This window comes from Thermobia domestica, chromosome 13, assembly GCF_964235325.1.
Source record: "Thermobia domestica chromosome 13, izTheDome1.hap1.1, whole genome shotgun sequence".
NCBI classification, from domain to species: Eukaryota; Metazoa; Arthropoda; class Insecta; order Zygentoma; family Lepismatidae; genus Thermobia; species Thermobia domestica.
In genome coordinates this window covers 126158957-126283778 of record NC_137466.1, presented here as the reverse complement: position 1 = coordinate 126283778, position 124822 = coordinate 126158957, and the positions used below count along the sequence as shown (strand labels likewise).

General features: G+C 35.5%; 1 protein-coding gene across 4 annotated transcripts; it reads right to left on the bottom strand.

Annotated features, from left to right (window-relative positions):
* Window positions 1–14083: 14083 nt before the first annotated feature.
* Window positions 14084–78787, bottom strand: LOC145668489 (uncharacterized). 4 transcript variants are annotated; one of them, XM_081736434.1, is made up of 4 exons: window positions 78242–78787; window positions 54738–54843; window positions 18655–18866; window positions 14084–17088 (listed from the first exon to the last, which is right to left on the bottom strand). In XM_081736434.1, exons 1-4 carry the CDS (start codon window positions 78567–78569, stop codon window positions 16979–16981), a joined length of 756 nt encoding a protein of 251 aa, XP_081592560.1. In that variant the 5' UTR covers window positions 78570–78787; the 3' UTR covers window positions 14084–16978. The 4 variants fall into 4 exon arrangements, with proteins under 4 accessions (XP_081592560.1, XP_081592558.1, XP_081592561.1 ...); XM_081736432.1 differs by having other exon boundaries at window positions 54693–54843; window positions 78242–78786; XM_081736435.1 differs by having other exon boundaries at window positions 18655–18863; window positions 78242–78786.
* Between the last annotated feature and the right edge of the window lie 46035 nt (window positions 78788–124822).

Here is a 124822-nt window from a genome sequence, read left to right as displayed (position 1 = left end):
CTTGGTATTGATATACACTCAAAAGTGCATCAGTACGTACGTGGATCATATGCACGTTATGAAGAAGCCATGCAAGCACGTTATGAAGAAGCCATGCAAAGGAAAAGGACAAAAACAACAACAAACAAATTGAAGAAAAAAGAAAATAAGCGCATAGCAGATCAGATTACCATTTTAGTAAAAAAGGAAGCAAAACTTTCTACAGGAAATATGCAGTAGTAATTTGTTTAATGTGAAGTTCTATAACAGAAATTATTGGTGTAGACTGCTATCATAAGTACGGTACTGTAATTTTATTGTAATGGAAGAGATATATATCAAAGATTTAAATCTTGTTAATTGTGTATTCATAAAAGAAAAAAAAAAATAGTGAATGAAAGGCAGTGAGATGTTGTGGAGAGCTTTCCATTTCTTCTTTGGAGGAAGGAATTATGTCTGGAAAATAATAGATCTTGCCTGGAAAACCTGGAATTGTCAGGGAAAATCGATTTGAAAAATCACTGACAAGCCTGGTATACTCAAAATTTACCTCTTGGACTTAACTAGACAGAGCGTTGTACTGTACGTCTAGTCGGCGTCTGATTTAGCTCTTACGTTATCCATAGAAAGACGTTACATTTAAGCAGCATGATGGTTGCTCGGTAATTAACTATATGCATACTTTCCGTGAGACCATGGTGGAAAGACTACAAGGTGGTTGCATGCGCATGTCGCCTGGAGCGCTGTCATGGCTGTGACGTCAACTGGTTTGCAAGAAACAACGGGAAAAGGCGCGGCTTTAAGTGACAAGTGGAAATTCTTTGTTCTTTTAAATGATATCGAGAATGCCTAACTGTGCAGTGTACGGCTGTAGTAATTATTACAGAAAAACTAAAGGAACTAATATAAAATACTTTAGATTTCCTCAAAAAGAGGGGGAATGTCTCCAGAAAGGGATTTTAGCTTGCAGGCGACAGGACAAAATAAACCTAAAATATGGTAAGTTTTACATAAAAGTAATAAATAAATGCAATGTTAAATGAAATTATAAAAAAGCGATTTCATTATGTAGTTTATTTTTAGTATTAATAGTATGTAATAATAGTATATAGGGCTACAGTAGCTTGTGTTGATTCTGCATACAAAAATCCAATAGTACGATTTAAAAAGACGAACTTTGAGGCAAGACCCGGATTCGAAATCATGAGGGAGGGGGACCGACAGAGGTTATCACTTCTATAATCATTTCCTTCTACATAAGATATTGAGACAAATTTTCCCCACAGAGGCAGGCATGTAACTCGAGAAGGGAGGCACGATGATCTAGGAGGCTTATCTCCCTCGAGTTACGCAAATGGAGAGCATTGAACGCGTTAAAGTAGTTCAGGTCCCATTTCATTCTGGAGGTCTGCATTCCCTGTAGCGTCGGTGCTAAAACGGGACGTTGCACTTCAAATTAACTAACAAATGGAAGGTTCGTAATAACGATTAACGGTTACAAAGTTATATAATAATGTATTAGATCAAGAGAATAAAGTATCCACCTACCATGTCAGGGCGACATTGTCGGGATAATTTTACACTCAGATTTTGAAATTTTTGTTCATTTTAATCATAACTTTGGATAATTACATATACATATTTAGGCCCCCCAGAATTAAAAAAATAAGAATGACTGCAGTAAATTTAAAAATATGGTAGATTCTCAACCAATCAAGGAAGCACAGTGGCTCAGTGGCAGAAGGCTCACCTCTGGTGCAAGGGATACTGGTCCGCTTCTCGGTCAAGTGAGTTTGTGGTAGACAACATCGTGTCCGTGAGTTTCTCGGGCTACTCACGCATTCTCATTCCACCAAATTCCACATAATCATTCACTTGCATTTATCTTTTGTCTTCTTTAGTCCACGGGACTGAAAAAAGAAAACTTATCAAGAAAATTATGTAATTTTATGGTTAATATGTTTTCTAGTCTAGCTGTATCACCCTACATCGTCTTCACTTACGCCTAGTACTTTGTTTCTTGCTTGAAATAGTCAAGTTGCAATTTCTTTGTTTGAGGTGCTTTGTATATACATATTTATTTCTATATATTTTTAGAACACAATAGTATATGCAACGTTTTATTTCGTACAAATGTTTAATAATACAGTTTGTTATGGCGTAAATTTTGACACTAATATTCAGAGAACTGTCAGTTTCACCAAACATTTTGTTTAAATACAAATTCTATAAATAAGCGATCAGCGACTCCAAATAAGATGATTTTTTTATAAATCAAAAATAAAAACGATGTTTAAAATATTAAATACGTGCGTCCCTGCTCAATAAAGTTTTTAACCTCCCTTGAGATTCTGACGAAACTTACGTGGGAGCAACCTCTTAAAAAAAAACTGTCCAAACATAACGAAAATATACGTACGTGCATTTCTGTTTACAAAAACCATGAATTCTTCCTTGAGATATTCTCAAAATTTATATGGGGTCATCAGTAAAGAATTCTTTTTTAAGCAAAATAATAATAATAGTAAATCAAAACCGATCAATGTGTCATGAAAATATACTTCAGCATACATAAATATATAATAATGAAATGCATTAACGACACACTGTGTTATAGATTATTCAGGTCTATACATAGAGTCTACTCGAGTGTATTACTTCAGATGCTTAAAAGAGAAAAGAAAAAGAAAGAAAAGAAAATAAAAGAAAGAAAAAGGAGAAAATGTAGTGAGTAATATTGGCTTGTTCAAGCTTCAAAGTTGTATAATAAATTTATGAACTGATATTGCTGTTTCTTTTGATATTGTAAATATCTTCCTTTGAATTCACTTAGCTTAAGCATTGATTACATTACGTTTATATAATTATTGTTTGTACTAAATTTTTACTTCGTTGAAGATCACTATAAAAAAAGTGAAGTTTGCGTGTAAGATACCAGCGAGCAAGCGCTTGTTAAAAGTTCATCTGACTCTCGCTGGCCACGTCTGCGACCAAAATGACGTCATGCGCCAGAGCGACAAGAATGTAGCACTGCATTGCATCCACCTTGTAGTCTTTCCACCATGCGTGAGACATTTCAACCCTAAATAGATACATGGTCTATACTCTGAAGTGCTTCAATTCAAAGAAAAACAAAATATATTGTCAAACTTAAAATCAGTGCTACGACAGAGCAAGGTAATGCATTAAACTTTTATTTAAAAAAAAAAAAAAAAAAAAACTTGAAGAATGTGCTTGAGTGCTGTTTCTGTTTCAGAACTTTTTGTTATTTGATAGAAAAATATTTATTATTGTTATTTAATTTCTTGTAGTTTTCGTTGTCACCGTATTTCTGTTTTCTTTGCCATTCCCCATCCTAGCTTTTTCTTTATATGCTGCCTCTTTCATATTTTCTGCTATTTGATATTGTCTCTACATATTTCTAGAAAATTATTTTTGCTGGCTATGTTTCTGTCTTTTTAGTATTATTCTCTCTCCCTCTTTTTTGATATCCTCAAATTAGCCTGGTCAAACTACTGTTCCGTTATAATTTCTTAATCGTAAATTCAATGAGACTGACAGTGACACAAAACCCGACTGTTGTTAGTACTCGGTTGTCTCTGTCGCTCGCTCGCTTGCTTTCAAGATTCGGTGTCTGGTATCTATATTCAGCGTCTTCAATGTGCTTTTCTTTATAATTATCATATAGGTATCTTTAATTTTGTTTTAGAATACCCTGCTGGGATACCTGTCCCATGTGTAATTTGTGCAAGTGAGAAACCTACCTAGCACGTATGCGGTGCATGTCATCAAATCAATCACCATATTCATTTTTAAGCACATGTTTGAATTGCTTTCCGGTATTATACGGGAATTCTTATATTTGGCACAATTTTTAAACTTTGTCCCGTTGCGCGATTTGATTTAATCCAGAAGATCATATTTGCTATATGAAAAAAATGACATAATGTTATTTAAGTCGATGAATTTTGACTACACTTACTGAAAATTTGTACATTATGTAACGAAAAATCCTGAAATTCAAGGTATTTCCAAAGATGTAAATAAATACTGTTTTCAATAAGAATCTCTGTATCCTGCATAAAGATACAAGAGTTCGGGGGGAAAAAAAACTTTTTTTTTGACTGAGTGATTTTGAACTTTTGTAAATAGTTCAATATTAGTGGAGAGATAATACTACAACCCATTTTCTTTTTCATTATAACACAAAAAGAATTTATTTATTCATTCTGAAGAAAGAAATCGTGAAAATCCACGAATCAAAGGAAGTTAATCATTCGATAAGAAAGAGAAAGTGCAAATTGGTGTACGCAATGTGTTGTCTAGTTCTAACGAATTGTTTAAGTTATAAATTAATGTTCAATAGCAAATATGTTTAGTTCTAGCAATAACTGTTTGTAGATTTCGTGGAACAAAATTATTATTCAAAATTTATAAATAAACTAAAACTATATTATATCTATATATATCATTTTGTTTAGGCAGTTAAAATCAAGAGGAAGAAAGTTTTAAACATTATCCACAAGATTCTCATTTTAAACATCTTGATAGGAGTAAATATAAAAGGGATTCCATAACAATGAAATTTTACTACCGTGTTAACCTAACATCACACCAAAATAGCGGTTTATGACCTCAATTTTGTAAACTGATCTCATACTAGGTTCTAACAGAATAAAAACTCAAAATAAACTGGTTTTCGGATGAACAAGATGTGAGTGAAACTTTTTACTAAAACAAAAGTACTTTCGTATGTTTCTTAACATGTACATTTTTCCTTGCTTGCCAGTTTGAATTTGAGCAACCAAATAAAACTTATTACTTCCACGCATTTGCTACGATGGTTGAACAACCAATCGATGCCTATAACATGGTGGGTTTCATAACTTGCACTTCCCGGCAATCTATGCCGTGGCAGTTTGAAAACCAATCAAAACCCAGAATGAACACAAGATTCAGAACTACTGAATGTTGTAAACGCTCTTTCTTAATTGTAGAATCTACTACACTGGAGCAAAAGTGACACTGAATAAGAAAGTTACAAAAAGTCAAGAAAGTGGCATTTTCTGTGCTTTTAGAAAGTGATATTTAGAACAGAAGGTGGTGCAAAACTAGATACCATTTTTTTTAATCATTTTACATTCCACTTCTTATTATTTTCGAGAAAAAGAGAGAAGAAAATATGGTGATCGTGGAAAAAATGAATTCGAGATTTCAACATATTTACACATTTCATGGCCCATAGATACGAAGAAATTGATTTTTCGTCTTCTGTCCATTCGTCCTAATGTATACTCGCCTATACCATTTAATGTATCTGAACCGAATTTTCAAGTTAAGTTTTTTTTATATTTCTTCAAGAGGGTGGGGTTCGAATTTTCTTCCTACCCCTAAAGGTAAGGATAGTTTACTGAAGTGAAGAAAAAAATCAAATATTGCTGTTTTCTCGGAAACGGCTCGGGGGCCGCGGTGGCTCAGTGGTAGAGCGTTCACCTCTGGTGCTTGGGGTCCCGGGTTCGATCCCAGCCCCCGCCAAGTGCACTTTGTGGCGGACAAACACCGTGTGCGTGGGTTTTCTCGGGGTTCTCTCGTTTCCTCCCACTTTCTTCATTCCACCATTTCATTCATTACTCATCATCACTGTCTCCTTTAGCCTCACCGGCATAATCGTGGGACGTAAAACACAGACTTCATTTCATTTCGAAAACGGCTTGAACGATTTCGTTTATATTTCATTAACAACCCCATGCTGTGTTATAAGTTAGTTTCTTACTCTTAGGGGTGAGTTGTTTCCAGATTATTTTCTGAAAAACGATTCAGATGATTTTGTTCATATTTCATAAACAAACATATCATTAATAACGTGATAGAACTCATTTGTCCTGAACAAATCTACTAGGGGTTGGTTCCTTTTGGGTGAGTTTTTTCTTTTTTCTGTACGATTTTCCCAGAAACGATTCAGATAATTTTGTTCAAATTTCACAAGTAAATATTTTGTTAATATTATTGTAATGTTGGATAAATCACTTCCATAAGAACGTTCACAAAAAGTAGCTTACTAAGTTTTTTTTTTTTTTTTTCAGTTTTGTGAAGTACAATGCATGAGATTTTGTTCATATTTTGTAAACAAATAATTCATTAATAAACCTAACATATTAAGCCGTTTTATGGGAATAATTACAAGAGATAATTTATTTTGGGAGTGGGATTCCTTTGGCAGAGTTTTCCAGAAACGACTTTCAATTTTGGTCGTATTTTACAACAAAATATTTCATGAATAACAAGCATAACATGATTCTTCTTCTAGTGTACTTTCGTGACAATGATCGAAATCTCCATGCACTAAATCTTGACTAAAATTGTTACAAAGAATAATATTGCTTTCGATTGTCTAACAATCATAATGAGAGCATAAGAAAATAAAAAAGAAAATTGGGAGTCGGGGTGAAAAAGTAGTTTTTTAATGTGACAATAAAATGGACATGTATAAAAAAAAATGTTTTCTTCTTTTAACCAATTAGAAACATTGTAGTTAATATTTAATAAACGAGTTATTTTAAGTACTCAGTTCACAAAACCATCCTTACTATAAACCTCAACAGAGTATCTTCAATACCTCTAGAATGAAAGTAAAGCAAAGAATTCATATTTGATAATTGTATGTTTGTATCAATATCATAAGACATAACGAAAATAGATTATTTTTTAACTGAGTGAAAGAGGAAAACTATGAGAAAGAAATAGGTTGAGACATCGTCAATTTTCTCTGCACCTCAAATTTGATTGTGCTTAAATACAAATGACATGCCATATCTGTATTCAGCTTTTTCAATTTTCACTCAGATATGTGCTTAAGAAGAAATATAAACAAGCATTTTATGAAGGTTTTCACTGCTATTTGCTCGATTACTGGTGTTTAGTGTTCGTAATTTGAGGGAAATTTAGTGTTGTAGGAAAATTTCGCAGGTAAAGTTAGCAAAAAGAGAAATTTTTCGATATAACGTGAAAATCTAGAGAAATTCTTGTGCTGACTAATTGAGCAAAAATGTCTATTTTTTTTATTCTTCCCAATACGATAGCAATAGAGAGGGAGTGAGTGAGTATATATATATATATATATATATATATATATATATATATATATATATATGTGGGTGTGGGTGTGTGTGTGTGTATGTGTTTGTTTGTGTTTTCAAAGTAGCGTAATTCGCACCCGTAGTTAGCTGGTTGTATTTGTGTAAAGAAAAAGTAAAGGAAAAATGTAAAAAAAAAAAAAAAGAAGAAGAAGAAGAAGAAAAAGAGCAAAAAATAAATGAGTAAAACAAATATGGTTGACATTGGCACTGCCTTTAATATAGCTTAATTAATCTTATGACATCTGTCATAGGAATTGAACACTCTACAACCTGGAAAAATTTGATAAGAGAAAATTTTGAGTTAATTGAGAGAAATTTCGTAAGGAAACCTACGACCACTGCTAATATTACCGTTTAAGTTAGTCATTACAAAATAGACTGCAAAACCGTGAAGTAAATCAATAGACAGACGAAAATTTTATGAGGTTACTGTTACCGATTCTGTGTAATGTTATTCAAAATTGCAACTCTATTTAACAACATAATATATGATGGGATAAATATTAAAGAGGTCCGTCCAAATACCACATTAAAATTACCTGTACATTTGAATATCCACAGTACAATGTCTTTGGTCGTGTTGCTATGGAACGAGGTGGATCATTTATCTTGATGTGCCCCTGTAACTTTTAAACTAATAGATAAAAAAGTGCTTAAATTTTATACAATATCGACATGGACTCATTGTTTGACGTTTTCTGTGATATCAAGAAGTTAACAGTGTTGCCAACCCAAGAGTTATATTTTTTTCAAATGGCACTTCATTAGTATATTACAAATTCCAAATGTGCATGCTGAATAAAAAACATATAATACTACATTTATTATGGAGTGGTGCAAACTAAGGAAGCTATATTATCAAAAAGTAATCTAATTTTGTAGGGCGTTACTGCAGAAATGGCACAAGTGAGACGGAAAAGACAATGCATATCAAAGCACTTTTGTGTCTTACTATAATGGTATGTTGGATTTCGAATGAATAGAAACAACATTATAAGGAATTGAAAATTTGACCTTTTTCAAAAGCCTTTACTTCGGAAAACTGCTTAAAACACTGGTTAAGTTGGCAGCACTGCTTAAAATTATGTACTTGAGAGAACTTGATGTAATTAAATTATTGTTCTAATGTTATAGAAGCAAGGTAGAACAACAATTGTTTTTAAAAGTTCCCATAACTACACCATTTCAAGCAATATAGCATCTATTTTTATCTTTTTTCATATGTTCAATGATTTGAGATATCGAATTGGTGTAAACGGTTCTTTATATCTATTGAAAACCATCTACGTAATTGGATATGATATTTATCTAAGCATTTTCTCGAAATGAAGACCGAAAAATGTCAAATTTTCAATTCCGTGTAACTGTGGTTTTACTTGTTCGAAATATGTCCTATGATGCTCGTAGTATCCGAAACTAAGGTAGTTTGGAAGTGCGTTGTCCCGTCCGCCTTACTTGCGTTATTACTGTTATGAAAGCCTCTAAAATTTGGTTGTATTTCGATATTTGTGATATTGAAGCGTCCATAGTTTACAATACTGAATAACTGATTAGTTTGATACTGTAAGTTTTTATTTAACACGTAGATTTGAAATATGTAATAACCTGGCGTAGTGCCAATTGAAAAAATGTAACTTTATGTTAGGTTGGCAACACTGTTAATATGATGGTATTAAAGGATATGTGAAACAGCTTTCCCTTGTCAATATTTGGATGGTACGAAATTTCAGTTTTGTATCTATCGGTTTAAAAGTTACAAGGGTATATTAAGATAAATGGGTTTCCCTGTATATACCTAGATACTTCTTAAAGCACACACCATGCCTATAAAGATAACAGTTGTCATCAAATAGAAATAATCGTTTGATGTTGTTGAACACTGCTGAAGATTTGATCAAAGTTTTCATGTAAGAAATGCCAAATAGAATTTGATGCACTATATCACATCAAAAGTGCTGCTTGAGAGAGTTTTCATCCTTTGGGTTCATTAAAAGTAACTACCAACTTAAAAGTACATGTTTATCATTTAAAATAAACCCTAATTAGTAATATATAAGTTGCTACTATAATTATAATTCAATACTTACCTAAGAGTTTTGATTGTCTATGTCTGACGAAAAACGTAATATATTGAGAAAAGAATCGCATGTGGTGTTGTGTAAGTTAGTAGAGCAGCTTGACACGCTATTTAGTAAATCTAAATTCGTAATACTATAGTAACAGTAACAATTAAAAAGTGATTATATATGAAATTCAATGTAACAATTGAAACAACTTCAGGAAACAGTTGTTACTTGTAATTGCCTAGGTATATTACGTGAAGAGAACTAGAAAGAGAAAAGAAACTGAGTCAATTAAGTCCTTTTTCATTATATAAAAGGTAATTCTCAACGTCAGCACTAGTGTTGTTCTAAACCTTAAATAATAACATTCGTTATAATTTACAAGTGATAACAATGACAGTTACAAACTGAACAATTCGTTACAGCCAGTAGTGGCATCAAATCATTTATCAATAGGTTTTGTAATTCGAATAGTGTTAACGTTAAATATTATTACCATGTGATTATATTGTTACGTATTTGTATATTCTTATTAATCTGCCAATTAACACAAAAATAAGGGAGGCATAATTTCGTGTGAGCGCAATACAATCTTTACGTTTGTAGTAGAAAACTAGACATATGTTGCGGTAAAGAACTGCGTCTGCACATCGGCTGAACTAGATTTTCATTAATGAGATACCATAGAAGTTTAAAGTGTCATGTCTCAACTTCAATGTGTAATTGCCTGTTTAAAAGCTGGAAATGAGTATATAGTTAAATTCTCGAAACTTGTACTAGAGAATTACTATTAATAATAATGGCATTTATTCCGAAGTTGGTCAGTCCGCTTAGTTTTCGACAAAAAAAAAAAAAAAACGAAAATTGAAAAATCATCAATTTTTAGGACCGCTTTAAAAGGGGTATAATAGAGTAAGGTAGGGTCGGGATAGCATAAAGTTAGGGAAGTTTGGAACCCATTTTGTCAAAATTAATAGAATGTAAGTTCTCGTCTCCCTGTAAGGATACCAACTGAACCCTGCAGCCATGTTCAGAGTACAAATGCTCGTTACTTACCCACATTTCAACCATGTGGTCACCTTGCGCGATGTAGTTCTCTTTGCTTGTCAAATAGTTCCTTGATTATATTTGCTAATAGAAAAAATTAACACAACTTTCGCTCTCAGTACATATCAAGCACACAAACGAGCAAATTATCCATTTCTTTCCAGTAAATTTTCAAAATTTTGCAAGAAACGGACGTCAACTTTGGAGCGTAATCCTTAGTAATAGTAATAATAATAATTCGTAGTCACTGAATCTAGATATGGAGGGCCTGGGAGGTAACGTAGTAAGTGACAATTGAATAAAAATAACTGAAAGTTGTGTATGTCTGAAAAACAAACTCTCAATTTAACATATTAATTTTTTTAAAATAGCCAGGGTGCGGCATGTAAAACATGTCCCTTTATAAGAGATCAGATGATGAACATAATCAATGATTAAACAAATTCAACACATAAAATGAAATGAAATGTTTTCAGGTGCTGAAATTGTCCTCCGCCCACTTCAGCACACTTCTGAGCATATGTGAAGAGATTCATACACTTGTCAGTTGATTACATCCTGGATGGAGGTCTTGAGTTCTTCAATTGTTTGTGGATTTGTATCATATAGGCTCTACTCTTCCCTTTAACAGACCCCACAAGTAAAAGTCACAAGAGAATAAGTCTGGTGACCGAGGAGGCAATGGCAACACGCTCGGTTATAGGATACGGCATTACCACACATTCACCCGACTTCACACAGCGAGACCTACTTCTCAACTGGTTTGGACACGTTTTACTGGCTGCGACTGCAGCTGCTTTACATGTGCACCTACAGGATACGTGTCTCGACCCCGGCTTGACACGCTTTCTCTTGGTAGGAAGCTGAAAATAAGTTAATTGTCGCCAGAAACGCAATATACCATGACATTACGACGGGCCGGTTTTACGTGCCGCACCCTGTACATATATATGTTTACCATATCATAATAAAACTGCATGCCATGTGATATACTGTTTTTTTTCTTTTTCTTACAGCTTGCCAAACTATCCAATTCAAAAATAGCACAATTGTCACTTTCCATGTTTTCCTCCCGAGCCCTTCAAATATAATTTGAACCGGCGAACCGGCTGAATAACACAATTACAGACTACTAATGACTAGGGCGGATAAACAATTGAGCAGTGTTTTAATTGGATGATAACATGGATAACATATATGTTTTCATCATATACTTTAAGTTTTCTTGTCTTTATTTTAGTTTCTCTTAATTCAAATTGCTTCCGAAGTGCTTCACGATGCTGAGTCAACATAAAAAAATCTCTACCTCCACCAGGAATCAAATTCGAGATCATGCGCGCTATCCTTCCTGAAATTCATTTCGATTCTACAAGAAACACTAGTCCCGTTTTCAGTTTGAAATAAATTTATGGGCGCGTTGTAAAGAAATATTACCATATTTCCGTTGTATTCAGATCCATGTTTCATGCCTGCCCTCATGAACGTTCTGCCCGGAGACAGGTTCTAGTTCACTTACCCTAATCTAGCTAAGAGGGCCACTAGAGTCAGTAGAGCTGGGATAGGTGGCGAGTTTATTTCCCCTATGGTTCAAAAAGGAATATGGCTAACTAGTACGAGTAATTATCGAGCTGGAGGAGGGAAATGGGTTGAGAGTTAGGATTAGGGAGTTAGGAAAGTCAGTAATTATGAATTCATTACACAGGTAGTCGCTTGTACACGTCAATTATTATTCGTGATGTCAAGCACTCTAACCTCCCGCAGTCTCAAGAAGCCAGGAGGTATCTCTACGGATTGTTCCATAGCAGATAAAATTCAGTTGTTCTACTCCATATGTTATTGCAGGATTTAATGCAGAAGGCACTGCTACATTTTTAATGGAATATCAGATATGGTTTGATATCACGTCAGTAAGCATTTGGCTTTGTTCTATCTCTACGAAGTATAAATAGTTAAAAGAAAATTCAGATCCCGAATGGCTAGATGGTGTACATTTACTGTGTGATATATAGTTAGCACATCTATCTCCAATATTCTTGGCTCTAGTCCCACGTCCCGCATTTCGTTACTTCTTGAGTCAAGAATAGCCCTCCAATTGGTTTACAGTGTTAATGTCAGAAATTCTAGCAACTGACATAGAATTCGAATAAACGAGGTCAACTCAGATACACATCCAAGTCAGAAGACACGTGTCACAAAGTTTTACTAATCACACAAAGAAAGTGCTTGTAGTGGTACACTCTCCAAGGTGACATCACAATTGGTTAGGTGAATTCCTCGATCCCACAACAGATAACGATTAAAAGGTGGTATTTAAGACAAAAAGAAGGCCCGTTCGAGTCGCCCTCTGAATCCAATGGATTCAAAAAAGCTATTGAGGAAGATTAGGTTCGAGGAGGAAAAAAAAGAGCGAATCCCGACAAACAACTCGTATGAAGTGATACAACTGTAACTAAGAATTACATTTGTTTGATTGTTAAAACAAAACTTATTTATACAAGTTAAGCAATTAAATAACCTGGACCAAAATTTAAATGTTAGATATGGCATATATTAAGTTAAATGAAACCAAAACGCCATATACGAAATATTAACATTACATCATCAGTGTAAGTATACACAATTTATTTAATAACTTTTCTTTATTTCACATTCCAAATGTCTTTGAGATATTGTCGCAGCTTGTATCCATGGTAACTTAGTTGGTTCGTAATTTAGTAGCTTATAAGTAATGTAGTTTTGCTAGCGTTAGTAACTGTATAAATATTTAGATTAGTAATTAGAAGTATTAACTTTACTATGCATGCATTAATTATAGTTTGCGTAGTATTAAGTAGCTATTAGTAGGTCTAGTGGAAATAGTAATAGTAATGTAAAGGTAGTAGTACTTCTTAGTGATAGGAACGTAGAAGTAATGTAGCAAGAAGTTAGTATCCGTAGTTGTATTGCTAGTGGTAATATTACTATAAGTAGGATTAGTTGAGTCTTCCTTTCCTGGTGTTACGTAGTCATAAATTAGGCTTTGTGTACTTTTATTCTAAGAAGGGATGTGCGTGATTTCGAGCGCTGAGAACCACACGAAAATGTTATATATCGTTCATCCCATAATTAATTTCCTTCGTAGCCCTTTAGTTCGTTTAGTTCATGGCTAAGCAAACCATCATTGCAATTTTAAAGCGAGACATTTACACTTAGTAATAGTTGCTAAATAGGCTTTTATTGTGCCACATTTTACTGCACACTTTTCTCTTCAGTCAAATTGCTAAATTTACTATTGAATAATCTGATTATTCTACGAAGGGGTAAAATTAAATTAATTATTTTGACAATTATAGTCTGAAAAACTTGAAACTTATTTCTTTTGAAGTTAATTTTGCTGATATAATATCGTAATATATCTTGTAGTACATACATCAATCTTTTTTTTTTTTTTTTTCGGCTTGTGCAACAAATGTGAAACACTTCCGCCCACTTTTAACAAATTAGTAAACTTCAAAGAACGAAGCGTAATAATACTAAATGTAATAACAGAAAATAAAATGTAAACTCATCAATTAAAACAAAATTTTAAATAAAATTAAATTTACATTTCGCAACTTTTTTTTGTGTGTGTGTTTTCATTTGAAGTGCGGTCCAGAGTGCGGAGTGGCGCACTACACGCTCACCACGGCCATTTGTATTAATATCCATTGAATATTTACAACTATTCCTTCAATTAGCTATTCTATAAAATTGTGAACACTCATTAAGCTAAATGAACTACTCTATTAAGATAATAATAACAGGTGGTGTGTAAGAAGACGTTATATGTGTTTAACTATATGTTGGTTTTAACAATTGTTTAAATAACATTCCCAGTAATACAATTTTAATTCTTTATTACATTTTTATTTGGTTTTTCATATGTATATACATATTTATCAACTCAACAATGACAATAACAAATTCCAAGTGTATCACCTAATATTAACACAATAATAACAAAAAGTATTCTACGAAACAAATTTAAATAAATCTGTTATTTAGACAACACAGTAAGGACACATAACAGTACATATCCACTGTACACAGATGTTTAACAACTTAAAAACTTACGGCTGTAGATTATATATTGAAAAATATCGTGATTAGTTTAAATCTTGGAATGACAAAGGTTTTTGAAAAAAATTTCAATTTCATTTGTATAATTTACAGCCACATTATAGTAAATGTGTAACACATAAACTAATTCTTTTAAGTGGTGTTTCCATGTTTTTATACATCGAATATAATTAAGAACAAAGACTTAAAATGTCGGTGTAGAATGTAATGTCACTGGGAATGAGTCTATATACAAACGAAGTCAAATATTTCATTTTTTAACTCAAATTCTATTTTCCCTATAGTTGCATTCTAATTTATTCATATATAAATATGACAAGAATCTTTCAAAGAATTTCAGTCAGGCTTTTCACTGGAATTAATCTTGAAAGATAATTACTGCAAAAGTAAAATTTAGAAACAAATTTTATACCAGTGTCCGTGAATATTCCTGTTAACAGCTTTCTCACATTTTAATGATAATCACACAAAGTAGAATTTACTGTATTACAAACATGCTGTCCGTAATGACCTAACAGAACTTGAACAGGAGAATCTCTCAAAGGCATATTAAGGTACAATCCAGAAAAATTGAAGATCGTCGAACAAGTATCTTAATGTTCTTAAAAAATATGATATATAATAAAAATATTAAAGACATTTCAGGTAATTCTTGCAAGATGTTTAAATAGCTTCCTATTTTGTACAAGATTGAAATAAAATTTATATACTAGGCTGAATACGAATTAACATCCAACCTTGATGTTTTTCTTTTTTAAAAAATGTATATAGTAAAAAAGGGAGTTAATCACCATATGATAGAGAATGCTTCATATAGGGTAGTCACATACAAAGTTATGTATCGGAGCTCCCCATGCTGCGTTTATTTTCACTATTGGACACTGATTGATAGCCGAAAGCTTTGAATGAAAATGTTTATAAATGTGACACAAGATTTAATGAGCGAAATTCAAATTCTATTGCTTTCAAGACAACAATGAAGGGTCTTGAAATAGTCCGACGATTATGCCCTTTAGGCTAAGAAGACGGATGAATCATGAGAGTGGGTGAGTATGAATTATTTAATGAAATGAAAATGTGGGAGAACTCTAAGAAAACCGATGTTCACTACAAATTCGTATGGTCTGGGGTCGAATCAGGGACCCACTTCACAGAAGTAAGCGCTCTGCCACCATCTCCATAAGGATTTTGATTATATAATTTTCATTTAGTATTCTTGTTCAAGTATTCCTTGATCGTGCACGGACGACAATAGGGATTCCAGTTATTTTGATATGACTGTTAGTTTGCATTTTCTATATTACATTTTTTGTCAAGTATAAAGGAAATTGTATTAGTTTTAAAGTGAAGTATCACACAATCAGTAAGTTGTCTTTTCTTATAATACTCAATTTGCTTTTTAAATTAAAATCAGTAATTATATTTTACTCTAGTTTTTATTATCTACTGTATAATAGACAATTCATATTTGTGTAAAATTGGGTAAAGTGTTTTTCTTACTCCATTATTGGAAGTTAAATGTAACAACACATACACACCTTGCCCCTGATAGAAAAGTATGTTTTCGTTTAAAATTTTATGCTAGTAACCATCATATTTAAGTTTCTTCTGCTTCACTATCAAATAAACATGTTTGAAATTCTCCACTGAAAGACCTGGATTATAGTTATTAGTTTCCACCTATTAGTATTTCTTCGAATTATATAGGCCTGAAAATATCCATCTATATCTTAATTCAAGTTAATATTATATATTTTAAAAACTAATACGTCATTAGGTCAGAGGACGTTATGACCCAACATGGAAGACGTCAAATGACTGCAATCATTTATATTCCAGAAATTCAAAATTATCACTGGTTTCAGTTAGATCGTTAAATGCACTACGTTTGTTTGTTTAAATAGAAATTCTATTGGATAAGGACCCAATTATCAAATCAAATGAGTTATCCTGTTATGATCAGTGATTGCAAACTTTGGTTGAACACTCAATTTTGGAACGAAATGTTAAATAATGTGTAATGACATATTTAATAATTGTTGGCGAAGCCTGTGATTAAGTTGCTTTTAATGACTACTACTTTGCTATATACTTTTTAATAGTAATTTTGAATGCAATTCCTTCTTAAAAGTTGAGTAATAAAAATAAAATTGTGATAACTCATTTATGTCCAGAACTGTTTTGTTACCGATTTTTTAAAAATTGTTATACACATATTTTAATTTCAACTTATCACTTGATAAGAGTTAGAATTTCCTAGTTGTTGTTTCTCATTTCCAGTAGGTAATATTGTAGATGAGTCATTTACGACCTCTTGAATAATCATACAGTAGATGCTTGTTAGGAGTCAGTAGCAACCCTTTGGCAACACATAGGTTTCAAAACATCACACTAAGCATTTTGAATTTTGTAGACAGATATATAAGTAACAAGATGCAATCAATTAGAAATTCAACCTTGCTTCTAGAAATTATAACTGATAAATCTTCAGCATTAATTCTCAGTATACTAACTAAACTCCTTGGAATTACAACCTACGTTGAAATATTTTATATCTTTCAGTTAATTGAGATACCTGTTCGTCAAAAAAAAAAAAAAAAAAAAAAAATCACACATTACTCATTGCACGAATCACGAAAACGACTGGAGACAGATTTAATTGTTCATATTATCAGCTGTTAAAGCAAGTGTAGTCAGAACACTACGCCTATTTGGGTTGACACCAAGGTTCTCCCAGTTTATCCATGAAAGTCTAGCTGTCAGATCTGGAATAATAATAATAATAAATTTCACAAAACGAAAATGTGTAAAAATTTAGCACAAAGACAACAAATATGGTTAACTATTGTTACAAACGATCTTGTGGTCTCGTCTTTGGTTCGGAGGTCGGGATTTGATATCCAATAGATGTAATTCGGATTGAATGTTACACTACAGATCTACATCTCATAAACCATTGTGACACTTTAAACACCAAGGAATTATGACGCTTCAAATACTAGTAAGAACTCAAGCTGTAGCTATCTTACCAGAAGTGCATCATTCATTTGAAATACCATCCAGGACAAGTAATAAGTATTATTAACATTAGAAGACAGTACGACTTCAGAATGTTTTATTATCATAGTATATTAAAACAACTCTGTTACTCAATGTTATCACAATGGATTTTACTTAAAAATTACTGTGTGTATATATATATGGTGAATTTGATGAGTTTTTAAATGTTTCTGTAACTAAACTTACAATATTCAGATATCGAAATATATATTCGTGCAAAATTCAAGCTATATTCACGTTTTTGACCTTCAGAAAGAGAAGCTTTTTTTTTTTTCCTGTTGGCTCTTTTGTTTTTAATTGAAGTATTCAAAATTTAACAAAGAATTTTCCTCCAAGAAGGAAAATTTTCCCGGGCTTCCCCTGAAACGTTTCTGAAGATAATATACAAAAAAAGCTATTACAATAGTTAGCTGAAATAATTTTTGATAAATGTGTTTATGTATAATATACGAAAACATATAAAATAATACCATACTATCGTCAACGTAAATAAATTCTTAAATCCTAATGGCTATTGTTAACTAACAGTTGTTGTTTTGTCACGTTTATCATTACCATTTTATATATACGTGATATTTTACAGTAGACTAAGATGTTAAAATATATATGTGTGTTAATATCTAATGTAATCCTTATGCAATAGTTTTATGTGCCATTTGTGAACAATTGTAGAATAAAAATGTTCCTATACGACGCATAAAATCTTAACCTAACAGTTGTTTTGTTTCGACTATAATTCATCCACGACGATGTGACCGCTGCAGAATTGGAAGCTAAATTTTTAAAAAAAAATCTATAATGAGCTATTGCATACTCATATAAAGGGGTCCGTTGTTAGAATTAACCTACTCTTTTAACTGGAAAAATTTAATATCGCATTACTACCTAGATATATGATAAATAAATAAGTTCCAACAATTGTAATAGCACAGATCATCAACATGGACAGGTTATATGAATTAATCAACGTAATTAATAGTTTTGTAATCTTATACTGGATAATTTCTTATTAACACAATGCACATTTGAAGTTCTTTCAATTGATTAATTACTCCTAATTTAGTTCTTAAGAAGTGAAAAATTACATAGTAAATTAAGATCGTCTTGAAGCTATAGGCCCATTTATTTGTTTCCAATTATCAAGATACGAAAATGAAGTGTCAGTATAATTCAATGCACAATTTATATATTTCATATAAAAATATGGAAGTAAAAGCAAATCCATAAAATCTTATTAATCTACAATTACTGAAAAATAATTAACTTCTTACCACTTGTATTCCATTCCGCTCGTTCTGCTTTGATTTCACCTTTCAAGCATTTCTCAACATAAGTAAGAGGATCATAGTCTGATACGAGAACTTCTCGAAGTAAAGCAATATAAGCAATTGCGAGTCGTAACGTGTCTATCTTGGAGAGACGCTTCTCGTAAGGGAAGGTGGGGACGTGGACCCTTAACTCATCGAATGCCGAGTTGATGCTGCTGAGACAAAAGATCCAAGAGAACGTCAACTAGTTGTCAATCTTTGATAAGAAAGCTACAGAAATTAATAAATATGAACTACCTAACAACAAGCATTATATATACAACCCTGACATAAGTAAATACATACCCTCAGGACTTGATTCGTGGGAAACACGAATTCTAACAGCCAAGGTGTGTGACATATATAGTGGTGTAAGTATGTAGTAGAAGTTACACCGTGACTAGCAGACGTAGATATAAGGAGCTGGTGGGGTTTACCCGAGGTCGCATAAGTGGACCTTGGGAGTATGATAGAAGTCAGTGCAACATCGGTGCTGTGTTGTGTATCTTTAGTGATTGTTAACAATGTTATAGTGTATTTCAAACTATTATCGCTGAACGGAAAGAATGTATAGACCAAAAATCACATTTAACTGGATTAACGCCAGCCCAAAATGTGCAGTCGATCGGGGTACGTGAACTCACCCATCCAAATATGCAAATTGAATCGCCTCCATACCTACTATTGATCGAACTTCTCGGGCCTATATGGTTAGCGTACATCTCCTTTTTGCAGAAGACCCACATTTGATTTCCTGTGGGAGCTCATGTGGCTCAAATATAGTGTCGCTGCTGAAAGGAACGCTAAACTCAAACTCAATCCAACCCACCGTCGATCACTAACACATCAACACAAAGTGTTTTGCAATATTTGGATAATGCAGAAATGTATCGACGCTTCACCAAACAAATAACCACAAATGGCGGATACACAATTGGGCCGCCACAAAGTCAACATGCCACAATACTTTTGAACCATGTTCCTTTCTCTGAATTTGCTAATTCTCTCAGTCAGCGATCACAGTGAGCATTGGAACGATTAACATACCACGATTGTACCATCCGTATGGTGATACGCGATAGAGGGTGCAATTTGGAAAGGTGGTCATAGTAACTTCATATTTTGCAGTTACAGGATACCATACAATACATGGATGTCTTAGGACAAAGATGACCACCTGCTAGAGGCAAAATGAGTTTCAAATTTCGTGGCCTGGATAATCCTCGGACACGAACTGTATTGAAAATGTGTGGTATCTCCTACAACTAAAGTTACTCAAACGGGTACACAAATAACAGTTACTTAAGGCACTCAGCGACGAATGGTATCCCCTGTCATAGAATACCATCGATGACTTACTGGATACCATGAAACCAAAGCAGGATTTAGGTTTGGTGGGGCCCTAAGCTACTGAAGATAATGAAGCCCTTTATGTATCCAGATGAATGTAGAACCCTATATACACAAATGAAGAACCTAGTGATATTTTAGGAAGCAGTTTAGCAGAAGGGGCCTCATTACTTATATCATAGAGCCTACACAAACGAAGCACTGTTGCTATATGTAGATTTCATTTTATTTATTGTTTTTCTCATACTTTGGAAATGTGCATTCAATTTTTTCTTAATTTTTGGGGCCTCCAGGAGCGTGGGGCCCTAAGCTATAGCTTGTTTAGCTTATACGTAAATCCGGCATTGCATGAAACGTAGGATTTTGAAGTTTTACTTGCTGTGCACTGGTACGCAGCAATGTCCATGGGTTTACTTTTCGGATACTTACTTACTTATGTCAGGGTAGTATTTTGTGACTCAAAAAGAAATTGCCACATTTGAGAACTTCTACAGAAATACCTCTATTATCGTATTTCGCCAAGTTTATAATGTAATATCAGAATTCCAGTTAGTGTACTCTAAATTCGAATTATCACGGCCACGAGTTATAGCCACTATACATGAAATCAGAATTACGTTTAGTTCGAGTCACCACACAATAAAAGAAAAAAAATGCTGTATTAGTTCAACACAGTGGCTTGTGTGTTAAATTTTAATACATTTCTGGTGCTACTTCAACTCACCAGATTTTGGAGTAAACTGTTAAAATGTAGTGGTAATATCAATTACCTGACATGGTAATTTGTAGTATGGAATGATTTTAGTAATACACTATTGTTGTTGTTTTATGTATCGTTACCAAACAATAACGTTTACAAAAACATTTTCTTTCTAATTAAACAGAAATAACTATTATGAAGGATAAAAATGTATGTGGCATAAATATGTGTAAATGATTACGAGGAATGGAATATAGTCGGCGGAAAAGAGGAACATAGTGCACTTTAATGTTTGGAGTTGACAACCATTCTTGCTGAATAAAAGAGCATTGGGAAATGAATGTCAATGTAATCATACACGTCATTGAATGTGTTGAAATACGCAGAGAACCAGGGACGGATCCAGGGCAGACTTTTAGGGAGGGCGGTGGGCTGTAATACTGCTACTTAGAGCTACTTTTAAGAGCTCCAAACTCTGGGATGGGTTTTATTTATATACAAAAAAAGAAGGTTGTTAGTTGTTAGATATCCAGTATAAAATGGCCTCTGAGCTGTATCTGGTGATTGCTAAATAAATAAATAAGTTTCCTTTTCTGGGGGAGGGCAATCGCCCTCCCCCCTGGATCCGCCCCTGCAGAGAACAAGTGTAGGAACATCGAAATCAGATTGCCATTGGTAGCACTTGGTGTATAAATGAAAAGAAAACCTTTTCTTTTTCCTATTTCCGCCTTTCTTGGTTCAACCCACTTGTTTCTTTAAGACAACAATGATGTTATTTTCATACTGCAAATGAATACCGGCCGTGTCAAACTGGTAACGCCGAGTCTGTGTTAACAGAACACTGGACCTTTGGTATTACAATTACACGTTAATATGGTAGTTATGCTGGGACCACTGGCCTGTGTAAAAATTAAGTTGTGTTAATACCATCATAGAAATGCATTCTTCAGAGAGCACACTTGTAGCGGTTCATTTGTCATCCGCTGGCGCATGCTCCCCACTTACCAGCAAACTATCCACCTTTGCATGAAGTACTTGTAAATATTTATTTTCCCTTATGTCTCGTTATATATAAAGAAAAATAAAAAGATTTTTTTCTAAATGCACCTTCGGTTCTTTACTTAATACTTTTAACACATTTCTTTTGAGCTGAATTTAACTAATATATTAGAAAAATCTTTGACAATGATAACATTATTTATCCTGGTTACTACGGATTCAATTATTGTGTTGTTTTTTTTTTTTATTGCAACATAACTGCGATATTGAAGGTATTCCAGTATTTTAATTGCTAGTAAATAAAATACATTGATTTCTGTGTAATCCAGCCGTCCACTATTTCGGCCCGTTGAATAATTTGGCGTTTTCTGGGCAAATTCGAGAATGGAGGGGTGGGGGCACGTCACTGCAGGTCTCCTACCCAGAGATCAGTGTTCTTTTCATTTATTTATTTCGTCTCGTCTGTAATAAGAATATGTGCTGTACAGTATATAAACAGTAGTTCATGTTATTCAAATGCCTTTTTGGGTTAAAAGATCCAATATTTCAGGAAGAGATTTTCTTGTAGGCTTTATATCTGGAGAACTACATACAAAAGTGTATCAAACTGAAGCTATCACTTAACTCAGTATGGTGTGCTTATTCTGTTAAAGAAAATACGAAAACTCGATTTAGGGCCCGTTCAAAAATTTGGGGGCCTCTAATCCAAAAATGCATCAAAAGATCCAATATATTTCAAACATTTTCTTGTACGCCTTATGTCTGGAGAACTATATATAATGTAGCAAAACCCAAACTACCAGTTAACTCAGTATGATGTGCTTATTCTGTTAAAAAAAGAAAGAAAAGAAAAAAAAGAAATACGAAAACTCGATTTAGGGCCCGTTCAAAAATTGTGTAGCCCCTGATCCAAAAAGTAATTATTGACCAAGATCGCAATCTTTTGATGTATTTTTTGGATCATTCCTAAAATTCTTGGCCAAGATCACAATCGTTTGATCATTTTTTTAAATCACTCCTTAAATTCTTGTTTAAATTATCTTTCTGCAGTTTGGCACTGCTTGGTCCGATATCGGCCGGAATAGTTAGAGTGTAATATACTTCTAGTAGTACATGTATTGCTGTTTGTGAAAATTGCAGTACCAGGAAAGACATTTCTGAGTGGAACTAAGTTGATATGCATATTCGTTATATTTTAATGATCACAATTTCAGAAATGAAGAACAATCCTTGAAAAATCAGTATAACATGAAGCTTTCCCGTGATGCAATTAAAACCTCTAAAGGTCGTGGCATCGAATCCACACGTCATCCACAGTTTGCTGGAGAACGTGAAAAGCAAGATGTCGACTAACTACGTCCCACGTAGTTGGATATGTCACCATAGAGGCTAGGAAGTACTGGGGTTACCACCGTCCGAATCCAAGGAAAATGTTCCACGTAGCCCTGTCAGGACTGTAATAGTTCTTGACTTTTATATTTACAGATGAAATTGATGACTATTATTATTATTATCATCGTTATTGGAGCGTCTGCACGACAACAGTTGCACGAGTTGAGTTATGAGGCTCTCGACCACCCACCATACTCGTCCGACTAGGCATCTCGAAGACTTCTTGCACGAAAAATGCTTTAAAAACAAAAACGATCCAAAAGCCGCCTTCATCGGCCCCAGAACTCCGGATTTCTTATGCTACCGCGATAATAAGCTTGTTTCTCGTTGGTAAATAGGGTCTATATGTTGATTGTAATAGTTCTTATTTCGACTAATAAAGTTTTGTTCAAGCTGACTTATGACTGTTTAAAGATGACAGTTATCGGGCTCAATCCTATCCCCAAATAAATTTGTTAGTTTTGCGCATTCAACGTAACAACAATAATCCGTTTTACCATTTCTAAGAATTTCATTGATTTTCCCATTTTTCAGAAATAATACTGTATTTATCAAATTTCATTGTATGTAAGAACTGCGTTCTCTTTTTCTTTCTTTCGTCTATTCTACTCTTCTGTTTCTTTTCCTTAGTTACTTTCTTTCGTTTCCCCTATCATACTTTCGACCGTTGTTAGTTCTGATTGAAGCCGGTCATCAGTAACACCAAAACTGAGAGGAGCTGATAACTCCACGCCGTAAGCCTCGGTTGACCACCGATGGGCAACTAGCAACATCTCGCCAAACATTGGCGGCCCCGCAGGGACGATCCGCGGTGGGCCAACATCCGTTTTGAAAATTATATCATTAGCGGCCCACTAACGGCAGAGAAACAACGAAACACCGGTGACTATGTTTGTGACTCTTAATCTCTTGAACCGCTCGACCGATCTCGATCAATTTTTTAACGTAGATGGGATTCTGGCCTGGAAGTGTTTTCAGCTATTCACTTTGACGTTAGATCTTAGGGGGAGAGGAGGAGGGGAGTTATAAAAAATAATTAAAACTTAATAACTCTTGAACCAAATGACCAATCTCGATCAAATTTTAAACGTGGATGAGATTCAGGCCTGGATTTTTTTTTATCATTTCACTTTGACGAAGCAATGTAGGCGAGGAGGAGTAGGTGGGGGAGATATGCAAAAATCAATATAAATAAAAATAAAAGTGACTAGTTTTGTGACTTAATAACTCTCCAACTACCCGGCCGATATTAACTAAATTTTCAACATAGATGAGGTTCGGGACTGTAAAGACTTTTATAATTTCACTTTGATGGTAGAACCTAGGTGTGGGGAAGGGGAGGGATATATATATTTATAATTAAATAAAGCTATATAACTCTTGAACCACCAGACCGATCTATTTCAAATTTCCAACATAGAGACATATAGTGTTGCCACGAGACGAGACATTTCTCGTGTCTCGTCTCGTCTCGTCTCGTAAACTAGACGAGACACGAGACGGGACAGAACCCTCTTAGACGAGACACGAGACGAGACAGACTACTTGTCCCGTCCCGAAAACGAGACGAGACACGAGACGAGACGGGACGTCTCGTGAAATGTCTCGTCTCGTCTCGTGTCTCGAAAATGAAAGCGCTGGCGGGAATGGCCAAGATTGAAATTGCCAGTGGTCATATAGATTGCAAAAGGAAAATCCCTTTTTGAGAAAACATGTTGAAAAGCCTTCATAGAAAAGTGTCCTCTGTCTGTTGAATGAAACAATCGTGATACATGAGCTTCCAGGAATATCATCCTTAATGTCTTGTCCCCAATTCCCCTTGCTGTAAACTGAGGAATTCTTAATTTTTTATTTCTGGCTGGAATGATGACAAACAAAATCAAAGACAGAGAAGATTTTTACAAGGTCAAGAAACCGAACTACCACCACCATCTATTCAATTCGAAAACTGGGTAAGGTCTACACTTGTCTTTATTCTCTGGTGGCGGTATTCTTTTTGCTATATGAACCGAAAACGGCAATTGAAGTATGTCATCTTGCAACTAAAATTTTGTCTTCTCTCTCTCTCTCACACACACACACATAAAAACACACTTTTACCATTTTACCAATGGCTCGCTTATTATACAGCAGTCATGTTGTAAAATTCACCTCTTCGTTTGGAAGGCGGGCGGACGACAAAAGAAGCAAAGATATTATCGACGAACCCTTCAAATTGTTTGCTTTCAGCAAATTTATGATACTAACAATAACACTTTAGGTGAAGAGGCTTTACAGGGGGACCTTCGTTTTGTTACGCGGAAATGTTTGATCTGACCAGAGTGCGAAATTGCCCTCTGCTTCGAGAGGAGGGGAATACTTCCCTTTCCTAGTGAATAATATTCATTAGGACCTGAATTATCTTCAGAAATTGTTTCTTACAGGCGCACTAAACCTCTCGAACTTGATAAGTGTAAAGAACATTTGGTATAATATTCATGGAACTCCGTTGAAAGCAGAAAATATCATGAGAATGATCAAAATTCGAACATTGAAGAATATAATTAACAGAAAAGAAATAGGATACCCAAACCATGTTTTTAAACTTGCTATAAAATGTATATCCTATATTTTTACTAATTCCTTACTCCCATGAAAGTATCCTGGGGAGGATATTCTCTCCATTTTTTTCAGACTGAAATCCTTTTATCCAGTACGATTTCCCCTCCCCTGACAGTATGAAAAAACAAATGTTGTTAAAATCCATACACATGACCCTTCCGGGACTCAACCCGGGACCTTCAAGCCGATGGTCTATCGCCGCAGACCGCTCGGCTTGGTATGAAGATGTACGTTGTATGATTGGGAATAGATCCCGACAATATAAGGAACTTTAATCCAAAATGGCCACCCAAAAATCAACTTTTTTTTTAGCCATTAGCTAATCTGGGTGTACTGTCATGAGTTTGTTGCACAAACGGGGCAAGCACCACATAGTAGCACACATCCCGCGGTTATGGGAACAGATTTGAACCATGGAGATGAAGACTGGCCCCAAGCATTCTTTCGTCCGATGTGTCGTTCAGCTCCCATTACTATGGCACTTTAAGTAGAGCTTAGTGTGCAGTAACATATAAAATTTCAATCAAATACTTTCAATTACTCAATAAAATTATTTGGTTCCGAGCTTTAAAAAAAATGCAACAAATCTATATATGCTAAAATGGAAAGTAGTTTTTGGATTGTTATGGGTTAACACTGTGAAACGTAAAGGCTGAAATATATGAAATCAGAGTGTACATACATATCTATCTCTCTATTTATCTATATATCTCTCCATCTCTCTCTCTCTCTTTCTGTATATATATATATATATATATATATATATATTGCAATTTATCAATCTCTGTAACTTCAATATGTTTCCTGTGCAACAAATAAGCACATTCTCCCTACATTATTCGTATGGAAGCAAGGCAATCCGGTTTAACTTTTCTACCGACAAAACTTTACACACTGGGCGTGTGAGATATCTATCTATCTATCTATCTATCTATCTATCTATCTATCTATCTATCTATCTATCTATCTATCTATATATATATATATATATATATATGAATATATATATATATATATATATATATATATATATATATATATATATATATATATATATATATATATATGTATATATATATATATATATATATATATATATATATATATATATACAGACACTATAAAGCAAGTGGGCTGATAGTATACGATAGTGTCGGGGATGATGACACCTTTACATCGAACTTTGCTTGTCGTGTAAACATTATTTAACATTAGTGTCTTCATCTTCGACGTACCTATGAGCAATTTACTGTATATTCGTGTATTGAAACTGGTGAAACAAATTTCAATGTTTTAGAATGGAAAAAAAAAAGAAGCCAGGGTCGAGAAGCCTCAGACAACTAACAGCAGAGATATATTATCTTGTAAACTATTTGTCCTTGCCTTGTGAGCTTATTTGAATTTATTTTTAAGACCTTTAGGCAACTTTGGCCGAATGGATGATGGGAAAATTAGTGGAATGAAGAAAGTGGTAGGATGCTAGACAACTTCGAGAAAACACACACATTCGAAAAATGAAATGAAATCTTTGAGTTTTACGTCCCATGGTTATGCCGGTTAGGCTAAAGGAGATAGTGATGATGAGTAATGAATGAAATGGTGGAATGAAAAAAGTGGGAGGAAACGGGAGAACCCCGAGAAAACTGTGTTTGTCCACCACAAAGTTCACTTGGCGCGGCTGGGATCGAACCCGAGACCCCAAGCACCAGAGGTGAACGCTCTACCACTGAGCCACCGCGGTCCCCACACACATTCAATGTTTGTCCACCACAAAGCTCACATGGCACTAACCGAGATCGAACCGACTACCACATACACCAGAGGTAAAGGCTTCACGGTGTAGCTACCGTGACATTTCTTGTCTTGTGTGTTCTGGGTAATACTTGTAACTTACAAGGGAAGAGAGGGAGATTATACATCGAAGTGGAAGATGGTTTATATACCAATCGAAAGCACTAATGAAGCCTATTATAAAACTGTAATAAAAATTTTCCGAATACATATACTATGCGAGTTATATGGATATATAGAGTGTCCAGATAATCCGTTACCACCCCTTGAAATCGCAAACGATAAGACAGATGCCAAAACTCGAAAACATGCGTTTGATCATTTAAAAGTACAACGTATCAAAGCGAAAATTCTTGTCACAAGGCCACCCGCAGTGTACTGGGCGGGGTCCAACTCAAAAATTACAAAAGGTAAGGGGGTCAAGTTGCATATCGTTCGAAACTTCTTGGGAAATGAAAGAAGACGGAACAAGTCTCAATACTCTAAATTTACCTTGTGCAAAACGGCGGCCGGTCAAACTGTCATTTCCCAAGAAATTTTGAACGATATACTGCTTGACCCCCTTACCTTTTGTAATTTTTGAGTTGGATCCCGCCTGGGACTCTGCGGGTGGCCCTGGGACAACAATGTTTGCTTTGATACATTGTACTTTCATAATGATCAAAAACGTGTTTTCCAGTTTTGGCATCTGTCTCATCGTTTGCGATTTCAAGGGGTGGAAATGGATTTTCTGGACACCCTGTATATTCATATAACTCGCATAGTATATGCATTCGGAAAATTTTTATTACAGTTTTGTAATAGGCTTCATTAGTGCTTTCGATTGGTATATAAACCATCTTCCACTTCGATATATAATCTCCCTCTCTTCCCTTGTTAGTTGTATCTTGATTAGCATGGTGCAACCTGCTACATTTTACTTTCGTTCCCATGGTATGCTGCTACATTTTTACGAGACAAAACGAGACGAGACGGGACAGAACCTCTTGAGACGAGACACGAGACGGGACACGCACATTTTTTCGAGACGAGACGAGACAGCCTGAAGTCTCGTCTCGTCTCGTCTCGTGGCAACACTAGAGACATAGGTTCAGCACAGAGATGTTTCTTGTATTTTCACTTTGACCGTAGACCTAGGGGGGAGGGTTAGGGGAGAAGCTTAAAAAAATAAATAAAAATAACTCTTGAACTACCCGACCGACCTCTATCAAATTTTCAACATAGATGAGGTTCGGACCTGAGGCGATTTTTGTTATTTTACTTCGGCGGTGTAATGTAGGGGAGGGGAAGGTACATGTAAAAAATAAAATTGAAACTGACTGTCTTGTGACTTCATCACTCTTCAACTATCTTACCTATCTCGATCAAATTTTCAACATAGATGAGGTTCGGACCTGACCTGAGATGTTTTTTGTCGTATCACTTTGGCGGTGTAACTCAGGGTTTGGGGAGGGGGAGAGACATTTACAAATTATCGAAAATGACCAACATCAGTGTCGAATTTGTGGTTTTCGGGTTCGCTGAGATGAAAGAGACACTTCCGTTACGTTCCGATTTCGTATATAAAAATCATCGAAAATGACCGATATTAGTGCCAAATCCATAGTTTTTGGGGTCGCTGTGACGAACAGGGACACCTCCCGATGCTGTTTAAATCTAAATTCAGCCACGCAACATGAGGGAGGAGGAGGGGAGAGAAATATAAAAATCATGGAAAATGACCGGTATCAGAGAGCGCTTCAGTAGTAGTAAAAAGTGACTAACGGAATATATTGTTATTTTTTCTTGATTTAACCCAGCGAATTGGGTAATTGATGCTAGTATAAAATAGAAGATCTAAATCAGCATTTCTAAATCTTTCTGATGACTAAATCCCTTATAGCGGCTGTTAATTCTCCGCAGTCCAATATCGTTTAAAATAAGATGATAAAGTACAATTTCACAATACTAAACGTGATATTCATGACAATGCATTACTGTTATAAATGGAGACATTCAGAAACAAACTATCATCAATTGCGCCGATCCTGGGGGGCCAAGGGAGCCTGCCCCCCCCCAAAGCTCATGTGGACCCCTGCATTGTATTTATGCATATACAATATTTAGCATAATTTAAATTCAATTTGTCTTAAAACTCCTCATATATATGCCTTCTGCATCTGAATGCCCCCCCCCAAATTTACAGAGAAATCGGCGCCCTTGGCTATCATACCAGTTAGATCTAATATTATGAATTCAACATTCATTGATGGATCTTCAGCCTTTTGGTAGTGTTATTTTCTTTCGTTTGGTATTCTATTCTCGACTGGTTGAAGCCTAGCTAATGTATATTACAAATATCCCAGGTGTGAGTAAGACAAGGTAAAGTTTAATGAAAATAAAATGCCCCCTTTCAGTACCTTGCGGCCCCCTGGAGAACCGAGGACCTCCGATTAGGAAACACACCTGTATAATTTAAAATCCCTCACTTTCCTTTTAGCAATTAGATAAATATGATTCGCTCTTCACTAGAAGGACTTATATTACATTATTATGAAAAAAGGCTGTTGATACATTTCTTTTCCCCTCCCGTTAGCTGCATGAACTGTGCCTATATTTTGCTTTGGAAAGGTGGCAACCCTAGAAAGTAGCATTATCCCTTGAAAAAGATTTGTGCATCCGTGATACATCTTGCTAGGCAATGTCCTCATGAAATGTGGCGTGTGGAGTTGTTTGAAGAAAAACATATGTCCTCGGTCTCTGCATTTCTTGATGTAGCGGTGACTGGTGAGGTTGTGCTCAAATGCATAGTACAGAACGCGTGTTGTGCCTAATGATACCCGACACCATTATATCTGTCATTTGGTCACTATAATGCGCGACAATACAAGTTGACAGGTCGCGTTTACCATGATAGAGTCTAACGCATATACAACCATAGGCGCCCAAAGGGGAGAAAGGTTGGACCCCCTGGCTCACGAAAATGTATATGTAATATAGCAAAACACGTATATTAAATACCAGACTTATCTCCATATAGCAACCATGGAGATAAGTCCACCCTAGAAAATTTTCTTCAGTCGTCCCTGTGTGCAGCTGTGACTGTAATGCAGGTTGAAGTGAGACTCGTAAGAAACATGACCGTCTGTCACTCAGCACACAAAAACACATAGGATTATGCGTCAAATTGGCTTTGTATTTTTGTGTCACCTGGTTTTCGTAACTGGCGCCTAAGTGAGAAGAAAGTTTTTCGAGCATCTTTGATATATACGGGAGAGTTTGATGACAAGCCTTGCTACTCGACTAGATGAACTATCTCCAAGACATGCTCTTCAGTTTTTCAGCAAGAAATCCACAATTACCAATCTTGTCACATTCTGATTCTTTGTAATAGGACAGGTCACGTTCATCTTCTTTCCTTATTTTGCTTAATCCGACGATGTTCCTGTTGATCTTCCGGAGTCCTCTTGCTTCTGACGACAGAGATTTTACATTATACGTAACAATGGCCAGTTTTAAATAGCAACAAGTCTGTAACTCTAAGTATTTTTTAGCATATTGTGCCTGAGTGTGAATCTGAACATTACTATGCCCATTCAAGTTTAACTTTAGAAGAATGAGAACCTTGGCTTATCCTGCCATGATTGGTAAAAGAAGATTCTTGCTATTTAAGAAAAATCACTGTATTGGCCAAGCTTGTTACTGATAGTATTCTTTGTCTGCCATCTTATCATTAGTTAAACCTGTAAGTTTCATCATGTAATAAAAAGTTCCGATTTGCATAACTGGGATATTTGGTGGTATATCCAGCCGGTTCCACATATCTTCAATTGATTTTTAACATCTCCTTCCTGTCAGATATTAGACACCTATTGCAGGCACCCACAACACGCCATTCAGAAGAGGGAGTGCAAAAAATTAAAAGCTATGAAATTAGAGAGGTTAATAACAGAAATTTTTTTTTGCAAATATTGTTATGAAATACTTCAATGCCAATATAGGACAAAAAGAGACAAACGAAAGATCAAAAAAATTCGGAAATAGCGTAAAAGACAAACTTTGAAACCTCTTAGTAGAATTCTCCGAAGCTGAGAAGATTTAGTCTCGCAAAAAATGGGACATGACGATGTCCAAGTGGAAGGATAAGAAAATGAGCTACATCAGGTTAAACAAAATACATGGTTGAAGATTGAAATATTTTGAATAGATTCAACACAGAAAGTAACAATCGAATAGTTTCCTGTACACACATGTCAAAAGGAAGATTCTTGAACATCAGCATAACGTAAGTAGTAATGGGGTTACTTTAGGACACTTTTTGGCCCCTGGGTCCCTGCCTCAGGACCCATGGTCCCTGGCCGGGGTCAATGACCTAGGGGTACATAGGACCACTCCCTCTAAATTTTGGCAGGGGTACCATGGCCCACCCCCTAAATTTTGGCAGGGGTACATAGGACCACCCCCCTTAAATTTTGGAAATTGCCAAATCTAAAAATTTGGTATGGTAGCCTAGGACCACAGTATGTACCTCTATCCGTATTGGGGGTCTATGTCGTTCCCTTTCATGGGTAAAAAATTGCCAAAAAGTCAAATTTCGGGGGTTTTTGACCTAATTTATCCCCTTGGATGAGGTGTTATTACCCTATATGGTTATATGGGCGTATACAGGGGTCCATTCCCTTTCATAAGACATGGGTATATTAATGCACCCCTTTAAAAATTTGGGAGGGGTACCTTGGCCCACCCCTTAAATTTTGGAAATTGACCAATTTAAACATTTGGTATTATAGTACAGGACCCTAATATGTATTATGATAAATTTGGGTGGTCCACCTCGTTCCCTTTTAGGGGTAAAAAATTGCCAAAATATAAACGTAAGCAATACGTAGTACCACGTGTTTGGTTTTTGGTCGATTTTATCCCCTTTGATGAGGTGTTATTATCCTATATAGTTATATGGTCATGTATAGGGGTCCATTACCTTTCATAAGATATGGGTATATTTGTGCACCCCTTTAAAAATTTGGGAGGGGTACTTTGGCCCACCCCTTAAATTTTGGAAATTGCTCATTTTATATATTTGGTATTATAGTACTGGACCCTAACATGTATTATAATAAATTTGGGTGGTCCACCTCGTTCCCTTCTAGGGGTACAAAATTGCCAAAATATAAACGTAAGCAATACGTTATACCACGTGTTTGTTTTTTGGCCCAATTTATCCTCTTGGATGAGGTGTTATTACCTTATATGGTTATGTATAGGGGTTTATTTCCTATTATAAGACATAGGTAGGGTATTTGGGGGCAAAGATCCGCGGAGGGCAAAGATCCGCAGGGCGTTTGCAGGTTAGTTTAGAATTGAACTGGCACCACTGCTTTTCAGATCACGAGTTATCATCAAGGAGAGGTGACATACGAAGTCTTGTTGCTTTACAACTAAAACCTTTAAAGCTATGAGGTAAGTTACGTTTTCGCATAGTTTGATGTAATTTAGAATAAACAATGCACTTCTTTGACGCCGGTGTTATTATAGATTTATGTATTATTATGTTTCTTTTGATATACCTAAAGATTTATTATTTTTTTAATGGAGGCAGTTCATCGAGCTCTATTGTTGTTTGGCGGGAATTAGCAGAGTTTTCCACAATGGCAAAATGGGGTAAAAATCCGCGGAGAGAGTGGGGTAAAAATCCGCTGCGGACCTTTACCCCGTTCGAACGTTTTTTAAATAAAAAGTTATATATTCTTCGAAAAATCTACCTTACTACCTATATACATAGGCCATATCGATACATATGTCGGTGACTATGCTGTGCAAGTGCTGTGTAAAAGAAGACTAATATTCGAGGCTACAGACTAACGGACTAAGTTAAATCAATACCAAATTTGGCTTGTGGTTGGGGATTCATATTGAATTACTAAATAATTTCTTCTGTTCAAAAATTAATTCTGTCTTAGGCATACTTTATAATTGCATATAGGCTATATCAGACTTTATATACTTCATTAAGTGGGTGTCTATTAAGAGAGCGACACTCAAAACACCGATATAGCGAAAATCTTATTTCTAAGGAAGTCTAACCTAACATGACGTTAGCTGAATTTTGGAAGTGTCAATGTTTTAAATTTTGGTAGTTTCCTGTGTTTTGAATATCGATGTATTGAATACAACCTCTATTATGTTTTTAAAATTTTCCTGTTTGTTCCTTTGTCGAATCGTGTGAAACTAAAAGGAAATTTAGACCTTTTATGTTGATACCTTCTGAATTAATTATAGTACTGAACTAAAATAGAGCATAGTGTAGACCTACTTTTCAGCCATAAAATTTTGATCTAACAGTAATATGTAATTAGTGTTGCCAGGAAACGAGACATTTTTCGTCTCCTGTCTCGTCTCGAAAACGAGACGAGACAGTGTTTTCATAAGAAGAGACGACACAGCTTTAAACTCTCGTCTCGACTGGTATCATATATGCTTTAATATTGCCACGAGACGAGACTTTTTCGTGTCTCGTCTCATCTTGATCAAAAACGAGAAGAGACGGGCCAATTATTTTTGAGACGAGACACGAGACGATACAGCGTTTTGACGAGACGAGACAGCCTCAAAGTCTCTTCTCGTATCGTCTCTTGGCAACACCGCATGCAATCGTGAGAATACACTGAACTATTGTCAAATGTTTATAATATCTCTGAAAAAGAATATTTTCTAATGCTAGAAATTCTCATACAAATTTCACGTTCTCGTTGCAGGAACTACAAAAGAAAGAGACAAGATTTAAGACCGCTGACCGATGCTCTTCTTCAACAAGCGCAGCAAATGAAAGCAGATGGTATGTCTGTAAGAGAAATCGGCAGAGTTCTGGGATTTGATGAGTCAACAGTTCGTAAAAGATTAAAAGTTGGTAACGGAGTTAAGTCACTTGGACGTTTCAAACGTGTGTTCACCCCAGAGCAAGAAAAGGAAATAGTGCAACATCTTAAAGATTTAGATGCCCGTTTTTATGGACTTACATTGAAGTCTCTACGGTTCCTTGCTTACGAATATGCAGAAAGAAATGGAATCACACATTCCTTCTCAAAGGAATCGAAGTTAGCTGGCAGGGACTGGACAAGGGAGTTTATGAAGAGGAATCATCTCTCTCTGCGGACTCCGAGAAAGACAAGTGTTGCTAGAACAATGGGATTCAACAGGCAACAGATGACTCAGTATTTTCAAAATTTGGTACAAATTCAGGAGAAGTATCACTTCCCGCCAAATCGTATCTATAACATGGACGAAAGTGGTTTCCAAACCGTCCCGAATAAATTACCTAAACATGTTGCTCCAAAAGGTAAACGAGAAGTGTCAAAAAATGTGTCTGCTGACAAAGGAAAAACAGTGACAGTTGCTTGTGCGATGAGTGCTACAGGACATTATGTTCCACCTTTTTTCATATTTTCACGAAAAAGGAACAATCCACTTCTTCTGAAAGATGGGCCAATCGGTTCTGCAATGGCTGTGACCGACTCTGGTTACATGAATGTGGAGACATTTTTAGTTTATCTAGATCATTTCAAAAAACACACTCAACCTTCTGCAGAAAGCCCAGTTTTGCTTATTTTAGATAATCATATATCGCATGTTTCACTCCAGGCTATTACTTTGGCCAAGAAAAACAACATACACATGGTTAGTATTCCTCCTCATAGCAGTCACCGAACCCAACCTTTGGACCGTGCTTTCTTTAGACCATTGAAAGCTTATTATGATGATTTGTGCGACAATTGGATCACATCAAATCCTGGTCAAGTATTGACGGAGTATTATGTAGCAGGTATATTTAGTCGAGCGTTCGAGAAGACAGCCACAGTAGAGAAAGCTACTCATGGATTTCGAGTAACGGGAATTCATCCGCTGGATATCAATATTTTCACTGATGAAGACTTTTTACCAGCTTCAGTAACAGAACAAGAAATTGAAATTGACACGGTTGATCTTGAAGATCCTGACCTGCGTGGAATAATCTGTTTTGAAGACAGATCGCTGGAAAACTTTCAACTTCCTCTTTCAGAAACAATGGGTAATGAAGCCACCAACGCAACTATTCCAGGAAATCCTAATCCTGTCTCTTCCAGCTCCTCAGATGGAATACGTTCCACGGCTCCTTTGAAACATCCTACAACTCTGCTTTCCGCTTCTTCTGATGGAAGCATACAAAAGTCTGCCCTGGACAATGCAACATTTGAGGCTTCAACTTCCGATAAGGTGACTGCTCCCGGTAATTCTATCCCTGGACCATCTTCCGTTGATAGAACAAGTAACAGAGCTGCACTGCAACACTTTGAGCCTGGAACTTCTAATTCTGATCAGTCACCCGTGTCTCCCTATGATATTATTCCACTTCCGAAAATAGGCCTAAGTGTTAAAAGAAACCGTACAGGAAGAAGTCTAAAATCGACTCTTCTCACTTCAACACCACACAAGGAACGACTTGAAGAACTACGACAGAGGAAGGTAGATCAAGAGAAAAATGTCTACAAACCAAAACAATCCAAAAAGAGACTCTTTCAAAATACTGGTAATCCGAAAAAGAAAATTGGTGAAGAACTGTCATCATCTGAATCAGAATCTCAATTTTCTCTTCACGAGAGCAGTGACGACTATGAATTTTCACTAACCCTATCCAGTGGTGAATCGGAAATTGAGAACGACAATATTCCAGCTGAGCTTGCAGTCGGTGACTTTGTTGTGGTCAAAGTGTATGGAAAAGCGAAATCATTCCGTTTATACGTGGCTAAAATAATAGAAGTTGACGTTGATGGCTACATAGGTGTCTTCTATAAAAGGGTTTCTCGCACCATGCGATTCAAGGAAACGGTTGAACAATCATTCTTTCATAAAGACGACGTTGTGAGGAAATTGTCCAAACCGATTGAAAGCACTTCAACTCGTTTCAAAGATATGATAGGTTTTAAGACTGATCTGAGTGATTTGTTTCTGTTCTAAAGTTTTTTGTTCAATTTCTAATGTTATTTAAGTATCGAGACCTACTTGTCAATTTAAAATACACGAATAAAACTATTTTATGTATTATGGTAACTATAACACAGTTTAATACAGTAAAAATACCAAAAAGTTTTGTAACAATTTTGTTTTTTCTGTGTGGGGAAACAATCCGCATTATAATTCACTTGCGGATTTTTACCCCATGCAATGGGGCAAAGGTCCGAAATTGCATGGGTCCATAAAATCAAATTCCCACTCAAACACAGTAACTTTGCAGGTTCTAAAATTGATGTTCAATGTAGCTGAATAAATAAAGTATCAATTTGTGGCATTTCGAGTTTCGAAATTAAAGACCATAAATCGAGAAAAGAAAAAACGTGAAAACTGCGGATCTTTGCCCCCACCTACCCTACATTTGTGCACCCCTTTAAAAATTTGGGAGGGGTACCTTGGCCCACCCCTTAAATTTTAGAAATTGCCTATTTTACACATTTGGTATAATAGTATAGGACCCTAATATATATTACTATAAATTTGGGTGGTCCACCTCGTTCCCTTTCATGGGTACGAAATTGCCAAATTTTTAGTACAACCACATGTTTCGTTTTTGACCTAATTTATTCCCTTGGATGAGGTCCTATTACCTTATATGGTTATATCGTCATATATAGAGGTCAATTTCCTATCATAAGACATAGGTACATTTGTGCACCCCCGGGAGGGGTACCTTGGCCCACCCCTTTAATTTTGGAAATTGCTCAATTTAAACATTTGGTATTATAGTATAGGACCCTAACATGTATTATGATAAATTTGGTTGGTTCACCTCGTTCCCTTTCATGGGTACGAAATTGCCAAATTTTAGTACAACCACGTGTTTGTTTTGGCTCAATTTATCCCCTTGGATGAGGTCCTATTACCTTATATGATTATATGGTTATGTATATTGGTCCATTCCCTATTATAAGACATGGGTATATTGATGCACCCTTTAAAAATTTGGGAGGGGTACCTTGGCCCACCCCTTAAATTTTGGAAATTGCCCAATTTAAACATTTGGTATAATAGTATAAGACCCTAATATATATATATATATATATATATATATATATATTACTATAAATTTGGGTGGTCCATCTCGTTCCCTTTCATGGGTACGAAATTGCCAAATTTTAGTACAACCACGTGTTTCGTTTTTGACCTAATTTATTCACTTGGATGAGGTCCTATTACCTAATATGATTATATGGTCATGTATAGGGGTCCATTTTCTATCATAAGACATAGGTACATTGATGCACCCAGGGAGGGGTACCATAGCCAATCCCTTAAATTTTGGAAATTTTTCAATTTAAGCATTCGCTATCATAGTACATGACCTCAATATGTATCATGATAAATTTGGGTGGTCCACCTTGTTCCCTTTCATGAGTAAAAAAAAATGCCAAAATATAAACATAAGCAATATGTTGTATCACGTGTTTGGTTTTTGGCCCAATTTATTTCGTTTGAAGCGGTCTTATACCGTATATGGTCATATGGTCATGTATATAGGTTCATTTCCTATCATAAGACATGAGTACATTGATGCACCCTTTAAAAATTTGGGAGGGGTATCTTGACTCATCCACTCAGTTTTAGAAATTGTTTAATATAAGCATTTGGTATCTTCGTACAGGTCTTCAATATGTACCACTATAAATTTGGATGGTCCACATCGTTCCCTTTCATGGGTAAAGAACTACCAAAAAACAAATTTCGGAGGTTATTGACCCTAGGTAAAGAACTACCAAAAATCAAATTTTGGAGGTTATTGACCCCTATTTAGCACGTTATATGGGTATGTACAGAGGTTTATTACCTTTATATGTTTATGTTCCCTTTTAAATTTGGGAATTATCAAATAACAAAATTCGGTAAACGTTTTCTAGGACCCATTGTAGATGTTGATATTCCTCTTATGGCCAAATATTCAAAATTTAAATGTTATTGACCGGCTTTATTATTGAATAAGTACAGGATTTATTACTTTTTCATAAGACACAGGTGTATTTGTGTACCAATCTTAAATTTTGGAAGGGGTACATTTCTTATTGTCGTATCAATAATTGGTAATTGGATAGTATCTCATTCATTGGGTAAATCATTATGATCACGTGATCGGTTATTGACCTATGATGGGATTAGGAGTCCAGGACATTGGTACATTGAAACTTTGTAGGATAAATTGATAATGCGTCATTGGTTTTGATTATTCCCGCCAAATATAAACGTAAGCAAGACGTTGTACCACGTGATTGTCCTTGTTGAGGTAGTGTACAGGGATTCATTTCCTTTGTTGTGGTACTTCTTAAGTTTGAGTACACACACACACTTCTAGAAAACAGTTGGTTCTACTCAGGTAAACAATTGACGGACATTATTGACCTTATTGAACATATAATGATATGATTAACTCTAAGACTTAGGTATATCAAGAGAAGTATTCTTTAAATTTGGGAATGGTGATAAACAGAATTTTAACATAAGGTGCGAAATTTGAAACAATACATTGAACTTTAGTCACAGCTCATAGTCTAAGATCATTGGTGGTGATTGATTTGACCTTGAGCTTTAGAAATCTGATAGCTAACCTTATTGAATCTTATGACTCATAGACGAAAGGCAATACATGCTACAACAGTTTGAAATTTAATCATAATGTGATGTAATCTGACACTAGCAAAGTTATTGTTAATGCAATTTGATTGGATGATCACTATCTTTCCTGCAATCTGATTGGTTGATCACTATCTTTCGTGCAATCTGATTGGTTGATGATTTTCAAATCTTTGCTGTATTCTGTTTTAAGTTTTCTTTAACATTTAAAAATCTTGGTTTCGTTCAACATTTTGCACTCACTGATAAATATGATCAAAACCGTTTATTTGTTAATCGAATAGTTAAAAACCGGATAAAGTTTGACGGTTAACCGTGAAACGTAAAATTTTTAGTTTGAAATTTTTTTTTGCTTGAAACTTTTTGTTTGAAAATTCTTGCTTTCAAATTTTTGTTTGAATATTTTGTTTGAAAATTTTGTTTGAAATGTTTCAAAATTTTTTTTGTTTAAAAATTTTTCGTTTGAAATTTTTTTGTTGCAAAATTTTGTTTGAATTTTTTTCGTTTCCAAATTTTTTCGTTTCAAAATTTTGTTTCAAAGTTTAGTTTGACATTTTTAAGGTTTGTGCACTCATTAGTAAAGAACCGGAACTGTTTAGAACTAAAACCTCTGGCAACATTGTGGTGCAATAGTACACGTCAGAACATGGGGTTGTACTTGAAATGAAAAAAAAACACAATTCATTGAAATGGATCATTTTATTACACTCCACATACATCCATACCAGATAGTGGTTCTGGATATTGTCGATACAATGTATTTTGAACTTCTTGCACTAGTTTGTCTTTAGCATATAATTTTAATTCCAATTGAAGTCTTTTAAGGTCTAATGCAATATCAATTGGTGGAAACTCAATGTCCATTTGATCACAAATAAACTGTTTATCAATACATGTATGCACCCACGAACAATGTTGACAACCATCACAATATCTAGATACATGTTGTACAATATGCATAACACATTTTTCAAAATAGTACTTTTTCAGGAATATACTAGTTTTGTTGCACACTTCCACTGCGTGTTTAACACACTGGAATACGTTGATAAATTTGTTCCATTCTGTTTCCGTTAGATACACCATGTTGCGAGGGACATGAAATGTACTCTTTTTACGTAACAGCACCATCTTCTCTTCGAGGACTGTACGCATCACCACTTCATGATTTGAGCCTAATGATTTGACTATGGTCACATTTAGCTCATCATGAAAATAATCGTTCATTTGGTCGATTCGTGAACATAATATTTGCCATTCTTCACAGGTCAGTTGTACACCAAATTGTTCTGCTTTGCCCAACCGAATCACTGGTTCAAATGTTCTAGCACTGATACCAATCATCACATGTTTTGTTTGAAATATATTTATTGGATAATAGCTTGCGAAGATGAATTCTTTATCGTTAGAAGTACACATCTTTCCTCCTGAAAAGCTCAAATGATTTCGTGGGATGACACTGTATTTGCTGGTTTATAGTTATTGCTGACGTCATTGGTAAGGAATGTGCTGACGTTTGAATTAATGATTTCATCACAGTTGCTAACGTCATGCCGACCAACCAAATTCATACAACTATGTCTAATGTGCTGACGTTTGAATTCATGATTTCATCACAATTTCTGACGAATCTGGCTGTGTACTAAATTCAAGTTGATGACTTCGACCCAAGAATCCTTTGTAACATAAAGATACAGATCCAGTATTTAAGAAACGTAACAGTTCTTCTTGTTTTGATGCTTCCATGGGTAAATATCTTGCTGGTAAAATTATATACTTATCATTTTCAAGCTTCACTACGATTCTTAATCCAAACTTTGTAGGGATCATTTGGCTAGCTAAGATTCTATAAGGTACATTCTGTTGTAAATCAGTAATCTTGGTAAATGATTTCATCACATCACGCGTGTTTAGAAATTGCAGACAAGTAGCCATGATGATGTTATCATGAATACTAACTCGAACGATACTTATATATGATGCAAAACTGATGACGTTGCATTATCATGTTCTGACGTGTACTATTGCACCACAATGTTGCCAGAGGTTTTAGTTCTAAACAGTTCCGGTTCTTTACTAATGAGTGCACAAACTTTAAAAATGTCAAACCAAACTTTGAAACAAAATTTTTGAAACGAAAAAATTTGGAAACGAAAAAAATTCAAACAAAATTTTGCAACAAAAAAATTTCAAACGAAAAATTTTTAAACAAAAAAAATTTTGAAACATTTCAAACAAAATTTTCAAACAAAAAATTCAAACAAAAATTTGAAAGCAAGAATTTTCAAACAAAAAGTTTCAAGCAAAAAAAATTTCAAACTAAAAATTTTACGTTTCACGGTTAACCGTCAAACTTTATCCGGTTTTTAACTATTCGATTAACAAATAAACGGTTTTGATCATATTTATCAGTGAGTGCAAAATGTTGAACGAAACCAAGATTTTTAAATGTTAAAGAAAACTTAAAACTGAATACAGCAAAGATTTAAAAATCATCAACCAATCAGATTGCACGAAAGATAGTGATCAACCAATCAGATTGCAGGAAAGATAGTGATCATCCAATCAAATTGCATTAACAATAACTTTGCTAGTGTCAGATTACATCACATTATGATTAAATTTCAAACTGTTGTAGCATGTATTGCCTTTCGTCTATGAGTCATAAGATTCAATAAGGTTAGCTATCAGATTTCTAAAGCTCAAGGTCAAATCAATCACCACCAATGATCTTAGACTATGAGCTGTGACTAAAGTTCAATGTATTGTTTCAAATTTCGCACCTTATGTTAAAATTCTGTTTATCACCATTCCCAAATTTAAAGAATACTTCTCTTGATATACCTAAGTCTTAGAGTTTATCATATCATTATATGTTCAATAAGGTCATTAATGTCCGTCAATTGTTTACCTGAGTAAAACCAACTGTTTTCTAGAAGTGTGTGTACTCAAACTTAAGAAGTACCACAACAAAGGAAATGAATCCCTGTACACTACCTCATCAAGGACAATCACGTGGTACAACGTCTTGCTTACGTTTATATTTGGCGGGAATAATCAAAACCAATGACGTAATTTCATTTGACAATTCTCAAATTATCCTACAAAGTTTCAATGTACCAATGTCCTGGACTCCTAATCCCATCATAGGTCAATAACCGATCACGTGATCATACTCATATTTGACAATGATTTACCCAATGAATGAGATACTATCCAATTACCAATTATTGATACGACAATAAGAAATGTACCCCTTCCAAAATTTAAGATTGGTACACAAATACACCTGTGTCTTATGAAAAAGTAATAAATCCTGTACTTATTCAATAATAAAGCCGGTCAATAACATTTAAATTTTGAATATTTGGCCATAAGAGGAATATCAACATCTACAATGGGTCCTAGAAAACGTTTACCGAATTTTGTTATTTGATAATTCCCAAATTTAAAAGGGAACATAAACATATAAAGGTAATAAACCTCTGTACATACCCATATAACGTGCTAAATAGGGGTCAATAACCTCCAAAATTTGATTTTTGGTAGTTCTTTACCTAGGGTCAATAACCTCCGAAATTTGTTTTTTGGTAGTTCTTTACCCATGAAAGGGAACGATGTGGACCATCCAAATTTATAGTGGTACATATTGAAGACCTGTACGAAGATACCAAATGCTTATATTAAACAATTTCTAAAACTGAGTGGATGAGTCAAGATACCCCTCCCAAATTTTTAAAGGGTGCATCAATGTACTCATGTCTTATGATAGGAAATGAACCTATATACATGACCATATGACCATATACGGTAATAAGACCGCTTCAAACGAAATAAATTGGGCCAAAAACCAAACACGTGATACAACATATTGCTTATGTTTATATTTTGGCATTTTTTTTTACTCATGAAAGGGAACAAGGTGGACCACCCAAATTTATCATGATACATATTGAAGTCATGTACTATGATAGCGAATGCTTAAATTGAAAAATTTCCAAAATTTAAGGGATTGGCTATGGTACCCCTCCCTGGGTGCATCAATGTACCTATGTCTTATGATAGAAAATGGACCCCTATACATGACCATATAATCATATTAGGTAATAGGACCTCATCCAAGTGAATAAATTAGGTCAAAAACGAAACACGTGGTTGTACTAAAATTTGGCAATTTCGTACCCATGAAAGGGAACGAGATGGACCACCCAAATTTATAGTAATATATATATATATATATATATATATATATATATATATATATATATATATATATATATATATATATTAGGGTCTTATACTATTATACCAAATGTTTAAATTGGGCAATTTCCAAAATTTAAGGGGTGGGCCAAGGTACCCCTCCCAAATTTTTAAAGGGTGCATCAATATACCCATGTCTTATAATAGGGGATGGACCAATATACATAACCATATAATCATATAAGGTAATAGGACCTCATCCAAGGGGATAAATTGAGCCAAAACAAACACGTGGTTGTACTAAAATTTGGCAATTTCGTACCCATGAAAGGGAACGAGGTGAACCAACCAAATTTATCATAATACATGTTAGGGTCCTATACTATAATACCAAATGTTTAAATTGAGCAATTTCCAAAATTAAAGGGGTGGGCCAAGGTACCCCTCCCGGGGGTGCACAAATGTACCTATGTCTTATGATAGGAAATTGACCCCTATATATGACGATATAACCATATAAGGTAATAGGACCTCATCCAAGGGAACAAATTAGGTCAAAAACGAAACATGTGGTTGTACTAAAAATTTGGCAATTTCGTACCCATGAAAGGGAACGAGGTGGACCACCCAAATTTATAGTAATATATATTAGGGTCCTATACTATTATACCAAATGTGTAAAATAGGCAATTTCTAAAATTTAAGGGGTGGGCCAAGGTACCCCTCCCAAATTTTTAAAGGGGTGCACAAATGTACCTATGTCTTATAATAGGAAATAAACCCCTATACATAACCATATAAGGTAATAACACCTCATCCAAGAGGATAAATTGGGCCAAAAAACAAACACGTGGTATAACGTATTGCTTACGTTTATATTTTGGCAATTTTGTACCCCTAGAAGGGAACGAGGTGGACCACCCAAATTTATTATAATACATGTTAGGGTCCAGTACTATAATACCAAATATATAAAATGAGCAATTTCCAAAATTTAAGGGGTGGGCCAAAGTACCCCTCCCAAATTTTTAAAGGGGTGCACAAATATACCCATATCTTATGAAAGGTAATGGACCCCTATACATGACCATATAACTATATAGGATAATAACACCTCATCAAAGGGGATAAAATCGACCAAAAACCAAACACGTGGTACTACGTATTGCTTACGTTTATATTTTGGCAATTTTTTACCCCTAAAAGGGAACGAGGTGGACCACCCAAATTTATCATAATACATATTAGGGTCCTGTACTATAATACCAAATGTTTAAATTGGTCAATTTCCAAAATTTAAGGGGTGGGCCAAGGTACCCCTCCCAAATTTTTAAAGGGGTGCATTAATATACCCATGTCTTATGAAAGGGAATGGACCCCTGTATACGCCCATATAACCATATAGGGTAATAACACCTCATCCAAGGGGATAAATTAGGTCAAAAACCCCCGAAATTTGACTTTTTGGCAATTTTTTACCCATGAAAGGGAACGACATAGACCCCCAATACGGATAGAGGTACATACTGTGGTCCTAGGCTACCATACCAAATTTTTAGATTTGGCAATTTCCAAAATTTAAGGGGGGTGGTCCTATGTACCCCTGCCAAAATTTAAGGGGTGGGCCATGGTACCCCTGCCAAAATTTAGAGGGGGTGGTCCTATGTACCCCTAGGTCATTGACCCCGGCCAGGGACCATGGGTCCTGAGGCAGGGACCCAGGGGCCAAAAAGTGTCCTAAAGTAACCCCATTACTACTACGTATTTCAATTGGGACTGAAAAACTATTTTGACACACTCGAAGAGCACGTGAAGCTTTTCTGTGGCTAAGCGGTTAGCGTACGCGCCTTTGGCGTGGGAAGCCCGGGTTCGATTCCCGGCGGGAGCTCATGTGGTTCGGATTCCACGTTAATCAGTAGGTCCACGTCTCATATAGCCTCGCTGCTGAACGGGACGTTAAAATCAAGTCAAGTCAAGTCGAAGAGCACGTGAATATTTCAGAAGCTAACAGGGATATCACAAACATTTTGATAGATACAGTTACGAACATAGGAACTATTGCTTGATTTGATTTGATTTTCAGTTTAGCGTCTTTTTCAGTAGCGAGGCTATATAAAACGTGGACCTACACCTTAACGTGGAATCCAAATCACATGAGCTCCCGCCGGGAATCGAACCAGGGTCTCTCATGCCACATGGGCGCACGCTAACCGGTTAGCCACGAGGGACCTCTAGGAAGTATTATGAGGAAGAAGAATGAGAAGGTAATCTCCAAAGATACACGACATGTGGTGAAGAAAATAAGGATAATAGTGACAATGGGACATCTAAAATAGAATATGTGGAACTTTGGAAAGCAACATGGATATCCATTACTGAAATTGTAGGAAAATTTAAAATAGCAATCTTGTACGAAAAATAATTGAATGAAACACAGGCCACCTTAAGGAAGCAAAAGAGATCCTAAGCACTGAACTGAAGTAAATCAAAGCACTGAAAAGAGATGTCACAACCATTAAAAATCGTGAACAAATCCGGAAGAAGATTTGATTATTTAGCAACAAATTATATTCATACGAGAACCGGAAATGAAGAAAAGCAAGATACCTTAGTGCTGCAAGATGATGTTGAATCAACATCAGAAGCATGGAACGAGGAAAGGTATCAGGGGATGACGTTATTAGACATTGTAAAGTAAACATACGAAGAACCGGAAAATTCATGCAGAGGAGTCCATGATCATATCCTGCATAAAAAAGGACAAATTATACATATAGTCTTACATATAAGTTTATAAATTTTCTTCCTGAGATTTACTTCTTTCGAAAGTACTGACGCTCCTATTAGATAAATTTAAACCTGCAACAACCAAAAAGCAAACCGCATTTAGAAGTGTGATTAAGCCTTATACATACATATACTTTCTTCTGCTTCAGAGGTAAAATTAATTTCCCGCACCTCCAGACTACGTTCATCGCCCTGATGATCCGTCCCTCACCCAAATGGCCCATTTAGATCCACTAGAGAACGTAATACGTCTTGATATACGTCTTGCTAAATAAACTTTAATATACGTCTTGTATATTAAAGTTTATTTATCAATATACAGTGAAACCTCTGAATAACGGACACCAATGGGACGGTAATTTTTATCCGTTACAGATAGGTTACAGAAATGTGATTTCTCACAACGGTAATTGTATGCAGTAATACACAGTAAATACATTATGCATGAGAATAAATACGTAAAATTCTATATGAAAATACTCTATTTAGTACGCATTTGAATTACTGGGAGGGATGAAGGAGAAATTCATTTCTATTAAATAATATTATTGCTGGGGGATGTGTTAATTCGTATACTGCAAAAGATAATGCGTGTGTGGTAATTTTCTTAAGTACGTCATCACCCTGTAAAAAAAATCCATTAATTCACATACCGCCAATACTACTGTAAAAGTAAAGATAGCTTAATAAGAGCATTCAATATTATTAGACCCTATTAAATACTGAAAATGTGAGGAACAAACTCAACAACTATGAATTTCTTGCGAAAAAGTCTGCAATAGTTGTCTGCCGTGTACATCCTATGGATACTAGTTTCTGTTCGAAATCTGCCCTTAACTGTTTTATCAATTGGAGAGCTTCTGTGTCAGCGCGATTAATGGCAAATTTCTTCAATTGTTCAACTGTTTGACACGCCAATTTGTACAAAAGGAAAGTTTTGCTCTTCAAAAAAAAAAAAAAAAAAAAAAAGTAAAAGAGGCAACATTGCTCGTTGAAAAAAAAAATGTTATTGCAAAACAATGTTTGTTTTATCCATGAAATTGTCGGGAAAGATGCCAGGTCCAAAGGAAAAAACGACTAAATTTGTTAGGAAAGGAAAGATCTTTCGCATAGAATTCTTGGCCATACGACTGACCCTGCATGAGTATTATTGCTTATTGAAGGTTTTCTAGGATTTCCATCAGAAAGCAGTTTATTGTAGGCAGAAAATCAGTATTTCAAGTTCAGCTTGAAGCTGTTCTGGTTGATGGTTCACCAAGTCTAGAATCATGATGGATACACTTGTGGGGAAAAGACTTTTCTGTATACTGTAATACCGCATCGCAGAACCGAGAATAATGCTTGTCTGTTATAAAGAGGTTATTGAAACGATTGGAGAAAAAAGGACTGTCCGCGTCCATATCTGAGAGTGTCCGTATAAAAGGGAGGGTCTTGTTCCGTAAGAGAACATATTTTTGCCGGGACAAAAAGATCTGCCCGTATTATAAAGGTGTTCGTTATTGAGAGGTGTTCGTTAAACGATGTTTCACTGTATATTTTACAGTACATTGTGTCAATTCTTGTATGATAGACAAATGCTCGAAAGTGTCTTTTTTAAAAAAATCATTTTGTGCGTTTACAAAGATTTTATTTTGGGGATGAAGATTAGTAATTCTACAGGAATTCACAGCGGTAAATTCGAATTTGAAATCAGAATTCCGCTGTCAGCGGCAGTTTCCCAGTAATTTAAAGTTATGGACAATAAGCATTTACAGCAAATATAGTAAATTTGTGTAAATGGTTTTCAACATTACTATTGAATTTCTGACGCTTTCAGATGTTGGTGTTACTGATGATGTAGGTTATTAAATTCAAAGTCACAATGGGAAATCACCAATTTCCTGAACGTAGGTTTTATTTTCATTAGGATTCTTTAGAGATGGAAAGTGGGTATAAATGTATATTCGTATTATTTTCTATCAGTTTTCTCTTTCGTGTTTATATTCAGTTCATTTGTAAGTAGTGTCAAAGCTATAGTTTAAAATTGTATAGCAAAATAATCTGGTATTTCGTGAAGATATACTCCTTGCATTTTTCACATGAAATTGAGCCTAATTAAAACGTATTTGTTAAGATTATGGATCTAACAGACAGAAGATTGGCACATCCTTTTGAAAAAATTCCTCGACTATCAGATGCTAAAATTAAAGGTGATGTATTTATCGGTCCTCAGATTCGAAACTTTCAAAAAGATTGAAGGTTTGAAGCATACCAGACAAAGAAAAGCGAGCAGGGATATGTTGGAATAAAATAATAGAAATCTTCCGTGGATGTGGAAAAGATGCAAAAACAAATAGTTTGTGGATCAAGTATTAAAGCTTACGATGATTTACAATCTAACTGTCCTTGAAAGTACATTTCGGGGATTCAAATCTAGAATTCTGTTCAGATAGTAGCAGAGATGTATCTTACAATAACGGAAAAGATTTCATAAAGACATAACTACCATGGAAAACACCTATTTGAATGGAAATTTATGTTCACAATGTTCGCAGATGATTGCTGTACTCGAGACAAGAATTACACTGAGTGCAAAAGGATGAAATAAGAGATGTTCAAATTTTGCCTGTTGTTTGTAAATATTTCTTTAGAATACATACTAAAACTGAATAAGAATGTTCAAATATCAATCATTTACAAATTTGATTACTTTTAAGCTATTCCTGCTTCAAAAAAGCTAATCACATATTTGAATTCAGCTCTCAAATGTATATTAAGAATCACAACTTTTTCTCCAGAAACAGGAGAAAGCTATTATTTAAAGCACCCCCCCCCCCCTAAGAACAATATTATTAGGAATTTCTGTAGATTTCGTACTTTGTACATCAGGATTTACTTGTTCTTACGCCTATTCGTTTGGCTGTTGGAGGTAGGTCCTTTCTTTTCAGTTGCTTAAAATTACAGTTGTTAAGTTAGTTTTTGATAGTGAAACTTGCAGTTAGTTAGTGCAGTTAGTGAAACTTGCTGTCAAAAATTGAATTACACAATTTATCTACTAATGAATAGCTTTTTAAAGAAATTATCTGCTGAATTATGCTTTTAAACAGAGTTAACGGCGTTGTCAGAAAAAAAATAATAAGATGAACAGAGTGCCTAAATAAAAACAAAGTAGAATTATTTTTTAGAATGGTTTGAAGTGTAATTTTATTCTATGTAAATTTTAGAATGTCGGAGATGTAAGTCCCCTCCTCCAAGTTCTCTTTGGTATGATCTTCCAGAGTGGTTAGCTTAAACTCAAAACTCACTATGTAAACAGTATGTTACGGAGTTTAACATCAGCACTGAAGCTAGAGACTTGGACTTGAACTCATATGAAAACTGGACTTGATGTTTAACTTGGAATCTGAAGGTATGTAATTTTGCTATAAACTGAAACAATATCTCCCGCCCCGAAGACGCCGTGGCAAAGCGTTTAGTCAATGAATTTGAATATATTTTGTTAATATTATACATGTTATCCTTTTACCAAGTTAATAATTCTTATGCCTTAAGTTTCGACGAAAACTCTTAGTAATGAGGAATGAGCTACAGTTAACAATAGCTTCGGACCGCAGGAAAATGTTTATGCGTTGATCGATAAAAAATGATGGTTACTAAATATGCTCGATGTGGAAAACTAGAAATGTAATTTATTTACAAATGAACTGTCAAGCAAACCGTAAGTAACAAGTTAATTTTGTACTCCTATTAAATATTTATTAGACATTGTGGTACTTGGTTGCTAATTACCATTCTGTTGTGTATTTATAACACGTGTATGACGTTATTAATGAATTTATTTTTCTTCATATCTAACACAATGAAAATGTATAATATTAATGACTATCGTTCAACGCTTCTGAATATGATAAATAAAAGCTGAGCGTTACTGGAAATATCTCTCTTTTCCAAACCTAAGTTCAACCAGAAGTAAACGTAAGTATTTGATGCTAATATACTGTAGCACATAGCAATGCGATGAAAATTCTGTACTAAATTGAACTTCTGAAACTTTCTAGTCTTGAAATCACCGATCATGCAGGTACTAATATTGAATTGATAAGAATCATTTATTTTGGAATTATATGAGTAATATCATAAAATTCAGTAGAGGCAATAGAACTATGGGTTGACGAGTTAGCAAACTTCCTCCAGCTGTGCACGTACAGGCTTAATTAGGTGTGGGCTGCCTCTCACAATCTTTTCCTTCAATTTCCATAACATAATACGAGCAGAATTACTTTCTTTAGAAATTTTGTCGTGAGTCTAAGCAGAATTAGACTCCTTTTCGATTAAAAAAAAATGAGCATGTTTGCACTCAAATTTTTCATCTAGAATAACACATGAATGTTAGATATTTCGGTATGTTATATGTTGAAATATATGTTGAAATGTATGGATAGAGTAAAATACTTTCAAAACTAAAAATAACATGAAAAAATAACGATTAAGAAAACAGCTAGTTGATTTGTAACATGGAAATTAGAGCATGTGAGGAATTTTCTGTGTATTAAAGATTCAGAAGAAAGGTCTAAATTGTGTTTTAAAAAGAACTCGAGGCAAATACTCATTCTGATTCTCGAGTTATAAGTTTCTAATTAAATATTATGCTCGATAAATTAGTTGGGTAATCTGCAAATGAGTATTTTCTTTAATCTTTAGACTTTCAAGAATTTGCTCATGCAAAACTTAATGCGCAGTGTACCATCTCTGATATTGCCAACTCTGATCATTTATTGGAATCTAGCTAAGTGGGCCTTATAAGATTGTAATATTAGCATATCAGCCTGTCCGTTATTCCACACTAGTTGTTGAATGAAAGCGAAATTTTGAATTCTCTCTTTTTTTGTAATAAACAGCTATCAATTATCTCGACCAAGTTCATTAATGGAATCAATCCATTAACATCTTCATGGGTAACGATGACTTTAATTGTGGCTATTCATATTTCATTCATTCATACATAAAATAGTGTTTCGCGTAATACTAATATTCAAACCTTAAAGCATTTAAGTGTTGTGTGTTGCATAAACATCTAGGCGAAAATAATTAAATATTCTTAATATTTATTATAAACGCAGGACTATTCATACATAAAAGTGCGTGATCCTCTTTATGGTCTTTGGCAGAGTTTATTTTTTTCTGTTCCAAGCTATAGGTTGAAAGAGATTTGCCTCGTTTATCGAATCCATGAAAATTTGTACCAAAAAAAAAAAAAAAACACGCAATTGAACCACTCAGCTACTTAAAAGCTTCAACAGTGAAAATAGCTGTTATGAAAGACACCCGATAAATTAGGGTGGCCCACGTACAAATTCTCAAGATATTTCACAGAACCGTTACATGTGATGTACTATCCAACTGGTACGTAGAACTCATAAGTAAGGGTAGTATTTTCCTTTTAATTTAATCTGGAACATTTTGCATGATTGGATCATTAAGACAAAGTAGATAGCTATACTAAAGCACATTATTCGTTACATCGACGCCACGATGCAACTCTTTATACGCAGCTAGTTTAGCGGTTACCGGTTTAATTTAAGTTTACGCGCTTCAACAATATCGTAGAAGGTAAGTCGTTTCGGACAATAATCGACAAGGTAGATGTCGATTATTACTGTACTATCTAACGTTCTGGCTATAATACAAAAAACTACCGGATGGGGGTATTGGCGCAGTATTATTGCGTGAGTTGACACCGAATGCTATCTGGCAGCCTTAAGTTGTTTCCTAATAAAAACGGGAAGACTTGTCTTCTTGTTCTTTCCTTTCATATGCATGTAAGAAAAAGTGGTTTCTTACAACAATCAGAAGAATGGTTAGATACGAGGGAGAAGCTCAGAGAGCTATTCAGATGAATTCTCACATCCTCAGTTTGAACCAAACCATCGTAATGGGTCGTTCTGTACTTTTTTGGTTTTGGTTTTGGTGTACTGTAGTACATTTATTTTCATCGATTTGTCATTAAGCATCAGATACTGGAGAGTAAACATTGTGCTATAATAAAGCATGATAATTTCATTGAAATTCTATGCAGAGTTTCATTGAGTTTCCAGTGTAAACTTTGCCACATTCTTCATATTATCTTGCCTTATCTCTCATTGATTCTACGACCGCTTTGAGCACTGAGGTGTATGAGACGTGAAGAATATCATATTTACCGTCTTCTACAAGCTTAAGGTAGGATTCGAAACACAATAATCGGGGAAAATTTTCTGGCAGTGTGAGAAGCTGTTAATACAGTGAAACCTGTCTTTAGCGGAATCGAGCGGGACTTGCAAAAATTTCCGTTAAAGTCAGGTTTCCGCTTAGAGGAGGTCTTTCCTTTCTTTCTTTTTTTTTTAAAAAAATATATGCTTATAAAGGGGCATACTGAGAAAATATATTGCTATACGTACATTGTTCGATTACAGTACTTCTTTCTTCTACGAATAAATACACAAAAAAAATTAAAATAAATACAAAATATACTCTGCACACGTTTTCTTTATTTTTCTAATAGCCAAGCAGGGTTTTCTGTGTACATTGCTGCTTAGTTGCTTGACTTTCCGCATACACTTTAACCGGAGACATTATACTAAGTGAATCAGAATCATTTTTCCGTAATGCAAATTTTTGCAGTTTCTTTAAACTTCTGAGAGCATCTTGATATGTATTTATTCTACACTCTTTTTCGAAATCGGTATCGTATTCCTCTTCTTCCTCTATCTTGTTTTCTTCTTTCCGATATTCCGTATGATTCTTGATTAATTGCGGGGATTAAGGACAATTTGTGGGGATGAATATGAGTAGTGGTTGGGGAAGGTAAACACTGTCCAGAAATATTTAACAAAAGAACGAACATTTTATCGCAGACAGTGTAATGCATATGTCTCACAAAGTGTCTAAACATCTAAACGCTGTAGTCCTGAACTCAGAATTTTCCGTTAAGTGTTTATTTTTCTTTCAGTTGTCCGCGTAACACAGTTTCCGGTTAATTAAGGGACTTTTTACACGTTTTGTTCTCCAAAATTCATGGGACCGTGAAATATTTCCGTTTAAGACAGTTTTCCGTTTAATAAAGGGTCCGTTGAAGACAGGTTTTACTGTATTTCGTTTTACAACTTCTACCTTAGATCAGAGATTTCTCAAACGATATCAATAAAGATTCTCTATTTATCCGATTCGATGAGAGAGATTTCTAAATATTACTGTTGCCCCCGCTAGCATATATCGATGAGATTGTCCACGGAAAAGTCCCTGAATACAGACGCAAACTACAGTCTTTTGACAAGGCAGAAGAGACAGAGATCCAGCGGAAATATGCTAGAGTCTTAGTGAGCCAAGCAGGCAAGTCTGAAAACATAATGGGAGTGTGTAGAAATAAAAATATGGGTGCATATTGTTGTATTCTTCACAACCAGGCACGTCTTTACGTACAGGCCATTTGAGGCCCAAGTCGCCATATTAAACAAAATCGAAATTGTATGATATGAGAGGGAAAAATACTGTGCGCGAGAGAGAAATCTAAGCAAGATCTCTCCTGAAAACAATGTTGGTACCACATCGCAACCGAGTTTTTTCTCAACCCTAGAAGGATTAGGATTCGATTTCTGAGCTTTCGGCAGCTATGGCCTTATTAGCCCGTCACGTACGATGGATGGCGATCACTCTACCCGGTGAATTGAAGATGAAGAAAGGAATGGAGAAGGATGGAAGCGGCCTGAGACTATTATGTTAGGTACCATCCCGTTATTTGCGTGGTTTCAATGAGACGAAACCTCACTCAGGATGGCTGACCTGAAAAAGCCTTTACACTTTTTCGACTGAGTGTCCCCATTGGGAATAGAACTCAGAACCTGACTCTAGAATTAACTCAGGTTATTGCTTATTGGCTGCCAGCGTAATCCGTGCATTTGATTCTGTACGTTCCACCCCATTGTTGGTAGGATAATGTAAGTGGACGCGGCCGTATTATTTACCTACATTAGTTTGCTTACAGGAATACAAATAGAGGAGGCGTAAAATTTTCTTGAGCCCAAGATAAAATACCATAATAGTGCCAGAGCACAACAGTGCTCCTTAGTATTTCCGCCACTGGCTTTTGAGCATTACACAAATCTATTGATCAGTTCATTAGATATTAGTAATTCAGAACTAAACAAGTCCATGACAATTTTTATCTATTCCCAAATTGTTCAACACTTTTTCATTGTACGAACAATAACACTATAGCTATAAATAATTTACTGATAAAATTACACACAAGACTAGCTTAATAATATTATGAGATCTGATGTTCACCTGCTTCCAAAATGATATGAATCAAAATTTTAAAACATACTTTTTTAAAAAAGTAATATATAATTCACTTTGCTTTTCTTGAATACTGACTTGAAAAATCCTTCCAGATTACCTTAAGGGTAATAATTGTATTCTCTTTTTCATTTAAAAAAATGGAAATTAAATAATGAATTGATTTCTGCAAATGAAAGTGAATAATTAATGAATATCCTGCCATATCCCATTCCCACCCGGCAATACTATATCTCACATCTTGACTGCAGGTTTCTCAGGGGAACGGGGTTCAGGTGCCGACCTCAGCATTCGCTTCCGCTCCCGAATGTTGGCGGCGTGGCGCTGGATTCGATAAGGGCTGCCTGTTGGATAGTACGAGTCATCGCCGCCCACGTCGCTCTGGTCATCTGACAAAAAGCAAGAAAAACATACAAGTTAAAAAAACATATGTGCATTGGTTTATTTATAATGTGTATAGACTTGCTGAATAAGTTCGTTAGGTTTTTCTTTCAGTGTCATTTGTAGTAATACATATACATTATATTATCGTAGTGTTATCGGTTTTTGACAACTATTCATCGGCTGGGACTTTTGTTGATCATATTTTTAAAATTCAATTTTCATTTTTTTTTAAGCTTTTGATGATAGAATAAGTAGCCCTAGTTAAAACAGCCATTTTTATACTGCTTCTCTTCTCTCTGAATCAAAGTTCCAAAGGCTGTTATGGACATTTGTGATCTTCATGAAGAAGCTATTAATGGAAAAATTGTAGAGAAATGACCTTCACGCTTCAAGAAAGAACAATTCTACCTCCGATTCTACTATCCGGCCACCATGCCGACGACAATAAAGAAAGACTAAATGAGCTTCTTCACGAATATTCGCCTCTATTTACTAGGTAATTTATCCCACGACTAGAATATTCTTATTAAGCTGTTCCGTAGCCGCCATCTTAACTCGGTGAGTAAGTTCCAAAAACTCGGTGCATTTGGTTTGTTAGCGTACTCACGTTCGGCGTGGGAGCTCTGGGTTTAATTCCTGGTGGAACTCATGTGGTTTGAATCTCACATTAAGTTGTAGATCCATGTTTCATATAGCCTCAGTGCTAAAACTTACAATTCAAACAATTGACGCATAGCTGCCACGTGCTCTGAACGAAAGTGGCGACAAGGCTATTTGTCGACATAGAAGTTTTTTTTTTCCACGGATCTGCACCAACTATGAAAAATAGGTCTAGACGACAATATTAGAAGCAGAGGAAAGAATGACTGACTGATAAATAAACATCTTGAGCCATGGCAGAACTGGATCCAGCAAGATAATGATTTGCGTTTGATGGGATTGAAAGAGTACATAGTACAGTACGAAATACCGGTACTTGAAAACCATACGCTGGTGCAGAGACCTATGTTCAGCAAATTCACCGGTTTAACGAAGAAATCTAGCTGAAACGACTAACCGACGTTATCAGCGTGCTTGTTCTACTCAATGCTCCTCCATAGTATAACAAAAGTTGCCATTTTAGGGTTCAGTTGCGAAGCTCTATCCTACCCATTTAATCTTCTAATCTTTCACGTTTTCTTTCGTTATCCAATAATCTCCAAGGCGTGTTGTTCAATAACAATGGTATGAATACGTAACTCGATGAATTCTTCGAGTCAAAGCCCGATTATTTCTTCTGTCAAGGCATTGACATGTCATTGTCAAAAGTCCATGAATAATGAACGAGAATGCACTACTATATTGACCGACACGTTAAACACCGAACGAACTTATCCAATTCATAAGATATCCTATTGTTGTGAATTTTCGTTGGAACCTGCATTTTCTTAAATGTTTGGTTTTGATATCTACAGTCAAACTGAAATAAATAGATATTTTAATAATTGATCAGCGGGTAGGGAACAATGTTATCAACCTTTGCTTTAGTTTCCAAAGTTTTTTTTACACTTCAGATACTTATCGAATTAATAGAAACGGATTTGGAAACGCTTCAGATGTTTGGGTTGACAACAGTTAGGTGGAGACCGCAGCATTGTAAAATGAAATGAAATCTTTGAGTTTTACGTCCCATGGTTATGCTAAAGGAGACGATGATGATGAGTAATGAATGAAATGGAGGAATGAAGAAAGTGGGAGGAAACGGGAGAACCCCTAGAAAACCGACCACAAAGTTCACTTGGCTAGGGCTGGAATCAACCCCGGGACCCCAAGCACCAGAGGTGAACGCTCTACCACTGAGCCACCGCGGCCCCTCGCAGCATTGAGTATTAGTGGTGATGTGTTACGGCGAACTTCGTATTACGTGAGGAAGAGTAGAATGTCAGTGTACAATGAATTGACAAGATAGTGATAGGGTAAAATGGGTGACCTCTCTGATTTCCAAAAAGAGAAAATTGTTGGTTCCCTGTTATGTAGTACCAACGTAACGAAAGTTGGAAGCGTATTTAATATGTCGCGGAGAACAGTGTTCGAGATGATGACGGCCTGATATAGTCAGCAATGATGCAAGGAAGTGGTATGAATGAGAAATTCCTTCGGGGCATATGTCTGATCGTGATTACCAATATTGGTGTACGATACCAACATTTTCGCATTACTTTTTTCACCCCACCACTTCCCCGTGTATTGAAAGCCCTCTCCCGTAAGAAATTTTCTGAACCTATGAGAATAAACACATATTGAGCATAACTTTGCTTCAGCGGTCCCATAACGAAAAAGGCAAGAAAGTGAGTGCATATATATATTTGTAATTTATAACTCTTACTTATACACAACAAATATTACGCACATATACATGACTGTCACCAAAAGTAGAAAAAATGTAAAAATATTAACTTACGAGATTCAGGTTAACATTGTATAATTCATCGTGAAGTTTTAATTTGGAGTTGTGAAAGCCCACTTTAGCAAGCACAAAGTGCGTGCAAAAACAAATGCGGAAAACGAAGCTTAAACATCGGGTGATCAAAATATTACAGTGCCAATTTTCGAAAATTTAAAATACCTTTGTACATGTAATGCAAGTAAAAATAAGGATATGATGCTAGAACGGACTACACATTTGGCTATATTTTGGATTGAATTATATCATGAAGTATCCTGTGAAGGAGATAACCTTTGGCTAACTTAAAACTCCACGTTGTAATGTTTCACTGCTATCACAGAAATTTCACTTTTACTCGAAACATGCAGTATGTTCACTGAATGATATGGAACACAAATAATTTCATAAATATTATCTTGGCTGCTGTAGAAATCATGGCTACACCTCCGCCTAGTACCATATAATACGGTACTAGTCCTGGACATATATGTTTAGACATAGATGTTCCTGTTACAAAAGATACAGTTTTCCATCGCAAAAGACTGATTCACTTAGCAAAAGACTGAATCTTCAAGAAAATAGGTTTAGATCATCTGTATTGATTGCGGGTTATTGTCTTCTTAAAATTTCTAACTCCTAAATTGCTAGTATTGGCATTTATTGCAAGCAAAATTTTCAGTATATCTTGCTTTGCGATTCATATACCGTACTAAAAACTCTCTAGCAAAGCTAATTTATTGAACAGTACTAAACTATCATGGATTTTCTGCTATAATGCACCATAATTTACCCTTCATTCATAGCATAAATAAGTCCATCAATTTGAATTTTTCGCGTAATTATTCACCATGTTCAGTTTGCATCCCAAATGTACTATGTACAAATTATACCGTGATTCTATTACAGTTGTTTCTGTATACCTCATCCTCATGAATAAGTGAAAGTAACTAAATAAAATATAAGAATATAGTATAAACTTTGATTGATTGGTTGAATTAGAGTTTAGCGTCCCTTTCAGTAGCGAGGCTATATGAGACGTGGATCTATAGCTTACTGTGACATCCGAACTACATGATCTCCCACCGGAAATCAAATACGGCTCTCCCGCGTCAAAAACGCTAATGCTAAGCATACAGCAAAAACTTTACAAAAACACATATGTATCTAATACTTGTTTCTTTTTTAAACTGTCGAACTAATCATCTTAGTTATTTAGACATTAGTGTTATTATTACCATCTTTTATCATACACCGAATAGATATTTACCACTTCTATCGCTTCATTTTTTTGTTTATTTTCATTTTGTTTACTTTTCCTATTTTTAATTATATATTTAGTTTTCGAATGAGAATATATAATAATGTATTATAAAAATTTATATAGAAAAAGTACAATATAAAAAATCAATTCCAAAAAGACGGCGTACAGTCTACGAAAAAGTTAAATGAGTCAAGGTTTCCTAGCTTGTGATATTTAATATAAGCAATCAACACCTGCCTACAACAAGCAGTAGATCTATTGTCTATCTGCTGCTGTCGTTGGAAGTTTAAAATCAATAGCTCTAAAACATAAGTCTTAATTCTTCAACCACCAAAGACTCGGAGTCGCATACGACGTAATCCATCACATCTGTAGCTTTTCGATTACTTAAGAGCCATAGAGTTAAGAAATTCCGAGGGATGGGCACGAGCGAGTTCGAGCGAGTTTTCATTGAAACTCGACTCGACTCGAAACAGACATCTTTGAACTCGACTTGAGAACTCGGCTCGAAAACTTTCCTCCAACTCGACTAGAATTTGACTCGAATTTCGAGTCGAGTCGGGCCAAAACGAGCCAAATCGAGCAAATTGTTGTGTGTAGTTTCAAGTACTTTCTTCAAGTATCCTACATAGACAATATAATTATTATCAACGATACTACTACTACTATAACATTATTATTATTATTATTATTATTATTATTATTATTATTATTATTATTATTATTATTATTATTATTATTATTATTATTATTATTATTATTATTATAACAACACCGTGTATAAACATGAAAGATAGGTGGTTTGTATCTGAATACTAAAAACTAGTTGACTGCTGATCTCGGTAGTCGTGAAGACTAGGAGACGAGGACATCGTTCACGAGGTTCTGGGTTTGAGTTCCGGAGGAGCAAGTATCCGGGCTCGAACCAAAAATCATTAAAAGTTAGAGGGCGCCGGCCACAGATGTTCAAAACTGATTGGTCTGGGTTTAGGGTTCTCAACGGCTCGGCTCACAGCTCATTCCCTATCGAGCAGAGCCAACAGCTCACCCATCCAAACCGACATGAGCCGAAACAAACCTAGCTGATGCCTCATCTCAACCAAGCCGGCTCGAGCTGTTCGCTCAGTTGAACCGAGCTAAGCCAGTTAACATCCCTACACGGGTTGGGCTTCTGCTTCGGATCAAAACTTTCACCGTGCAGGTCTCAGCCTTGGTGGTGATAACTACAGTATATACTTATGTTAGTGCTCACGACATTTGAGGCTGTCTCATTATAAAAATCCATTGTCGTCTAGTTAATCGAGACGAGGCGAGGTTCGAGCAGTGTCTCACCTCGTGAGCAGCACTAAAAATATTCCACATTACTGCTTACATTTCTAATAGCTTTCGCTTTCCAGTCTAATGAGGCAATGATTTCAAAACGAGTTAAAACGAGTTAAATGAGTGAGCCATTTTTCAAACGACTCGACTCGAAACTCGACCTCAAATTAGTGACTTGGCTCGGAAATCGACTTGAGAAAATTACCTTTGACTCGACTAGAATTCGTTTTGAGCTTCGAGTCGAGTCGAGCTTTAGCTCGACTCGTGCCCATCCCTAGAGTCTCCCCAGAACGAATGTAAAATATTTAGGAGCTGCTTTTTACTAGAAACTTAACAGGATACCTTTTCTTAGTAACATCATAAATAAAATAACCAACATACTGAACTTATTGAAGCAGTTGGAATTACTTTGAGGTTCAAACTCAGATACACTGATCAAAATTAATGAGGCTTCTGTACGCCCTTGCCTAATATTTGGCCTTGGATTACAGGTGATATTGACTTCAATAACATACTCCAAATTTGGGAACATCGTGATCTAAGAATCGCTATCTTATTGCATTAAGTTTCCTAGCATTAAATTTTAATATATTTCACATATTAAAGCACATTGAAATATTACAAGATAATTAAGTTTAATAAACAATTTTAAAAATCCCAATTCTTGTTAGCAATGGTTATGGACGCTGTAACTCGAAAGAGTGGTCACTTCTTACCATTGTAACTATTTACACCTTCTTATCACAATTTAATATTTCACATATGATAGCCACTCCGATCATGGGAGCTTTCAGCTTTACCGTATCATCGCAATGCAGTCGATTTGTGTACCATTTGCAATGCAAATACAAGTATTTCTGCCAAACGAAAGATCCATAATTATTAACAAAGCAGAATTACCAACCAAGGTAAATATATAGGAACTACTCTTACATCTTGTCCTTGCGATTCGTTGAAAGAAACTACAAAATACAAAATACGAAAAATGAAAATAATAAGCGATATTTTGAAAAATAATTATACTGTATTTGTTTTAATTCAGCGTCCTGCAATTATGCACCAAAGTTAAGGGAGACGGTGATAATGAGATAGATTATAAAGGTGCAATACAGAAAGTGGAAAGAAACAGGAGAACCCGAGAAAACTCATGCACACGATGTTTGTCCAACGCAAAGTCTATCTAGCCCAGGTTGAGGTCATATCAAGGATACCACACACCATAGGTGAGCTCTCTACTACTACATTTTTTTTTAAAAAAATAAGAAGTTGACTACCTAAATAATTAATCACCTTATTTTTTAGGCATTAGTATATTACACCCCCTAACTTTTTATATTAGTATGTAGGAAACACATTTTTTCTATCATGCTACGACTTTTATTTCTATTTATGCACACCTTCTTATTTTATATTAATTTTTTAGCTTTAGAGAATTTGTTATTAAAATCCTATAAAATATACAAAATAGAAAAATAAACAATATATAAAATTCAGTACTGCAGGGAGATGTAACTGTCTGCCGAAAACTGAAGGATAAAGGTTTTTAAGAATTATTTGAAACTAATAACTAAAGCATTCTCAGTTTCGAATGACAATAAGACTGAAGAAAGTTTTCTGATTGTGACAAAAAAGATAACAATTCAATTTATTTTATGACTCCTCTACCTGTTTGAAGACATTTTGTATATTAGTCCGCCTATATGTGTCCAGGCTTTGAGGTCACACTGTTCAATATATCTTCACCAAATTTTAAACTTAAAGATTTTATAGAATTCATGTGGAATTCTCTAATTCCCGCTACACCCAAAACTAAGAGTAATGGAGGTTAAAAACCGGAAAAATTTTGTAAAAAAAACTGATAATTTTGTTTATATTTCACAAAATGTAACAGTACATCGATATGGCACTCTCGTTTCCCTCGAAAAAACCCGGAAGGAGTAGTTTACTGGTGGGACTCTTTTTCGGAAAATGTTCTCAATAGCAGCTTGGGAAAAGGATCTCTCCTAGTAAGATAGTGAAATCGGTTCTTGATCCAAATTGCTTCGTTATTGACCCAAAAGGTTACCCTTGACCTAAAACTACCTCAAAAAATTATTGACCCCTACTCCCTCCCCTTACGGAATTATCGTATCATACATGCTTAAAATTGAATATTTTTAAATTGTGGTGGGGTGGTCGAAATATTTTGTAAGATCTACAGATTGTAGATACTATCTATGTGTAATTGAGCATTTTTTCAAAACCATCGATGTGCATTTTCTTTTTGGGGGGAAGGGGCCGCGGTGGCTCAATGGTAGAGCGTTCACGTCTGGTGTTTGGGGTCCCGGGTTCGATCCCAGCCCCCGCCAAGTGAACTTTGTGGTGGACAAACACCGTGTGCGTGGCTTTCCGCGGGGTACTCCCGTTTCCTTCCACTTTCTTTATTCCACCATTTTCATTCATTACTCATCATCACCGTCTCCTTTAGCCTAACCGGAATAACCGTGGGATGTAAAACTCAAAGATTTCTTTCATTTCATTTTCTTTTTTTGGGGGGGGGGTGTTGAAAATTTCCAAAAATTGTAGAAAAAAATTTGGGGAGGACACGTCGCTGATTTTTAGGTTTAAAAAATTGTTAGGTACAGCAAATATTTTTTCGGAGCCTGAAAGTGATTTCAACATTGTCAAAAAGTAAAACTGAAAACAAACGTGTTTTTCGCACAGTTTTTCCACCATTCTAAGGGAACTTCAAACAATCCTTTTCCAGAGTTCACAATTTTCCTTTCTCTTGCGTCCCTTCCTCTTCTGTTATTCTTCGGCTGCTTCGATCGTGTCCATTTCGGAACACAAACATCAAATATATATCCGTAACAGTGCTTCCACTTCAACCGGCTCTTGCACAACAAAGTTACACACACATCGCGACGCCTTTCAACGATTTTTATTTAAATTATTTCTTTATATTTTTCTTCTTCTTCTTCTTAAGCGTTTGTGCCTTTAAAATAGCACTTTTGCCCGTAAATATTAACAATACTTAGTAAGTACATACAAAAATAAACACTATCGTTGTAATAGAATAATTTTTTTTTTTTTGGACAAATTTCCTGAAAGCGTAGTAGATTGGTTGGAAAACAAGTTCTATGTGGGTTATTACTCGTAAATGACTCTAGTTACTTTATTTATACTTCATAAATAATAAAATCATCATTCTTAAAAACACGTTTTCTTTTTGTAAAAAAGTATTCAAACATAATAAACAAATTGTTCTAAGAAGTTGAAAATATTTTTTTTAAATCTTTAAAAATTAACAAACAAAATAAAATAAATCGTACTAAAAATAAAAATTACTTTTGTTTTCAAGATAACTACTTTTTAAAAATCTACTTAAGTGTGACTAAAATGAAAAACACAGGCAGCGCTCTCAAACACAATCACTTTATGAATCCTTTAATTCTGACATAAATTGAATTATTATGTATGAAAGTATGTATGAACAAAGAAGAAACTATTTAATCTTATTAATGAAATGTACCTCTCGGGAAAAATACCAAGAGACTTCGACAAAAGCATATTGGTATCTATCCCGAAGAGAAAAGTCGCACGGAAATACGAAGAACACAGAACGTTAAGTTCGCTTTCTCATGCTTCAAAAATACTACGCAAAGCTATCGCACAACGAACAGAAGGGAAAATCGAAGAACGGCTATCGAAGGACCAGTTTGGATTCAGGAGGAAAGGGGGAACAAGGGAAGCAATAATGAGTTCTACAGTTGATCATGGAACAGCACATCAGAATAAACAAAACAATTGTGATAGAATTTGTAGATATAGAGAAAGCTTTTGACAACGTAGATTGGAATATCATGCTCACAGCATTGAAGAATCTGAAAGTGGATTACAGAGACAGAAGAATAATATACCAACTTTATAGGAACCAGACAGCTGTTATAGGAAAAGATCAGAAGGAAGCAAGAATAAGTAAAGGAGTAAGGCAAGGATGTGGACTTTCATCTCTCCTGTTCAATGTCTATATAGAAAAGGATAGGAAAGAATTCTTTATAAAAACGAGAAAGGCGTAAAAGTAAATGGTCAGGTTTTCAGCACAATAAGGTTTGCTGATGACATAGCATTGATAGAAGAGAACGAAAAGAACTTGCAGCAAGCACTTTCAAACTTGAAAGACCAATTGGAGAAAAACATGCAAAATGAAGATAAATAAAAAAAACAAAGTGATAAAGTGCACAAGAGCAGGAGAGGAAGAGACAAATATAGAGAGAAAATCGAAGACGTTAAGACGTTTCCCTATTTAGGAAGTATAATATCCTCGGACGGAAGAAGTGAAAAAGACGTAAGTTTAAGAATAGCGCAGGCTAAACAAGCATTCAATAGGAAAAGAGAACTATTAACATCAAGAAATGTGTCGTTGAACGTTCGTAAACGATTTATTAAGACATTGGTATGAAGCGTGGTGCTTTGCGGATCAGAGACGTGGACATTGAGAAAAACTGAAATATCCAAGCTGGAAGCATTTGAAATGTGGTGTTGGCGCAGAATGTTGCGCATATCATGGACCGAAAGGAAAAGGGATGAAAACGTACTAAAGGAAGCTAATGAAGGACGGCAGATCATAAAGATCATAGGAAAAAGAAGAAACAGTATGTTGGTCATCTTATTCGGCATTACGATTGGATTACCGTGTTGATAGAGGGAAAGATAGAAGAAAAGCCAGAAAGAGGGAGGCGAAGGATAGAATATCTAGACGCAGTTACGATGAAGAGACCTTATCAAAGTATACAACAGCTCTCCCCAGGGAGAGAGAGGTTTTAAAATTTCCATGTTGCTCACCAACCTAAGGTTGAGGTGAACAAGAAGATGTATGAAAGCGTCCTCATGCTTTATTCCTTTTTAGTCATGCATGAGTAGAATTTGTTAAAAGTAATTAGCATGAAATTATTTTTTTTTACTTTTAGTACGATTGGTTTCATTTTTTGTTTGTTATTTTTTTAAAAAACACATTTTTTAGAAATATTTATTTGAGTTTTTAAATGTTTTCTGGAAAATCGAGAAAATCTAAAATTTTGTTCTAACTTGTGAATATTTTACTGCTGTACTACATAATCCCACTTTACTAGTTGGTTGCATACGAAAACGCTGATATTGATCTTCGAAATCAAACAAGAGATCTAACTTAAACATATACAGAAATATATGAAAGTAACAACGGATCATTGTTTTGTCACCCGACTTATGTCGTTGTGCAAAATTTTAACATTTTATGACTTCACAAAACGAACTTAATTAACATTGAAAGATTTGAGAACATGGCTGCACCATTATAAGTTAAAGAAAAGCATTTAATAACCAGTTGAGAATGCTCCAAGAGTATTGGCAGAACGAACTTAAAAAGAATGGAGAGATGGAGCGGGAACTATAACTGTGATTGTTCTTACATGTAAAAGTAAATATTTTTATCCTCACCTTCTTCTCTTTCTCGCAAAAATTCGCAAAATATCACATCTCTATAACTTATAGTTCCTGAGATATGGCTCCTTAAATCTCCCGAAATTCGAACTTTTCTGATCAATATCTGGGGAACGGTGGATACTTATCAGTGGCAGGCTCGTATCCACGGGGTCCTAGGGGGTCCGGGCCCCCTAAATGTTTGGTGGCCCCCTATAATTTCCACGGTAGCCTTGCAAATGAATGATAATATGGTGATGAACTATAATATGATTGGGTCGGGCCCCCTAACTTCTACAGCCCCCCCTACATTTTTGGCCTGAATTTTCAGTGGCCACCGGTTATTATTTGGTACCAAACGGTTCCCCATCTTCTTAGGTATTGATCAACACCAATGTGATCTCTCTATAATTTATGGTTCCCGAGATATGGCTCCTTAAATATCCGGGAAATCGGCTATTTTTTGGCCAATATCATGAGAACGGTAAGTCATAGAGAGATTAAATTGGTGTTGATCAATACCTAAGAGAATGGTGAACATTTTGATACCGATATTAATTGGTAGCCCTGACCAATTGGCCACTGGCAAAATCAGTGTCCAGTTAGACAGTGGCCACTGGTTATTATTTGATACCAAAATATTTACCATGCTCTTAGGTATTAATCAACACCAATATGATCTCTCTATGACTTACGGTTCCCGAGATATGGCTCCTTAAATCTCTGGAAATCGGCCCCTTTTTCGCCAACATCTCGGAAACGGTCAGAGTGACGCAAAAAAATGTAATCACTTTCTCAGATAGTTTTTGATGCTCTTTCGAATGGAAGGTTCAAAATTAAAAAAAAAATCTCAAATAACAAACGGACCGACAGACACACAGACATAGAGAATTCAGAAACGAACTTTTTTAAGTTTGTTGAACATTTCATTAATAGCTCTTAGAATATGAAGTACGCATTTTTCTTTTTTTTCTTTTTTTCTTTCTTTTTTTTTTAGAAAATTGTTCAGAAAAAAACCGTCCTCAAGAGCAAACTACGCTTCTGGGCTTTTTTCTAGAAAAACGACCTACATCTACATCATATTATAGTTTTTTTTTATATAGTTTAACGTCCAATGATTATGCACCGACGCTGAAGGAAACGATAATGATAAGGTGGATGATACTGGTGAAATATTGGAAGTGAGACAAACAGGAGAACCCGAGGAAAAAACACGCACACAGTGTTCATATAAAATTATTAATGAAACATTGTTTTGTGAAATATGAACAAAATTGTTAGATCCGCTTTTTTTAATTTTTATCCTTAAGTAAATTGCCCTTCTTTTTGGATTCAATAAAAAGCCTAGAGAATCTCATAAAAGTCTTAAGTTAAAATTTGGTCCAGGTACGAAGAACAGTATGCTTCTAGGTGAATAAGCATAAAACATGGACGAACGGACAGACAGACATCGAAATAACCCTTCTTTAGTACATAAGAGCCATGAAACGTAAATCCGTTGATATTCCGAACTCAATTTTATTTTCACCTTATTTCTCTATCATCACTCGAAATAAAAAAAATGCAGAAAAAGACAAAAATGTTACCTTTAGTTTTTCCCGTGCTTGTAAAGGATGAATGTGTTTACGCCTGGATGGTATGCACCCCACTTGATTTAAATGAAGAAGGGATTGCATATAAAACTGCACATTGTCTACACTTGGGATTCTTAAACTTGAAATGGTGTCCAATCTCTTACATGCCGCAGTTTTCGTGCGATGCTTGTATCCCTATTATATAGGCCCTACATTGAGTATATGTAAAAATCACTTCGACTTGACTACATATTTTAAACAGAAAACAGCAATTTACGTTACTAGCTTATTATTTTACACAATAATAGTGTTATATATCTCAATAACAATTTGATTAGATAAATATGATATATATCCCATGTAACGTAATCCAGTAATTATATTAAGGAAACATTTTTACAAAGCAAAAACGTGTTTTCACTTTATTGCACTCCTTAAAACAAGTACATGTATTGAAAATTTCCATGTTGCTTTCGTTTTGCATTTCTGCTTTATAGGCGAGACGGACTAGACCAAGACAGACGACGCCCCAGAGAGATACATCAGCACACAGTTCGGGAACCTGTGCTCTGCACAATTCTGAAACTGGAGAACGTAACCCTAAGATACCAATGTTTGTTCAAGTTCATATCTGTATAACTTCATTCACAAATGACTATTGAAATGCATGTTTTATTTGTGTTCGGGTCAAACTTTGCAATACATTTTTCAAATATGTCTACTGTTCAAAATTTATTTAAATTTTGTTTACATTTTTTATATTTTATGACTGGGCGATTTTATATTTGAATAAAATCGTATCACTTTGAAATTATTTCCATATATTATTTCTCGTAAAAGAAGCCAACAAAATCAAGATTCTAACATTATGCCCATGAAGTAATCTAATATGTATACAATTTTCCTATTCTATATCTGACGTAACTTGAAGAAACCATAATTACATCTAAGTTGACATTTACTTGAAGCACATTTCCGCATATACCTTAAAGGAAATGTTTTTAAAGTAATCAGTAAACGTCTGTCGATAGTATCCATTAAAGATGGTACAGCGACTGCAGTTTTCAACCTCTAAATTCTAGAGGCTCTTGCCAAATTCAAAACTTCATGGCAAGATAGAAGAACTATAAGTTTGGTTGAAATCAACATATTTTCAAAATATAATATTAAGTAAGGAACAGTTAGTAATTACCAGCTTATGATAAATCGAACTCGCTTCATTTTCAGAAATAGTAGAGATGAACTAAATTTCTGAAGTGTAGCTCTCTAGAAGTTCTCCCTCAAATAGTGCGAACAGTAATGAGAATTTTCCAATAAATAAAAGTATCATTTTCTGTGCTGATAAATGAGTGGGATTTGAGATCATAAATAGTTTTTTAACAAGAGATTGCTCTCATATTTTTGAATGTTTTAAAGTACTCCTAAACTAAACATAACAGTTATAAAATGAGTGCTAAATTTTAGCGCAGAAAATTAATGGTTTTGCAACTTTGGAGTCCCATCAGAAACCATTATAAAGTTATGTCTCTTTTATATATAGTACAAGTAATAAATTTATGTAAAATTGTAAATTATATATCTTAAGATTGGAGACTGATTTGAGATTAAATAAATTTACGATGGCTACATCTAAATATTTTGTGGACTGTATTTAAACTTAAATTATGAAGTATTAAGCTAATATTATGTTCATATTTTATTCCTACAAAAACTTTTAGGAGAAATACATGATTGAGTTAGTTAATTGCCTAGTTAATTGATATTAATATAAAATTACCCAATTTCTTACTCTTCCTTACTTTGATACCACTCATTCAGAACGGGAAATATATTTTTTTAATGTAACACAAAAGTATAATTGTGAATTAAAGCAAAGGGTGGGTCATGATAAGGGCTGATTTCTGCCTATCAATGGAGTTTTATGAAAATTGACACCTGTTATCTACACGATATTCCGTGTCAAAGGTCGTTTAGATTATGTTGAGATCATTTCCGGTTGTCCCTGTAGAGCGTCCGGAAGTTACCCTTAACTCCAACCTTCCAAAAACTGACGTAGGTGCGTGAGAAACGGATTTTCGTGGAAAGCTATACTAGGTAGCATGTGCACACTGGATTCGCCCGTGAATTCTTTCTTAATCAGCAAAAGGATTATGTCGGTCGTGTTAAAATCCAGTCTCGCCACACGGCTTCCCGCACATACACTCTTTGGATAAAGTACGATGTTGCTGATATTCTGGAATCGTACTCTCCGCGTAAGGTCGGTGCCAGTGTGATAGGCTACTGTGCTCACGTAGTTTCGGTCTTGTGGTATCTAGGGTTTCGCACGCACGACCCAACCGCATTCCATGGCCCAGCATCTTAGGAGGATTTCGTTGAAGATGCCCAGAGTAAAGTAGATGATGACTGAACTGACGATGCAGAATACGATCAAGCATTCTTCAGGACGATATTTAACACAAAAGTCTTCACATATTTTCCTTTGATAGTTTATTGTTTGCATAATTGATTTACTGTGGGTTCATATCATACATGCGATTTCAAGTGATACATGCGATTTTGTTTTATACATAGCGGACTTCAAAAACAATCTGAGTCTCTAATATGTTCAAGTAGACATATCAGACTACAGTTTGGCAATTTTTGGCGATGTTCTGACTGTCCGTTCTATTGTTACTACAACTCCGAAAACGAATATTGATAGCGAAATACAGGTTGACTGAACACGCTTTTTCCGAAACAAATTGCTCTCATTATGTAACAAATCAACCTGTGGTCTTGCTATTTGGTTATTTTATGTGCCTTTATCAGCAGAAGAAAACATTATTAAACATTTTGCCATCATGTTGGCGCTTTTCACGAAAATCCGTTTCTCGCGCACCTACGTCGGCTTTTTGAAGGTATATTATATTAATGTTTACTTAAAAACATTTATTTAAAAACGGGATGATTATGGGAAAAAATTAGCCGAAAATTACAATTTCAGAGCTTCAATTCGATAACGCTATGAACATTCGTTTGATGGGAGACTTTTTTAAACGCGAAAAAATTCGGAAGAGCTATAAGTAGAGATCTGTTAAGTTTGCACTGCCGTTGGTATAGTAGTCGGATTATCCAAAACAATTTGGATCTAATGCTTGATTGAACATCTTTCTTTATAAGACAAAATGATATTCCTCGAAAAATATGTGTTCAAAACGTATATGTGAACTATTCTTTAATACTGACACACAGTTAAGTCCAGCGTAATGTACGATATAATAGTTCATTATCAAGAATGGAAAAGTTACCAGAAATATATTGTAAGACATTTCCCATTTTACAAACATACCACATTTTGTGCCCATTCTTCTAGATTTGCAACTTCTTTTTATATCTTAATTTTTTTTATTATTTATGGAGCATTTGTAATATTAATAAATTTTCCTTATATTTTTTTATCTTTATTGTCATTTAAAATTTACTTCTGCCATCATTATACTCATGTATTTCAACTTGTGCATTTTTAACGCTGCAGATTCAAGTTATTAACATACTGGCACGTTCGAATTTGTATATATATAATACATGAGTTTAAGATATTTTTCCTTTAATGAGTACAAAAGTGGACCGACAATTATTAAGCAGACTGGAAATTGATTTCAAAATAAATTTTTAGATTATATATATATATATATATATATATATATATATATATATATATATATATATATATATATATATATATATATATATATATATATATTAAGTTATTACGCGTAACATACGTGTAAATTCAACATAGCCACATCGATTTTGATAATTCCCTTTTTGTTTCGAAGAGCATACCTCTTCAATAGTCCCACATAAATTTCATCAAGATGTAATTATAGTATTCGGAGCTGGATTATGAACTATTTCAACGGCTGCAGCGTGAAACCTGTAATTAACTGATTTCAATGTGTACATATTCGCACATAACTCTGACTAGGAAACTCCCTAATAGGTGACAGTATCCATACCGTAATATAGTGTGTGCATGTTCACGCATATCTTCAACAACATTAATGTATGGATTTTGATTATTCTTGTTTAGTTTCAAAGAATATAGTTCACGATAGTTTCTTATAAATTCCATCACGATCTAATGATAGTATCTGTAGCTATACCATGAAACTCTTTAGCACCACACAACGTTAATATTGTGTACATTTACGTATAATTCAGTAACGAGTAGAAAGATTCAAAAAACAAAAAATTATTCACACATGTTTCGTAGGCCGATCTAGTTTACAATTACAGTTTAATTTGTGTACTATTTTAATTTAAATAGGCTATATATTTAAACTTCTGGGGTAGCGAAAAAGGTAGAAAAATTATACAAACTTAAAAGAAAAATAACTCACTTCAAAAATGCACTACAAATAAGAAAATATCTTCAAAAACAATATTAACTCAATTCAAGAAGCGCTAAAAGTAAAATAAATAAATAAAAGAAAGCTTGTAGAAAGCGAAAAATAATAATAAATGAGCATTGAATACCAGCAAAAATCACTTGTATTATCTATAAGAAAATTTTAACTTTGTCTCAAACAAAACAAATTAATGCCTCATAAGATTACGTCCAAACTATAATGTTATATTAAGCATTAATTTATTTGGTTTGGAACAAATTTAAATTTTATTGTAGATAATAAGATAGTAATTAATTATTTTCTGCTTTTCGTGCTTTATTAATATTGTCATCTGTTTTCAGCTCTTTTATATTATATTCTGCTTTTAGCACTTTTTGAAGTCGGTTAATATTGTTGATTTTTTCCAAAAGTTTTTCGTTTCATTATTATTATTTATTTCTTCCAGCTTCTCAAATAATAGTATATATAGTTTACTAATAAGTGTAAAATAGATAATTATATTTAAAAAATAACTTTTAACTTTTTAAAATCAGTATTTACATAAAAGGAAAGGAAATGGGCCAGAGTACTCAAGTTAGTGGCCTAGTTGACCACCTAGTTGGTCTAGATAAATGGACTAGAACTTGTCTTTGGGCGTAACACTAAACCAAAGCATCTAAAAGTTGAAGTGTTGAATATCTACATCAGCTCACTTTTCAATGCAATGATTTACTTCGTAGAAATGAATTTGTCTTATAAAATATATAAATGTTACAGATTTCTTCTTTAAATCTATTTAATAATCCCTTACTTCGTAAAAATGGATTTATCTTATAAAATATAAATTCTACAGACTTCTTCAAATCTATTTAATTATCCCGTTCTTCGTAGAAATGGATTTATCTTATAAAATATAAATTCTACAGACTTCTTCTTCAAATCTATTTAATTATCCCGTTCTTCGTAGAAATGGAGTTGTCTTATAAAATATACATTTTACAGATTTCTTCTTCAAATTAATTTACTTATCTCTTACTCCCTAGAAATCGATTTGTCTCATAAAATATATAATTTTAATATTACGTAACTTAACACAGAACATATTTTCTTATAAAGGAAAGACATTTCAATAAAATTTTGAGATGAAATAACTAAATTGAAATAATCAAAAACAATCTCGTTCAAGTGGTATAAAAAGTTAACGAAATTTTTCTATTACATAAATATTTTTTAGTACTGATAAATTAGTGTGCGCTAGAACTTTCTTTTGAAATTCGGGATTCTAACATCCAATGTATTAAACGTGTTAATGTGTTAAAATTTCGATCACTCCAAGTAAAGAAATAAAAAATGAAGAAAGCTTAAATGTACACACCCTTTAACTCAAAAATCACTTGTTTAATGTTAGCTCTTTAGGCGTGGTTATTTTAAATCACCCTTTCCTTAGAAACGAAGAAAATGAAAAATAAAGAAATTTAAAACTGAAGTTATATTATATTGCAAGATAGAATGACTTGTTTGACAAACATGGACGGTTATTTTAAATCAACCTTTCTTCCAAGACGAAAAATTTTTTAAAAAAAAAAAAAAAACTCAAACTGATGTTTTATTATATTGCAACTTATTTCACAACTTACACGCAAATGAAACTTACAAACCACACCCGTCTTCTCCATCCAGATTCTGTGTTTATATACCACACCGTCTTCAATGGAATAACTGACTGTGTATTTATATGCCATGTGTCTCTAAAGAGTTTCGATTGGATATCAGTCCTCACAGATGCAAAAAAACAAACACCCTAACAAGCCATCCAAGTCAGGATTGAGCATTGAATGACTTATTTGAGAAATTAAAAGCAAGTGTGGCTTATGAATCACAACCTTCCTCTCCGTCCAGACGTTTTGTTTATATACCACACACATCCTTAACGGAGAGATCGGCTATGCGTTTGTATGCTTCTCCTATCTATAAAGGATAGTGATTTTTTTTTTTTTTTTTTTTTTTGCAAATATATCTTTTGATATTTTAGGATGGTTGTAGGCTATTTATATTTATGCTTTGACTGTAGCGAGGTGTAAAGAAGAATATTGTGAGTGAAAAAATAACAATAATTGAATTTTCCTCCTAATTCTTTGAATTGCCTATCGACGTCCATGTTATGTGGGACTTTATCAATTTTTGAGGAGTGCAATATACCAGAAATTCCTTTATATATTTACTTTGGCTGCCCGTGTAACCATCCGGGTGACAGAAAACTCAATAACTTCTTGAATGATCAATTTTGGCCAAAAAGTAGAGGATAAAAAATTAGGAAGCGAGTTCGTTGAAGAAATGATCGATTCAATTAATCTCAAGATACGGATAATCAAAAATTGCTTCCTCATGTACTACTATGGAAGTAATTGTAGATTTCACCCTTATTTGATATACCATCCACAGTGCTGTTAAGATTAGCTGGTTAGTATAATGCTCAGGATCCAAAATACTAATCTGTCTGCGGAATTCAATGCTAAAATAAAACTTAGACTTTGTACTTGACAAACGTAAAGACTTAAATATTTTCTATTGTCAGATATCCATTGATCTTAAAGTTTAAATAATTTAATTTGAGTTTAAATGCTACATGTAAGCTTATACTTTACAAAATTTAGTTTGTTAAGGAGTTTGATTGACCAAAAACCAAAATCATTCAATTTTTCGAGCTACAAGCCAAAGGGCTGCATAAGTTTCAAATAATATGTATTGATAATTCATATTATCAATATTATTTTTGTGTACAACATAACAAAATATCAGTTCCAATTTATAAGCGGGTGATCAACTTGTTTAAAAGTAAAATTAAAGAGCTTTTGACATTTTTCTTACACTTATAAAAGATCATTTTCTTATACTCGCCACCCCCACAGGATGAAATATCATTATAGTTAATTCTTTAATTTGTCAAATTCTCTAATATTTAATGTAATTTCATTTAAATTATTATTATTATTATTTTTTGAGAACTAAGAATATCATATCTGTTTTCTAGTGATAAGAATAGAATGATGAAATTTGTCACAAAATCTTAGTAAATTATATATTTTTAATATAGACATTGCTTAGCTTTTCTGCAAATTGTATTATATATCAATAATAATAATAATAATAATAATAATAATAATAATAATAATAATAATAATATATTGGACATTCTATTTGTTTCTTTGAAGTTCTTTCTACTTAGATTTTCGGAGTACTGTCCAAATTACAGTTTCCTAACACAGATTCTTTTAAATCCAAAAATTACTTTTTTAAATAAAATACCCCAAATTCATCAAAAGAAAATCTGATCGATATAATGTTTTTGTTCATTTCAAATTCTTTTTTCAATGTAAAAATTGATAGCGTAAGTTTAAGAATATTTCGGTTTTTCTGTTTGCGTAAATTAAAGTGCTAGAATTGTAAATTATTTCAAGATTGAGAAAAACCAAGGTATCGACCGGTGCGAAAAATATCCACGATATAATAATGAAATGAATAAGAAATCATTTGGTTTGAATGATATAACGATAATGAATAAGAAAATCGAAACAGGTTGAAAGGATTGTTGTTAGTCTCATTTTTATTTTAGTATGTATTTATTTTTCAAAAATGACAATGAAATTACAAAGCCTTTTACCGACAAAGATCGATATAATATGAAGGACACAAAAAACCAAAAGAATTAATAGTACTTACTTTGGGAAGTTTTCCATCGGAAAAATATTCAATAATTTAAATTACATGTTTATTATTAGTTTTTAAATTCATATGAATATATATGGATTTCTTGTTATTTAAATAATTGTTCAGTTTTGAGTCTTTACTCGTAAAGTTCTATAAATTATAACGATTCGTTTTCAAATATGTTGTCATTCAATCCTTGTAAGTTGAAGTGATTCCAAATTTAGGTAATATGGTATAATAATAAATTATTATTATTATTATTTGTAGTAGTGATAGTAGTAGCAGGAAAAGTTGTAGTAATATTGACTAGAATATATTATTATTGAAACGTCTAAAAAAAACGTTAAGTCCAACGTTATGGATTTGAGAATTATATAATTGTGAGAATATGTAAATTGAAGTTGGATCATGCATGACTGCTAGATCCCTTTCCCCAAAAGTCGATTCAACTATCACACTAGGTAAATAGAGTTTGAAAAGCCAAAGTTGTAGTGAATCAGCTAATCTTTCTTTTGAAAATTTCACGTTTTTGCTTTTTTTTTTTTTAATTCTCCAAGACTAACTGTAATCATTTTTGTGCTAAAGTTATTTGATAGTATATAGAAAGGGGCTGCGTCAGCTCAGTAATAGAGTGTTCATCTCTGGTGAGAGGGATTCCTGGTTCGACCCAGGCCCGTATCCAAGCGGGTCTAGGGGGGCCAGGCCTGCCCTAAATTTTCGCCGCCCCCCCCTAAAATTTTCACGGTAGGCTTGCAAATGAACTATAATATGGTTGGATCGGGCCCCCCCTAACTTCGGCCGGGCCCCCCCTACATTTTTGGGCTGGCTACCGGCCTGGTTCGACCCCAGCTAGCGCGAAGTGGTCTTTGTAGTGGACAACACCGTGTGTGTGAGTTTCTTCGAGGTTCCTCCGTTTTCTTTAGGGTTACCAACCGTATGGTATTTTACCGGACACGGACAGTTCGGTTTTTTTACCTCCTTGTCCGGTGTCCGTTACGACCTCAAAACCGGACATAAATGTCCGGTAATTTTTCCTCTTACTATTCTTATTCTCTATTCCATTCAGATTATTTTGAAGTGAGGAAAGTAATCGCTTGTCGATGAACATAGTTAAAGCAGAGCTTGTAATTCTCTTCAACACCGACTTGTGCGCGGAATATGATAAAGAGTTGAAGGCAGGAAAATTAGTAAACTTTTCAAAACTGCTAAAGATCAATAAAAGTACATTTTTAAGAGCTCAGCTAACACTGTTTCATTCTCTGCTACATCTTTCAATTAAATAATGCATCCAGATCCAGTAAAAATATGTGGAGACATTATTTTTACTAGCGTTATGAGACATTACCAGGCCCAGTGAAACCGGGAAGACTTATTTTTCAAGTATATTTTATGCATACCATAATTATATTGTCAATTATATTTGCTTTTCTGTTTTAAATACTATGTATTATTAATGGTAGACTACAAAAATTACATGTACCGACTCAACCAAAACTGAAATGCTTCAAAATGGAACTAAAGTTATTCCGAAACGCTCAATTTTATGTGAAGTAACTAGTTTCAGGTTACTCGCATTTTTGACGAGTGTTGATGTCACAATCTTAAGAGTATACGTACTCCAGGAGGGTGTCCGGTATTTCCATTTTCAAAAGTTGTCAATCCTAGTTTTCTCCCACTTTCTTCATTAAACCATTTTATTCATTCTCATTATCATAATCTCCTTGAGCCTACGCGCCATAACGTGGGACGTAAAATTTAAATATCCTGATAAATCAGAATTTTATAAAGCGTCTCTCATATTATTCCACACTAATACTCATGCATGCAAAAGTGGTTGATAGTTATAGGTGTCACTTTCTTCCATTGACATGTATGGAAGAAGTACTCTTCGGTGACCGATTCTTTGGGAAAGATAATAATCACTCCATATAATTCTAAACCTATCTACTAATGGTCCTCATAGACATGCGAATTTTTGTTGAGTTCGATACATTTTTTTAGGAAAAAAAGATGAAGAACTAAATTGCGTTCCTCAGGGAAAGTGGCGCTCCGCTCTCTTCAATAATGTACAATTATTATTATTATTATTATTATTATTATTATTATTATTATTATTATTATTATTATTATTATTATTATTATTATTATTTTAATATTTCTTTATTCGTCAACCATTATACCTTATGTTATTTGAGTCTACATCACATTGAGAAGTGTTTCCTAAATTTTCTCAACATTGTTTCTATGCATCTTCTGTGTATAGTTTCAATAAAATAAAATAAAATAAATAGCGTATAAAAGAAATTATAATATCATTTTTGATTACAGCTATCGCACGGTTTCTTGAGTTTCCGTGATAGCTTTCTATTTGCAAAGGACGAAGCAGAAGCACTTCATCCTGTAAAAATAAATCTATTACAATCTATCTTGAAATGAAAATAAAGATATTGTTTAGTATAAAAAGAAGTTTCCCACTCCCTATTCTCACATTTAGCGTTCTGCAAATGTCAGAGCTCAACTTAGTTTGGAATACTTGTAAAACGGAATCTATTTTCTCTCAATATATTCTTCAAAGATACACAAAAAATCTATACTTTAAAATACTGGTATAAAGCACAAAAAATCAAACTAGTTTCATCTAGATAAATTGACTTGGACTTACTTGCATTTATGAGTGAATAATTGATACACAGAAAAACGGAAGAATAATCTTACCGTACACTGATATATTGAATGCCGTGAAATGGGCAGAATGCCTGTTGTGTTGTTAGAATAAATAAATATTTTTTTAAATAGACTGAAAATATATATATTTTTGGTATATGAGAGAAAATTAACATTGATAAAAGAGAAGTTTTCCATTTTGATTTTTTCCACAATCATATAACAAGTGTAAAGTCTTTCACACATACGAATAAATTACGAAAGCTTCAGTAAGTACTACAATATGTTTTACTCGCATTTAAGCTACGTTTGAAATATTTTTTATGGTTTCACAGATAGGATCAAAATGTTACTTCTCATACATGAAATATATAGATTCCTCTCTGCTAGTTTAGTGGATAGTGCGTGTGCCTTTGATACACATGGTCCCTGCTTTGATTACCGCTGGGAGAGCACAAAAATAATTTCACACAATAATAATAATAATTACTTTCATTAACCATCCGTCTTTTTTAGCCAAAAAGGGCATAACTATGGAACATTAAATTATTTTTTTAAAACATGTAGCCTCACTATTGATATCCCCATTAAACACCCAATAATTAGTTAATTAACAGATAATAATAATAATGATAATCTCACCTGACATTCCGATATAATGCATTTGTCCTGTTCTGTTGGCGTAGGCACAAGAGGGGAGATCGCTCACTTCATCTTCGCTGAGATCAAAGCCGGGACATTGTTGCATACCGCGGTGCTGACCAACTCCGTATTCAAGCAGTTTGTTGTTACCGTGATGGACACAAGAAGATGAAGAAGAATCCGCGGGTGCCCTCGAAGTCCCTCGACCTATGTTGACCTGAGTGGAGGACCCTGGTGACACGGCACGATTTGGCTTATCCAGAAGATCGTCGTCTTGTTCAGGGTCACCAATGGGGCTTTGGTATGAAAACAGATCTCCAGAGGACATGCCTTGCGGACAAATGCAAAAGACCGCTAATGAGAGGCTGTCTGGCAGAATGGTATTGACAGCGCCAAGTGGTCCTTAATCACTAGCCTAAAACGGAGGCAACCCTCTTAACCAATCAGAGCCCGACTTCTGTTCTTGACAGAAAATTAGATTTTTCATTACAAATTCGCTTTTACATGCGGCTTTATTTAATGTAGCGTGCGAAGCTTTAGTTTCGAGCCCGCGCACAGTAGGCGAAAAATTAGTTTGCAAGAGTGTAGTTGAAGTGTTGGGGAAGCTTGAAATGTTGCCCCTTCCAAAAGGGCGGAACAAAGTAGAATGGATTGCCCAATAGAAACTCTCTTCCGCTGACACAACGAAGAGAAGGGTGAAATAGAGGGGCGTGGCTTTTTCGGAGATGGCTGGTTGGTCCAGAGAGAGAGGATGCTGGAGGATAGAATAATCGATGCATGTGCACATAAAACAAAACAAAAAAAAGTCTTTTGCCATATAAATTGGCAAACAATATGCTATCTTTTGCAGACATTTTTTAAAAAATTAATTAGCTGGTTTTATCGATATCCAACTATTCTCATTACTTTATTTTAATCTTAAACGATGATCAACATAATAATGATGTCTGCGTTTTATTGATTTGAAGGAGCATCTCTACACGTTAGATGATGAAATTCAAACTTTAACAGAACAGTTCTATATATATTTCGAAGCATCACGAATGTAGTACCAATCCAGGAGTTGATCTGGTCGGAAACCTATTCCGAAGAATCAGAATCTCATCTCCAGAACATTATATTATATTTCCTTCTTACACAAATTTATTTAACAAACTTGTTCAAAAAGTTAAGGCCATCCATCTTCCAGTAAGAAATTCTACACCTTCGTCTATACCTATATTGTTTCGCCATTCCTAGACCAAAAGATATTTACGGCCTCTCTCTGCGACGTGCAAAATTTTAACGTAGTAGACTTTTTTTAAAAACAAAAAAAAAATAATAAACTTATTTTATGCATGCCTTTATTTCAAGTTTTTCTGTATAAATTTTAATGAATTTTCATTATGAATTTGCTGTAAAGAATAATTTGAATTGTTATAAATTTACATTTTTGCAAATAAAGTTACAGAGAAAAGTTGGTCTTACTCTTACAATATGCATAATTAAAAAATTCATATTTTTAAATAGTGTGAGTATTCAAACACTAAAAATATCACTGAAATTAATAGAATAATTGTTTTTATTGTTGAAATTTATGTCTCTACTCTCTGTTCTTCTGTTGTAATACAAATTGATTCTATTGATTACAAGAAGGAAAACCAACTTTTTTATATAACTTTTTCCTCACACTAAGCAAATGAAACAAATAAGAAAATTTGTTTGTCATTGTCCAAAGAACAGATTTGTATAAGTAAGAAAATTAAAGATTAAAAAAAAAATTGTTCAACATCCACCCCTAAACCCGGGCCTAATAGTAAATTCAGAACTGACCTTCGTCCATAACTGGGAATAAATCAGTTTAATGTGAATTGTGAATCCTATTATTCTGTTTGGTTGTTTAAAATGTTTAAAAGAAATAGAACTCGGGAAACATTAATTCAAAGATGTTCAAAATGTAAGAGTTAATGATACAGTTTTAGGTCATTATACCTCATTACCCATAGACTTTTCATTATCTATGGACTTTTCTTTATCATCTTGCTAATGTTATTATGAAAGGACTCATGAAGACTACCTGGTATATTTTACGTCAGTTTCGCCTTCAAAGATAGGGTGTTTTTGACTTTTGTTGTTCGTTTGTTGGCCACGAATGTCACTTTTTACCGACATGAAAATTTTGTTTTTCTCGATTTTCTTGAAAACTATTCATGAAAACTATTGATTCTAACATATACTCTCAGGTGTGATTTTGTTCACTCCATGAAATTTATCAATTCATATAGGCCTATATGTTATATTAACGAAAGTGCTCAGCATCACACGAGAAAAAATATTGTTTATACACAGTATTTGAAAAATAAAGCACTGAGTAGAGTAAATAACGAAGAACAACGCTCCCAGCGTTGCCCCTGCCAACTAGTTACGTTATCAATACAGCTAATGTAAGTTATGATTTGTTGTAACCAGTTGGCCAAGTTCTTCAAGCTTTCAGAATGAGAAAATTTATTTCAAGTACTTGGCAGAATCGACACCGTAACTTGCCTTGACTGAAAAAATTGGCTGTATTGATAACTTTACATTTTTGTACGTTCGGAATTTGGCTTCTATTCAACATGGGAAGTTTGGGATTGGGATATTATAACTTTTTGTAGATTTAATTTGACTGGTTTCTGCACTCCATACATATAGCCAGTTCAGCATACTTAGCAGTAAATAGTTTAAGAAAAGATAAAATCCATTTTTAAAAACACCATATTCGCGTTCAGTACTAAATTTCCGGTAATTTGATATCCCATATGATTTCTTGATTTTTTTTTATTTTGGCGCCATTTCTTGAAGATGGCAGCTGGAAATGGTTTATGCATTTTTAATGTGTTGATTTTAAAGTATTGCTCTCACTTTAAGACAAAATTATTTTTTGTGGGAATTAGTTGTACTTTTTTCTATTTTGACTCTGTTAAAGGGATAATCTGAGAGGTTAATGACCCTCTTCCTTTCGCCCATCCATAGTAGTGCTACCTAACATGTTGCATTTTCTGGATATGTAAATGTTACCTATATCAATGTGCAAACTTTCGTATTTCTAGTTTGTCGTGAACATAATTTCTTTCGGTAAAGAGTCTTCTGGGGAAAGATAGCGTAAACATATTCAATACTTGTTATTTTTTTATTAGTTAGCAGCAATGTCTTGAAAATGACCATTTCGGTCTCGTCCATAGTTTATACCAAAAGTGCAATTTTAATGGGTTCAAATCAAAACTTCTCATGAGTCATAGAACTTAAGGTTTCATGGTTTCATAGAATATGTCATTAATAGCAAGCAGAACGGCGACAGAAACTCACTGATAGAATACTCACTAAGGATGGGCACGAGCGAGTTTTCTTTGAGCTCGACTCGAGAAATCCACTCGAGAAATTTCCTCCAACTCAACTCGAATTTGGGTCGAGTTTCGAGTCAAGTCGAGCCAAAACAAGCTAATTCGAGCTATTCTCCCTTGAAGTATAATACATAGACAACATAATTATCAATGATACTATTACTACTACTACTATAACATTATTATTATTATTATTATTATTATTATTATTATTATTATTATTATTATTATTATTATTATTATTATTATTATTATTATAACACCGTGTAATTATGAAAGATAGGCGGTTTGTATATGAATACTAAAAACTAATTGATTGTCGATCGCGGTCGTCGAGAAGTCATCAGGTGGCAAGGACATCGTTCACGAGGTTCTGGGTTTGAGTTCCGGAGGAGGAAGTATTCGGGCTCGAGCCAAAAATTGCTAAAAGTTATAGGGCACCGGCCAAAGTGGTTCAAAACTGCACGATCCTTGTTTAGGATTGTCAACGGCTCGAACATCTCGGTTTACAGCTTATTCACTATCGAGCCGAACCGAGAAGTGAGCCAACAGCTTACCCAACCGAGCCGTCTCGAGCTGATGGCTTACCCGAGCTGAACTGAACCAAACTGATTGCTCACCCAAACAAGTTGAGCATAGTCGAACCAAGCCGATGGACTCGTTTCAAAGGAGCTGGCCGAAGCCGATGGCTCACATAAGCTAAATCGGTGGTTTATCCCAACCGAGCCAGCTCGAGCTGTTCGTTCATTTCAACCAAACCGAGCCGGTTGACAGCACTACCAGGTTGGGCTTCTGCTTGGGCTCAAAATTCGACCGTGCAGATCTCAGTCTTGATGGTAAGAACTACACTACAGTATATACTCATGTTGGTGCTCATGACATTTGAAGCTGTCTCGTTATAAAAATCTATTGTCGTCTTATTATCGAGACGAGACGAGATACACTAAAATTGCCCCACGAGATGCACTAAAATTACGAGACGAGATGCACCGCTGTCGTGAGCAACACTAAAAGTATTCCACATTACTGCTTACATTTCTCATGGCTTTCGCTTTCCAGCCTAATCAGGCTATGATTTCAAAAAGAGTTAAAACGAGCTGAACGAGCGAGCTGTTTATCAAAGTCGACTCGACTCGAAATTCGACCTCAAAAACAGAGACTCGAGTCGGAACTTGACTCGAGAAAATTAACTTTGACTCGACTCGAAACTCGAATTGAATTCGAGTCGAGCCGAGTTTTAGCTCAACTCGTGCCCATTTCTAGTACTCACCTCTCGTTCTTATGGTCCTTCGTTCAATCCTGGCTCGTACCGTGTGGGCTTTGCGATTGACAAACACTGTGTGCATGTTTTTTTTTTCTTCGGAGTTTGAAAATATGTCTTCAGTAGTTTCTAGAACTCTTCGGGCTCCCATTAGTTGAGGGGCTCCTAGAGTGATTGCTCTGCCCTTAATACGGGTCTGCTATTAACTGTCTGTAATTTGGCATTGCTGACATTGTCATAGTTATAGTTAGAAGTCGTGTCTTGTTGAAAATGATCATTTCGATCCATACAAGAGGAGTCTGGAGGGTTGATGCCGCTGTTTGGCACCGTTAGCTGTGGATCTAAAATGTTGGAATTTTTTGTTACTCCCTATCAATGTCAAAAATTTCTTATTTCAAGCAAATCGGGAACATATCAAACATTTATATCAGTGAGAGAGTGAGTGAGTCAGCCAGAAATCACGAAAAACAGTTTGAGAGGATTCATATCTTAATCCCCGATGATTAGCCACAAATTAAGATTTGGTGTTTTCGTATAACATATCATTACTAATAACTGTGTGTAATTTGACGTTGCCTACTTATTAACTACTTAACTGTGATGTCTTGAAAATGACCATGTTGATGTAAGTAGTCGTTCGTGAAAAGCTAGTTTGCAGCGCAGCTGAAACTTAGCTTCGTGTACTCCAGCGCACGCTTATAAGTCGTAGAGTACAAATGACGACTAAGATAGCTATTTATTTTATAGTATATTTTTATATTGCAGAAAAGCTAATACATTGATAATAATTAGTAGCTGCATTGGAAATACTTATTAGGATCTATGATAGATTTTATTTAAAAAATAAATATATTCTGTTAGGAGACCAACTGTCTAAGTTTGCTACTTTTCAGTGGAACCGATGGAGACCAACACAGATGTATTTCACTATATATCATTTTATTAACTTTATTCTATGTTTATACTTTAATTAGATGTTTTGACTTTGTCATGGTTTCAAATTTAAACCAACTGCAAATTGAGTACAACAAATCCAGGAAATATCCATCCAAATACGTATATGAAATACAATTGGGATAGAAAATATATAGAACTAGCATATATTACCCACTTCGCTGGATTGAAATGAAAATTTAAATACACAACTTCGTATCTCATGTGTTTAGTACCCGTGAAATGTGCTGTTTTCGTTTTTAATGGCATCGATTTAAACGGCATGGGAAAGATCATTGATCATCTCGGCGAGCCTGAAAACCGTGGATTCGACACTAATATCTGTCATTTTCGATCATTTTAAAATATCTTTTCTCCCTCCCCTCCAAGTTGCGGGGTTCAATTTGAATTTAAACGGGATCGAAAGTATCACTGTTCATTTAAGCGATCCAGAAAACTATAAATTCGACACTGATAGTGGCCATTTTCGATCATTTTTATATCGACCTCTCTTTCTCCCCCTCCTCCTCCCCCTCCCTCAAGTGACGAGGCTGATTTTGGATTTAAACCGGATCGGAAATGTCACTGTTCATCTGAATGATCCCGAGAACTATGGACTAGACACTAATTATGGATGCGCACGAGACGAGTCGAGACAGGATTTTCCTGACAAAATTCGAGTCGAAACACTGCTCTTCCAATAGTGAAATATACATTTTTCGAGTCGAGACATCACATTTTCGAGACGAGACAGCCACAAATCTCGTCTCTTGCGAATTTCTAACACTAATAGGTCATTTCCGATCATTATTATATGTGTCTCCCCTTCCCCCTCATCCGTGCTGCGGCACACGGCATCAGAATTGTCACTGTTAATCTCAGCTACTCCTAAAACTATTGAGAGCTCCCTCGTGGCTAAGCGGTTAGCGTAAACGCCTTTAGTGTGGGAGACCCGGGTTCGATTTCCGGCGGGAGCTCATGTGGTTCGGATTCCATGTTAAACTGTAGGTCCACATCTCATATTGCCTCGCTGCTGAAAGGGACGCTAAACTAAACTAAAATCAAATCAAATCCTAAAACTATGGATTCGACACTAATATTAGTCATTTTCGATCATTTTTACATATTTATCCCCCTCCCCTACGTTGTACCCTCCCCCTTCCCTACTATCAGGCCTAAACTTGGATTGAAAGCATCAAAAATGTCACTGTTTCTCTCATCGACCCAGAAAACTATGGATTCAACACTAATATCGGTCATTTTTGAACATTTTTAAATTTCTCTCCCTTCCCCCTCCCCTACGTTGCATCGTCAAAGTGAATAGCCTAAAGTATTCCCTGCCCCTAAACTCATGTATGTTGAAAATTTGATTGAAATCGGTCGGGTGGCTCAAGAGTGATGAAGTCACAAGGCAGTAATTTTATATATATATATAACATAAATCTCCCTCCTCCCCATCCCCTAGATTGGCTCGTCAAAGTGAAACGATAAAAGACACCCAAGGACAGACCCTCATATATGTTGAAAATTTGATCGAAATTGGTTGAGTGGTTCAAAAGTTATTAGGTATTGTTAAATTTTTCCCAATACATCCCCCTTAATATATTATTATTATACATCCCCTTTATTTATACATCCCCCTTCTTCCCCCTCCCCTAGGATCTACCGTTACAATGAAATTACATAAATGTTTCCAGAGCCGAACCTCATGTACCTTGAAAATTTGATTGAGATTGGTCGGATAGTCCAACAGTTATTGTTACAAAAATAGTCACTTTCAGTCTTACATAAATTGATTTTTATATACCTCCTCCTTCTTCTCCTCGTCAAATTTAAATCATCAAAATGATCCCAGGCCTGAACTTCATCTATGTTTAAAATTTTATCAAGATCGGTCATGTGGTTCAGGAGTTATTAAGTTTTATTTATTTTTATACCTCTCCCTCTCCCCTCAGTTCTACCAGCAAAGTTAATAGCCTAAAACCAGCCCAGCCTTGAACCTCATCCATGTTACAAATTTGATTGAAATCGGTCGGGCGGTTCAGGAGATTTAGTCATAAACACGGTGATTTCCAATTTTATATATATAGATAAGGTAAGCAAGGTATATTCGTATGGTTTGCTATAAAGTCTATACATAGGTACTAGACATTAAAATAAAGGCGAGAAGCAAGACTGGTGCATACATTGTCCTATACTCTTCTGCTATAATGTTTATTCTGTATACAATTAGTGGTATGAATAAAGTAGGTAATTTCGTGACAGGTAATGTGAGTTTATGATAGTAAGACTTAATATTTGTGATAACTAGTGTCGTTAAAAAATAGAACAAATAGAAAAGAAAATTATTTATTATTGAACGAAAGAATCAAATAATCAGGGTTTTCAGTTTTGAACCATCTAATGAGAAAAATAAGCTAAATCTAGTTTATAGGATTAGGGTACTTGCACATTCACTTTTAGAAATATTGAAAATATTCCCTTACCACTGTTGTAGCGATTTCTCTGCGAAACTCACTTTTTCTTTTTCTCTGTAAAGCCAAAACTAGTTCCCTGTATATCAATAATAAACTGACAGACTTTTAATTCCAGTTGGATGTTAATGCAATAGCCCCTCATATATTCAGTACAGAAAAATACTTTTCCAATATCAGGTAGCTCTGGTATCTTAAGGAAACCTCTTAGGGTACTCCATGCTTCTTTTCATTTTGAACCTCGATATACAGAGTAACTTTTCTTGTTAATTATTTAAGTTGCCCTCAAAACTTCATGATCATATATTCTGTATGATCCTTTCTTGAGTGGAATCTAAACGGTAGCTCAGTGATAGAGTACTCACTTCGAATGCTAAGGGTCCCTGATTCGATCCCAGACCAAGTGAGTTTCTGCAGACAGTTGTGCCCGTGGGTTTTCTAGTTGCCTTCCGTTTCCTCTCAGAAATTATTTCATCATCATTCACTTTCATTAATTACTCGCCTTGTTAAGCCTACTGGACATAATTGCGTGACGTAAAACTAACAACTTCATCTCATTTCAAGCTACGGCTATGCTTTTTAAGCTAAGGACAATTAATGAAGAAACAAATAAGTACGAAAGAATTTGTGGAATGAAAACACAGGAGAAAACGGAAGAATGTCGAGAAAACCCGCGAGCGCAATGTTGGGTGTCCGTCAGATACTCACACGAACCAGGATCGGATCAGGAACCCTGCGCAGTGCGCACAAGAGATGAGCACTTTATCACCTTCACATTATTGAGTAATTTCTGCCTACAACCGGTTCTGAAGTAAGAAATCTTACAGAAGTTCAAATGTATTACATCAAACAAAAATATATTTCAAAATTGTTTTCACTCACAACTGTCGTTGAAAATAACCTTAGAAAGATCGTTTTCGATCATAAAAATTAGAAAATACAATGATAGAGATTACACAAATTTATCAAATCATGACAATACATTAAAATCAGATTTGGTAACTTCTATCTTTCCAGTTACGTAGTTTTTGGTTTTCGTTTCTGAAGGTGAGTAGGCTCGTGAATTATGTTAAGCCTAAGTCAGTTGTGTTGGCAATGAATCATTAAACTTTATTTTGTATTTGTATTATTAATCATTTTTAAAAATTTAAATTCAGAAGTAATCTATATTATCAGATTTTTTTTTTATCTTGAAGTTTATAATATTTAGAATGCATGTATTATTAATTGTATTTTATAACCAGTTTAACTACAGGATATTCTTTATATTTAAAACCTATGTAAAAAAAAATTAAGTTCTCTTTATTCTTTTATTCGTTTATGTACTCGCAAAGACACAGCTGTACATTTTACACTGGAAATAATTAATGATGGAAAAAAGTCGATCAAAGTCTACAATTAATCACTTCAAGGACAGAAAATAATACTGGAAATGTTTTATAGTCATAGCAAGCCTCAGAATTCAAACCTGGAACTTCTTGATTGCAAAGAAAGAATTGTCAACTATGTCCAGTCGATGTAGTACAACTTATGCTAGAGTCCTTGAACTTATGAAACATTTTTTAAATAACATAATGATATATTTAATATAATTTGGAGGTTTATTTGATTTGAAATTAATTATTATTGCGTTTGTTTATTTGCTTGCTTCATTTAGAGTTTAGCATTTCTTTCAGCGCCAATATCACGACATCATATTTGAGACGTCGATCTGCAGCTTAACATAGAATCCGAAACACATGAACTCCTGCCGGGAATTGAGTCTGGATTTCTGACACCAAAAAATGCAGTACTAATCTTTGAGGAGCCTTTTTTGTATGTCGATATTACTTTTTGTATGTACACAAATAATAGAGAGTGTTCCCTGTGAACCATAAATTTTTCCCTAGATGATATCCAAAACTATCATGAAGAATGCATGGTTCTTCTATTGTAAGGATAGATCAACCTCATAATGATTTTTTTTTTTTAATCAGGGGCTTCGTGAAGGAATATTTTTTCTAGTTGTAACTTAAATTTCTGATTTCCAAATTTATAAATACCGTTTGATTTATTGAAATATTTTCTTAATGTTTAGGGAAAAGAATAAAACGTAAAATAGGTCTACACCCTACAGTATATTATACATTTTAATTTATCTTCGTAAAACATATTGTCAAGTTGAAAAATGTGTACCTCTAAAACTATTACTATGACTTTTTTTTTTTTTTTTTTTTTTTTGCTATTTTCTAAATCGGTTTAACAATTTTTCAGCAAATCGAAAAGTAATGTAATGTTTTTAAAACCCTTTTCAGTTTTATTATTTTTCTTCTGTCAGAAAACATTTTCATGAAAAAGAAAAACTTCGAAGAATTTGTCGATAGATATATATGTAGGGCCTAAATAACGTTTTTTCTAATATATTTTGTTTCATTTTAATTCCGTATTTTTTAAAAAAATGGAATCTTTGACACAAAATTGAAAATGTCTCGGAAAGAATTGTATTATGTTATAAATTAGTAAATTTTAATGATCAAATTTGTTAAAGATACCTGAGAAATATTGCTCTTTTAGTAACTGATAGATGGGCAGTGATATATAAATCTTATAATCACATGAACTGGTATATGTAGGTTATGTTTATAAACACAGGGTTTTCTGGTATTTACTGTTTTATCGGATAGCTACTATACGATCCTTATGGTATGGAGACTATTCTTATGGTTGATTCAGAGGCAGTGAATGTCTATTGTAACCACAGAACATGGGCTTCGTATCGTATGGGCAGTGTTGCTACCAGATTTTTTTTTTAGACCTAGCTATGCTATGTAACAATTTTGTACCCTTACACTATAATCAAATAGATACCTACTCTCACTTTCCGCACATTGAGAGTTTCAAGTATAATTGTAGAACTTGCAGTCACGTGGGTCGCGCTTACAATATAATTAGTTCTTTGTTTTGTATATCTATTTTAGTCGTTAGTACAAAAGGGGGCAAAAATAGTCGATAAAATTGTGTGTGGCTTTCCCAACAATATACAGCATTCCATTTTCGGAGACATCAAATCATATTGCTTACCTTGTATACGTATTTGCAATCCCTCTCAGAAGTATCTGTATTTGACAGAACTGTCTAAGGTAAACTTGTTCGATATAACGATTTATCTTTTCAAGTATCGGTATATAAATATTAGAGATTGATATGTCAATATTTTGATATTTATAGGTATTTTATATTCGGTATTTTTGAAAATACGATATTTCGATATCTGGTATTTCATATTTTTTGATACTTACATCTATTGCTTGCTGTTAAAAGTCAGGGGAAAGAGATGAAAGAACTTGGTTTTCCTTTTTATCTTCTTATTTTTTATTTTATTTTAATTTAATTTAATTTAATTTTTTATGACTTGTCTGTTTCGAATAATTATGCGAGAACTGAACATTTGAATAATGGAATAATGAAAGATAAAATATTCAAACATTTATAAAACAACAAAATCGAATATTTGTTCGAGGAAATGTTAGAATCTGGCATAGGCCTAATTGTATTTTGGAGATAATGTTTTAATGTTAATCCTACGAAAAGTGGATACACAAGATTTCTTTCAAAGAGCTGGACATAGTCCCTCCCCCAACTTGACGGCAAGAATCACTATGTAGTCGGATGACAAGGCAAAATGAATATCAGCCCTGGAAACATCCCAGCGGCTTTATTATAAGCGGCGGAAAATAGATTCAATGGTTCAACAACTAGTGATTGAATAACAAAGGCCGACACGCGAGTCTCAACAGTGAGTATAGGCATTGTCCGCACGCAGAGCGCCACACTCCCGGACGGGTGGGAATATCCAGAGCAGGCGCTGACGACATAATGGCTTTACCTCTCCCGCTAAAAGATCGCTGCAAGTGGGAAGGCAAAATTGAGATTTCACGGTTTTCCGCTCTGTTTGTAAATAATGGTTCCGCTTCGAACCACCAGTAAACTTTTTTCCCCCTTTTTAGTTCTGTTTTTGTGTTTAACCTCAGTACGTACATGAGATTTGTAACAATTGAATATGATTTAAATCCTTTTGTTTGTAAGTATGTACGTATGTAGCTATATGCTATCTTTCACAAGAGAGAGAAACTGGTTTTCAGACGACGTATCTAATGCTAATCAATATTCATGTGTCTTTCTCACACACGTCTCTCTCTCTCTCTCTTTTTTTTTTTTTTTTAATACACTTGACGTTAATTTTGTTTATACAATATTCCATATTATTTTGTTTTCCTTCTGAATTCCAATTATATTTTACATTTACTGTGTTTTAATAATTTCTTTTAATCGTTCGCTTTTTAGTGTAAAGAACAGTTTCAACAAGGATAATCAAAGTACAGTAATAGAATCTACTTTTCTTGTACTATTAAAAAATCAGAATTTCTTAAAAAGTAAAGCCAAGATTATCCGCGAGCGGATGATTCGAGTCACGCTCGTCTTATATATATATATATATATATATATATATATATATATATATATATATATATATATATATATATATATATATATATATATATATATATATATATATATATATATATATAAGTGGTCGCTGCAAACTCACACTCTGCATGCAAATAAGTATTGTATGTTCTAAAATATAAAAATAAATTGCATTGTAAAAATCAATATTTCCAACACTAGTGCACGTTTCTAAGTGCAACTCTACTCTGATTAGCAGAAGCCGATTGTTGTAAAATATGAAAAACAGGAATTGGGAAGAGAGATTTGCATGATATTAAATTACTTTCATTGTTCGACATCAACTCTGAACACGATCCACGGCCCCTTCTGTACTGACTAAAAAGTTTACACTTGTAATAAAACAAGACTGTGAAATTGTCACTAATCGGAGTTTGAATTTCTAGTCAATCGCTCAAACACCACTCTGTTACAATAACGATGGATCTGACCTTTACGATATAAAATAGTAAAGTGTTTGTTAGTGAGGAAACTGAAATAGTTCGAGGTGGGGGGAAATTAGTGTGTGTCTAAAATATACTTGTACTAAGAGAGTATTCTTGCAAGTGTTAATTTCTCAACACATTTCAAAAGAAACTTCTATTCGCAGGAAAATAACCCTATACAATATGAAAAAGGTTATGATTTCTTAGTTCACAGTATTTTTCTCACAAAAGACTTCAAAATCAGATTTTCATAGCGCATTAAAGTGCTTGGGTACCCACTGTGAAAGTATCTCTACAAAGTATGCTAATAATTGTAATCTGTGAAATCACTAAAACAAAACGTTAAATTTAAGTTACAAATATGCATAATTGCAATTATTATCAATATTTATTCAAAGTAGTTTACCTTCTAGTTTATAAAAAGCAAAGAAGAGACATTAAAAATTAGGTATTAAGTTGAATAACACAAATAAGCCACTGGTAATATAAGTATACATTTTCCGTAACTCGTAATTTGCCACCTTAAAACAAATCTGAAATCGGGTTTCTTTCCTGTTCGTCTTTAGAACTTTTTCGTGTTAATCATCCGCAGCGGAATGGTGTCCATCCTTCAGCCAAGAAATAACTAGTTCGTTTACTTTGAGGTTGTATAGCTGAGGGCCATTAGCATTGATGGTCAACAACTTAGACAATGTTTGAGCACTTAGTCTATTTCTAATATCAGTCATCTGTAAATTCATAAGGGGAAATCCTCGTTCACACTCTGTCGTGAAAATTGATAATACTTCTACCGACGTAGAAATTTCCGCAACTTCTCATCGACAATCTGCTTGTTAGACTTAAGTCTGATAATGATTTTTCTCGGTCAGTTTTGAAACAATCAGCAAGAAGTATCACCTCTCTATCACCATACATCTTTTCCATATCGACCATGTCAGTTGGCAATGTCGACTCATGGAGAACAGAAACTTCATCTACCATACCTTCGATAGGGAATCTTGCGCATAAATGATCAATTAAAGCTTGATGATTTATTATTTGTTTATAAATTTAATTTTTGTAACTACATATGGAGGTTTCATGTCATTACCATGTCCCCCCCCGCCTAGAAAGCAAAAGAGAACGAGGTTCCGAGGAAGTGTTAAGAGGTGCCTGTTAATTTCCCCTCTTCTTCCCCTCAAATTACCACACTGCTGATTGTCATGGGCCAAATTACGATGAATTTCAATTAAATTTTCATAGTATAATTATTTCCTTGTTGAATTTTCGATATTTTTCAGTGGAATAAAGGATGAAATTTGAAAGTTCCAAATCAAGATAAGTAGACCAACATAAACGGGGGAAAAAGTGTACGATTTTCCATATAATTATGCGTACAGTCCAAACTTAAAATTTCCGTGTAATTAAGCTTACAATACAAATTTTATGTCTATTATATGGGGCGTTTACAGCACAGGGCAATCAACCCATAAAATTGTGAGAAAAATAAACATAAGCTTCGGCATTTATTATAGTAGCAAGCAATGGATATATGAAGCGAAGCACTGTATTTTTTGTTTCTGAATTTTTTCCCAATTAATATTGACCGTTTTCGATCATTTTGACAAACCAATTTTCCATATATAGAAAAGCCCCCCCCCCATAAAGGAGAATGTAAAAAAAAAATGCTAGGACACATTCTGTTTATTTTCAATGAAGAGTTTCCACTGAATTTCAGCTCCGTAAGTTTAACGGCTTGCGAGATACTCAACTTTTTCTAAAAAATTCGGATCCCCACTACCTCCTTAGGATATGTATTATAATGAAAGCGATATAACATCTCAGTTTTTATTAAGGCCTAACTATATACCAAAAGTCATTTAATTTGACTTTGCAATTTGGCCGTGATGATCAGGCACGCCTAGTTACGTTCAAATTTGTATATAATAATTTATATATTATAGTGCTTCAAAAATGTATTTTTTCCAGTAGTTAGCTCCCCTAAAAACTCACAGGCCTCAAGAGTCAAGTAGTAGTATGTCTTATTGCTATTATTACAATTACAAATATCAATATCCAAAAGTGCTTCAAGTAACGAGTACGGGCGGCTGGTTTAGTAACTAAAATACAAGCAACAGTGTTTCTAACCGGATTACTTGTAATTAATCTATCACCGTTCTTTTTGTCCTGTTCATAATAAACCACTTCAAGCATATGTCCAAGTTAAGACAAACACAGTTTCAAAAGTTATGTAGGTTATTTCCAGAACATTTTAAGGGACATACACCCTCCATATTAATTTGGCAATAACTTGCAAATAAACTACCCTCAGTATTGTATACACGACTCCAAAAGTGCATTACCACTTGCAATTCTCCTTTTCCTGCAATAGCAGGCAACCCAAAAAGCTCGGCGCTTTGGTTGGTTGCGAATTCGAAAGGCGTTGGACCAAACCTCAATTTTGTAACAAATATATCAGTGTGGCAAACTGCAAATAAGAGAATAAAACAAATTATTAAGAATGACAATTTTATTATCGTAACAGATTTGGACCACATCAAAAGTTACAAAATGATCTTACTTAAGCAGATCAAACAAGATGAATGGCAAGAAACAGATATCAGAGGAAACCATTTCTCTCCTTCATCCCCAAAAAAGAATCTCATAAAAAAGAAAAAGAGTTATATAATGCAAAATTTTAATATAAAAGCCCCGATCAAAATTTTAAAAGTGGACACCCGAAAGGCAAAAAGAAGTGAACCGAAGTAAACGATATTGTGCACAGATATTGTAGACGTAAAATGACAAAAAATGGGTTTCGTATTTTCCTGAAAAAAAAACGGTTGGGTGGGACACGAAGCCCCCAAACTTCGATTACAAAATATCAAAAGTGCTAGTAACACTATGTCAGATGTTTGTAAAGAACATAGAGAATTGCAACATAATTTTATGTATGGACAATACGCAAAAATAAACGAACACGGGTTTTTTATGTTCTGAGGAAAAAAACATTTTAGGGGCAAAATCCCCCACCCAAAATTTTGAAAGTTGACAACAGAAAGGCAAAAGCAAGTGAACCAAAGTGAATAAAATTGTGCACAGATATTGTAGACGTAAAATGACAAAAAAACGGGTTTCGTATACTCCTGCAAAAAAGGGTTGGGTGGAGCAAAGAACCCTCCAAATCTTTGATCATGAAATATCAAAAGTGCTAGTAACAGTATGTCAAATGTGTGTAAAGCACGTGAAAAATTGCAACATAACTTTGTGTATGAATAATACGCCAAGAATAAACGAATACGGATTTATGTTCTGCGTAAAAACAGTTTTAGGTGGAAAAAGACCCCAACTAAAATTTTGAAAGTTGACGTCCTAAAGGCAAGAAGAAGTGAACCGGAGTGAATGAAATTGTGTACAGACATTGCAGACGTAAACTGAGGATGCGGGTTTTCGTATTTCCCTTCAGAAAACGATTGGGTGGGGCACCGAATCCTTCTAAACTTTGATCACGAAAAATCAAAAGTGCTAGTAACACTGTCAGATGTGTGTTAAGGACATGAAGAATTGCAACATAACTTTATGTTTGGACAATACTCAAAAAATAAACAAATACTGTTTTTCCCTGCGGAAAAACGCTTTTAGGGGGCACAATACCCCAACCAAAATTTTGAAAGTTGACACCCGAAAGGCAAAAGGAATTGAACCAAAGTGAATGAAATTGTGCGCAGATATTGTAGACATAAAGGGAATACGGCTTTCGTATACTCCTGGAAAAGAGTGTTGGGTGGGTCCCAGACCCCTCCAAACCTTTGATCACGAAATATCGAAAGTGCTAGTAACAGTATGTCAGATGTGTATAAAGGGCATGAAGAATTGCAACGAAACTTTGTGTATGAACAATACGCCAAAAATAAACGAATACGGGTTTTTTATGTTCTGCGGAAAAATGGTTTTAGGGGGCAAAAGAACCCACCCCAAAATTTTGAAAGTTGACTCCCGAAAGGTAAGAAGAACTGAAGAAAAGTGAATGAAATTTTGCACAGATATTGCAGATATAAACTGAGGGAATACGGGTTTCGTATCTTCCTGTAAGAAACGGTTAGGTGGGGCACGGACCCCTTCAAACCTTTGATCAAGAAATATCAAAAGTGCTAGTAACAGTATATCAGGTGTGTGTGAAGGACATGAAGAATTTGAACGTAACTTTTTGTATGAACAATACGCAAAAAAAAAAAAAAAAAACGAATACGCGTTTTTTATTTTCTGTGGATAAATGGTTTTAGAGGGCAAAAGCTCCCACTCAAAAATTTGAAAGTTGACGCAAGAAAGGCAAGAAGAAGTGGACCGAAATGAATGAAATGTGCACAAGTATTGTAGAGGTAAGTGGCGAGAGGGGTGGACGAAAGCGAATGAAATTGTATGTAGATATTGGGTGTATAAACTATGGCCTTTCGTGTTTCACATGTGTCGTTTCTCCATCCGATTTCTTTAAATTTTTCAGATCAACTACAAGCACAAACAGTATAGCGTTTTTTTAATAGTATTTCAGGAGGCACTTTTAACCCTTACGATGTTATTGAGCATAAACAAAAACACGTGTCGATGTATTTCCAGTTTGCTCTTGATCTCCCAAATTTGAAGCAAAACGGATAGGGACACTTGAGAAATACGAAAGTATTTATTTTACATAGGGTGTATATAATATCTACACACAATTTCATTTGCTTCGGTCCACTCCTTCCTGTGCTATTACGAAAATATTTCCTTTTTTTTCTGATGTGGCCTACGCCCCAACAGTGTTTTTCCACAAAAGGTGAAACACGTTTCATTTATTGTTTTGGAAATTGTCCCTATACGAAGTTTCGTTGCAATTCTAAATATTCTTTAGGAACGTCTGACGTATGCTTGTTTGCAATTTTGATATTTAGTAATCAACGGTTTAGAATGTCCGTGCCTCACTCAACCGCTTTTTCCAGGATAATACGAAACCCAATTATCTCATTTTGCGTCTACAATATCTCTGTACAATGTAATTCAATTCGGTGCAGTTCTTCTTGCGTTTTGGGCCTCAAATTTCAAAATTTTGGGTGGGGCTTTTGTCACCCTAAAACCGTTTTTCCACAGAATAAGAAACCGTATTCGTTTATTTTTTTGCGTATTATCCCTACACAATGTGTGGTTCCAATTCTTCATGTCCTTCAAGCACTTGTGACATACTGTTATGAGCACTTTTGACATTTTACGATCAAATTTTTGGAGGGGTCTGTGTATCACCTAAACTGGTGTCTTTTTTTTTCAGGACAATAAGAAACCTGTATTCCCTAATTTTATGTCTACAGTATCTATGCACAATTTCATTCACTTCAATTCACTTCCTCTGGCCTTTCGGCCTCAATTTTCAAAATTTTGGATGGTGGCTTTTGCCCCTAAAACCTTTTTCCGCAGAAAATAGAAAACCCGTATTCGTTTATTTTTTCCATACTGTCCCTACACAATGTGTCGTTCCGATTTTTCATGTCCTTCAAGCACTTCTGACATACTGTTATTAGCACTTTTGATATTTCACGATCAAAGTTAAAAGGGGTCTGTGTCCCACCTAAACGGTTTTCATTTTTTCAAGAAAATAAGAAACCCGGTTTCCCTCATTTTATGTCTACAATATGTGTGCACAATTTCATTGACTCCGGTTGACTTCCTCTAGCCTTTCGGGCCTCAATTTTAAAAAAATGTGGGTGGGGTTTTTTGCCCCCTAATACCGGTTTTCCGCAGAATATAAAAAACCCGTATTCCTTTATTTTTTGCGTATTGTTCTTACACGAAGTTTCGTTGCAATTTTTCATGTCCTTTTCACATATCTGACATACTGTTACTAACACTTTCAATATTTCGTGATGAAAGTTTTGGAGGGATCCGTGCCCCACCTCTCCGTTTTTTTTAGGAAAATACGAAGCACTTATTCCCTAATTTTGTCTGCAATATGTGTGTAAAATTTCGTTTACTTCTGTTCACTTTCTTTGCCTTTCGGGCGTCAACTTTCAAAATTTTGCGTGGGGGCTTTGCCCCCTAAAACTGATTTTCCGGAGAAAATAGGAAACACGTATTCGTTTATTTCATGTGTAATATCTTCCTGCCAAACTTTATCAAAATCGAAGTGTTACATATCGGAAGTTTTACTTGTTAGTAACTAATATTTCTTTAAAATTTTGGGGGCGCAGTGGCTCAGTGGTAGAGCGTTCATCTTCGGTGGTTGGGGCCCCATGTTCGATGCCAGCTAGCGCCGTGTGGACTTTGTGATGGAGAAACACCGTGCTCGTGTGTTTTCTCGGGGTTCTCCCGTTTCCTCCCACATTCTTCATTCCACCATTTCACTCATTTCTCATCCTCACCGTCTCCTTTAGCCTAACCGGCATAAACGTGGGACGTAACACTTAAAGATTTCATTTCATTTTTTTTCTTTAAAATTGTTTGAACAAATAGTGGGAATTAACGATTATATAAGCGAAAAATTTAGATCAATTGCAAATTTCGGCCCCTTTCAACATTGAAGGAAATGACGGCACAGGTATTTGGATTCAAGGTAGACATGAAATTTGAAACTGAGATTTCACTATATTTCTGTCATCATTTTAATGCTCATGGTCCCCTCTCTTCTACGTCTAGACTCAGAAATATTGCTTTTAATAACTGCCAAATTACGATTTTTATCAATAAAGAGAAGCTGTTCTAGAAAGAACATACGTTTAAAGAATCATTTTTGCTTCGGTGAAGCGAGGAAAGTATTTTTAACTGTGCTTTTAAAATATCAAAATGTATGTCCATTGAATACATTTAGATTAACCTTTCGGTAGTCGCGTCTGCCTATGTAACACGGGCAGTCGCGCGTTGTACTTTTTACAACACTTAACAGTAAAGATGTTATTGACTTACATTTACATTGTGTTCCCATTGTCACATTCAAAATAGTAAAAATAAATAAAAATACAAACGACACATGCAATATATTCGGTCAGTTACGTATAAATTATTATATAATAATATTATAACATCTTTACTGTTAAGTGTTGTAAAAAGTACAACGCGCGACTGCCCGTGTTACATAGGCAGACGCGACTACCGATAAATATATAATATTATTATTACATAATAATTTATACGTAACTGACCGAATTTATTGCATGTGTCGTTTGAATTTTTATTTATTTTTACTATTTTGAATGTGACAATGGGAACACAATGTGAATATATTATGACGTTCTGAATGAATATATGGGATATTGCTTTTACAAATTTCAAGAAGTTAGTATCAATATTTATTATTTACATATAGAAAATTGTCAGGTAGAAACTACAAAATCAAACATTGTACGAATGTGGTTTACCAGTTCAGCAGTTCTTACACTTCACCGGCTGCATCATCTTCTTCACCACAGCTCAAACATATTGTTTGCTTTCGCACATGTGTCTTGCATACAAAGCGGGCACACTTGTCACACATCATTCATCAGTTAGGTCACTGTCACTATCAGGCTCAGAGCTGCCACCATTGTCCTCTTAGTCAGACAACTCTTGAAGAACACGTGGAATATCACTCAGCCTTATCATGTTGGAAAACACTCACAACAATCAAATATTTATCGCAATATTTGTTTTTTTTAAAAAAAGTAACACAAGTGGTCGCGCGTTGTAAAAAGTACAACAAAGACGTCTGTCTCTGCCGAATGATTTCTGCAAACTGAACCGTAGCATGGCAGGGGCTGATTTGCGGTGGAATGGTGGGGAGAAGGGGGAGGAAAGCATACATATCACAGCTAGATCTCCCACTTACTCGCGCAGTGACTTACAACAAAAACAACAACACTGTTGTACTTTTTACAACAGCGCGACTGCCGAAAGGTTAAATTGGAGATATGTGAACAGATTTTACATTAGTATTATTAATCAGCAACTGTTAAATATCCTACAGCAGAAAGAAAATATAGTCCTCATATCTTCTGATCATGGTGTTTAAGACCAAGTCGTAGGCTTCAAAGTATTTTCCTGAAAAAAAAGAAAAACGTTTAGGTGGGACACATACCCCTCCAAAACTTTGATCGTGAAACATCATAAGTGCTTATAACAGTATGTCAGAAGTGCTTGAAGGACATGAATTGAAACGACACATTGTGTAAGGACAATACGCAAAAAATAAAAGAATACGGTTTTTTATTCTGCGGAAAAACGGCTTTAGGAGGCAAAAGCCCACACCCAAAATTTTGAAATTTGATGCCCAAAAGGCATAATATATTGTCATTCCATTGAGATAATATATTGTCACATGACGTGGGCTGATTGCAAAGCCTAGCTACCGAAATATACGTTGTTCAATCACGCTTTAAAAGCTAGATGCCAAACGGAACAAACGCTGTACGATGCTACTATGATAACCGTAATGGGGTTAGCCATAATGAGAGCTTTATACAGTTCTACCTGAGTTGGAGCGGCAACGCCGAAATCTAGTTACAATGAAGGATTTATGGTAGGGACAAGTAAACCCTTAGATCTTGACCTTCGATGGAAAAATTGGTTATGTTTTGTCGCGTACTATCTTAATTAGAGTTTGAGATATTGAGGTTTAAATTGAGACACATTAAGGAGTGATCAGAATGTGACTATTTCACACCATTAGGCGGCTCAAGGGCCATAACTCTGGAACGATGCATTTTCCGACATATGGTCATCTGAACTTTTTTGCTTGCCTACCCATAAGGAATCCACCCATGAAGTTTTGCCGTACCTTTTTGTTACACTCTGTATATACAAGATCCATTTTGTAGATTTACGAAATCACTCTTTTTTTCTCAATCAATCTACAAAACGGGTCTTGAATGAGGTGGTCGCACTAGTAATGACATCCCGTAGCGTCGTTACGTAACACACACAGTATAAATATAGCTTCGAAACCACAAATTGCATGTTCTCCCGCAGATAAATCGGTAAGGTGTCTGCTTGTTGAGTGAGCAACCCAGATTCATATTACGGCTGGTACGGTTTGCTTTTTTCCCTTTCAAAATACATTTCTATATGTTTATATTTCTTCTTAATAATTACTTTCTTGCATTTTTTGTAGATTATCTTTAATTAGTGGGGGTTAAGTAGTCAGAAGGTTAAAATACATGTATGACTACTTTATCCGTGTGTAGTCATATATGTATGTATCTTTACATATTTGTTTCTTTCTTTTAACTAGTGTTGCCACGAGACGAGACAGAACCCTTTAATACAAGACACGAGACGAGATAGACTACTTGTCCCGTCTCGTTTCAGAGACGAGGCGAGACGTCTCTTGAAATGCCTCGTCTCTTCTAATGTCTCAAAAATGCAAACACAGTTTTTGAAATTATTTAAAAATGTATTAACTCGGAATAAATTATTGCCTTCGAAAGTATACCAGTGTTTATTATTTCAAATGAGGACTATCCTTAAAGAACAAGGAATACCTAAAGTTATTTTTTTAAATGATTCTTACAAACAACTTTTATTTCCATTTTCCAATCGATTCAAGTTTAAATATTTTGTGATAGTGTTCCAGATTCAAATAAAATGTTAAACCATGCATCGAGATCAGTGTTTCAGAAGATTTCATTCCGAGGGCTGGTGCTTATATGTATGTATAAAATCCTTTATACAAATACAAGTTCTCTTAATGCCAGTTTCATCAGTGACTAATCATTGTTCCATGAGTTTTCTCGTTCCGAACAAAGACACAAACGTGTCAGCCTTTTTCTGTCTGAGTTTCAAAGGATGCTGGTTTGACAATGAAATTTAGTTTCTTTTTATTGTTTTATGATGTTATTCGAGCCAAAGCCATTTTTGGAATCATAAAGTCACATAGGTTGCATTTCTTAATAATTTATTTTATACACACTACAGATAAAACTACTCATAGTATTTTAATTACACAGCACATAGTTCTTTGACATAGAGAGAAATCTCCTTTGGTTATAGCAACATCCAGTATTACGAATGGGGATTTCCCTCATCCCCCTTGTAATTCGCACACCGTCAACAGATATAGAACATTGTTGAACATATCCTGAACCACTTCATCACACTCCTGGCCTTGTGACATGGTGCATTATCTTGTCGAAAAATGCCACTACCGTTGGGAAACATGGTCGTCATGAAGGGGTATACGTAGTCTGCAAGCAGTGTGCGATACGCCTCGGCCATCATTGTGCCTTGCTCGAGCTCCACCAGACACATGGATGGTCACGTGGATGTTCCCCAGAGCATTATTATTATTATTATTATTATTATTATTATTATTATTATTATTATTATTATTATTATTATTATTATTATTATTATTATTATTATTATTATATTTGAAGTAAAATCAAATATCACGACATTAATTGTTAGTTTTAAATAACTGAATTGAGCTGAAAATTAAATCTTGATTTCGAAAGATTAACTATTTAGTTTATCCGTTCTGTACCTTTCTAAAGTAATAAATGCTGGAATTGGTTTCAAGGCTGTTTCTGAGTAAATACTTTCTTCATAATTTTAAAAATTATAGAAAGATTTTCGAGACATTCGAGTCGAGTCGAAAGTTTTACGAACAGTCCCGACTCGACCCGTGTCTCGACTTGAAAATTAGAGTCGAGAAATACGTTTGTCTCGACACGTCTCGAATGTTACAAAGTGTGTCTTGGCTCGAATTTCAGTCGAGATTCGAGACACGTCTCGACTCGTGAGCATCCCTAAATATTCGTATTTTAAATGCGCAACACTACCTCGCGACTCCCCGAAGTTAATTTACCAAAGTCTACTTTCTTCTTGTTAGATTAGTGATCGTGCAGTGATTAGTGATTTAGGATAGATTATGCAAAGTCAGATATGGTTATGTATGTTTACACTTTCGTTTCTTTATTTCAAAATGTATTCCTATCTATTCCAATTTATTATTAACAATTTATTTCTTGCATTTATTAATAACTATCTGAAAAACCCATTATTCGCATGGTGGTTTATTTGGAAGTCAACGCCTGTAGTAGTATCACCGTTGATTTCAGCGAGTGCGAAAACTATGGATTTGACATTAATATAGGTATTTTGGATTATATTTACATGTCAGGATATCCTCTCCGGTACCCCGACCCGCAACCAAATGGGGTGAATTTGGAAGTTAATGCAGTCGGAGTTTCACCATTGATGTCTGAGCCGCAAAAACTATGAATTCGACACTAATATCGGTCATTTTCTGCTACTTTCACATGTCCCTGTAAACGTCTCCTGAGACCCCCTGGTTCGATTTTAAAAAAAACCGCTTCATCTTGATCTGGGACCTGGACCAAGGTACCCGAGATCAAAATTTGGTAACTCTCGGGCCTCTCGTCTGGTCTCCAGGCAGCACACAGATACATACATACAGACAGACAGACACAGAAACAAACTTTTTATTTTATTTATATTAGATTAGGTGTATTTCAAACAGTGTTTCTTCCAGAAGTGTTTTTAGGGGGCACAGCCCGCCCGGAGCTCTGAGAGTGTCCCCGGAAGAGACCAAAACAATACGTCTATAATATAATAATAAACAGAATAATATCAACAATGCCCCCCCGGAATACGAAATGTCCCCCCCGGAACATAGTTTCTGAAAGAAACACTGGTTTCAAACAGAACAGATAGAACCAACGGCGCCGACTTTCCAAAATGTATGTGGGTGCATATCAATGGCGGGGCGTATTATATGTTTACAGGGGAGTCTCGATTTTTTTGGTTGATTTCTTTTCAGTTAAAATCTTTTATGAACACTGTCATCAAGGGATGTGCTGTGATAAAGTAAAATATACCGGTAATATAAGGATAAGTTGGAGCTGTCCTAGCTCAGTCGGTAACACGGCTGACTTAAACGTAAAGAAACAGGTTTAATCCCCCGGGTTCAAGTTTAATTACTGTAATGCATATTCCCAACATATATAATCGTGATATTTAGTGTATATGTTCAACAACTTACATGATGCACAATGAGTGCAAGAGGCAGTGATATTATCAACACGTTACTAAAAGAAAATACTACATTCATACAAATTAAAATGAAAAAATCATTATAAAAGAAAATAATTTTAAAGCAGAAAGAACTTGCAAGGATTTTGTTGTGGACATAAAGTATAAAGTGACTAACTTAGTGTGTTCCTTGGTTGCCTTTGCACAAACAAACTTGAAAGAAATAATTATGCTTTCGATGTTAGAAATTTTAACTTCAATCTCTATGTTTTAATTGTTTATTTTTTGATAGTGGCAAGTGAGAAACATTTATTTTGTTATGTTTCTATGAACCTAAAAATCTTGCTTGCAGCGCCCTGACAAGATTATTTGTGTGAGTGTTGGAGCCAGAGAGCACCCACGTAGTCGGCGCGCATGGACAGAACAACCCCTAGCATTTCTTACACAGCATAGAACGTTGCTACTATACTAGCGAGTTCCAGCTAGTTAAGCCTTTTATTAACAGCCGGAGGCAACATTCTGTTATATCGTTGTAGTGAGTCGCGTGTTAAAATACTCCTAGTATCAGCTTTTTCATTCTTCTATTGACCTTGAAGGACAAAACAAATGCCTTTCGAGGCATACGAGTTCCCTTTAATTCATGAAGTTGATATAGAAATGACCTTCCAACCTATGCTGTGCATAAATGCTGGAAGTCTTTCTAAAACAAGCGGAACAAGCGAGCCATTTATCAAACGGCTCGACTCGAAACTCGACGTCAAAAACAATGATTCGGCTCGGAACTCGATTCGAGAAAATTACCTTTGATTCGACTCGAAACTCGACTTGAATTCGAGTCGAGTTTTAGCTCGACTCGTGCCCATCCCAAGGCAGAAAAAAATGGCTGCTTATTATTAGTCTCCTAACTAATTATATAATAATAACAATGTTGTTATCTAAAATTAAAAATACAGAATATAGAGAAGCGTAGGGTACGCAAACTGATCTGAAAGAACTCCAATATTACATACCATCAACAAACTATTTTCTAGTAGTACAGTAGGCCTGGTCATCAGAACACAGTTTATTTATATTAACCCCTTACTGTATATAGTTAATTATGGTACCCTAGTTTTCAGGGTGCGAATTACCGGGGGGATGAGGGGGATTTTCCCCTTCAGTCACATTTTGTCCCCCCCCCAAAGATATCAACTGAAGTATCCCCACCGGGGATCAGTAGCGTAGCTAGAATATTTTTCAGGGGGCGCCAACGAAGGGCCAAAGAAAATTTTGAGGGAGCCATCTCCAATGAATGAAAAACTTTATTCACATAAATTATATATATATATATATATATATATATATATATATATATATATATATATATGTGTGTGTGTGTGTGTGTGTGTGTGTGTGTGTGTGTGTGTTTGTGTGTGTGTGTGTGTGAGTGTGTGTGTGTGTGTGTGTGTGTGTGTGTTCAAGATGAATATTTCCGTCTTTGTTGTTCATGATTTTACTGTTTTCAAAACAGCGAAAATGTAAGAATTTACCACCTCAAACAACTAGGGCACATTTATAGAATTGATTTTCATTCTAATATAAGTAGTTACTTAATTACGGCGTTTGATTTAGGTGGAACGTAACACACACATACTGAAAAACAAAAGGGACAAAGTGCCTCGTTGAAATTTGCACTTATATCATAGTGCTAGTTATTTTCGAAATTTGCTTATTATATACGAAACCAGAGCTACCAGAACTTTAGCTCTACTTTCGAATCAAGCTGATATGCATACTGCTATGTTAGGTTTTCACAAACAGACTAGTGGAAACTCCATTAAAAGTAAACTGAACTTATTCTATTTATTGTAATGATTTTCCTCACTCTCACAACAAAGAAATACATTAAATATAACACTTCAAACACTTGTATAAACTATACACTTTCGTCACCTTTCTAAATCTTTTAATAAACAAGTATTATTACGTGACAAGGCAAATTATTTTATGTTGTGTTAAACGGTAGAACGGACAGTATTATTTCAGAAAAGGTGGAAGATTATAAATTTCAAAAACAGCGCTTCGTTTATATTGTCTTGTTAAAATAGCTAATTTCACTTGTGTGCTTGGCAGCTGTAACACACAGAAGCCGAGTATAACGATTTCTGAATTTCGGTAAGGTTGAGTAAAACTAAAAGGTGTTGATTTCATCATGAGGAAAATCTTAATGGACACAATCATCGAATTATGAGCGTTTGGTCACTACAGATACAGTTTGTTTAAAAAAAAAACACCTTGGCATAACGATATTTTGATTTCGATATAAATGAATGAAACTGTGATATGTTGTAGATGTCTTTATCCTGAGAAAAATTGTCTAGAGCTTTCCAGGGTTTTCCTTTGTCCCGCAGGATAAATATCTGAATATTGTCTATTCTTAAATTATGTTGGTCGCTACTCTCCAAATCTCTTTTCCGGGTTGTGGGATACCACTTTTCAGGGTTTCATACAATTCTACCAAAATTACAGAGTATCCTTACCTTCTGCTGTTTTAAAAAAATGTTGGCCCGTAGGTACCGAATGATTTGTGGTTGTATCCATTGAGAGTTTTTCTCAGGATCACAATATCTACAACATATCACAGTTTCAAGCAATTGCACTGAAATCCAGAATACCTTTACCTTCAGCTCTTTTTAAAAAGTGATCCTGTAGTGGCAAAACGGTCAGTGATTAAAGGTTGTGCAAATTGAGTCTCTCTCTCACGATCACAATATCTACAACATATCATGTTTCAAACAATTCCATCGAAATCCAAAATAACGTTACCTTCTGCTGTTTGCAAAAATGTGACCCTGTAGTTGCCAAACGGTCAGTAATTTGTGGTTGTGCCCATTGAGACTTCTTCTCAGGAACACCATATCTACAACATACCACGGTTTCAAGGAGTTCCACCGAAATTCAATTTTCGTCTGGATTGTGCGGGGTCTTTGGCGTTTCGAAGGGGCATTGACTCTGCAACCCTTCGCAAACGACAAAACCCATATTTTCTACTTTGAAGTCATCTGTGCATCAGCAGAGTTTCGTTTCTTTAATGTGATCCTTTTAATCAAGGGGATCCCGTTTTGAAAAGGGACCCTTTGCCCCCTTAAGCTATTTTCGAAAAAAAACAAAAAATATCTGTCGATTTATTTTCGGTCTAGTATATGTGTGCCAAATTTGAAAGAAATAAAAAGAGAAGAGAACCCTTTGTGAAGATATTTCCTTTACACTTTCAATTTTTAGACTTGGCGGTTTTTTGCACCAAAATCTTCAATTGTCATTAGAAGACATTGTCGTAAAAAATAAGTTTTATTTTTTCATCCATCGCAAGTCTTATGGGCTCTCTCTACCTCGCCTCTCCGAAGATCGATATCGAGAATTTAGGATTATGATATACTGATGTCGATATATTTACGATATCGAACGTTGATATGTGTTAATATCGATATCGACGATATCGATTATATCGACATATCATACAGGCCGAGATCCGATAAACTATGCTTGATAAGTACTAGAATCAACAATCAAAATCTAATTATGTTCTTCCATTTCCGTACTCAAGGTGGAAGTGGAAGAGGATAAACTTGGACAAGCATTTTAAGGCAAAAAATTGGTTAAAATAAAACTAGTTATACTTCCCCCTTAATACAAACCTATTAATAGAAAACCATTACTGTAATTTACCTTTTACTTCTGTTTCTGATTGTCATCACAAACAGTCACAGTACAGGTACTTTACATAGTACAGCAATATACTCTATATTTTTTTCAGAACTAAGCAAACCGGAAGATGAAACTCCTGTGATATTAGAGTGGAATGTTCTGCAAAATATTCATAATTCATTGTCCTTATTTCTATCAGTACTTTTGCCACAGACTCAGAGCTATAAGACTAATGGAACTAGAAATGAAAGATTTCATTCCTTCTTTTCTCTCAGACTAAAAGACTTCTGCATTTTGCTGAGAATGTCATTCTTTTAAATATAAGCTCCCTATCTCGGAATAATTGTGGCTACTGAGTGATTCAAGGTAATCGGTACCCAAAAGTGTAAAGTTTGTCGACTCTGAAATCTCAACAGTTTGTTAAAAGAGATTTCACATTTCATGTTGTTATTTCTTCATTACAAAAACACTCATGGTTTGATTCTATTCATGGTGAATTATTGAACTTATACACATGAAAAAAAAAATAGTGTGACTGCTAACGCCGTGCAGCTAGATCATCCAATATACCCCTTCTTATCCCATAATCGTGTCTGGTAAAAAGACCACTCCTCTCTCTTCTCGTTTCCTTTCTCCCGTATTAAAATCAACAACATGAGCACAATGCTAATTTCAAAATATACATGTATTAGTATCAATAAAGTGAAAGAATAAAAATGAGACGAAACGAGATTCATAATTAATGTAGGGAGAAACTTAAACACTTCTCAATAAAAAAATTGAAACGAATAGATATCTGTTAGAGGTACAGAAGTGAGACAGAGAGAGAAAAGGAGACAGAAGAAGAGAAAGAAAAGGGACCACAGATAAAAATATTCGACGTAGTAAAAGAACTTAGCATTATAAAGTTCCCTTTCCAGAAGTCCATCTGTAATATGAAAATAGCGTTTGTTTTTTTAATATTTTTTCAGAAATATTGGAATATATAGAGAATGCTTGAAAGATTCATTAAGTCACTTTGAAAATGAATAGTAAACTTGGTGGTCAAATTAAATAATTTGACCTCATTAAATAATTTGACCGAGACACATCTAGGATCATGTCAAAAGTTTAATACACACCCTTTCTTTCCCCGTGGTTCGGTTGCAAATTCGGTAGTGTTCATTAAACGTACTCATCCGAAATACATTATAATTAACCTAGTAGGACTGTTCCTTGGACAATCACCCTAGAGGAAGCCAGCTCAAATCTTTAATACAGGTGCAAAATGCACTTGATACTTTCTTCGCTTCACGGCCCAACAAGTTCTACCGCGAAGGAATCCATGGCCCTCCAGAACGTTGACAGAATATCGTCGATGCTGATGGAGACTATTTTAGATCTTCCAGGTACAACTGTGTTAAAAAGAAAAATTGCTCTTATACTGTAACATATTTTTCCCCAATAACTTTGTTTCGTTACGTATAATTTTTTCTTTGAGTGTTCTTGGGAGAAAGAAGTTAGTATCTAATATTTCTTTAAAATTTTATGCAAAAGTAATGGGAAATGAAGATTAAATAAGCGAAAAATAGAAATCAATAACAACTTTCATCTCATACCAACATAGTACTGCAAAGTCCTTATATGCTAATTAACTCAGGAATTTACATCCAAATTAAATAAAATGAAGTCTTTAAGTTTTACGTCTCACGTTTGTGCCGGCTAGGCTAAAGGAGACAGTGATGATGAGAAATGAAGAAAATGTGGAATGAAGAATGTGGCGGAAACGGGAGTATCCCCGAGAAAACCCACGCACACGGTGTTTATCCACCACAAAGTTTACTTGGCGCAAGTTGGGATCGAACCAGAGGTGAACGCTCTACTACTGAGCTACCGCGGCCCTCTACATCCAAATTAAGTTGCAATATAACAATTCTCGTTAAAAACCCAAATCGGCAATGTGAATTGAAGATTAGCGTATACTTTAGATAGGATGAAAAAGTGTAAAGAGCATACCCTAACTATGTGGCCGAGTGGGTGTCCTCCCCACTGGTCTAGTGGTTAGCACGTGAGCCTTTGGTAAACGGGGTCCCGGGTTCGATTCCGTGTGGGAGAGCTTTCGAAATTTAACTGTCCTCGATGTTTTGTGTACGTGTCCCAGTCGTTCTAGTTTACTGGAAAATCAAGTTAAACAAGTAAAAAGCGAGTAAAAGTAGAAAAGTACTAATAATTAGATAAGCAAGTTAATGAGGCACGTTCGGTGCAACAGTTAACTTTAGAAACAAGTGGATTGCGAGACAGGTTAGTAAATTACATGTCTTCTATGCGGCAGTTCGAGACAACCGTAATTCTTTCAGTCTTTTTCTTTTTAAATAAATCCATGTTTCTGAACATTAGTACACACTACATGGGTAACAATTTATATTATGATAGCCTATACCATGAATTTTAAAAGAAAAAGTGCAATCACTCATTAATTATTACGTAGTAAGTTTTCAATAGGTTCAGTGCTTCATCGTGCCGTCTGTGAATGTTATGAAATATGAATTGGTATTTTATTTTATGATGATAAGGATGCGAATATGTGTGCTCACAAGTTACGCTTCCAGAAGCCTCAAGTTCACACGCGATAAAATAGCATTTCTGCATTACGCACCTTTTTCAACAATTTGCAATAGGTTTATTTATCATGAGAGAAATCCTCCACGAAATGTTTGCTCTATTGGATACTGTATTTCTGACGATGCTTTCATTATCAGATATGTAGTTTCATTTAACGTAGAATTTCATACGGCAAACAGTTGAAAACTTTATCATTCTTTTAACTTTACTTGAGTTGATTTTGAGTTTAACGTCCCTTTTAGCAGCGAGGCTATATGAGACGTGGACCTACAGATTAACGTGGGATCCGAATCACATGACGTCCCACTGGGAATCGAACTCGGCTCTCCCACACCTTAGCTTTACTTGAATTTGGACCCAAACGCTCTCAAACGGGTTTAAGAGGGTGCACTTACTACCCCAGAGTTTTTCGGTGAATGCATTTTTTTTGTAATTATACTAATTTTTCTTTTAAAAAGGTGCAATCAATACATTTGTTTATTTAATACGTAGTCATTGTTGAACAAAGTTCTCATTTTTATATCTGGCAATAAGATCCCATCTCTTCTGTCTCTAGACCCAGTCATATTCTTTTAATAAATACCAAATTACGATTTTTATCAACAAAGAGAAGCTGTTCTACTAACTCTGGTAAATAATAATAATAATAATAATAATAATAATAATAATAATAATAATAATAATAATAATAATAATAATAATAAAAGCATCTGAATAATGAAGATATTTTTTTACTCTTTAAAATTTCTGTGTGCTTCTCTGAATCTGGATATGTTGTTTTCTACTGTATAATGCAAAAAGGCTTCAAACAGCAATCGCAAAAATTATTTGTGTAAAAGACACAAACGTCTTATCAGTTGTGCTACTAAACAACTGACCTTGTTTCTGTTTGCCTTTAAACACAATGTTACGATTTACAAGGCACAGACAAAAGTAGAGAGCCACGTGATATTTCGCCTAAGGGAGCTTCGTTGTTAAACTAAGATTGGCATTCTGTCAATATATTGCATAGCTATCAATAAGTCACACTCACAGGTTCTTTCCAAACGTTTTGGTATAACAGGTTAATCAAACTACGTTGTTGTAGGTAAGGGATGAGACTCTGAAAGACCGATAAGTGTTGGAGCTCAGAGCCTTAGCTAGAAATTTTGTTGCCCGGGGCGAAGTAGAATTCGGCCTCCCCCGACACGCACCTTACGAAGCTTTGAATTTTCCTTTCTGTGCTTTTAACATATAAGAGAAACATCTCTTTGTTGTTATGCTACGCTGATTTTTTTTACCAAGCTACTTGGACAGACCATTACAACAACCAAAAGCGATCGTTATGTATTCTTTAATAAATAAGAGCCGCTCTCAAGAGGCTTATTTTAGACATGCTGTTAAAATTGACAAAACTACCTTGTATACAAATCCATTTGGAGAATAATTATGAAAAAAGCATGCAGTCGATTCTCCTACGTCAGGGGGGCCATATTACACATGGAGTTGGTGGACGCGAGTGGTAGCGTTGGAAAGATCCGCGTCCCCTGAGTGCAGTAGTAATGTCAGAAATCAGGCCCAGGCCACGAAGGTTAAGAAATAGGGTCCTGACGTTATGTGCTAGGGTCCCTTCTATTCACCTATTAAACATGAATTTGTTGGACGGAGTTGGTGGCATTTGAAAGGTTTTGATCCGTTGAGCATAATTGTGATGTCAGAAGTCGATCCCTAGCCTTGAACCCCAAGAAACGGGGTCCCGAAGTTTTAGACGCGAGTTTTTCCTATTCCTCTTTTAAACATGGGGTTGTTGAACGCGGATGGTAACATTAGAAAGGTCCTAGTCGTTTGAGCACAGGGTAATGTCCGAAATTGGTTACTGGAATCAAAGCTCCAGAAATAAGGTTCCTAATTGGCTCAATCTCAATACCTGGTTGCGCAAGATAGAACAATATTTATAGCTCTATTAATGGTTTTATCTCGCGTAATCAAATACTGAGGTTTACGTCAGTTTACATCACAACCCAAATGTTTGGGACCCGGATCTGATTTCTGACATCACCGCAATGCTTAAGGAACCAAGACCTCTCCAATGATTAGAGCAAGTCAATGATAATAGAAGAATTGGTGGAATTAAAAGTGGAAAAAAAAGGGAGTACTCTGGGAAAACCCACGGATACGATCTTGTCCACCACACAACTTACTTGGCCGGGGATCGAAACAATAAGGGCCCCACTCACAAGAGGAAGTGCTCTAACCCTGAGCTACCGCGCCAAATGATCAGAGCAAGTCAATGATAATAGAAGAATTGGTGGAATTAAACGAGGGAAAAAGCGGGAGTACTCTGGGAAAACCCACGAATACGATCTTGTCCACCACAGACCTTACTTGGCCGGGGATCGAAACAATAAGGACCCCACGCACAAGAGGAAGCGCTCTAACCCTGAGCTACCGCGCCCAATGATTAGAGCAAGTCAATGATAATAGAAGAATTGGTGGAATTAAAAGTGGGAAAAAGCAGGAGTACTCTGGGAAAACCCACGGATATGATCTTGTCCACCACGCAACTTACTTGGCCGGGGATCGAAACAATAAGGGACCCACGCACAAGAGGAAGCGCTCTAACCCTGAGCTACCGCGCCCAATGATTAGAGCAAGTCAATGATAATAGAAGAATTGGAGGAATTAAACGTGGGAAAAAGCAGGAGTACTCTGGGAAAACCCACGGATATGATCTTGTCCACAACACAACTTACTTGGAAGGGGATCGAAACAATAAGGGCTCCACGCACAAGAGGAAGCGCTCTAACACTGAGCTACCACGCCCAATGATTAGAGCAAGTCAATGATAATAGAAGAATTGGTGGAATTAAACGTGGGAAAATGCCGGAGTACTCTGGGAAAACTCACGGATATGATCTTGTCCACCACGCAACTTACTTGGCCGCGGATCGAAACAATAAGGACCCCACGCACCAGAGGAGGCGCTCTACCACTGAGCCAGCGCTCCCAATGATTAAGGGAATTCTATGATAATAGAAGAATTGGCAGAATAAAAAGTGGGAAGAAGCAGGAATACTCTGGGATAACCCCTGGATACAATGTTCTTCACCACAAACTTACTTGGCTGGGGATCGAAACAATAAGGACCCCACGCACCAGAGGAAGCGCTCCACCACTGAGCTACCACGCCCAATGATTAGAGCAAGTCAATGATAATAGAAGAATTGATGGAATTAAAAGTGGAAAAAAGTGGGAGTGCTCTGGGAAAACCCACGGATACGATCATGTCCACCACACAACTTACTTCGCCGGGGATCGAAACAATAAGGGCCCCACGCACAAGAGGAAGCGCTCTAACCCTGAGCTACCGCGCCCAATGATTAGAGCAAGTCAATGATAGTAGAAGATTGGAGGAATTAAACGTGGGAAAAAGCGGGAGTACTCTGGAAAAACCCACGGGTATAATCTTGTCCACCACACGACTTACTTGGCCGGGGATCGAAACAATAAGGGCCCCACGCACAAGAGAAAGCTCTCTAACCCTGAGCTACCGCGCCCAATGATTACAGCAAGTCAATGATAATAGAAGAATTGGTGGAATTAAACGTGGGAAAATGCCGGAGTACTCTGGGAAAACCCACGGATATGATCTTGTCCACCACGCAACTTACTTGGCCGGGGATCGAAACAATAAGGGACCCACGCACAAGAGGAAGCGCTCTAACCCTGAGCTACCGCGCCCAATGATTAGAGCAAGTCAATGATAATAGAAGAATTGGAGGAATTAAACGTGGGAAAAAACAGGAGTACTCTGGGAAAACCCACGGATATGATCTTGTCCACCAGGCAACTTACTTGGCCCGGGATCGAAACAATAAGGGACCCACGCACAAGAGGAAGCGCTCTAACCCTGAGCTACCGCGCCCAATGATTAGAGCAAGTCAATGATAATAGAAGAATTGCAGGAATTAAACGTGGGAAAAAGCAGGAGTACTCTGGGAAAACCCACGGATATGATCTTGTCCACCACACAACTTACTTGGCCGCGGATCGAAACAATAAGGGCCCCACGCACAAGAGGAAGCGCTCTAACCCTGAGCTACCGCGCCCAATGATTAGAGCAAGTCAATGATAATAGAATTGGTGGAATTAAACGTGGGAAAAAGCAGGAGTACTCTGGGAAAACTCACGGATATGATCTTGTCCACCACGCAACTTACTTGGCCGCGGATCGAAACAATAAGGACCCCACGCACCAGAGGAGGCGCTCTACCACTGAGCCAGCGCTCCCAATGATTAAGGGAATTCTATGATAATAGAAGAATTGGCAGAATAAAAAGTGGGAAGAAGCAGGAATACTCTGGGATAACCCCTGGATACAATGTTCTTCACCACAAACTTACTTGGCTGGGGATCGAAACAATAAGGACCCCACGCACCAGAGGAAGCGCTCCACCACTGAGCTACCACGCCCAATGATTAGAGCAAGTCAATGATAATAGAAGAATTGATGGAATTAAAAGTAGAAAAAAGCGGGAGTACTCTGGCAAAACCCACGGATATGATCTTGTCCACCACACAACTTATTTGGCCGGGGATCGAAACAATAAGGGCCCCACTCACAAGAGGAAGCGCTCTAACCCTGAGCTACCGCGCCCAATGATTAGAGCAAGTCAATGATAATAGAAGAATTGGTGAAATTAAAAGTGGAAAAAAGCGGGAGTACTTTGGGAAAACCCACGGATACGATCATGTCCACCACACAACTTACTTGGCCGGGGATCGAAACAATAAGGGCTCCACGTACAAGAGGAAGCGCTCCAACCCTGAGCTACCTCGCCCAATGATTAGAGCAAGTCAATGATAATAGAAGATTGGAGGAATTAAACGTGGGAAAAAGCGGGAGTACTCTGGGAAAACGCACGGGTATCATCTTCTCCACCACACAACTTACTTGGCCGGGGATCGAAACAATAAGGGCCCCACGCACAGGAGAAAGCGCTCTAACCCTGAGCTACCGCGCCCAATGATTAGAGCAAGTCAATGATAATAGAAGAATTGGTGGAATTAAAAGTGGAAAAAAGTGGGAGTACTCTGGGAAAACCCACGGATACGATCATGTCCACCACACAACTTACTTGGCCGGGGATCGAAAAAATAAGGGCCCCACGCACAAGAGGAAGCGCTCTAACCCTGAGCTACCGCTCCCAATGGTTAGAGCAAGTCAATGATAATAGAAGATTGGAGGAATTAAACGTGGGAAAAAGCGGGAGTACTCTGGGAAAACCCACGGGTATGATCTTGTCCACCACACAACTTACTTGGCCGGGGATCGAAACAATAAGGGACCCACGCACAAGAGAAAGCTCTCTAACCCTGAGCTACCGCGCCCAATGATTAGAGCAAGTCAATGATAATAGAAGAATTGGTGGAATTAAACGTGGGAAAATGCGGGAGTACTCTGGGAAAACCCACGAATACGATCTTGTCCACAACACAACTTACTTGGAAGGGGATCGAAACAATAAGGGCTCCACGCACAAGAGGAAGCGCTCTAACACTGAGCTACCACGCCCAATGATTAGAGCAAGTCAATGATAATAGAAGAATTGGTAAAAATTAAAAGTGGAAAAAAGCGGGAGTACTCTGGGAAAACTCACGGATACGATCATGTCCACCACACAACTTACTTGGCCGGGGATCGAAAAAATAAGGGCCCCACGCACAAGAGGAAGCGCTCTAACCCTGAGCTACCGCTCCCAATGGTTAGAGCAAGTCAATGATAATAGAAGATTTAAGGAATTAAACGTGGGAAAAAGCGGGAGTACTCTGGGAAAACGCACGGGTATGATCTTCTCCACCACACAAGTTACTTGGCCGGGGATCGAAACAATAAGGGCCGCACGCACAAGAGGAAGCGCTCTAACTATGAGCTACCGCGCTCAATGATTAGAGGAAGTCAATGATAATAGAAGAATTGGTGGAATTAAAAGTGGAAAGAAGTGGGAGTACTCTGGGAAAACCCACGGATACGATCATGTCCACCACACAACTTACTTGGCCGGGGATCGAAACAATAAGGGCCCTACGCACAAGAGGAAGCGCTCTAACCCTGAGCTACCGCGCCCAATGATTAGAGCAAGTCAATGATAATAGAAGATTGGAGGAATTAAACGTGGGAAAGAGCGGGAGTACTCTGGGAAAACCCACGGGTATGATCTTCTCCACCACACAACTTACTTGGCCGGGGATCGAAACAATAAGGGCCCCACGCACAAGAGGAAGCGCTCTAACCCTGAGCTACCGCGCCCAATGATTAGAGCAAGTCAATGATAATAGAAGAATTGGTGGAATTAAACGTGGGAAAATGCAGGAGTACTCTGGGAAGACCCACGAATACGATCTTGTCCACAACACAACTTACTTTTGAAGGGGGTCGAAACAATAAGGGCTCCGCGCACAAGAGGAAGCGCTCTAACACTGAGCTACCACGCCCAATGATTAGAGCAAGTCAATGATAATAGAAGAATTGGTGAAATTAAAAGTGGAAAAAAGCGGGAGTACTCTGGGAAAACCCACGGATACGATCTTGTCCACCACACAACTTACTTGGCCGGGGATCGAAACAATAAGGGCCCCACGCACAAGAGGAAGCACTCTAACCCTGAGCTACCGCGCCCAATGATTAGAGCAAGTCAATGATAATAGAAGAATTGGTGAAATTAAAAGTGAGAAAAAACGAAAGTACTCTGGGAAAACCCACGGATACGATCTTGTCCACAACACAACTTACTTGGACTTGGATCGAAACAATAAGGGCCCCACGCATAAGAGGAAGCGCTCTAACACTGGGCTGCCGCGCCCAATGATTAGAGCAAGTCAATGATAATAGAAGAATTGGTGGAATTAAACGTGAGAAAAAACGAAAGTACTCTGGGAAAACCCACGGATACGATCTTGTCCACCACAGAACTTACTTGGCCGAGGATCGAAACAATAAGGACCCCATGAACCAGAGGAAGCGCTCTAACACTGAGCCACCGCGTCCCATGATTAAAGCAAGTCAATGATAATAGAGGAATTGGTGGAATGAAAACTGGGGAAGAATCGGGAGTACCCTGAGAAAACCCACGGATACGATCGTGTCCACCACACAACTCACTTGGCCGGGGATCGAAACAATAAGGACCCCACGCACAAGAGGAAGCGCTCTAACCCTGAGCTACCGCGCCCAATGATTAGAGCAAGTCAATGATAATAGAAGAATTGGTGAAAATTAACGTGGGAAAATGCGGGAGTACTCTGGGAAAACCCACGAATACGATCTTGTCCACAACACAACTTACTTGGAAGGGGATCGAAACAATAAGGGCTCCACGCACAAGAGGAAGCGCTCTAACACTGAGCTACCGCGCCCAATGATTAGAGCAAGTCAATGATAATAGAAGAATTGGTGAAATTAAAAGTGGAAAAAAGCGGGAGTACTCTGGGAAAACCCACGGATACGATCTTGTCCACCACACAACTTACTTGGCCGGGGATCGAAACAATAAGGGCCCCACGCACAAGAGGAAGCACTCTAACCCTGAGCTACCGCGCCCAATGATTAGAGCAAGTCAATGATAATAGAAGAATTGGTGGAATTAAACGTGAGAAAAAACGAAAGTACTCTGGGAAAACCCACGGATACGATCTTGTCCACAACAGAACTTACTTGGACTTGGATCGAAACAATAAGGGCCCCACGCATAAGAGGAAGCGCTCTAACACTGGGCTGCCGCGCCCAATGATTAGAGCAAGTCAATGATAATAGAAGAATTGGAGGAATTAAACGTGGGAAAAAGCGGGAGAACTCTGGGAAAACCCACGGATACGATCTTGTCTACCACAGAACTTACTTGGCCGGGGATCGAAACAATAAGGACCCCATGAACCAGAGGAAGCGCTGTAACACTGAGCCACCGCGCCCCATGATTAAAGCAAGTCAATGATAATAGAGGAATTGGTGGAATGAAAACTGGGGAAGAATCGGGAGTACCCTGAGAAAACCCACGGATACGATCGTGTCCACCACACAACTCACTTGGCCGGGGATCGAAACAATAAGGACCCCACACACCACAGGAGGCACTCTACCACTGAACCAGTGCTCTGAATGATTAAAGCAATTCAATGATAATAGAAGAATTGGCAGAATGAAAAGTGGGAAGAAGCGGGAATACTCTGGAAAAACCCCTGGATACAAGGTTCTCCACCACAAACTTACTTGGCCGGGGATTGAAACAATAAGGACCCCACGCACCAGAGGAAGCGCTCTACCACTGAGCTACCGCGCCCAATGATTAGAGCAAGTCAATGATAATAGAAGAATTGGTGGAATTAAACGTGGGTAAAAGCGGGAGTACCTTGAGAAACCCACGGATACGATCTTGTCCACCACACAACTCTTTTTGCCGTGGATCCAAAGAATAAGGACTCCACGCACCAGAGAAAGCGCTCTACCATTGAGTGACCGCGCCCCACAACAGAAACAAGAAAATTGGAAGTTACTAGAAAACATTTTGAGAAGTAGTATCTTTCAAAGGTAAAGACCGCTGCCCGATGATCATCTTTTAGTAGCGGTGAAATATCTTTTCACAAACTGTCGAGGGTTTAGATTCGACAAACTTTACTCTTTCGTTTACCGATTACCTCCAAACCGTGGTAGCCAGAATTAGCCCATGATACGGGACTTATATGAAGACAATGAAAGTCTTAGGAAAATGCAGAAGTCTTTTAGTCTGAGAAAAAAAGGAATGAAATCTCTAATTTCTATTTCTGTTAGTCTTGTAGCTCTTAGTCAGTACCAATGCACTGATAGAAATGTGGCCAATGAATTATGACTATTTTGTAGATCATTCCACTTTAATATCACAGGAATTCATCTTTCTGCTTGCTTGGTTGTGAAAAGTTATAGAGTGTATTGGTATACTATGTAAAGTATGTGTACTGATTTGTGATAACAATCAGAAACACAAGTAAAAGGTAAATTAGAGTAATAGTTTTCTGTTAATAGTTTTGTATTCAAGGGGAAACGGAAAACCTACTTTTATCTTAACTTTTTTTCTTAAAATTTCTATTCGGGTTCACATCCTTCCCCCTCTACATTGAATACAGAAATGGAGAACTTATTTAGAATTAGATTGTTGATTCCAGTATATTTTAAGCATCACTTCTCAGACCTGGGCCTGTGATATGTCGATATATCGCTATCGTCGATATCTATATTATCTTATATCAACATTCGATGTCGCAAATATATGGACATGAATATATCATTGTAAATTTTCGATATCGATATTCGGGTGGCGGCGAGGTATAAGGGGCCCCTAAGACTTGCGATGGATGAAGAAATTAAACTTACTTTTTACAATATTGTTTTCTAATCATAATATCTTTATTACCACAAATTGCAATGTATATAAGTCCACTTGCAAATTTGCAATATTATATGTTATAATTTCTTAGGCGCCAGAACTTTTCTGTTCCCTGAAAAAAGAAACAAAAAAAATCACGTGCAAAAGCACTTACCATAAGAAAGTTTTTTATTTCTCTCTCTTGGAGATTTCCACCCCTTTTGGGCTTTGGGACCGCTCATTGACACAACTTCCACACATGATCGCTATATGCATTCATGCTCTTATGGGGCGTTTACACTTGGTCGATTTAGTCGCACGACTAAATCGACTCGCTGCATTTGCCACTAAATCGAAGCAACTGGGGATGCGGCACAGGATCGACACGGCACAGGATCGACACGGCATACGACCGATAATTCAGCTCAGAAACCTGTTTCGGTCCTGTGCCGTGTCGATCCCGTGCCGTTTCGGTCCTATGCCGTGTCGATCCTATGCCGTGTCGATCCTGTGCCGTTTTGCTCTCACGCCGCTGCTCTGAAATAATTTAACTTTTAATCATGTGCCTAAAAAAATAATATTTTTATTATCTGTTTAATCTTTGCTCTTACAAATTATAAACTCCTGTCGATTCTATGCCTGTGCAAGTTATATGCATAGAATACGTACGATCGAAACGGCATAGAGCCGACACGGCATAGGATCGACACGGCACAGGATCGACACGGCATAGGACCGAAACGGCACAGGATCGACACGGCATAGGAACGAAACGGCACAGGATCGACACGGCACAGGATCGACACGGCACAGGATCGACACGGCGCAGGACCGAAACGGCATAGGACCGAAACAACGCACGATCATCCCCACTGCGTAGTATCTATAAAACCAAATATTTATTTCTCATAAAAGCAATCAGAGACCTGTCAATTGATTTTAAAATATAAGAATTATAAGATATTTACTATATGAATATTAATAATTGTGAGTGACAAAAGAATGATAGTGCTAAATGGACAAAATATAATTTCTTGTGTGCTTGGTCAAAAGCATTTCTATATGTATGGAATACTTATATATATTTTTTTTTATTATTATTATTATTATTATTATTATTATTATTATTATTATTATTATTATTATCATTATTATTATTATTACGTTTTAACTCGTTTTGAAATCATGGCCTGATTCCACTAGAAAGCGAAAGCCATGAGAAATGTAAGCTAAGTAGTAATATGGAATACTTTTAATGTTGCTCACTAGAGGAAACATGCTCGCATGTCTTCTCGTCTCGATATCGAGACCACAAGAGACTTTTTTAATAAGAAGCTCAGTTGGGAAGTAATAACTGAGCCGATGGCTCGAGCCGGCTCGCTCGGGGTGAACCATCGGCTCGAGCTGGCTTGGTTGGATGAACCATCTGCTCGGTTCGGCTCATCTGGGCCGAAGGCTCTTGCTGACACGGTTCGGTGAGCTGTTGGCTCGGCTCACTTCTCGGTTCGGGTCCATAGTGAGTGAGCTGTGAGCCCAGTTGCTCAAGTTGTTTACAATTGTAAACCCGGGCCGAACAGTTTTGAAGATATTTGGCCAGTGCCCTATAACTTTTAACAATGTTTGGCTCGAGCCCGAATACTCAACCTAAACCCTCAACCCAAATTCACAAGCTCGTGAACAATATCCTTGACTCCTAGAATTCACGACTACCGAGGTTAGCAATCAACTAGTTTTTTAGTATTCAAACACAGACCGCGTTTCTTTCATGTTTAAACACAGTGTTGTTATAATTATAATTATAATTATTATTTATTATTATTAATAATAATAATAAAAGTTGTACTAGTAGTAGTACTAGTATCATTGATAACCTATATTGTCTATGCAAGATACTTGAAGAGAATACTCGAAACTACAAACCAGATTTGGTTCGACTCGACCCGAATTCGAGTCGAGTTGGAGGAAATTTTTCGAATCGCGTTCAAAGATGTCTGTTTTTAGTCGAATCGAGTTTCAAAGAATACTCGCTCGTACTCACTCGTGCCCATCGTAGGATGACCACATTCTAACAATCGAAAAGTAGGACACAAGTATAATAGTACTGTATATGATATCTTACTGCGTCGGCAATACGCATATCATTATTTCAATTAATGTTAACCTTAAGTTAATGAACATTTTTGTTAAGAAGAAGCACTGAACAAAATTATTAAAGGAATTAAACACAACTCCAAATGCTTTGATGAATAACAAATTGGTTTATTTTATGAACGTACAGTCAAAGTTCGTGTTGGGCTAAATAATAATAATAATAATAATAATAATAATAATAATAATAATAATAATAATAATAATAATAATAATAAATTTCGAAGCGTGGTATTATTTTAAGAAATGAAAGAAAATTTAGACCGGCACAAATGAACTTCTATTTAACTTGGTTAGCATCACTGTCATAAGTTCAATAAGAAACCTTTCCTACTTTACCGATATCTCAACAAGGCCTTCTCAGTAAAAGCGATGTATTGTAAAAAATGGTTTGTTGATTGTTCTCCATCCCTAGTCTTCTGAGGAGTGTTAAAAAACACAGCGGTTCATCATTCAGGAAAAGAGTGTGTTTGATTCAAAATATTGTGAATAAAGAATGAAACATTAAGATATTGCAAATAAATTAACTCTGGACATTTCGCAGGACATTTTAAAGAAGAAGGATATTTCTCGATTTCCTAGACATCTTCGCAACACGCAGGACAGCTCTTTGAAAAACAGTACTGTACTGCGAAAATCAGTACGTCTGGTTACCCTAGCCCATCCCTACGAGTAACGCAGTATGGCATTTTAGCCAATGTTACCTTATATGAAAATATTCATAACTTATAGCTGTCAAGTAAAAATGTGTCCTTGCATTTACATAAAGCAATTCAGAAAGGGCAATAATAATAATAATAATAATAATAATAATAATAATAATAATAATAATAATAATAATAATAATAATAATAATAATAATAATAATAATAATAATAAGCGATAGTAATAGTAGTACGGAAAATTGAAGTGATAACATTTGTTCACATATTCTAAGTTTCAGACCTAAAAGTAACGCGTTACTTTCGAAGTAAAGTAACAGTTACTTTTTGGGGGCAAGTAACGCGTTACATTTTAGGAAAAAGTAAAGTAACTTGTAACGCGTTACATTTTTACATGTAACTTACCCAAAACTGTCCATGGGAAAATTGTTCACTGCTCGGGCCAAGATTGTTTCTGACTGTCGACAGATGGATGCCGTTTATGGCAGACCTTTGCCTGAAGTACTGCCCAAAGTTTGTAGTCCAACGGGTTAAGATCCGGGCTGCTAGAAGGCCAATCAGTGGTAGAAATGAAGTGAGGGACGTTCCGCGCCAGCCAGTCCTAAGTTGGTTTCGCTGTGTGGCCTGGAGCGGAATCCTGTTGGAAGGTCCACCTTTCTCCAGGGAACATGGTAGCAGATAGTGGTTACACTATAGGTGTTAGCACTGTGTCCTGGTATACCTTGGCAGATGTTTTAACACCTTGTTCGCAAAAATATAGCTGGGTTGTGCTTGAGTAGCTCACTCCCCACCAAACCATCACTGAGGCAGCATGATGTGTCGGGTGTCATCCAGAAGTCCTAAACGGCAGAACTCCTAAAAATATAGGCACTAGACCTGAATTTTAGTACTTCTGCAGTTTAGAACTTGTGGCACGGTATGATTTTTAGGATTTCTGCCGTTTAGGACTTGTGCCGCGATATGATTTTTAGGACTTCTGGCGTTTAGGACTTCTGCCTTTTAGGACTTGTGCCGTTTAGGTCTTGTGCCTTTTTCATTCACTTGCTTTAGTTCTGAAATTCGCCACCACCCCACGAAATTGCGACGATGCAGCAACTAGTTGGCAATAATGTCACGAACGTAGCTAATTCCAACAATAACAGCTATATTTGTACTACTAAGATTATTATTATCACTATCTGTTCTGCACTTATACGTGAATTACATAATACAACTTATTTCATTCTAAGAATTAATTACATAATTAGTTAAGAAATTCGTTTCTTTCGAATGGAGATACGAGAATCCCAAGACAAATTCCTAAAACAAAAATAAATAAATAAAAAATTGAAAAAATGTTTAAAAAGCATATTTTACCAGACTTCTGAAAGCAAGAAAACATTCAGAATTTCAATATATACTGTGTGGAGCGAATTTTATTAAGAGTAAGACAAAAATCCACCAAAGTTTACTTAATTAAGACAAAAGCTCACTAGACATTTCACGAGTGAACATTAAATACCAACGGTATACATAAAGAACGCAGTAGATTTAAAATTGAACAAAGAACATTTATTATGCAATACATTGGGTGACATTCATAAGTTCTAAACGGCACAAATCCTAAAAATATAGGCACTAGACCTAAATTTTAGGTCCTGTGCCATTTTTGCAGAAATTACTACATAGTCATTTAGGCGTGTAGCCTGCAATTTTTTCTAGGGGAGCTTGATTTTTATATATTAAAAGCAAATCAAAAGTTTATTTTCAGATTACGAAAGCTTCAATAAGACAATAAATTTATACATATTACACATGTACATAAATACATAATATTATTGTATTTCCAGTTACTTCCTTTTTGAAACCTGGACCTTGACAGAGCGTAAATTTAAAACCACAGCTTGTGGGAAATGTACGAATAAGTTAGTTATAAGAAATCGGAAACTGTTCATGGAAGTCCATTTGTTTGACTGTATTTATCTTCTGTACTCTTATATAAAAGAGTAAAGATGAGTGATTTTTGGGCAAACTACTACAAGTAGAGTCGATAAATTTTAGTTATAAAATATAATTTTCTTATAAAAGCAGTACATAAGAAAGAATTTTTGGAAATAAGTATCGTAAAAAGGGTGGGGTAAGATTTTTTTAAAGGGTAGTGTATCTCGCAAGTTTCTAAAGCTAGTAAAATAAAACTTGGCATATAAGCTTTCCTATTAAAAAAAAAACTGAAAATTGAAAATTAAAAATTGAACACATAAAAGGGAAAGAGCAAAGGGAGCACATTTTTTTATGTTCGATTTCCCCATTACTTACTCAGAAAATATGTAAATAAATTAAGGAAGGATTTGTTTAAGCTAGATGCGTGAAACTCGGCATTTGAACTTTTAACTAAAAGTAATAAAATACTATATGTTTCAGCGTCTTGAAAATTACACTTCTAAGCGAAAGGAGGGTCAGTTTCTATAATATTAAAATATCCCACTGCTTATGAGATTTGGGCAGAAAACTCTTTTTCCTTTAGGCCTCGGTTCATCCAGTTAAGCAAACGAGAGTACAAAGTGGCTGATTAATTAGGTTCTTTTAATTATTTTAACATGTTGACGTAGTTTAATTCTTTTAAAACTGTATTCTTTCACATTCTATTATAAACATATTTCATTTGCTGTAATTATTAAACACGTTTAATAAACATAAAACAGACTAACCTCCGGTCCCGGCCAGAATATGTTTTTGGTGTTAAGCCATCATTTGCCGTCCGTAACATAACCTTTGATTTAAACTTCACGTACTATCAAGACTCAAGTCTCAGAAATGTAGCATATATGAAATATACTACTTCTACTACTACTACTATACTACTACTACTACTACTACTACTAAATATTAATAACAATAATAATAATAATAATAATAATAATAATAATAATAATAATAATATGTACTTCTGAAATACATATGTATCTATGTGTTATTAATTCTTTCATAATCTTGAAAGAAACTTTTGATTTGTTTTTAGTTTGTAAAAATGAAGGCCCTCTAGAAAAACTTGCTGGCTATACCCTGAATGACTATGTATTGGTTTCTGTACACGTATTGTGTTATCACTTACTAGTCTAGTGTTATTTTTAGAACAAGACAATGGTTCTTGTCTTGGAATATTACTAGTTTGGTTTGGTAGTACAGTGATAGAGTGTGACCTATGATT

Coding starts and splice junctions, on each gene's coding strand:
- LOC145668489 (XM_081736432.1), bottom strand. CDS start 78,569: ATGTCCTCTGGAGATCTGTTTTCATACCAAAGCCCCATTGGTGACCCT. Junction 54,844..78,241: donor GCATTATATCGGAATGTCAG/GTGAGATTATCA, acceptor GCTTTTTGTCAG/ATGACCAGAGCGACGTGGGC. Junction 17,089..18,654: donor AGCGGAATGGAATACAAGTG/GTAAGAAGTTAA, acceptor TTATTATTCCAG/ATCTGACAGCTAGACTTTCA.